The sequence below is a fragment of the Ovis canadensis genome, chromosome 18 (assembly GCF_042477335.2).
Source record: "Ovis canadensis isolate MfBH-ARS-UI-01 breed Bighorn chromosome 18, ARS-UI_OviCan_v2, whole genome shotgun sequence".
NCBI classification, from domain to species: domain Eukaryota; kingdom Metazoa; phylum Chordata; class Mammalia; order Artiodactyla; family Bovidae; genus Ovis; species Ovis canadensis.
Genome location: NC_091262.1, coordinates 48,252,833 through 48,394,190, shown reverse-complemented (window position 1 = coordinate 48,394,190; position 141,358 = coordinate 48,252,833). Strand labels below are relative to the sequence as shown.

Genomic DNA, 141,358 nt, shown 5'->3' with positions numbered 1-141,358 from the left:
TACACACAACCTTTTAAGTTTCTGAGGTAAATATTTGCACCTCTTTTCTTTTTTCCTGTGATGGTTTTCTGTGGTTACTGTAAATACACTGTATCCAGTTCTTTGCTTTTACTTTCAATTTTTTAAACCTGTCGTGTGCATAGAACAAGTGTTTATCCTATATTTTCATAGCTAATCTGATATTCTTTGATTTTTAACTGGGTCAGTATTTTTATAGTTAAAATAATTATTGATATGCTTACTTTTAAGTATACTCTTACTTTATGAGTAGTATTTGTACCAACTATTTTACAGTTTTGTTTTCCCTCTTCTTTATCTTTTCTTGGATAAATTACTCTTTACCTTTCCTTTTGTCCCTTCTGCTCATTTGTAAGTTACTCCCTTTTATATTATTTCAGTGGTTACATTAAAGTACAGCATGTTTCCTCATCGATGATTAAGTTCAATTAATAGATTTACCCTCCTTCCTGAAAATACAAGTAACAGAGGACTTTTCATCTCATTTATCTTCTCCCAACATTTTTGCATTTTAATTCTACCCTGTTTTTAAAGTGCTATTAGAAAGTGTGGTTATCATTATTCAAATAATGTTCATGCTCTTTTAATAGTTTCCAGTTTCAAGACTAGTTCTGTTTTTCCTCTGTTGTACTGTAATAATTTCTTCTGATATTTCCTCTGGTTAACGATGCTGCTGTCTTCAGTCTGTAAGCAAATCATCCGTGTGGTTTTGTGTGTTGCTATTTCATTTCCTGGGAGTGATGCTTAGTCCTTCATCAGGCCTGTAAGGACACTCCATATTTCCCTGCTCCCTCAGCTATTTTGAAGTTTGTGCTACAATATGTGCCAGACGATTCCAATCCCCAAGACCCTTCTCAGAGTCACTTCTCCTGGCTCTCGTTCACAGTGTCACGCTTTCCGAGTTCTTCGGCATCTTGACTATGTCCAGCTTATTACGTTATAAAAGCACGTGCGTGTTTGGTGGGGGTGGTGGGAGGCAGTGTAGGAGATGGCAGGACTCCCAAGGCTTAGACTAAAAGTATCTTCTTCACAGAGGAGCACTAATACATCTGCCTGGCACCTGGAGGCATTTCCCCTGTGAACCACCTGAAAATCAAGACTGCTGCTTGAAACCCAGTGAGACCCTGGGCTATAGATCATCAGGAAAGCGGGCCCTGAGACCCTGGTTATTTTTCCCTCTCTCTCTCTCTCTCTTTCATTTTTTCCTGCTTTGCTCAGGACCAAGGCTTTCAGGCTGCTTCATGTTTATGCTCAGGGGCAACCCACAGGGCCCGAGATGAACAAGAACTCTTCACTCTCCACATGGGTTGGACCCTGGGCCTTGACTTTTATCCCTCTTGCCCCAAGACAGCACCAAAATCAAAGGCCAAATTGCTTAGAAGGCAAATACCTTTAGATATCCCAGATTTCTCTTTTTTAAAAACTGAATTGGAAAACCATAGCTCTAAAATTTCCAAAACTGAATGAAGTTCCTACCTTGATTGGTATTTCAAGGCTTCCCGAAGCCTGAAATTGCCTCCCTGCCAGTTAAGATTTTAAGATTCGCTGAGGAAAGCCACAGGTAAAGAAAGACAACACGGCTTCTGACCTCATCCTCTTCTCCCCTGACTTCTTTGTGTCAGCCTTCCCCTCTGGGACCATCATGCCCCTTCCCTCCTGTACCACCTACGCCTCCCCCATACCCTCATTTCCCCCACTAATTCTCTCACCAAACCTCCCTTTCCCCTGAAATTGTCCCCACTCCCTTTTCCTCTGAACTTATCAAAACCTGCCCCTTAAAAATTAAGCCTTCTGAGGAGCCAGAGCCTAAACACTGAATTTCTTATCTTCCCTGGACTAAAGCTGAACTGTGAGACCAAAAGATTTTCCCAAATCAACCAACGATCTTTACAGATTTGCTGAGAAATTTAATATAGACCTTCAAACTTATCAACTTGGTTTCTCTGACTTCTATCAGCTACTTCATATGTTTGTCAGACAAGGCCAAGCCCAGCATTGGATGAAAGCTGGTACTTGGAAAAATCCTGGAAGGTCTCTGAAATTGTATTAGTAACTATATATAATAGCCCAACAATTTATTATAGGATCAAGCTAAGGAAATTGTTAGGTAGTTTTGTCAGGCAATTCTTGGGACTTTCCCAAAGCCTGTTAACTAGAACACCATTCAGTCTTCCACACAAAAATCTGATGAATCTCTCAATGACTAATTACTATTGGCTTCAGATTATTTTCTTTTTTTAATTCTGATTTTCCTTCAAATATTGATTCCACCTAGGTAACCTTTAAGTCTATATTGAATCGTGGGCTCACTGAGGGCCTTTCCTTTCAAGTAAAAAGGACCGGGATGGAACAGAAAACTATGTCCACTCCCGATTCAGTTAATCTGGCAAAGCAGTTCTCTTGTACCCTAGACGAATCACCTAAAAGGAAGAGAACTGAAATTCTTAATCTTCAACCCCAGCAAACAGAGGCCCCGAAATGAAACCAAACCCTCCTAGTTTCTGCTATTATTGTAAAAAGCCAGGATATTGGAAAAGACATTGTTAGGAATTCACTCTGTAAGTGCTTCAGATGCCTGCAGCCCTCTAAGCAGCCTTTCAAATGTTCTCCCAGTGCTCAACGACAAGGCTCAGAAGGACTCCGGGAGCTCTTCCCAACCTCCCTCTTCCTCACTTTAGAGAAATATTTCCCTAGTTTGGGGACGAGTCTCTTCTAGTCCTAACAGATATCAGAGCCACTCTCTTGGTGCTTGACCCCACTACTAAACAATAGCCTTGCATCAGAGTACAAAACAATTCAGGTAGTAGGACTCCCTAATGAGCCTCAAAATATTCCTGTCTCTGAACCTGTTCTATTTTATTTAGGCCCTTTGAGAGATATACATCCCTTTCTCCTTAATTTATCCACCCGCATCCGTTTATCAGACTAAGATTTCTTTGAGAAGTATCATGCCAGAATTTCTTTCTCCAGAAAAGGGGAAATAATTCTAGAATGTCACGTTAGAATGTGACAGTTTACCACTAGTTGAATTAAATGGCCCTTGACAATGGCCTTTATTTGCTCTATCTCTGATGATACTAGAGCTGATTCTGGAAATGCCTTATCATTTGTCCCTGGTGAATCAGCTACTACCCTTCTCAAGGGGCCAAATTTCTAACTAATGTTGGCAAAATGCATAGCACAGCCCCCATCATGATTCAAATAGACTCCTCAAAACCTCCTCCCAGAATTAATCCATACCCCATGAGTAATGAGACCCTTCAAGGAATAGAGCTCATAATAGAAGATTACAAGGTTCAAGGCCTCATCATCCTTGTACTAGTTCCTATAACTCTCCCATTTTACAGGTGAGAATAAAAAGGGCTGCGTGTGGAGGTCCAGGACCTCCAAGCAATAAACAACATTGTTCTCCCTTGACACCCGGTTACTCCCAATCCTCATAAGCTCCTGACACCCATTCTCACTAGAAGAAGCAAAGCCTTTGCTGTAAGTGATTTATGCAGTGCCTTCTTTAGAATTCCAGTTGATGAAGCTTAGCCAATAATTTTACCTTCATTTGGGAGAAAAATCAGTTCACCTGGACAGTAATACCTCAGGGTTTTACTGAGGGTCCTTCTAATTTCTCACAAACCTCAAAGACAGATCTGGAAAAAATAAAGGTCTCTAAATGTTCTACTTTGTTGCAGAAGGGACACTTTGCTGCTTTAACCTCCTACTCAAGCCTCGCCACACGAAGACAGCAGCCACTTGCTAAAGTTTTTAGTCTTGAAGGGACATAAGGTCATCAAGGAAAAATTATAGTTTGCCTACAACCTTGCTTCTTAGTTCCCTGTAAAAGGGCCTAGCAATAAGATACATATATTTTTAACTTTAAAAGCAATGCCGAGCGGCTTTTTACACACTCAGCAGCAACAGATGAAGAATTCCTGCCACTCTACATCTTTGTCAGTGTTTGACACTGACATATTTGGAAAGATCTGATTACCTGAAAGATGTGAAATGTATCTAACTGTGGCTTAGTTTTCACTTCTCTTATTATTAATGCACGCTACTATCTTTTCATCTTCCTGCACTGGGTTTCCTATTTTCTTGCTGTTTGTTTCTCTTTTCCAGTGGTGTTTCACGGCTTTGAACCTGGTCCATGGCAGTGAAAGAGCCAAGCCTAACCACTGGACTGCCAGGGAGTTCCTTTTGTTGTTGTTGTTGTTTGAAATTTTGACCACCCCAAGCAACTTGCAAGATCTCAGTTACCTACCGGGGACAGAACCCAGGCCTCAGCAGGGACAGTCGTTAGAATTCTAACCACTAGATTACCAGGGAACTCCTTCCTTCCTTTTTTTTTTTTTTTTTTTTTGTCTTTTCTAAAGGAGATCAGTCCTGGGTGTTCTTTGGAAGGACTGATGCTGAAACTCCAATACTTTGGCCACCTCATGTGAAGAGTTGACTCATTAGAAAAGACTCTCATGCTGGGAGGGATTGGGGGCAGGAAGAGAAGGGGACAACAGAGGATGAGATGGCTTGATGGCATCACCAACTTGATGGACATGAGTTTGGGTGAACTCTGGGGGTTGGTGATGGACAGGGAGGCCTGGCGTGCTGTGATTCATGGCATCACAAAGAGTCGGACACTACTGAGCGATTGAACTGAACTGAATCTTGCTATAGTTACATTTACCAATCTTTTATCATCACTGCATTTTGAGTCTCATTGCAGATAGCTACCAATTTATCAAAACTGTGTTTCTTCTTCTTCCTGGGCATACAGCTAGGCTATATTTCACAGCTCGTGTTGTTAAATGGGGCTGGGTGGCTGAGTTCTACAATGAAATGGGAATAAACATGATGACTGCCATTTCCCGGCTTGGCCCCCAAAGCCCTCTCACATTTCCAAGCTCTTTTCTCTCTTCCAGTTGGCTAGGTTGGAAAACCCCCAGGGGCTCTTGGAAGCTACACTGTAAAGATGGCAGGGCTGCCAACAGATTGACTGCTTGGAGGAAAGCCACCCTGCAGGTCATGTATACCATCCTGAAACTGTTACCGGAGTGAAAAATAAACTATAGTGTTTGAGAAACCATACACCTTCGTTGGTCCATTTATTAGAGCTGTTATCATTAGGCTGTCAATACATGTTTAAGATAGTCTTCATTAATCTGAGGTCAGAACAACACCTCCTAAATTCCGTTTCTAAAAGCCTTGAAGAATTTGGATAAGGAACCGGATCAGTTGATGGTCAGATAAATAATTTGACGTTTGGCTCTTTTCCATCTGTTTCTGGCTGCATCGTGCACTGTGTAACCTCCCTTACCTCACCCAACACCAGCATTCCCGTGGTAAAAAGCTTTTATCCCCCGTAGCTCAGAATGAGGCTTTGTATGGAGGCGAAGTCTTTAGAGAGACGACTGAGTTAAAAAGAGATCGTTAGGGTAGGTCCTGATCCATCATTGGTGTCCTTATAGATGAAAAAACTTGGGTACAGCCCTAAGTAGAAAAAAGACTCTGAAGGCACACGGAGAAGACGGCCATCTCCAAGCCAAGGAGAGAGACATTTGAAGGAACAAATCCTCTGGCACAGTCACATTGGTCCTGTAGCCTACAGGACTGAGAAAATAAATTTCTGTTCCAGCTGATTTTGTTTCTGGTGAGATATCTACCTGGCTTATGGACAGCTGCTGTCTTCACATGGCCTTTCCTTGGGGGATGTGTATGGAGAGAAAGAGAGCATGTTTTCTGGTGCCTCTTCTCCTAAGGATACTAATCCAATTGGATCAGGGTCCCATGTTTATGACTTCATTTAACTTTAGTTGCTGAATTTATCACTCATCTGTATCCAACTCTTTGTGACCCCATGGACTTCATTATAGTACATGGAACTCTCTAAGCCGAAATACTATAGTGCGTAGCCTTTCTCTTCTCCAAGGGACCTTTCCAAACCCAGGTCTCCCTCACTGCGGGCAGATTCTTCACCAGCTGAGCCACAAAGGAAGCCCAAGTATACTGGAGTGGGTAGCCTATCCTGTCTCCAGCACATCTTCCTGACCCAGGAATCAAACCGGGATCTCCTGCATTGCAGGTGGATTCTTTACCAACTGAGATATCAGGGAAGCCCCTGATATCAGGGAAGCAGCAATATGGATACATTTCAAAAATGTAAGTGAAATAAACCAGACCCAGAGGAATACATACTGAGTGTTTCCATTTATATAAAGGACAAAAATAGATACAACGGATCTATCTTTCTTGAAGACAAGTTAATGTTTGGGTTGAGTGACAGTGGATTGGAATGTGCTGCCAAAATCTTGGCTCTCTGTGTACCAATGACAAACAGAAATACGGAGACAGAGTTATGGAGGAGAAGGAAAGAGTGGCTTTATTTCTTCACCAGGCGAAGGGGGAACACGGTAGGCTAGCGCCTCAAGAGCTGAGCCCCCTTGCTGGTGGGTAGGGAAAGGTTATGTAGTTGGTTGGGAGTATGTGGTACGGATCAACCCAGCAGCAGCCTTGTACTTTCTTTCTTCTGCAGTTTTAGAAAAGGGGGAATTGCTGACCAGATCAGGGTGTATGCAGGGTCCTAAGAGCAAGTGTTAGCTGCACTGTGACCCCAGGCTCATCTGTCTGTAGGATTTCCCAGGAAAGGATACTGGAGTGGGTTGCCATTCCCTTCTCCAGGGGATCTTCAGACACAGGTATCAATCCTGGGTTTCCTGCATTGCAGGCAGATTCTTATCTTTACCATCTGAGCCACCGGCAGGGTCCTAGCTGGTCCATCTCCTAATGTTGATGAGCCTCTGCCTCAGGTGTTTTCTTGGCAGCTCCTCCCTTGATTAGCAACTGCTCTGCCCCTTGGAATTCAGAGAAGGTCATGGAGGCTTGGAGCCTTGGCTACAAGGAATGGGGGACGAAAAGGCCTCTGTGCCCAGGAGTCCCACAGAGCCCTGCTCTCATCAAATGGAGAGCCAACTGGTGGGACTTTACAGGGCTAGTAATATTTGGTTTATTGATCTGGATTCTGACTACACGAATATGTTCAGCTTATGAAAATTTACTAATTTCTCTATATTGTAAATTGTACTGTATTGATAAATTTTCTAAAATGTACTGAGATCATGCTCAGAAAGGAAAAAGAAGAAAGCAAACAAAAATACAACTATACAAACATGCACACACAAATATACATGTCCATATTTATACACGTGTATATGCAACCTCATAAAAATGTGTATAGGGACCTGGTGGTCTGGTGGATATGACTCCATGCTTCAAATTCAGGGGACCCAATTTGATCCCTGGTCAGAGGCTTCCCTGGTGGGTCAGACTGTAAAGAGTCTGCCTGCTGTTCAGGAGTCCCAGGTTCAATCCCTGGGTCAGTAAGATGCCCTGAAAAAGGAAATGGCAAACCGCTCCACTATTCTTGCCTGGAAAATCACATGGATGGAGGAACCTGGCAGGCTACAGTCCACTGGGTCACAAAGAGTTGGAATGACTAAGCGACATCACTTTCTTTCAGGGAACTAGATCCCATAGGCCACAACCAAAGATCACACAATTCAGCAGAGGAGAGCGTCTGAACAGGGTTCTTTTGGAATGGCTTCTCAGGTTGCATGGGATGAGATGATTGGATGGCATCACTGACACAATGGACACAAGTTTGAGCCTGTTCCAGGAGTTGGAGATGGACAGGGAAGCCTGGCATGCTGCAGTCCATGGGGTCGCAAAGAGTCAGACGTGACTGAGCGACTGAACTAAAACTGAAAGATCCCACATGCCATAACTAAAAGCATACCACAACTAAAAGCATGCCACGACTAAGACCCAGCATAGACAAATCAATAAATACTTTTGAAAGAATAACATAAAATTTTGAAAAGTGATGCATATAAAACAAAATGTATACATGTGGCTATATACATAGGTATAAGTATAGATATAAGTATAGATATAGATATTTGAGTTCAAAGAGCCACCATGATACATATTCAATCCACCCAAGGAATGGTTGCTATGGGTAACAGTGTTTCAGAAGCCTCTACCACAGCTTTATCCACTTTTGTGCGATGACAACATAAGGCCCAGAGACTGGCAGTTGAGCTACATAACCGAACAGGGGACCAAGGCTCCGAACCCCAAGTCAGGTCTCTTCCAACCTAGAGACGTCTTAAAATGTCTTAAAAATTGTTGCATGCACGCGTCCACGTGAGCCTCCCAGTCCTCCTGACTGAGGTCTTTTCCAGCCTCTGCTGCAACAATGCCCTGCAGACAAAGCGCCTGAGAGGCCAGTCCAAGAGGACTCTGTCAGAACACTCTCCCTCACTGAGCTGGAATCTGCCAGCTGTGACTTCCACCGCTTCTAAGACTGATACGGAGGAAAGTTTGCAGCTTGCCAGACACACATCCTCTATGTGTGTGTGTATGTGTGTGTGTACACACACACTTTCTGCAACCATGTAACCCTAGGCACATCATTTAATATCTCTGAGTCAGTGTCATAAAATGTGATTTACAATGATGCCCAGGCAGAAGGTAGAGAATTCAACGGGATAACATGCAAATTACATGTGCTTTGGAACATACTAAGGTGTGGATTGTTATTAATGCTGTTTGCTTTCCCTCTCCCCTGACTTCCCCTACACGGTACTAATCTTAAATAAAACAAAAACACCAGGGCTTCCTGGTGGCTCAGTGGTAAAGAATCCATCTGCCAATGCAGGAGACATGGGTTCAGTCCCTGATCCAGAAGGTTCCACATGCCGTGCAGCAACTAAGCCCATGTGCCCTAACTTCAGAGCCCATGCTCGAGAACTCAGGAGCCGCGACTACTGAAGCCCAGACTCCTAGAGCCCGTGCTCTGCAATAAGAGGAGCCCTCACAGCCGGAAGCCCGTGCACTGCAGCCAGAAAGCGGCCCCCACTCACGGCAAGGAAAGCGAAGCCTGTGCGCAGCAAAGGCCTAGCACAGCCAGACTACATGCAAACATGCATACATTACTTTTAAAGAAACACCAAATAGCCTCAGAATATTTGAAGATCTCTGTGATATGCACCCATATCCCAACCACGTTTTCCGACATGAGTCAGCTGGCAGGTATCTTCTCAGTGAAAACCCTCTCTTCTGGACCCTGAGCAGAACCCAGGGTGGATACCCTTTTAGGATATGATTTTCCTCCTCTTTTCTCTTTTATCCTCTATAGAGTCAAGAGCAGAGCTGACTTCCCTGCGCCTGTAAGACAGTAGCAAAGATGAGGTTTCTGAGAGAAAGGGGTCAAGCTACAGGACACAGGCCAAAACTAAATTCACTGATTCTGGATCCCAATATATTCTCAGAAGTTATCAAGTATCACTTGTGAATACTTATGTGTAGGTATTTAAGGTGCTCTTAGCTGCCCGGACAAAATCTTAGCATGTGATGCCAAATGGGACTGGAACACTTCAAAGGTAGCGTTCAATGCCTTGATGTATTAAGCATGGTCCAGGAACAAACAATCCTCCGTCTTCAGTTTTAGAAGCCTGAAGTATGGGAACATAAAATAGATCTAGAGTTTTGTCATCCTGGAAGTTCTGATGAATGAATGGTAATAGAAAATACAGAGAATCTAATATGGTCATTGGGCTTCCCTGTTAGCTCAGCTAGTAAAGAATCCGCTTGCAGGTCTACCGCAATGTGGGAGACCTGGGTACAGTCCCCTGGAGGAGGGCATGGCAACCTACTCCAGTATTCTTGCCTGGAGAATCCCATCGACAGAGGAGCCTGGCAGGTTACAGTCCATAGAGCTGCAAAGAGTCAGGCACGACTGAGCAACTAAGCACAGCATGCAGCCCAGCAGGGTGGTATCACAGGAAATCATCCTGCCACACTTCTACTGGCAAAATGTGTTCTCAGCAGTGCCGCAGGCTCTGCAGTGCCTAATTTCTCGAGGGCAGACTTTGAAGGGCTGAGTAGACTATTCCGCATCTTGCTCAGTCCCACGGTTGCTCCCTGGTACTTGGTCATAAAGAGAGAAACATAAAAGTAGGGGGTTATCTACAACTAGGAGATGACATACCAGGACTGAAAGACAGAAGATGCGACTCAAAAATTCTTAGGTGTGAATTAGATTTTCCAAATGCAACACTTAGCTGCATGTGCCCTGAACTGTGAGATAGAAAGACTGAACAATTTTGCAGCCATATGCTGGAGGTTCTGGGAAATGATTCAGCAGCACCCCTCTTACCTACCCCCAAACCAAACCATTTGCCACATCCCGTCCAGACAAGTTAAGAAAACGCATAAGCCTAGACCCCGAGTGAGATGGGAGGAGAAAGAGACCATTCACTCCACAGACTTAAGGTGAGACCTTTAGGTCTTGTGAGAACAAAATGCTCTGGGGGAAAGCAAATGGTCTGGTGGACAAAGATACCGGGGAGATAAAGATTCAAGTGGGGAGTAGAGGGTGGGGGCGTCTTAAGTGTGTTTCAAGGTCACATCAAAGGCACCATCACATCACAAAATTCTTCTGTCTCATTCCCATTCAGAAACACAAAAACTGGTTTTTCAGGTTCTGTATTTTCATATTTGCCCCCCAGTTTGCTGGGGGTAGGCACACTGTCCTCACTCAAGACCACTTCTTCTCTCGTTTCCTCTATAATCTTCTCCCTACTCAGCACTCCAGATATCTCACCACTCAAGAATTTTACTGAATTATCTTCAATGCAAAATCCAGACCTTACTCTTTGTTGGCTAAACAATGATTAGAGTAGGCAACAAGGAAAAATTAAAGAGTGTTCTATTGTTTACCCAAACTCTGGAAATCCCATAGAAGTATATCTGCCCTGCACACATTTTCTCTCCACATCCCTGCCCTCTCAATTCATCATTACTACAGAGACAAAACAGAAGTACCCCTTCCCTACTCTATCACATAACTTAGATTCTCCTTCACTGACAGATCTTTCCTTAAAACTGTCTTTAATCTTATACTAGCACCCCAGACATTCTGACTATCTTCCTACACCCCTAATAGAAATGCAGAGATAACTCCTAACTGAGGCATGAATCCCTTCTCAACAACATGAATGAGACTCATGGTCCATCAGCTGAGGCCACGTTCTGAACCCTTATGCCTATAGGTTCCTGTTTTAGATATAACAAGACAATGATCAGGCTCAGGGAAACTGATCTATAGCCACAGACTCAAATGTCATGCATGAATGTAAGAAGGTGATAATGTGGCAATATCATATCATTGTCACTGCCTGCAAAAAATGGCCAGGCCGACTTCCAGTAGGCGCTAATTATGAGAGTTTAAAGTCCAAGGGGATTACCCATCATGAGCCAGGCATGACATTATTTTGCGTGTTGGGGCAAAATATCTGGGTTCAAAGGATAAACTCAAAGAGAATGTATGATCCAAATGAACTCTTCCATCATAATATGGCAGCCATGGAGGGACCTTTAACTTCTAAGAAAACCAGAGTCATACATTACAGATATGGACAGATACTTTTTTTATTCAGCACCCCCTTAACATTTCCCCAGAATACAGAGGCAACAATACAGGAAAAAACAATAGAGGAAGTGGTCAAGTTTGTAGAGCTACAGATAAGTTCACAGACTTTACAATCAGATCGCTCCACTCTTTCAAGCTGAATGAAGTCAGAAAAGCTGCTTTACTTCTCAGAGCCTTAGCTTTCTCATGTGTGACATGGAAGACATAGCTGTGCTAATGCAGAGGGCTGGAGTGAGGACCCATGATCAGTGATCAAAAACCGTAGCCAGCATTATAGCATCAGATATAATTTCTTTCATTGGTTCAGTGGACTGAAGCACGCCTTTTCCAGAGAATATTTTTTTATTATTACTTATTTTACTTAGACACAGAATTTTACAGTTTCAAGCCATAGATGGTTTTTAACATCTCTTATTGGGGCTCCATTTGGTCACATCTAGGAAGAAATGTAGCCTCTCCACTGAGGCTTTTCCCAGGTAGGGGGTCTTAGGAAAGTTCCTGAGTCACGCTCTTTTCCATGTGAAAAATATTCTCAAATGGTTCTGTACTTACAGACATTGAGCAGGCTTCACAGCACAACTAAACAGAGATAAGGTAACAGAGATTTCAGAGACAGCACAAGCTAGGGATATAGTACTTGCAAAAATAGTTTGGAAAAGTCACTAGACAGATGGATGAAGGCACCTCTCAACAAAGAATACAGTGCTTGGGGGATGGAGACAGTGTAATTCCCAGAGTACAGTACTGTATTCAAAATCTCCAGTTTTAGAGGGTTGGGATGAGGGGTGGTGGGAGGGAGGCTCAAGGCGAAGGGAATATATATATATACACTTATAACTGGTTTGCATTGTTGTATGGCAGAAACCAGCACAACATTGTAAAGCAATTATCTTCCAATTTTAAAAAATCCAGTTTTCAATGAAAATATGCAAATACAAAGAAATAAGAAAGTAAGGTCTATTTATAGAGGGAAAAAAGGGAACTTGATAGAAAACAACTTTGAGAATAGTTAGAAAAGGCAGAGGAACCAGAGATCAAATTGCCAACATTTGCTCTGTCATAGAGAAAGCAAGGGAATTCCAGAAAAACATCTACTTCTGTTTCACTGACTATGCTAAAGTCTTTGACTGTGTGGAAAATTCTTCAAGAGATGGGAATACCAGACCATCTTACCTGCCTTCTGAGAAACCTGTGTGAGGGTCAAGTAGCAAGAGTTTGAACCTTACATGGAACAACTGACAGGTTCAAAATTGGAAAAAGAATATGGCAAGGCTATTTATTGTTACCTTGCTTATTTAACTTATATGCAGAGTACATCATGTGAAATGCTAGACTGGATGAATCACAAGCTGGAATCAAGATTTCTGGGAGAAATATCAACAACCTCAGATAAGGAGATGATACCACCCTATGGTAGAAAGTGATTAGGAACTTGAGAGCCTCCTGAAGAGGGTGAAGAAGAGAGTGAAAAAGGCAGCTTAAAACTCAATATCAAAAAAACTAAGATCCATGACATCCGGTCCAATTACTTCATGGAAAATAGAAGGGGAAAAGGTGGAAGTAGTGACAGATTTCCCCTTCTTGGGCTATAAAATCCCTGTGGACTGCGGCCATGAAATTAGAAGATGATTGCTTCTTGGCAGGAAAACTATGACAAACCTAGATAGTATATTAAAAAGCAAAGCCGTCACCCTGCTGACAAAGGCCTGTATAGTTAAAGTGATGGTTTCTCCAGTAGTCAAGTACAGATGTGAAAGTCGGACCATGAAAAAGGCAGAGAGCCAAAGAATTGATGCTTCCAGACTGTGGTGCTAGAGAAGACTATTCTGAGTCCCTTGCACAGCAAGGAAATCAAACCAGTCAATACTGAAGGAAACCAACCCTGAATATTCTTTGGAAGAACTGATGCTAAAGCTGAAGCTCCAATACTTTGGCCACCTGATGCAAACAGCCTGATGAAAAGACCCTGATGCTGGGAAAGATTGAAAGCAGAAAGAGAAGAGGGTGACAGAGGATGAGAGGGTGGAATAGCATTGGACTCAATGGACATGAACTTGGGCAAGCTCCGGGAGATGGTGAGGGAGAGGGAGGCCTGGCGTGCCGTAGCCTGTGGGATCACAAACAGTTGGACACAACTTGGCAACTGAACACACAAACACTGTTTATACCAGACAAAGATCTTAAATTGACTGTATTAAAAATTCTCAAAGAAGAAAAAAAAAATACTCAAAGAGCTGAAGGGACCATCAAAGGTCTAAAGAAAATCAGAATAATATATGAAAATATAGAGAATGTCTATCTGTTCAGTTCAGTTCAGTCGTTCAGTCGTGTCCGACTCTTTGTGACCCCATGAATCACAGTACCCCAGGCCTCCCTGTCCATCACCACCTCCCAGAGTTCACTCAGACTCACATCTATCGACTCAGTGATGCCATCCAGCCATCTCGTCCTCTGTTGTCCCCTTCTCCTCCTGCCCCCAATCCCTCCCATCATCAGAGTCTTTTCCACTGAGTCAACTCTTCGCATGAGGTGGCCAAAGTACTGGAGTTTCAGCTTTAGCATCATTCCTTCCAAAGAAATCCCAGGGCTGATCTCCTTCAGAATGGATTGGTTGGATCTCCTTGCAGTTCAAGGGACTCTCAAGGGTCTTCTCCAGCACCACAGTTCAAAACCTGTCTATAAAGAGATACAAATTAAAAATTTGGAACTGAAAAGAACAATAAGAGAACAAAATTTCAATAGAGAATTTCAACAGTAGATATGACTAGGCAGAGGAAAGAATCAGTGAACATGGAGGGAAAATAAAATTACTCAGTCTGAAGAGTGGAAAGGAAAAAAGAATGAAGAAAAATGAACAGAATTTAAGGGACCTATGAGATATTATCAAATGTACTAACATATGCATTCAGGGAGTCACAAAAGGAGAAGAAAGAAGGGTCAGAAAAAAATACTAGAAGAAATAATGGCTAAAAAGATCCCAAATTTGATGAAATATAGGAATGTAAACAAAAAAGAAGCCCAGCAAACTCCCAAATAGACTCAAAGAGATCCACACTGAGACACACTACAACCAAACTGTCAAGAGCCAAAGACAAAATCTAGAAAGCAGCAAGACAGAAATGATGACTTATGGACAAGTGATTTTTCAATGAGACTAATGCCCAATTTCTCATCAGCAACCACAGAGGCAGTGGCATGATATGTAAATTGCTGAAAGAAAAAGATCTGGGAACCACAAATTATATATCTGGTGAAAGCGCCCTCCAAACATGAAGAAATAAAGATGCTCCCAGATAAACAAAAGCTAGGGGAACTAATCATTGTTACTGCCCTGTAGACCTGCCCTGGGCTTCCCTGGTGGCTCAGCAGTAGAAAATTCACCTGAAATGCGGAAGACATGGACTTGAATGTTTGATCCCTGCGTTGGGAAGACCCCCTGGAGGAGGGCATGGCAACCCACTCCAGTATTTCTTGCCTGGAAATTCCCATGGACAGAGGAGCCTGGGGGCTACAATCCACAGTGTCACGGAGTCAGACACAACTGAAGTGACTGGGCAAAGCCCAGCACACAGCCCTGCCCTACTAGAAACGCGAAGGAGCATCCTTTAAGCTGAAACACAAAGACACCAGATGGCAACTTGAAGACAACTGAAGAAAACAAAATCTCTGGTCAGAATAACCACATAGATAATTATAAAATCTAGTAGTATTTGTATTTTTGGCTTGTAATTTCTTTTTGTTTCTCATATGATTTAAAAGACAAATGCATAAAACAATAATTATAAGCTCTGTCAAAGGACACACATGGATAAAGGTGTAATTTGTGACAATAACAAAGTAGGCAATGGAGCTAGATAGGAGCAGAGTCAATGTATAATACTGAGGCTACATTGATATGTACTCAAAGTATATTGTTATAAATTTAGGGCATTAACCATGGTAAGCATTAAGAAAGTAACTTTAAAATATACAGAACAGGAAATGAAGAGGGATTCAAAATAGCACACTAGGGGGAAAAGTGATCAAATGCAATAGAAGGCAATTTTGAAGAAACAGAAAATACATAAAATGTATAAAAACCAAACAGCAAAATGGCAAAGGTAAGTCCCTCATTATCAGCAATCACTTCAATTGTAAGTGGATTAAACTAACCAAGTAAAAGACAGATTGAGAGAATGAATTTAAAAATATGATCTAACTCCATGTTGCTTGCAAGAGACTCCCTTTAGAGCCAAAGATAAAAATGGTTGAAAATGAAACAATGGAAGAAGATATGCTATGTAAATAGTAATCAAGAGGAAATTGGAATGGTTATACCAATACTAGATAAAATGGATTTTAAGTGAAAAATTGTTAAAAGAGACAAAGGACATTATATATTGATAAGAGATCAATTAAGAACACATAACACACCAAACAGCAGAACTCTAAAATACATGAAGCAACATTGAGAGAATTGAGGAGAGAAATAGTTTTATAAAAATAGTTGGAGACCTTACTTTCAGTAGTAAATAGTACCTCTATAAACCAATTAGATTACACATACTCCTCAAGGGCATATGAAGAATTCCCTAGGATAGACCATAGGTTAGGCCATAAAACATTTCTCAATACATTTTAAAAGACTGAAATAATACTTCAGCAATACATGAGCCGTGAACTTCCAGATATTCAAGCTGATTTTAGAAAAGGCAGAGGAACCAGAGATCCAATTGCCAATATTGGCTGGATCATCGAAAAAGCAAGAGAGTTCCAGAAAAACATCTATTTCTGCTTTATTAACTATGCCAAAGCCTTTGACTGTGTGGATCACAATAAACTGTGGAAAATTCTGAAAGAGATGGGAATACCAGACCACCTGACCTGCCTCTTGAGAAATCTATATGCAGGTCAGGAAGCAACAGTTCGAACTGGACATGGAACAACAGACTGGTTCCAAATAAGAAAAGGAGTATGTCAAGGCTATATATTGTCAGCCTCATTATGTAACTTCTATGCAGAGTACATCATTAGAAATGCTGGGCTGGAAGAAGCACAAGCTGGAATCAAGATTGCCAGGAGAAATATCAATAACCTCAGATATGCAGATGACACCACCCTTAAGGCAGAAAGTGAAGAGGAACTAAAAAGCCTCTTGATGGAAGTGAAAGAGGAGAGTGAAAAAGTTGGCTTAAAGCTCAACATTCAGAAAACGAAGATCATGGCATCCAGTCCCATCACTTCATGGGAAATAGATGGGGAAACAGTGGAAACAGTGTCAGACTTCATTTGGGGGGGCTCCAAAATCAGTGCAGATGGTGACTGCAGCCATGAAATTAAAAGACGCTTACTCCTTGGAAGGAAAGTTATGACCAACCTAGACAGCATATTCAAAAGCAGAGACATTACTTTGCCAACTAAGGTCTGTCTAGTCAAGGCTATGGTTTTTCCAGTGGTCATGTACAGATGTGAGAGTTGGACTGTGAAGAAGGCTGAGTGCTGAAGAATTGATGCTATTGAACTGTGGTGTTGGAGAAGACTCTTGAGAGTCCCTTGGACTGCAAGGAGATTCAACCAGTCCATTTTGAAGGAGATCAGCCCTGGGATTTCTTTGGAGGGAATGATGCTGAAGCTGAAGCTCCAGTACTTTGGCCACCTCATGCGAAGAGTTGACTCATTGGAAAAGACTGTTGCTGGGAGGGATTGGGGGCAGGAGAAGGGGACAACCGAGGATGAGATGGCTGGATGGCATCACTGTCGATGGACGTGAGTTTAGGTGAACTCTGGGAGGTGGTGATGGACAGGGAGGCTGCAATTCATGGGCTCGCAAAGAGTTGGACACGACTGAGCGACTGAACTGAACTGAATACAAATTATCTTTTTTAACCACAGTGGAAGGAAGCTAGATATGAATAACAAAAGGAAAACTGGAAAATTCACAAACAGAGAAATATATGGAAATTAAACAACACACTCTTAAGTAACCAGTGGGCCTAAGAAGAAATTATAAGACAAGTTAGAAAGTACTGTGAGACAAGTGAAAATGAAAGTGCAACTTACCTAACGTATAGGATGCTGTGAAAGTCATGTTCAGAGGAAAACACATAACTATACGTGAGGAACAAGAAGAAACATTCCTAACCAGCAGCACAACTGTAAGCCTAATAAACTAAAAACAGATCAAACCACTCAAGCCAGCAAATATAAGGAAATACTAAAGATTAGAAGCAAACAATCAAAATAAAAAGAATCAACAAACCAAAAGCTGGTTCTTTGAAAAGATCAATAGAACTGATACACTTTTAGCTAGACCAACAATAAAAAAGAGAGAGAAGATTCACATTACTGAAATCAGAAATTAAGAAAAGGGGACACTACTACCAACCTCAGAGAAATGAAAAGAATTGTTAGAGAATACTATCAATGTTTGCACACCAACAAATTAGATAAAATCAAGATGAAATGAACAGTTCCCTGGAAATATAGAAATAACCAAAGCTGATTCAAAAATAAATAGGAAATCTAATCAGACTTATGACAATAAAGAGATTGAATCAAAAATCAGAAACCTTCTAACAAAGAAAACCCTAGGCTACCCTGGTGAATTCTATAAAACATTTAAAGAAGAATTAACACTAGTCTTACCCAGACTTGTTCCAAAAAATTAAAGAAAGGGGAACACTTCCTAATACTTCCTACTATCATCCCAAGTATTTTAAATGCACTGCCTATGATAATAATCTGTCTGTGAGACATAAGCAAATGAGTAATATTTTTCCTTTCTACTTTCCAAATTTTCTTAATGAACATATACTACACACAAATAACAAAGCTAATTTTATTTTAAATATTTCTACTGGTGGGCAAACTAAGTTCAAAAACAGTAAACGTTCGATAAATGTATTTGGTCTGATAAGGAGGATATTCACCCTGGAATTCCATCTTTTGATGCATAATACTCCTCAGAAAGCTGTAAAGTACGTCAAGAATACGTCAAGATAGACACTTAAATCCCCAGACTCTAACCACTCAGACATTGTTGTTCTTGAACAGGGCTGGGTTTGGACTATCTAGAAAGAACTGTCTTTTATTTCCATACAGCAAGGTCTTCAGCAGAGTTTGTTCAGCCAGTGTGAGCCTCTAATGCACCTGGCCTGCTGAGTCTGAAGTGCGGCCCTCTGGACACAGCACAGACAATACTCAAAGGACAATTATTGGTCTTCGCTCACCCAGCATGCTCTCCCACTTCACATGGCATGGGCCACTTAGTCATCTAAACGTCCTTTGGAGAACCAGCCCTTTCCCAGTCTTAGTTCAGGTGGTTTAGGTGGAACCTGCCCCAGCCTACTCAAAGGAAGAATGACCTAGGCTTACCTCAATCTGTAGATTCTGTTTCTAGAGTCATAGTGATTCATTAAATTAGACCAATAAATGTCAAGTGCACTACGTTTGTTTGCAAAACATGGACAAGAGAAATGGACCTTATCACTCTGAGTATTTGTAAGTTTTTTAAATGGTGAGGTTCTTTGTTTTTTTAATTTATTTATTTTAATTGGAGGCTAATTACAACATTGTAGTGGTTTTCAGTACATTGACATGAATCAGCCACGGGTGTACATGTGTTAGAAAGGAAGTTAAGAGGATGAGTGGATGGCTTATGGACTTTGTAGGGGACAGGCGAGCTCTGTGCATCCCTGGACCACAGCCCTTCCCATGCTGCACTCAGGTCATGGATGTCTCTTTCTCCTCCAGCAGATGGTCAGCTCTCTAAGGGACGGAGATGCATCTCCAGTGTGTTTGGTCATAATAACATAGAGAAGAGCTTAAACCCACATCTGCTCAAGAAATTATCCTGTGGACTCAGCATCATGGAAATGAGGCCCTGATGGTTCTACCACTGGGGACTCTGGTTTCTGGGCTCTACTACCTCTATTGGTCGATACCATGTCCTACAGTCCCCACCTTGTCCTCTTGGGTTCCTGCTCTGGGCTGGAACAAGTGCTCTGCTCTGAGTCATCATCTGTGGGTACTGGTGTGGTCACTGGATGATTCTCACACAACCACCCAGAGAACGTCATCAGGCAGATGCAGTGGGGGCGGGGCAAGCTTTCATAGAAAGCCTTTAGGATGAAGCATCGCAAAACCGGAGGGGAACACGAGATCACTGAGTCCACGGACACTGCATTTCTCTCCAGGAGGCTGGGGGATCTGCAAGAGAGCCAGGAGGAAGCACCAGCATCTCCATCCTGGGCAGTCTTTCTCGGAAGATGCAGCCACTCCTGCTCCTGGTGGCCTTTCTCCTGACCCCCAGGGCAAAGGCAGGTGAGTGACCATCCCCATCCCAGGGGCCCAACCCCACCCTCCAGGTGGCACAGAGGTCCCGCCCATTCTGCATGTCCCTGATCCAGCTATCCACCAGGAAGGAACATTCAGAATACCAGCTCCCATCCCACCTCATACCAGGGAGTATGATGCTGGATAAACCGCCAGCAGGAGAGAGCAAAGCCTGCTCTCAAGAGGAGCCAGTGGGTACCAGCCCCTCCTCCAGCCCTCCCTTTGCCCTCTGGAAAGTAGAACTTTCCCAGAAGTGATGGCAGATGGTCGCAACCTGGAGAAAAGAAAATACTAAATTGCCCCTGAAGAGGGCAGAGTGGGTCTGGCCTCTGCTTCTAGTTACCTCAGCATCTGCTTGGCAGACCCTAGAGTTGGTGCCTCTGTGTTTGCTCAACCCCTAGACCCAAGGCCCTTTACCCAACTCGACTTCCCTTCCCAGGCCATCAGGGGCTCCTCTCTTTCAAGGATGAAGCCAGTGTTTGGTAGACCTGAACTGCTCTGCTTCCCAGAAGCACACCAGCACTGGCCATACCAACAGCCCCCATCCAGAGGCCCACTGTGAGCAGGGAGGGTGCAGGAGGGGGCATGGTGACTCCTTCATGCAGCCAACAAACACTCACCAGGCACTTACTACCAGTCAGGCCCTGGGAAAGAGGCTATGGCGACATCTAGGTCCCTACTCTGAATTCCTATGCCCTGGAAAACAGGGCTATCCTGAATAAAATAGGGTAATGGGGCCCTTAGAAATTCACCTGGAATGAAGCACAGGTGGGGGAGGAATTTTCAGAAGCCTCTAGGGCTTTGCTATCCCCAGGACAGGAATGAAAAGTGAAAGTGTTGGTTGCTCAGTCCTGACTCTTTGCGACCCCAAGGACTGTAGCCCACCAGTCTCCTCTGTCCATGGAATTCTCCAGGCAAGAATACTGGAGTGGGTTGCCATTGTCTTCTGCAGGGATCTTCCCAGCCCAGATATCGAACCTGAGTCTCCTGCATTGCAGGCATATTCTATGCTCACCTCTAATTATGTGTGGGAGACTTATCTGCAGACCCAGACAGCTGCTCTGTTCTAGACGAGGAAGTTGAGCCGCTTCCCAGCCTCCTCCCGCCCCACCAACTCCAGGCCTTGCTGGACTCCCCAATGCCCAGCAATTCTGAGCATGAAGAAGATGCCAACAAGGTACACTCAGTGGGGGCACACAAGCAGAACAGCCCTTTTCCTTCAGGGGAGATCATCGGGGGCCGTGAAGCCAAGCCCCACTCCCGCCCCTACATGCTTTGTTTGTAGTGAGGCCCACTTGACTTCACACTCCAGGATATCTGGCTCTGGGTGATTGATCACACCATCATGGTTATCTGGGTCATGAAGATCTTTTTTGTATAGTTCTTCTGTGTTTTCTTACCACCTCTTCTTAATATCTTCTGCTTCTGTTAGGTTGATACCATTTCTGCCCTTTATTGTGTTCATCTTTGCCTGAAATGTTCCCTTGGTATTTCTAATTTTCTTGAAAAGATCTCTAGTCTTTCCCATTCTATTGTTTCCTCTATTTTTTTGCATTGTGCATTATAAAAGGCTTTCTTTTTTTCCCCTCCTTTCTATTCTTTGGAACTCTTCATTTAGATGAGTATATCTTTCATTTTATCCTTTGCCTTTTGCTTCTCTTGTTTTTATTATCAGTTTTCTAGATAACGATTATAATTTTTAATTAATTATTAATGCAAGTAAATCACATTAATAGAAATCAAATAATAATGCAATGTTCTTCAATCTCATCTTAGCAGCAGTGGTATTAAATTTTAGTAGATTAAATACTCCAAATAGCAGAGACTGTCAGTCTAGATAAAAAATGCAAGATCCAATTTTGTGTGATTTACAGGAGAACCATCTTGAATATAAAGACATGGATAGAAGATAAACTTATGGTGAAACAAAAAAGATGTATCCTGTAACCCCAATTTAAAAAAAAAATTATCCATGGTATATGCTGTTTAACTATAGAAATTTTGGCCATCTGTGAGATAACATAGAGTAGAATAATTGTTTTCTTTTTTCCTTATTTCTATTTAGCTTAGCAACAGTGAAGTTGAGACTCTTCATTAGTTTTTATATATGATTTACTGTGAACTTTCAGATTTTTTGCCCATTCTATCAGGTTTTTGGTCAATTTCTTCTGGATTACAGATCTCTGTACATTATAATAGATAGATTAACTTAAGTGTGACATATGTTTTTCACAAGTTTGCTGCCTGTAAATCAAATATGCTTGTACTCATTTTTGATATAGAAACACCAAAAATTATTTTTTCAAATCATAATTTATTCATTAGCCTTTCTTAGAATGTTTCTGGGTTTCCAGTCATTACAAGAAAGGCTTTCCCCACTCTCAATCTATAAAGGAATTTCCTTGGGCTTATTTCCAGTGCATGTTTGGTTTTATGCTGTACATTTGAATATACAAATATCTATTCAAACTTTATTCTGGTGGTTTCTATGAAGTGTTTCTCTAACTTAATCTCTTAACAAATGACTTGTTCAAAAATCTTTGTTAAAAGTCCATTTTTCCCCTCATGATTCGAAATGCTACCTTATTAGAAACTACCTTTCCGTACATACTTGTGCACGTTTCTGCGTTCTTCCGTTCTGTTTCACTAGTCTCTCTGTTCATTGCTCAGCTCCACACTGTCTTCCAGAAAGAACTTTAGTAGTTTTTAAACTCCAATAGGCTGTCTCCCATACTGTTCCTTTTTCTTTGTGGCATAATTTCCCTCGTGATTCCTTCATACTGATTTTTCTCAGAAATTTCACAGATTGTCTAGGACTTGTATAACATCAAGAGAAAAAAAATGGACTGATTTTTTTAAACCCCACATTATGTTATTTTATATCATGCTTATGTATTATCTTTGGGAGAATCAGTACCTTTTTTGGTGTAGATTCATCCAGTCCAAGAACTAAGAACACCTTGATGTTTCTGTTTTTTTCAGAAGTACTTTAACTTTTGTTTTGTTTTTCAGAAGTGCTTTAACATCTTGCACAAACATGTTTTTTACAATTCTGGTTAAATTTTTCCTAAGCGTCGTGTCTTCCTCTGTTGCTACTGTACGGAGTTTCTTTTCAGTGGTCTCCAAGCTGGTTATCATTTGTGTAGGCGAAAGGTACACGTTTCCAGTTTTTCGATTTTTTGATTTTTGGTTGTGATGGGTTCTGTCTCTGCGTATGGGCTCCCGCGACTTGCCGAGAGGGGGCGCTACTCTAGCTGGTGCGTGGCCTTCCCACTGAGGTGGCTTCTCCCTGCAGAGCACAGGGTGCGCAGCTTAGGCGGCTCTGCAGCATGCAGACTCTTCCTGGACCAGGGAGACTGGCAGGTCGATTCTTATGCATTGGACCACCAGGGTAGTCTCTGTACAGATTTCAGCTCTGAACCACTCTCAAGCTTATAGAAAAGCTACAATTGCGATACAAAACCTTTTGTTTTCCAGAACCATTTGCAAGTAAAGTTACAGGCATGGTGCTTCATTGCTTTTCAAATACTTTTAGAGTGTAATTCCTAAAACAAGGACACTCTTACGGAACCACATTCAAACCATCAAACCCAGGAAATTAACATCGATGTCATCATCTAATCCTCAGACACAGAGAAATCTGGCTCATCACCTTTAATATGTTGACTTATCTGATTAGTCTACAAAGAGATTCATATAACATATCTCTCACCCCTCTTCCACAAGTGCAAGACCCTGCTGCCCCCACCTAGGCTCTGGTGATCCACACCAGCCAGCTCCTTGGTACCAACAGCCATTTCACCATATTTGTCCTGCTCTGACATATCCTACCAGACTGCCCCCAAACCCATAAAGGCCTATAAATTCCCCTTGATCAGAAACCAACTTGTAGCCCGTCCCTTGTGTGAACACCCTCTTCACCTCACTGGGGCATTCACTCTGCACCATACATGTATTCTGGTTACCTGATCCAGGCTGCCCACTGCAGAGTAGGGTGAGAGGTGTGTCCACTCAGGAGAGAGGCCTGGCAAGAGCACATTCTCACCCTGCACAGGCTTGGCATGGACACCCTACCCTGGTTTGCTGGGGCTCTCCTGCCAGAATCCCTGTTGGCAGTGGGCTTTGTTTCTTTAACATGTTGTTGCTTTTGAGGGGGGGCAGGGGGTGTGAATCAAGATGTTTAGGACCTACAATATTTTCAACTCCATGACTCTCTTTGCCTTTTCCATTATGAAGACATGACCAGGATGATTTGGTTTGCAAATGGTACAGGAACATCAGAAAGCCATTCTCAGGGTAGCGGTGGGGGAATTCTGCTCTGCCTCCCTGGCATCCTTTCTCCCTTCATGTGGGATTCCCTTCCCACAGGCTCTTCTTCCCTGACTGCAACATTCCTGATGGGGGTAAGGTCTTCAGCTCAGTTCAGTCGCGCAGTCATGTCTGACTCTTTGTGACCCCAAAAATCGCAGCATGCCAGGCCTCTCTGTCCATCACCAACTCCCGGAGTTCACTCAGACTCACGTCCATCGAGTCAGTGATGCCATCCAGCCATCTCATCCTCGGTCGTCCCCTTCTCCTCCTGCCCCCAATCCCTCCCAGCATCAGAGTCTCTCCCAGTGAGTCAACTCTTCATGTGAGGTGGCCAAAGTACTGGAGCTTCAGCTTTAGCATCATTCCTTCCAAAGAAATCCTAGGGCTGATCTCCTTCAGAATGGACTGGTTGGATCTCCTTGCAGTCCAAGGGACTCTCAAGAGTCTTCTCCAATGCCACAGTTCAAAAGCATCAATTCTTCGGTGCTCAGCCTTCTTCACAGTCCAACTCTCACATCCATACATGACCACAGGAAAAACCACAGCCTTGACTAGACGGACCTTAGTTGGCAAAGTAATGTCTCTGCTTTTGAATACACTATCTAGGTTGGTCATAACTTTTCTTCCAAGGAGTAAGCGTCTCTTAATTTCATGGCTGCAGTCACCATCTGCAGTGATTTTGGAGCCCCCCAAAAATAAAGTCTGACACTGTTTCCACTGTTTCCCATCTATTTCCCATGAAGTGATGGGACCAGATGCCATGATCTTCATTTTCTGAATGTTGAGTTTAAGCCAACTTTTTCACTCTCCTCTTTCACTTTCATCAAGAGGCTTTTTAGTTCCTCTTCACTTTCTGCCTTAAGGGTGGTGTCATCTGCATATCTGAGGTTATTGATATTTCTCCTGGCAATCTTGATTCCAGCTTGTGCTTCTTCCAGTCCAGCATTTCTCATGAGGTACTCTGCATAGAAGTTAAATAAGCAGGGTGACAATATACAGCTTTGACGTACTCCTTTTCCTATTTGGAACTAGTCTGTTGTTCCATGTCCAGTTCTAACTGTTGCTTCGTGACCTGCATATAGATTTCTCAAGAGGCAGGTCAGGTGCTCTGGTATTCCCATCTCTTTCAGAATTTTCCACAGTTTCTTGTGATCCTCACAGTCAATAAAGCAGAAATAGATGTTTTTCTGGAACTCTGTTATTTTTTTCATGATCCAGCGGATGTTGGCAATTTGATCTCTGGTTCCTCTGCCTTTTCTAAAACCAGCTTGAACATCAGGAATTTCACGGTTCATGTATTGCTGAAGCCTGGCTTGGAAAATTTTGAGCATTACTTTACTAGCGTGTGAGATGAGTGCAATTGTGCGGTAGTTTGAGCATTCTTTGGCATTGCCTTTCTTTGGGATTGGGTGAGGTTTAGGGCCCTTCTGTTTTTAACTGGTAGGAGCTCTTGATTGCTTCAAGGAGTGGAATATGGTAGAAGAGATGCCTTATGACATCAAAGTATAGGTAATGAAAAGAACCCAGCTTGTGTCTGGCTCATTTCTTAGCAGATGCTCATCTGGGGGCAAAGCAACCCCATATTGTGAGGGAGACTAACAATCCTGCAAATGAAGACTGCTTGAGGGACCTTCATGGCGAGAAGCCAGCATGCCCAGTGAGCAGCCAGCACGATCCACTCAGCATACGTGAGCGAGCCTTCAAGAGATTCAGCCTCCAGGCTTCAAGCCTCCCTGATACCAAGGGAACAGAGGGGTGCTATCCACACTGCACCCTGACCAAATGCAGATTCCTGGGTAAAAGTAACATTGCTGTTCTTTTTAAACTACTCAGTTCTTTAGTAATGGGAATAAGCCCTCTTCAGCATCACTCTCACACCATTCTGTCCATCCCACACCATGAATCTCACCATCCTTGTCTGATTGTGGTGATTTTGTCTCCTTAGCCATAAGCAAGAAATCTTATTTCCAATGCTTCCCACAGTCTCACGCACAAAGGGACCTCAATCTACAATGACCTTGGTGTAAATTCTTCTGCACAATGAAGGAAACTACAGGCAAGGTGAAAAGATAGCCCTCAGAATGGAAGAAAATAATAGCAAATGAAACAACTGACAGAGGATTAATCTTCAATATATACAAGCAGCTCATGCAGCTCAATATCAGAAAAATAAACAATCCAATCAAAAAGAGGGTAGAAGAACTAAACAGACGTTTCCCCAAAGAAGACATACAGATGGCTATTAAACACATGAAAAGATGCTCAGCACTGCTCATTATTAGAGAAATGCAAATCAAAACTGCAATGAGGTACCATCTCATCCCAGTCAGAATGGCCATCATCAAAAAGTCCACAAACAATAAATGCTGGAGAGGCTGTGGAGAAGAGAGAACCCTCCTGAACTGTGGGTAGGAATGCAAATTGATACAGTCACTATGGAGAACAGTATGCAGACTCCTTAAAGAACTAGGAACAAAATTATCATATGAGACAGCACCTCAGTACTGGGCGTATACCCTAAGAAAACCATAATTGAAAAAGGCATATATACCCCAGTGTTCAGTGCAGCACTACTTGCAATTGATGGGACTTGGAAGCAACCTAGATGTCCATCAACAGATAAATGGATAAAGAAATTGTGGTACATATACACAATGGAATGTTATGCAGCTGTAAAAAGGAATGCATTTGAATCCATTCAAATGAGGTGGATGAACCTAGAACCTATTGTACGGAGTGAAGTAAGTCAGAAAGAGACAGACAAATATAGTATATTAATGCATATGTATGGACTCTTTCTATGTAATAGAAAGATGGTGCTGAGGATCCTATTTGCAGGGCAGCAAAGGAGATACAGACATAAAGAGCAGACTTATGGTCACAGTGAGGGAGGGAGAATGCGGGATGACTTGAGGGTGCAGTGTTGAAACATATACGTCACCTTATGTAAAGATGAGATAGATAGCCAGTGGGAATTCGCTGCACGATGCAGGCAACCCAAAGCCAGTGTGCTATGACAACCTATGGAGGTGGGATGGAGAGGGAGGTGGGAAGGCAGTTTAAGGGGGAGGGGACATTTATACCTACAGCTGATTCATTATGATGTATGGCAGAAACCATCACAATATTGTAAAGTAATTTCCCTCCACTTAAAAATGAAACAAAATTGTTAAATAAATAAATAATGACCCCAGTGATCTAAAGAGAACTACAGAAATGAAGACATTCTTGAATCTCTCATCATGAGCCCCAGGATGCTGGGGCTCAAAGATCTGGTATTTGCCCATACAACCTCTCACTACTCCTATCTGTAGCAATTTTCTTGTTTTCTGCTGAGTAATGGCACCAAGCCAAGAGCTTATGGGTGCCTCTGTGGTGACCACTAAGCACGTACTCCACTCAGACCCCAAGACCTGATCAGACAGAGGTGTGAGGCTTTCAGAAAAGTCTCAAGTGGTAAAAACCACACCAGAGCAGACACTTAGGGTTAAAAGACCAGACAGAAGCAGCAGCTATTCAGAATCTGATCAGCCTTCCTGGAGAGATGGTCCTGTTCCTGCTCCTGGCGGCCCTTCCTCTGTTCCCCACTGGGGAGGCAGGTGAGTGATGGTCCCACCCTCAGAGGCCCAGACCCACCCCACATGGACAGACCTGCTCAGATGCTACACTCATGCACAGCCTGGGCCTGGTCCATGTAAGGAAATTTCTGAATTCAGGTCAAATTCCCTCAAAGACCAACATCTCCCCTCTCTAGCCTTGGCTCCATGAGCACAGCGGGCAGGCTGGAATCTTTCTTTCAGAGAAAATCATCGGGGGCCAAGAGGCCAAGCCTCACTCCCGTCCCTACATGGCGTTTCTTCGGTTCAAGACTTCAGGGAAATCTGGCAAATGTGGGGGTTTCCTCGTGCGTGAGGACTTCGTGCTGACAGCAGCTCACTGCTGGGGAAGGTGAGGAGCAGTGCCCAGGCCCCCATCCCTCTGCTGAGCCCTCCCAGGGAACCCTCTTCTCAGGGCCTGCCAATCCTGGCTACCAGCAACACAGGAAGTTCTTCGGAGGACAGGTGAGCCTTGGGGAGAAATGGACAGGTCAATGCCAGTGATGCATGGAGAGAAGGGACTGATCAAACCTGAGACGGAAGGAAGCCAAGGTTGTACCCTGGAGTCCAGAGTGCAAATGTGAGAAATTCACGTTTTCCTTAGAGACAGCCAAGCCTGTGCAGGATTGAACACCCTCCGTGGACTCCAGGAACTACCACCCTGCCCAGGCTGCCAGAGGCAGGCAGCACAGAGAAGCCCAGACCCAGGGCCCATCGTCTAGAATTCGCTTCCCAGTCCTGCCCTGTTCCCGGCAGTGCTCTGTCCTTCAGGCTCCTGGTCCGTATCTCCTGTGACTCCCCCTCCCTTCTGCTATGTGTGCAGACAAATGAAGGTCACACTGGGGGCCCACAACATCAAGGAGAAGGAGAGGACCCAGCAGATCATCCTGTCAAGACGTGCCATCCGCCACCCAGGCTATAATAGTGAGACCTGTGCCAACGACCTCATGTTACTGCAGGTGGGACACGCGGCTGCACTGGTTCTGGGACACTTTCCTCCCAGGGTTCTGCATCCCCCATGACTCATTCCTGACGCTCCTCCTGTACGTCCCCTTCCATGGTCCCAGGGCTGCTGGAAGGCAACTCCACAAATGTCTTGCAGTTTCTGTGGGCCATCAGTAGGTGAGAATGCCTTTCCTCTGCCTTCAGCTGGAGAGAAAGGCCAAAATGACCGCTGCTGTGAGCACCATCGGCCTGCCCAGCAGCTCAGATACGGTGAACCCAGGGATGCTGTGCAGTGTGGCCGGCTGGGGACTCCTTCGTGTGAATGGCTCCACCGCAAACAAACTGCAAGAGGTAGAGCTTGAAGTCCAAAGGGATGAGGAATGCAAATCTCGCTATGAAGATTACAACACCAGCACCCAGATGTGTGTGGGGAACCCAAGGATGAGGAGTAATGCTATGGAGGTGAGTGACACACCTTTATGCATGCAAAGCCCTGGGCACAGCCAAGCTGTGGGGACGGGGAGCAGTGGGAATGAGCCCTGTCCCTGTGTCCCCGGCCTGTCCTCCTATCTGGTCGCTGCCCTGTGTCCCTGGGGGGTGAACACTGCCCCACAGTCACATATGGGTGGACGCTTCCTGCAGGAGGAGGGGGATTGTCAGGGCCAGTCTGAAACCTCAGGACCAACAAGGCCCTGATATCAGCCAGGCCCCTAACAGAGACCACCCACCCCAGGGTGGCAGGGAAACCAGACCTGAAGAAGGTGAGCCCAGCCCTTGCTCTCTCTGCCCACAGGGTGACTCCGGGGGCCCCCTCGTGTGTAATGGTGTGGCCCAGGGCATTGTGTCCTATGGAGAAGATACACCTCCAGATGTCTACACCAGAATCTCAAGGTTTCGGCAATGGATCAAAGAAACAATGAAAATGTACAAACTGCAGGGACCAGACTGAGGTCCCCCAGGATTGCTCTGTCCATCTTCCCCGGGGTAGAGGTGTTGGGCAAAGTGGGTGGAGAAGGGCTGCCTGGAACTTAATAAAGTTTTATCTTTTGAGCAGAAATCACTGATTCCTCCTTTATTCACATACTTGTTAGGCACCTACTCTGCCAGGGGAACATCTGTTCACATTTCTGTCACCAGCTTCCCCCTCCAGCACATACACCACCCCTCTCATCCCCACCTTCCATCTCTGGAATAAAACTTCTACTGTACCAGTAGCCAGCTCCCTCCAGTCACAGGTCCCCATTGCCAGCTCTCCCTGCAGGCTGCCCGTGAGCTCCATCAGAGAAGGGAGACCCCCTTCTCAGGAGTATAGGTCCCAGTTGATTCCCACCCACATGTGTTATCTATATACCCTCCGCCTTATCCACACCTACTCCCCTCCCCCACATCCCAGTGTCCAGGGGGCAACAGAAGAGAATCCAGATTTGGAAACGGGACCACCTGAGAAACTCTGGGGTTGAGGGGGGCACTTTCCCACCCTAACAGATATGGGGGAGGTTTACAAAGGTGTGGCTCACCCCATGACTATTCCTTCCCTGCATCAGTGCAGGCAGAGCTCAGAAGCCTGAGAAAGTGTCAGGAGGACTTCAGTATTCCTAGGCCCAGCTTGAGTGCCTGTCACAGCCTCTTGGAGTCCTGGGCCCAGGGCGCTGTGCAGCCTCTGGTGTCCTGAGAGCACACCCTCCTTCAGCCCCAAGGGACCGTGAGGGAGCTCTTCCACCTTGGGCTGAGCCAACCACTCCCCACCTTCATCATTCCCACGTGTGTTTATGTATGAATATATTTATCTCCAAAGGAAACGCACTCTAAAGAAAATCATTGGTTTCAAGGTATCCTAAAGTTTCAGAGAGTATCTATAGCCTATAGTTATTGGGTACATTTCTTCCTGCATTTTTTTTTCAATTGCTGAAGTTTTGATGCAAGGTTCAGAAGAGCAACCTCAGTTTTAAGACATGCAGCTTAGAGAGGGCTTAAGAGAAGTGGTTTGCTGAACATTTGAATGGAGAGTGAGCTTCAACTATTGCAAAATGTGTTCTGGTAGAAAGTAACACATATTCATCAAAATATACTCCTCATAAATGGAACATACTCAACATGGTGCGTGCAAGGGTGCGAAGTTACTGCAGTCGTGTCAGATTCTTTGTGACCCTATGACTGTCGCCCTCCAGGCTCCTCTGCCCATTCATCACAGAAAGACAACTAAATACAGCACATATGGATAAGAAAAGTAAGCGCAGTGCAGTCCCTCCACCCCCAGATCACCGTCAGTAATGCGGAGGCACATTTCCTTCCACTGTTTTCCTATTTATTCATAAGATGCTCTTGCTTCAACTCCCTTGGGGTTGGGTTGTTTAGCGCTCCTCATGCCGTCCTTTCCATTCCGCTTTCTTCTGTCCTCATCCTGGGGAGAGTGTTGGGTCATCTGCACATGTTTAGGATGGCCAGAGACATCTGAGACGTGGCTCTCTGGACTCTGGACAGAGAATACTTAGTGGGGAGTAAGGGTTAGATGACGGGCATCTGTTTCCCCTTCCCCACTCACCAGTCACCAGCATTGCTGGAGAGGAAGCCCCTCCTGACTCACAAACACCCTGATTCGGGTGGGACAGCCCCCAGGTGAGCTTGAGGGGCGCTGGATACCTCAGCACAACCCAATCCTGTCCCTCATTGCTGAAGGACCCAGTGATGGTTTGTTTTGTTTTAATGAATATCAGGTCCAGGACTTTCGTTCAAAATTTTCAGATAAGAAAGGCTCTCTTTGTTACAGAACCCTTATATTTAAACAAGAGATTCTAAATCCTCCAAAAATGTGAGACTGGAACACTGGCAAGATAGGCAATGGGGCTGCTGTTTGAGCCACTGGGTGAGTCCAGGTCTCGCTGCTCCTCGAGCAAGTGCGGTCTCTGCCTCACCCTTGGCCCCAAGCAGAGCCCCGCGCCGTGGTCCTCACACACGTGTCCTCTGCCCGCAGACTCTAGGTCTCCCCCAGCCCCTGAGCTTCCCAAGTACAGGAGCCATGTCGCTGTATCCCTGACCCTCACCTACTGCATAATTCTTCATGCTTTCCCCAGAATCAAAGGAGACCCAAGAGGGGAGAAATGGAGACCCTCGTGATTGAGTCACTGAGGGCCTCAGGGGACACAGCTCCTCCCCTGGCTGCAACACAGCCTCCACCTCCTTGTTGTTCTTCTTGCTCTGTGACTCTGCAGTGGGAGTGCAAGTGTGGTGACAGTGTCGTTCTCACCTATCTCACAGCAGAGAACATGGGCACACGTGGCATGCTCAGCCCGGCTGGGGGAAGCACAGCTCTGCAGCTCTGGGGGGTCTGTGGGGGCACTGAGCCCCCTCTGCTTCCTTCCCCTGTGCTTTGTGTCTGGAAGGAAGAAACCCCAGCAGCTCTGACCTGGGCAAATCTTCTGGAGGATGCAGCTACCCCTACTCCTTATGGCCTTTCTTCTGCCTCCCGGGCTGGGACACGTGAGTGACCATCCCCATTCCCGACAGGATAGCCCATCTCACTAAACCTCCGCAGTCCTGGCCCTTCTGCTCAGCTCCAATTTCTGAACCAGGTCCCATCCCAACTGAGACTACAAGTTCTATGCTGCATAGACATTCAGCAAGGATGGATGGTAGGAAGCAAGCCTTCACTGAAAGCTTCTGTAGCTCTTAGTCTCTCTCTCACCACTAGTAAAGTGGGTTGTGCATTTGGTGGAGGATGTGAAGCTATAACACACAAATGAGTAAAATTCCTCCCTCCAGCCAGGAAAGGACACCTCAGACAAAGCATTCACAGCGCGGGAGGTGTCAGTGGACCCAGCTTAAGAACCAGAGAAACTTGCCAGTTTCCCCACCCTTCACTCCTGCCCAGGAGAGGAGCCCAGGTTGTGACTGGTCAGAAATGGCTAGATGGCAGCACCCAAAGATCTCTGGGTGTCATTACTCTACCCAGGCCCCAAGCTGTTCCTTTTCTGCCCCACGATCTTTGGCAATGTCCTCCCCTATCCCTGTGGTCTTAAATCCCACCAGTACTATCCCCACCAAATCTCAGCCAAAAGCTAATTGGATGCCATTCACACGTCAACAGATGTTTACTGAGATCCTGGGATGCATTATGCCCTAGGACATGAGGATTTTAGAAAATCCAACTCCATAAACTCATAGGTGGATTATTAGAAAATGGCACCATCAGGACATTAGCAGAGGCTCAGAGGGGTCTAGGAGACTCCATGAGAATGAGGGCTGGGGGTCCCATCCATGATCTTCTGGGCTCCACCCTCTGGAAGACAGTCTTGGGGCCCTCCATATGTGTGTGTGAATCAGGACGTGGGGAGCAATACTGAGGTTTGGGGTTCAGAAAAGTTTATCCCACTGCAGTGAGAACCCGGGGGACTCTCCCCTAGTGTCTGTTGGGCACTTTCGACCCACCTTGACTGCAACCTTCCCGAATCTCCCTTCTAACCATAGCCTCTCCTATCTCACCATCTTTCAGCCTTTTCTTTCAGAGAAAATCACTTGGGGCCATGAGGCCAAGCCCCACTCCCGCCCCTACATGGCTTTGGTTCAGCCTCTGGATGAGAAGGGTTGGAAGAAGTGTGGCGGTATTCTCATACAAAAGGACTTAGTTCTGACAGCTGCTCACTGCAGAGGAAGGTGAGGCGCAGTAACCAGCCTACCCTACCTGAGGCCTGGACAGGGACCCGTCCTCTCCCCAGGAGCTGAGCCCAGGGATACCCTGCCTTCACGCCAGGATCCTGGAAATCAGGACCACAAGAGCTCATCAAATAAGCCATCTTACAAGCAGGACTAGGGTGATGAAAAGCTGAGAAACAGGACAAGTAAAGTTTTGAGGTCAGTGGGTCGGAGGTGAGAACAAGAGGCAGGTGTGAGAAGGGTCGATCCACAGTGGCCAAATAAAGCATCAGAGAAGGATGAGAGTGTGCAGTGAGAGCCAAAACCCAGACTCAGGGTCACTTCACAATATTGCTGAGAAAGCTCCCGGGAGCCCTGCCCTCATGTCCCCGAGAAGCACAGGGCCCAGAGTCACTCAGCCCAGGACCGGCTGTCACCTCAATTCCCCCTCAGCTGCTGCCCTGTCCTGGAGTCAGCTGCCTGTCACAGCTCCTGGGCTGTATCTCCGGTGACCCCATGATCCCCACACCCCTGCTCTGCTCTCCATGCAGCTCAATCAACGTCACCCTGGGGGCCCACAACATCAAACAGCAGGAGAGGACCCAGCAGGTCATCGGGGTGAAGAGGGCCATCCGCCACCCAGACTATAATCCTGAGAACTTCTCCAACGACATCATGTTACTGCAGGCAAGGAAAACTCCCCACTGGCCCTGCCCTCCTGGGATCAGATCATAGATCTCCCAGGATCTCCTGCCTCTTTCTTCCTTCCCATCCTGGCCGCCTGACCAGTCTCAGGGGGAGGTGAGAGATGGGGTCCATGCAGTCTCATCATGGCATCCAAGCCAGAGGACCACCGGCTGAGCCAGACTCTCATCTCTTCCCATCAGCTGGAAAGAAAGGCCAAGCAGATGTCAGCTGTGAAGCCCCTTAGTCTGCCCAAGGCCAAGGCCCGGGTGAAGCCAGGACAGGTGTGCAGTCTGGCCGGCTGGGGGCAGGTGGCCCCGGGCACTCCAGCCACCACGCTGCAGGAGGCAGAGCTGACGATGCAGGAGGATCACGTGTGCGAATCCCTCTACCCCAGTCACTACAGCCGGGCCACCCAGATTTGTGTCGGGGACCCAAGGAAGGTGAAGACCGGCTTCAAGGTCAGTTTTCCTGCATCTAAGGACACAGACCTGGGAGGTATGGGTAGGGCAGAGGCCGTATCTTCATCCTCAGCTGAGAGCTTTGGCAGCCTGCTCCTTGAATCCAACGTTTTGCCTTTTTTTTCCTGAGTTGGTCAGGAAGCATCAGTCATCCACAGCTTTCTTATCACCACAGTTTCCAGGAGAAAATTTCACAGAAAGGTAGACTTGAGTCCAGCTGCTAAGAACAGGCAGAGTCAGGCTGGAGCCCCAGGACCAGGATGTCACCAGGCCTGCCTGGGCCTGGGTCTTCCCCACAGCCCCTGGCTGAGACCACCCAGCCTGGGCGGCAGGGAAGACAGAGCAAGGAGGCCTGCTCAGCCCTTATCTCTCTGCCCACAGGGTGACTCCGGTGGACCCCTCGTGTGTAAAAAAGTGGTCCATGGTATTTTCTCCTATGGAAAGGCGAATGGGAAACCTCCAGGAATCTTCACCCAGGTCTCACACTTCCTGCCCTGGATAAAGAGAACAATGAAGCAGCTCTAACAGCAGCTTGAGACTGACCTTTCTCTGCACTGACCACTGTCCTGGGGCAGCAGCAAGAATCCCATAGGGATTGGCAGTGGGATCACAGGGCCACAATAAATGGGATCTCTAAAGCAATGGTGACTGAATTCCTATTTATTCGTGGAACCACCTCAGTACATAACCACGTGGCTCCAGGGCGCCCTCTGCTGTCAGTTCTGGGTTTTACTTCCCCCTTCCTCCCTAGCCCTCTGCTGCTTGCTAAGTGGCTAAGTCGTGTCGCACTCTTTGCGACCCCATGGACTGTGGCCTGCCAGGCTCCTCTGTCCATGGGATTTACCAGGCACAAACACTGGAGTGGGTTGCCATTTCCTTCTCCGGGGATCTTCCCGACCCAGGGATCGAATCCGCGTCTCTTGCATCTGCTGCTTGGCAGGCAAATTCTTTACCACTAAGCCACCCTAGGCCTCACTCCTCCCTAAATCCCATGCTGTCTGTATAGAATCTCATTGATTCCTCAATGAGAAATCATTGAGAAAATGATCTGGTACTTAGCCAAAGCAAGAAAATCTCTTTGGTGCTTAGCCTTCTGCCAGGGATGAATCTAAAGGGCAATTCCTTACAAAGGACAAATTCTCCCCAAAATGGTCCTCTCTGGGTGTTAGAAATTTCTTACCTCTCTAAGCCAAACACTGTCACCAACCCCTCAACAATTTAGCAAAGAACAGGTCAGAGGACGGAGAATAACTCTAGGGACCGAGCAGGTCAGGGGGCCATGCCACGGGCACTCAGATTCCTGTCTCCAGAGCCTCTCTCTCTCCTATGAGGGCAGGCTGCTCCCATACTGGAACTGTCTGGAGCTTAGGAGGCAGACATGTTCCCATGATGGTCCTCAGCCTCACTCAGGTCCCATCTCCACACCCTGCCCCAGGCCCAACAAGGGACTCAGTCAACCTTGCTCCCTGTGTACCGTCCCACACCAGCCCCTGTTTTCCACCTGGGTGCCCTAGCCACCAGCTCCTTTCCCTTCCAGCTCACCTGGTTTTGAGCCACTGTCCCTGCCATACCTAACCTCCCATCCAGTACCTTCTGCTTATCAGAGGAGCCAGGACCCACCTCCCACCTGGGAAGGGCCACCTCAGGCACTGGGTCCAGCCCAACATCCCCAGGGGCTCAACCACCACCAAGGCCTGTAGAGGTACTGAGAGGCCTCAGTCCTTTCAGCCTGGCCTGGCATTGGGCCTCTGACTCCCCCTGCTGGCAACCGGGTTATGGCAGCCTTGTGAACCACACGGATCCAGATCCACTGGGCGGGAAAGTACGATACTGCCATCCATCAGCAGATCAAATATTCATCTTTCTCTTTGTGCCAGAACATAACAAGCTCTGTCTCTGCCATCAGGAAAAGTTTAGTGGTGAGAAGTGAAGTGAAGTAGCTCAGTCGTGTCCGACCCTTTGCAACCCCATGGACAGTACAGCCTTCCAGGCTCCTCCATCCATGGTGTTTTCCAGGCAAGAATATTGGAGTGGTTTGCCATTTCCTTCTCCAAGAGATCTTCCCGACCCAGGGATCAAACCTGGGTCTCCCACCTTACAAGCAGACAGACGCTTTACCATCTCAGCCGTGCAGGAGACCTGCATGGTCTTAGCGGTGAGAAAGTTCCTTTAAATTTCCGTGGTGCCTCCCTTTCCACAGGGAAGTTCACTTTGGCACAGATAGACCTGTATTTGAAATCTGGAAGAAATCTTGTCTATCTGGAGGAAATCTTGTCTTGAAAATATTACTTTCTCTGTATTTTAGCTGGATTGTACATTAGAGTTTCACATGCATAATCTTGTTTGATTCCAGAAGGGCAATGTGAAATTGGAAGAGGCTTGGAGACCCACAGGTCCTGGGGTTTCTAGCCTGTGCTCCATTTAGTCCATGTCTGGAAGGGAGGGAGGGGAGAGACCCCTGGAACCGCCTCCTTTGTTATCTTACATGTGGAAGCATGAACCTCAGTTTGCAAACCGACGAGATGCCATATTTAATCTGAAAGACAGTTCATTGTGACCCCGATGTCTTGAATTCCTTAAAAAGCACCACCAGTGAATTGAGGATGATCAGTTCAGTTCAGTTCAGTGGCTCAATCATGTCCAACTCTTTGCGACCCCATGAATCGCAGCATGCCAGGCCTCCCTGTCCCTCACCAACTCCCAGAGGTCACTCAGACTCACTTCCATCAAGTCAGTGATGCCATCCTGTCATATCATCCTCTGTTGTCCCCTTCGCCTCCTGCCCCCAATCCCTCCCAGCATCAGAGTCTTTTCCAGTGAGTCAACTCTTCGCATGAGGTGGCCAATACTGGAGTTTCAGCTTCAGCATCATTCCTTCCAAGGAAATCCCAGGGCTGATCTCCTTCAGAATTGACAGGTTGGATTTCCTTGCAGTCCCAGGGACTCTCAAGAGTCTTCTCCAATGCTACAGTTCAAAAGCATCAATTCTTCGGTGCTCAGCTTTCTTCACAGTCCAACTCTCACATCCATACGTGATCACAGGAAAAACCATAGCCTTGACTAGACGGACTTTAGTCGGCAAAGTGATGTCTCTGCTTTTGAATATGTTGTTTAGGTTGGTCATAATATTTCTTCCAAGGAGTAAGCGTCTTTTAATTTCATGGCTGCAGTCACCATCTGCACTGATTTTGGAGCCCAAAAAAATAAAGACTGACACTGTTTCCACTGTTTCCCCATCTATTTCCCATGAAGTGATGGGACCAGATGCCATGATCTTCGTTTTCTGAATGTTGAGCTTTAACCAACTTTTTCACTCTCCTCTTTCACCTTCATCAAGAGGCTTTTTAGTTCCTCTTCACTTTCTGCCATAAGGGTGGTGTCATCTGCATATCTGAGGTTATTGATATTTCTCCTGGCAATCTTGATTCCAGCTTGTGCTTCTTCCAGCCCAGGGTTTCTCATGATGTACTCTGCATAGAAGTTAAAGAAGCAGGGTGACAATATACAGCCTTGATGTACTCCTTTTCCTATTTGGAACCAGTCTGTTGTTCCATGTCCAGTTCTAACTGTTGCTTCCTGAACTGCATATAGGTTTCTCAAGAGGCAGGTCAGGTGGTCTGGTATTCCCATCTCTTGAAGAATTTTTCACAGTTGATTGTGATCCACACAGTCAAAGGCTTGGCATAGTCAATAAAGCAGAAATAGATGTTTTTCTGGAACTCTCTTGCATTTTCCATAATCCAGCGGGTGTTGGCAATTTGATCTCTGGTTCCTCTGCCTTTTCTAAAACCAGCTTGAACATCAGGAAGTTCACGGTTCACACATTGCTGAAGCCTGGCTTGGAGAATTTTGAGCATTACTTTACTAGTGTGTGAGATGAGTACAATTGTGTGGTAGTTTGAGCATTCTTTGCATTGCCTTTCTTTGGGATTGGAATAGAATTGACCTTTTCCAGTCCTTGGCCACGGCCGAATTTTCCAAATTTGCTGGCATATTGAGTGCAGCACTTTCACAGCATCATCTTTCAGGATTTGAAATAACTCCACTGGAATTCCATCACCTCCACTAGCTTTGTTCATAGTGATGATTCCTAAGGCCCACTTGACTTCACATTCCAGGATCTGGCTCTAAGGTGAGTGATCACACTATGGTGATTATCTGGCTCATGAAGATATTTTCTGAACAGTTCTTCTATGTATTCTTGCCACCTCTTCTTAATATCTTCTGCTTCTGTTAGATCCCTACCATTTCTGTCCTTTATTGAGCACATCTTTGCATGAAATGTTCCCTTGGTATCTCTAATTTTCTTGAAGAGATCTCTAGTCTTTCCCATTCTGTTCTTTTCCTCTATTTCTTTGCATTGATCACTGAGGAAAGCTTTCTTATCTCTCCTTGCTATTCTTTGGAAAGATTTTCAACATCACTAATTATGAGGTATTAGGTTGGCGAAAAAATAACTGCAACTTCAAACTGAATTTTAAATCATTATAACTAGGCTCAAACACTTCTTTATTAATCATAATAAGAACCATTACTATCAATACATTTTTGCCACCAAGAAATTAGTTTATTTATTACTGTAAAGTAAAAATCCATGATTTTGGATTTGACCAACTTCAGAAACTATTTTCTACCTCCTGCTGGTTGTGGAAGTGCCTTCCCTGAAAAAAGTTGTCGAGATGCTTGAAGAAATGGTAGTCAGTTAGCAAGAGGTCAGGTGAAAATACTGGATGAGGCCAAACTTTGTAGCCCTATTCATTCAACTTTTGAAGAGTCGGTTGTACGATGTGTGATCAGCCATTGTCATGGAGACAAACTGAGCACATTCTGTTGACCACTGCTGGCTGTAGGCATCAGTTTTTGGTGCAGCTCATCTATTTGCTGAGCATACTTCTCAGACATAACAGTTTCACTTGGATTCAGAAAGCTATAGTGGGTTAGATGGGCAGCAGACTACCAAACAGTGATCACGACCCCTTTTTCGGTACACGTTTGGCTTTGGGACGTGCTCTAGAGCTTCTTCTCAGCTCCACCACTGAGCTGGTGGTCGCCAGTGTCATATAAAACCCACGTTTCATCCCATGTCACAATCCTATCTAGAAATGGTCCGTTGTTGTTGCATAGAGTAAGAGAAGATGACACTTCAAAATGATGATTTTTTTGATTTGCGATCAGCTCATGAGGCACCCACTCATCGAGCTTGTTTACCTTTCCAATTTGCTCCAAATGCCGAACAACCAAAGAATGGTTGACACTGAGTTCTTCGGCAGCTTCTCGTGTAGTTGTAAGAGGATCAGCTTTGATGATGCTCTCACTTGGTACTTGTCAACTTCCAATGGCCATCCACTGCGCCCCTCATCTTCAAGGCTCTCCTCTCCTTTGCAAAGCTTCTTGAGCCACTACTGCACTATACGTTCATTAGCAGTCCTGGGCCAAATGCGTGGTTCATATTGCAAGTTGTCTTTGCTGCTTTACAATCCATTTTGAACTGGAATAAGAAAACCGATCAAGGTGCTTTTTGTGTAACATCATTTTCCTAGTCTGAAATAAAAATAAATAAATATAGCAAGTAACAAGTCATTAGCAAAAAAAACATAAAGCAAGAAATGTGCATTAAAATGACATATGACATGACCATATTTAAGAATGTATTCCAATGTCAAACAGCAAAATGCAAAAACTGCGATTCCTTTTGCACCAACCTAATAAATGCACATCAAAATCACAATATTACCACACACGTCTTAGAATAACTACTGTCAAAAAGACAACAAATGATAAGTGTTAACAGGATGCGTTGAAAAGACAAAGCCAGTATACTGTTGTTAGGAATATAAATTAGTCCAGCCTCTAGAGAAAACAGTACCAAAGTTTCTCAAGTACTTAAAAATAGAATTACCATAGGATTCAGCAATTCCACACCTGGGTATATATCCAAAGTAAAGAAAAGCACTAATTCAATAAGTCATTAATATATGCACCCCAATGTTCAAAGAAGCATTATTTACAAAAGCCAAGCTATGAAATCAAGCTTGGCATCCATTAACAGAGAAGTGGATAGAGAAGGGGTAGCATATATATACACACAACAGTGTATACTCAGCCATGAAACAGTGAAATTTCCCCATTTGCAGCAACATGCATGGACCTGGAAAGTATTAAGTTTAGTGAACTCAGACAGAGAAGGAAAACTACTACACATTTTCACTTATATGTGGAATCTAAACTATAAAACAGTTGAACCAATTTAACAAAACAGAAACAGACTCATAGACACAGAGAACAAATTAGTGGTTACCAGAGGGGAGTGGGTGGTGACAGAGACAAGATAGTCGAAGGGGATTAAGAGGTACAAACCAGTAGGTATCAAATAACTAAGATGCATGGATATAATGGACAGCACTGGGAATATAGTCAGTACTATATAATAACTTTATATGGAGTAAAAACTATAAAAATATGGGATACTACCTTGTACACCAGAAACTAATACTGTGAATGACTATACATTAATTTTTAAAAAGTGACTAAATGGAAAAGAATTTATATCAGTTTCTTACATCAATTATTGACTATTTAAGGCAAAATAGTATTTAAGGCATATAGCGGAGAAATATATGACAAAGATAACTCAAAGGGTGAGAAGGAAGACAAGTGAAATATACCATTATGAGGTTCACATATGAGTGGGAAAAAAAAGTGAAAGTATTAGTTGCTCAGCCCTGTCTGATTCTTTGCAGCCTCATAGACCACCTGACCTGCCTCTTGAGAAATCTGTATGCAGGTCAGGAAGCAACAGTTAGAATTGGACATGGAACAACAGACTGGTTCCAAATAGGAAAAGGAGTATGTCAAGGCTGTATATTGTCACCCTGCTTATTTAACTTCTATGCAGAGTACATCATGAGAAATGCTGGACTGGAAGAAACACAAGCTGGAATCAAGATTGCTGGGAGAAATATCAATAACCTCAGATATGCAGATGACACCACCCTTAAGGCAGAAAGTGAAGAGAAACTAAAAGGCCTCTTAATGAAAGTGAAAGAGGAGAGTGAAAAATTTGGCTTAAAGCTCAACATTCAGAAAATGAAGATCATGGCATCCGGTCCCAATAGATGGGGAAACAGTGTCAGACTTTATTTTTTTGGGCTCCAAAATCACTGCAGATGGTGATTGCAGCCAGGAAATTAAAAGACGCTTACTCCTTGGAAGAAAAGTTATGACCAACGTAGATAGCATATTCAAAAGCAGAGACATTACTTTGCCAACTAAGATCGGTCTAGCCAAGGCTATGGTTTTTCCTGTGGTCATATATGGATGTGAGAGTTGGACTGTGAAGGCTGAGTGCCGAAGAATTGATTCTTTTGAACTGTGGTGTTGGAGAAGACTCTTGAGAGTCTCTTGGACTGCAAGGAGATCCAACCAGTCCATTCTGAAGGAGATCAGCCCTGGGATTTCTTTGGAAGGAATGATGCTGAAGCTCCAGTACTTTGGCCACCTCATGCGAAGAGTTGACTCATTGGAAAAGACTCTGATGCTGGGAGGGATTGGGGGCAGGAGGAGAAGGGGTCGACAGAGGATGAGATGGCTGGATGGCATCACTGACTCCATGGACGTGAGTCTGAGTGAACTCCGGGAGTTGGTGATGGGAGGCCTGGTGTGCTGTGATTCATGGGGTCGCAAAGAGTCGGACACGACTGAGCGACTGAACTGAACTGAACTGAGACTATAGCTGCCAGGCTCCTCCATCCATGGGATTTCCCAGGCAACAATACTGGAGTGGGTAGCCATTCCCTTCTCCAGGGGATCTTCCCAAGCCAGGGGTCAAACCCAGATCTCCGGCATTACAGGCAGATTTTTTACCATCTGACCCACAGGGGAAGCTGAAGGCATATCCTTCAGTGTAACAACTAAAATAATATATAGATGTATAGCGGAGAGCCAATAAAGAAGCCAAAATGAGACATAACAAAATAGAGCAGAAAAGCAGGGCAAAAGAATAGAGAATAAATCACACTGAGTTCCAGAAAGACCTTTCATAGCTTTTAGTCTGATAGGCTAACCTTCTCCCTTATACATTTTTCATTTGGACAAAATTTCCCTAGTGATTCTTTCATGTTTATTTTCCACATAAATGTTAGAGATTGTCTAGAACTTGTGGAACACTAGGAGAAAAAATTCAATAGGTTTCTTTTTAAAATCCCATTATATATATTATTTGTATAACCATATTCATATATTAACTTGGGAGAATCAGTACATTTTTGGTGTAGATCTATTGTGTTCGACTTCCCTGGTGGCTCACACAGTAAAGCGTCTGCCTACGATGCGGGAGACCCGGGTTCGATCCCTGGGTTGGGAAGATCCCCTGGAGAAGGAAATGGCAACCCATTCCAGTATTCTTGCCTGGAAAATCCCATGAATGGTGGAGACTGGTAGGCTACAGTCCACGGAGCCTTAAAGAGTCGTGCCGGGGTCCATCCCCACTGGATCCAGGGTGATTTGAAGGGGAGGCGGAGCGAGGAAAACTTATGTATTTAGAAAATATAAGATTAGATTAGGAAGAAATAGTACAGTAGGAAATTTAGGTGGAGAAAAAGAGGCTGAATAACTAGGTTTACGGGGAAAACCAATAAAACCTCGAGACAAGAGGTTTGCACCATCTACATTAGGCCACCGGCGCCCACTTGAATATCGTGCCCCGCCTTAGGCTCCCTTTCGCGTGGATCTTAGCAGCCAGGGCAAGTAAGTGGACGTGGTGAGCCTCCCCGCTCCAGATGGGAATTCAGCCAAAAAAGAGGAGAAAAGAATGGCATGGGTAAGCCCACCATCGATGCAAGACTCCAAAAACTTTATTTTTTAAAATCAGCTTATATACCCCAGTTGTACATAAAGAAATAATGCAATATGCAGAGTTATGCAGGGGCAGCAGTCCTGACCCTCATTGAGGCCAGGCTTTCTTTTTGCATAGCCTCACGTATTCAAAAGTTCTCAGGTGGTTTACATTATCTTCTGGCCAGGAGGCCTATTAACATTTTTATGGCTCTCTTCCTGGATAATTGTCTATCAACCAGAAAACTCCTTTTCCCTAGAAGTGTTTTTTCTTTACTCTGCATCACCCTCAAAGTACTAAATAAAGTTACATTCCTGTAGAACAAAAGTGCAGTGGGTTATAACAAAGAAAGTACTTAACTCAAAGATCTAATGTTACTAATACCAGGTCTACTACCTGTTTTTCTATATACCAACTAAAAGATATGAAAATTTGGCAGCAAGTATTGGCTCAACAAATGAAACCTTTAATCAGTCCTATTCTAATGATTTTGACTCCTCGGAAGCCCCTACATTCCTAGGATGTTTTAAGCTTCCTGTGCCTCCGGCAGTCGGGAGGCCGCAAACAATCACATGCGCAGCTGTACGAGTCCTGCCGGCAGGCTAGAAAGCCATCAGAGGGGTTTTGGGATTGAAACACCCTTTCAAATGCAGAAGACTAAAGCTCTGAGTTGACTTTTTCCAGAGAGTGTCAGAAGAGTGGAAAAGCAGAGTACAAAGGCCGGCAGACCTTGGTTTTTTGGGCACATGCTCAGGAAACACCAGGGGGAAAACCTGAGATCTGACTCGCTTTGCCCTTCAGATCTCTGCGGCATGACCTTGTCACGGGTGGGATTCCTTACGCTGGCTCCCGGCAGAGTCGGACATGACAGAGCGACTTCACTTGCACTTTCACTCTTTGTATTCAAGAAGTAAGACTATCTTGCTGTGTCTAAAGACTTCTCTTGTGTTTTTCAGAAGCAGGTTAACATTTTGCATGAATAGGTTTTTCACAATTCTGCTGAAGTTTTTCCTCAGCCTCATACCTATATTTGGTACTACTGTAACAGATTTTCCTATAAATTATATCTGAAAACAGGTTATTATTCTATATGTGAAAGGTACAGATTTCCTTTTAAATTGGAAACAATCTCAAGCTCATAGGCATGTTGCAATCACGATGCAAAAAGTTTTCCTCTCCAGAACCGTTTGCTAGTATAAGTTACTGAAATGGCACTCTATTGCTTCTCAAATACTATAGAATGTAATTCGTACAAATAAGGACATACATAGCCACCATCCAACTTTCAGGCCCAGGAAGTTAACACTGATGCCACAATCATCACCTAAAATTCAATGAAAAAACTAGCTCAGTAGCCTTAATAAGTTGACTTATCTGATCAGCATCTGCACAGATATATATAACCCATCTCTCACCCATCATCCCCAAGAGCATCCCCTGATTCCCACGCCCCAGGATCTGGTGACGCACATTAGGGAGCCCCCCCAACAATGCCCAGCTCACCCTATTTGTCCTGCTCTGATAAATCCCACCTGATTGCCCCCACCCCCGAGAAGGCCCCTAAACACCCTTGCTCAGAAACCAGGCAAACCTTGTGTGAACACCCTCCTTATCCCACGTGGGCATTGAATCTCCACTTCACGTGTATTGTTACCTGATCCGGGATGCCCAATGCAGGGTGTAGGGTGAGAAGTGTGTCCACACAGGAGAGAGGCCAGGCGTGGACACACGCTCACCCCACGTGGGCTTGGCTTGGACACCACGCCCTGGTTAACTGTGGCTCCCCTGCCAGAATCCGTATTGACAGTGGGCTTTGTTTCTTAATCCAAGGTTTCATTGCTTTAGAAGAGACTTGAGATCAAGGTGTTTAGGCCCCATGATGTTTTCAGTTCCATGACTCTCTCCACCTTTTCCTTTATTGGGACATGATCAGGACAATTTGGTTAGCAAATTGTACTGGGACATCAGAGTGCCATTCTCTGGGTAGTGGTGGGGGAATTCTGCTTAGCCTCCCTGGCACCCATTCTCACTTCACGGGGAACTCCCACCCCACAGGCTCTTCTTCCTTGACTGCAACACTCCTGTTTAATCTGCTGGGAGCTCTTGATTGCCTCAAACAGAGGGACATTGTAGAATAGATGCCATAGGACATCAAAAGTGAGGTAATTAGAAGAGCCCAGCTTGTGCCTGGCTTGCTTCTTAGCAGATGCTTATTCGGCAGAAAGCCAACAACATGTCATGTGTGAGGGAGACTGACAATCCCAGAAACAGAGGTGACTGGAGGTGCCTGATGGAGAGAAACCAACATGCCCAGTGAACAGCCAGCACCATCCACTGGGCATGAGTGAGCAAGACATCAGTAATTCAGCATCAAGGCTTCAAACCTCCCTGATACCAAGAGGAGCAGAGGAGTGCTATCCACACTGTATCCTGACCAAAATGCAGATTCATAGGTAAAACAATGTTGCTGTTTAAAAAAAAAAAAAAACAGAAATCTTAAAAATTAGGGCAGAAATAAATGCAAAAGAAACAAAAGAGACCATAGCAAAAATCAACAAAGCCGAAAGCTGGTTCTTCGAAAGGATAAATAAAATTGACAAACCATTATCCAGACTCATCAAGAAGCAATGAGAGAAAAATCAAATCAATAAAATTAGAAATGAAAATGGAGAGATCACAACAGACAACACAGAAATACAAAGGATCATAAGAGACTACTATCAGCAGTTGTATGCCAATAAAATGGACAACGTGGAAGAACTGGACAAATTCTTAGAAAAGTACAATTTTCCAAAACTGAACCAGGAAGAAATAGAAAATCTTAACAGACCCATCACAAGCATGGAAATTGAAACTGTAATCAGAAATCTTCCAGCAAACAAAAGCCCAGGTCCAGACGGCTTCACAGCTGAATTCTACCAAAAATTTCGAGAAGAGCTAACACCTATCCTACTCAAACTCTTCCGGAAAATTGCAGAGGAAGGTAAACTCCCAAACTCATTCTATGAACCCACCATCACCCTAATACCAAAACCTGACAAAGATGTCACAAAAAAAGAAAACTACAGGCCAATATCTCTGATGAACATAGATGCAAAAATCCTTAACAAAATTCTAGCAATCAGAATCCAACAACACATTAAAAAGATCATACACCATGACCAAGTGGGCTTTATCTCAGGGATGCAAGGATTCTTCAATATCCGCAAATCAATCAATGTAATTCACCACATTAACAAATTGAAAAATAAAAGCCATATGATGATCTCAATAGATGCAGAGAAAGCCTTTGACAAAATTCAACATCCATTTATGATAAAAACTCTCCAGAAAGCAGGAATAGAAGGAACATACCTCAACATAATAAAAGCTATCTATGACAAACCCACAGCAAACATTATCCTCAATGGTGAAAAATTGAAAGCATTTCCCCTAAAGTCAGGAACAAGACAAGGGTGCCCTCTTTCACCGCTACTATTCAACATAGTTCTGGAAGTTTTGGCCACAGCAATCAGAGCAGAAAAAGAAAGAAAAGGAATCCAAATTGGAAAAGAAGAAGTAAAACTTTCACTGTTTGCAGATGACATGATCCTCTACATAGAAAACCCTAAAGACTCCACCAGAAAATTACTACAGCTAATCAATGAATATAGTAAAGCTGAAGGATATAAAATCAACACACAGAAATCCCTTGCATTCCTATACATGAATAATGAGAAAGTAGAAAAAGAAATTAAGGAAACAATTCCATTCACCATTGCAACGAAAAGAATAAAATACTTAGGAATATATCTACCTAAAGAAACCAAAGACCTATATATAGAAAACTATAAAACACTGATGAAAGAAATCAAAGAGGACACTAATAGATAGAGAAATATACCATGTTCATGGATCAGAAGAATCAATATAGTGAAAATGAATATACTACCGAAAGCAATTTACAAATTCAATGCAATCCCTATCAAGCTACCAGCCATATTTTTCACAGAACTAGAACAAATAATTTCAAGATTTGTATGGAAATACAAAAAACCTCGAATAGCCAAAGCAATCTTGAGAAAGAAGAATGGAACTGGAGGAATCAACTTGCCTGACTTCAGGCTCTACTACAAAGCCACAGTCATCAAAACAGTATGGTACTGGCACAAAGACAGACATATAGATCAATGGAACAAAATAGAAAGCCCAGAGATAAATCCACACACATATGGACACCTTATCTTTGACAAAGGAGGCAAGAATATACAATGGAGTAAAGACAATCTCTTTAACAAGTGGTGCTGAGAAAACTGGTTAACCACTTGTAAAAGAATGAAACTAGATCACTTTCTAATACCGCACACAAAAATAAACTCAAAATGGATTAAAGATCTAAATGTAAGACCAGAAACTATAAAACTCCTAGAGGAGAACATAGGCAAAACACTCTCAGACATAAATCACAGCAGGATCCTCTATGATCCACCTCCCAGAATTCTGGAAAAAAAAGCAAAAATAAACAAATGGGATCTAATTAGAATTAAAAGCTTCTGCACAACAAAGGAAAATATAAGCAAGGTGAAAAGACAGCCTTCTGAATGGGAGAAAATAATAGCAAATGAAGCAACTGACAAACAACTAATCTCAAAAATATACAAGCAACTTATGCAGCTCAATTCCAGAAAAATAAACGACCCAATCAAAAAATGGGCCAAAGAACTAAATAGACATTTCTCCAAAGAAGACATACGGATGGCTAACAAACACATGAAAAGATGCACAACATCACTCATTATTAGAGAAATGCAAATCAAAACCACAATGAGGTACCACTTCACACCAGTCAGAATGGCTGCGATCCAAAAATCTGCAAGCAATAAATGCTGGAGAGGGTGTGGAGAAAAGGGAACCCTCCTACACTGTTGGTGGGAATGCAAACTAGTACAGCCACTATGGAGTACAGTGTGGAGATTCCTTAAAAAATTGCAAATAGAACTACCTTATGACCCAGCAATCCCACTTCTGGGCATACACACCGAGGAAACCAGAATTGAAAGAGACACATGTACCCCAATATTCATCGCAGCACTGTTTATAATAGCCAGGACATGGAAACAACCTAGATGTCCATCAGTAGATGAATGGATAAGAAAGCTGTGGTACATATACACAATGGAGTATTACTCAGCCGTTAAAAAGAATTCATTTGAATCAGTTCTGATGAGATGGATGAAACTGGAGCTGATTATACAGAGTGAAGTAAGCCAGAAAGAAAAACACCAATAAAGTATACTAACACATATATATGGAATTTAGAAAGATGGCAAAGACAACCCTGTATGCAAGACAGCAAAAAACACACAGATGTGTATAGCAGACTTTTGGACTCAGAGCGAGAGGGAGAGGGTGGGATGATTTGGGAGAATGGCATTCTAACATGTATACTATCATGTAAGAATCGAATCGCCAGTCTATGTCTGACGCAGGATACAGCATGCTTGGGGCTGGTGCATGGGGATGACCCAGAAAGATGTTATGGGAGGGAGATGGGAGGGGGGTTCATGTTGGGAATGCATGTAAGAATTAAAGATTTTAAAATTAAAAAAATAAAATAAAAAAATAAATAAACAACACTCACTTCTTTAATAACTGGAATAATCTCTCTTCAGCATCACTCTCACACACCATCCTATATATATCACACCATGGTTCTCACCAGCCTATTTGACCCTGAGGGTTTTGTCTCCTCCACCAGAAGTGAGAGATCTTATCTCCAAATTTCTCATACAAAGAGGCCTCAATACACAATCACCCTTGTGATCAAAAAGAACCACAGAAATGAAGACATTCTATGTCATGAATCATTCATCATGGAACCCAGAATGATGGGGCTCAAAGATCTGGTATTTGTTGATACAATGTCTCACTACTTCTACTTGTAGTGATTTCTTGTTTTCTGCTGAGTGATGGCACTAAGCCAAGAGCTTATGGGTGCTTCTGCAGTGATCACTAAGTACACTCTCCACTCAGACCCCAGGACCTGATCAGACAGAAGTGTGAGGCTTCAGAGAAATCTCCAGTGTTAAAAGCCACAACAAGGGAGGAGACACTGGTTAGAAGACCAGACGGAAGTAGCAGCTGCTCAGATCTGGGCAGCTTTCCTGCAGAGATGGTCCTGTTCCTGGTCCTGCTCCTGCTGGCCCTTCTTCTGTCCCCCACTGGGGAGGCAGGTGAGTAACGGTCCCACCCTCAGAGGCCCAGTCTCTCCCGACATACACAGACCTGCTCAGATGCTACACTCATACACAGCCTCGTTCTGGCCCATCTTCAGGAAATTTTCTAACTCAGGTCAAAGACAAGCAAATATGGACCCATCTCCCCTCTCTACCCTTGGCTGCATGAGCACAGTGGGTAGGCTGGTGTCTTTCTTTCAGCGAAGATTATCGGGGGTCATGAGGCCAAGCCTCACTCCAGTCCCTACATGGCGTATCTTCAAATACAGACTGAAGATAAAATTTTCATCTGTGGGGGTTTCCTCGTGCATGAGGACTTCGTCCTAACGGCAGCTCACTGCCAAGGAAGGTGAGGAGCAGTGCCCAGGTCCCCATCCCTCTGTTGACCCCTCTCAGGGAACAATCTTCTCAGGGGCTGCAGACCTAGGCCACCAGGTAAGATAAGAAGTTCTTTGGAGGACAGGTGAGCTTTGGCAAGAGAGAGACAGGTCAATGCCACTGATGCATGGAGAGAGGGTCTGATCTAACATAATATGGAAGGAAGCCAGTGTTGCACCCTGGAGCCCAGAGTGCACGTGTGAAAAATTCACTTTTTCCTAGACACAGTCAAACTTGTGCAGGATTGAACACCTTCCGTGGACTCCAGGAACTACTACCCTGCCCAGGCTGCATGGAAGCAGACAGCACAGAGATGCTCAGCTCCAAGGCCCATCCCCTAGAATTCTCCCCTCCCTAAGTCCCGCCCTGTCCCAAGCATTCCTTCAGGATCCTGGCCTGTGTCTCCTGTGACTCATTTTCCTTCTCTGCAGTCTGTGCAGCTCAATCAACATCACCCTAGGAGCACATAACATCATGGACCGAGAGAAGACCCAGCAGGTCATCCCAGTGAGAAGAGCCATCCCGCACCCACGCTATAATGATAAGACTTTGGCCAACGACATCATGTTACTACAGGTGGGACACGTGGCTGCACTGACTCCAGGACACTTCCTTCCTGGGGTTCTGCATCCCCCATGACCTCATTCCAGACCCTGCAGGTCTGGAGACTGCAGGACAGTCGTGGGGTTGCCATCTAACCCAGGGCTGTGAAGAAGGCAACCTCATGACTGTCCTGCAGTCTCTGTGGGCCATCAGTAGGTAAGAATGCCTTTCCTCTACTTTCAGCTGATGAGGAAGGCGAATGTGACCACCGCTGTGAGCCCCATCAGTCTGCCCAGGGACTGGGATACTGTGAATCCAGGGATGCTATGCAGCATGGCTGGCTGGGGTCATCTTGGCGTGAATATGCCCCGCCCAGATAAACTACAGGAGGTAGAGCTTGAGGTCCAAAGGGCCGAGGAATGCAGTTATCGTTACACATATTACAGCACCACCACCCAGATATGTGCAGGGGACCCAAGAGAGAGCAAGAGTTTCTTTAAGGTGAGCTCCCCAGTGTCATCCATGCAAAGCCTTGGTCTCTGGATCTGGAGCAGTGGGAGTGAGTTCTGTCCTGTGTCCCCAGCCTGTCCTCCGATCTGGTGTCTGTCTGAGGTCCCTGGGGGATGGATATTGCCTCAAAGTCACATATGGGCAGAGGTTTCCTGTGGGAGGAGGCGGATTGTCAGGGCCAGATTGAAACCTCAGGACCAAAGAGACCTTTTATCAGCCAGGGCCCCTAACAGGGACCACCCACCCCCGGGTGGCAGGGAGACTAGACCTGAAGAAGGTGAGCCCAGCCCTTGCTCTCTCTGCCCACAGGGTGACTCCGGGGGCCCGCTCGTATGTAATGGTGTGGCCCAGGGCATTGTGTCCTTTGGAAAAAAGGATGGTACGACTCCACATGTCTACACCAGAATCTCCAGCTTTCTGTCCTGGATCCAGACAACAATGACAGAGGAAAAATGGCAGGGATCAGACTGAGGTGCCCCTGGTATAGTCCCCTCCATCTTCCCTGGGATTGGAAGCCTTGGACAAAGCGGGTGGAGGAGGGCTGTCTGGAACTTAATAAACTTTCATCTCTTGAGCAGAAATCACTGATTCCTCCTTTATTCACATATTCGTTAGGTACCTGCTATGTCAGGGAAACATCTGTTCACTGCTGCACTGACAGCCAGCTCCCTCCAGTCACACGTCCCCAGTGCCAGCTCCCCCTCCAGGCTGCCCATGAGCTCCATCAGAGAAGGGAGACCCCTCTCAGGATTACACAACCCCCTTCTTGACAACCCTTGTGTCTTATCCATAGGCCTTCTTCCTTGTCCACACCTACTCCCCTCCCCACCATCCCAGTGCCCTGGGGGAAAATAAGGGAATCCAGATTTGGAAGGAGGGCCACATGAAGTTGAGGGTTGAGGCAGAGGGGCACTTGTCCACCCTAACAGAATTGGGGGAGGTTTACAAAGGTGTAGCTCACCCCATGCAGTGTTCCCTCCCTGCATCAGAGCAGGCAGAGCTCAGAAGCCTGAGAAAGTTTCAGGAGGCCTTCAGTATTCCTAGGCCCAGCTTGAGTGCCTGTCACAGCCCTGTCTTGGATTCCTGGGCCCAGGGCGCTGTGCAGCCTCTGGTGTCCTGAGGGCACATCCTCCTTCAGTGCCAAGGGACCAAGAGAGAGTTCTAAATTCTAAATCCTCCAAAAATGTGAGGCTGAAACCCTGTCAAGATAGGCAATGGGACTGCTGTTTTGGCGACGTGGGTGAGTCCAGGTCTCGCTGCTCCTTGAGCAAGTGCAGTCTCTGCCTCACCCTTGGCCCCGAGCAGAGCCCCGTGCCATGGTCCTCACGCACGTGTCCTCTGCCTGCAGATTCTAGGTCTCCTCCAGCCCCTGAGCTTCCCAAGTACAGGAGCCATGTCGCTGTATCCCTGACCCTCACCTACTGCATAATTCTTCATGCTTTCCCCAGAATCAAAGAAGACCCAAGAGGGGAGAAATGCAGACCCTCGTGACTGAGTCACTGAGGGCCTCTGGGGACACAGCTCCTCCTCTGGCTGCAACACAGCCTCCACTTCCTTGTTCTTCTTCTTGCTCTGTGACTCTGCAGTGGGAGTGCAAGTGTGGTGACAGTGTCGTTCTCACCTATCTCACAGCAGAGAACATGGGCACACATGGCATGCTCACACCCAGCTGGGGGAAGCACAGTTCTGGGGGGCACTGAGCCTCCCCTGCTTCCTTCCCCTGTGCTTTGTGTCTGAAGGAAGAAACCCCAGCAGCTCTGACCTGGGCAAATCTTCCGGAGGATGCAGCTACCCCTGCTCCTGATGGCCTTTCTTCTGCCTCCTGGGCTGGGACATGTGAGTGACCATCCCCATTCCCGACAGGGTACCCCATCTCACTAAACCTCCGCAGTCCTGACCCTTCTGTTCAGCTCCAAATTCTGAACCAGCTCCATTCCAACTGAGACTACAAGTTCAATGCTGCATAGACATTCAGCAAGGATGGATGGTAGGAAGCAAGCCTCCACTAAAAGCTTAGGTAGCTCTTAGCCTCTCTCTCAAAACCGGGAAAGTGGGCTGTGCATTTGGTGGAGGATGTGAAGCTATAACACACAAGTAAGAAACTTCCTCCCTCCAGCCAGGAAAGGAAACCTCAGACAAAGCATTCACAGCGCGGGAGGTGTCAGTGGACCCAGATTAAGAACCAGAGAAACTTGTCAGTTTCCCCGCCCTTCACTCCTGCCCAGGAGAGGAGCCCAGGGTGTGACTGGTCAGAAATGGCTAGATGGCAGCACCCAAAGCTCTCTGGGTGTCGTTACTCTTCCCCAGGCCCCAAGCCGTTCCTTTTCTGCCCCACTGTTTTGGGCAGTGTCCTCCCCTATCCCTGTGGTCTAAATCCCACCAGTACTATCCCCACCAAACCTCCGCCAAAAGCTAATTGGAGGCCATTCACGTATCAACAGATGTTTACTGAGATCCTGGGATGCATTATGCTCTAGTACATGAGGATTTTAGAAAATCCAACTCCATAAACTCATAGGTGGATTATTAGCAAATGGCACCATCAGGACATTAGCAGAGGCTCAGAGGGGTCCAGGAGATTCCATGAGAATGAGGGCTCATCAGGCGTCCCATCCATGATTTTCTGGGCTCCACCCTCTGGAAGGCAGTCTCTGGCCCCTCCATATGTGTGTGAATCAGGATGTGGAGAATAATACTGAGGTTTGGGGTTCAGAAAAGCTTATCCCACTGCAGTGAGAACCCGGAGGACTCTCCCCTAGTGTCTGTTGGGCACTGTCGACCCACCTTGACTGCAACCTTCCCAAATCTCCCTTCTAACCATAGCCTCCCCCATCTCCCTATCTTTCAGCCTTTTCTTTCAGAGGAGATCACTGGGGGCCATGAGGCCAAGCCCCACTCCCGCCCCTACATGGTTTTGGTTCAGTTTCTGGGTGAGATGAGTAGGAAGAGGTGTGGCTGTGTTCTCATACAAAAGGACTTTGTTCTGACGGCTGGTCACTGCAGAGGAAGGTGAGGGGCAGTAGCCAGCCTACCTTACCTGAGGTCTGGACAGGGACCCGTCCTCTCCCCAGGAGCTGAGCCCAGGGGTACCCCTCCTTCACCCCAGGATCCTAGAAATCAGGACCACAAGAGCTCATCAAACAAGCCATCTTACGAGCCGGACTAGGGTGATGAAAAGCTGAGAAACAGGACAAGTAAAGTTTTGAGGTCAGTGGGTCGGAGGTGAGAACGAGAGACAGGGTTGAGAAGGGTCGGTCCACAATGGCCAAATATAGCATCAGAGAAGGATGAGAGTGTGCAGTGAGAGCCAAAACCCAAACTCAGAGTCGCTTCACAATATTGCTGAGAAAGCTCTCGGGAGCCCTGCCCTCACGTCCCTGAGAAGCACAGGGCCATCACTCAGCCCAGGACCGGCTGTCACCTCAATTCCCCCTCAGCTGCTGACCTGGTCCTAGTGTCAGCTGCCTGTCACAGCTCCTGGGGTGCATCTCCAGTGACCCCATGATCCCCACACACATGCTCTGCTCTCCATGCAGCTCAATCATCATCACCCTGGGGGCCACAACATCAAACAGCAGCAGAGGACCCAGCAGGCCTTCGGGGTGAGGAGGGCCATCCGCCACCCAGACTATAATCCTGAGAACTTCTCCAACGACATCATGTTACTGCAGGCAAGGAAAACTCCCCACTGGCCCTGACCTCCTGGGATCAGATCATTGCCCTCCCAGGATCTCCTGCCCTTTCCTCCCTCCCATCCTGGCTGCCTGACCAGTCCCTGTGGCTCAGGAGAGAGGGGAGACACATCAACGTCACTTCCCTGTCCAGGCTTGGGGACCACTGGCTGAGCCAGACTCTTGCCTTTTCCCATAGCTGGAGAGAAAGGCCAAACAGACTGCAGCTATGAGGCAGCTCCGCCTGCCCAGGGCCATGGCCTGCACGAAGCCAGGACAGACGTGCAGTGGGGCCGGCTGGGGGAAGGACTCCATAGGCACCTGCCCTCACTCACTGCAGGAGGTAAAGCTGACCACGCAGGAGGATCAAATGTGTGAGTTCAACTTACACTACTATTACACCATCGCCACCCAGCTATGTACAGGGGACCCAAAGACAAAGAAAGCTTCCTTTAAGGTGAGAAGGACAGTCCACTTTGCTTGGATCTGGGGAGAAGTGTGTTTGCTGAAGATCTGGGTTCTGGGGACCGCCTCACCCTCTAGACACCAAGACACATCCTGGGGCTAGTGTGTGAGTATGCTAGTGTGTGAGATGAGTGCAATTGTGTGGTAGTTGCAACATTCTTTGGCCTTGCCTTTCTTTGGGATTGGAATGAAAACTGATCTTTTCCAGTCCTGTGGCCACTGGTGAGTTTTCCAAATTTGCTGACATATGAGTGCAGCACTTTCACAGCATCATCTTTTAGGATTTGAAAGAGCTCAACTGGAATTCTATCACCTCCACTAGCTTTGTTCATTGTGATGCGTCCCACTTAAGAATGGGAAAACTTAGCAATGGAAACAGTGACAGACTTTTTTGGGGGGAGGTTCCAAAATCACTGCAGATGGTGATTGTAGCCATGAAATTAAAAGACGCTTGCTCCTTGGAAGAAAAGTTATGACCAACTTAGACAGCTTATTAAAAAAACAGAGACATTACTTTGCCAACAAAGGTCTCACTAGTCAAAGCTATGGTTTTTCCAGTAGTCATGTATGGATGTGAGAGTTGGACTATAAAGAAAGCTGAGTGCCAAAGAACTGATGCTTTTGAACTGTGGTGTTGGAGAAGACTCAGGAGAGTTCCTTGGACTGAAAGGAGATACAAGCAGTCCATCCGAAAGGAAATCAGTCCTGAATATTCATTGGAAGGACTGATGTTGAAGCTGAAACTCCGATACTTTGGCCACCTGATGTGAAGAATTGACTCATTGGAAAAGCCCTTGATGCTGGGAAAGATTGAAGGCAGGAGGGGAAGGGGTCAACAGAGGATGAGATGGTTGGATGGTATCACCAACTCAATATACATAAGTTTGAGTAAACTCCAGGAGTTGGTGATGGACAGGAACTGACGTGCTGCAGTCCATGGGGTTGCAAAGAGTTGGACACGACTGAGCAACTGAACTGAATTGAACTGAAGGCCCACTTGTCTTTGTACTCCAAGATGTCTGTCTCTAGATGAGTGATCAAACCATCATGGTTTTCTGGGTCATTAAGGTCTTTGTTGTTATGTTCTTCTGTGTATTCCTGCCACTTCTTAATATCTTCTGCTTCTGTTAGGCCCTTTCTGTTCTTTATTGTTCCCATCTTTGCATGAAATGTTCCCTTGGTATCTCTAATTTTCTTGAAGAGATCTGTAGTCTTCCCATTCTATTGTTTTCCTCTATTTCTTTGCATTGATCACTTTGGAAGGCTTTCTCTCTCCTTGCTATTCTTTGGAACTCTGCATTCACATGGATGTATCTTTCCTTTTCTCCTTTGCCTTTTGCTTCTCTTCTTACCTCAGCTGTTTGTAAGGCCTCTTCAGACAACCATTTTGCCTTTTTGTCTTTCTTCTTCTTGGAATTGGTTTTGATCACCACTTCCTATACAATGTTATGAACCTCCATCCATAATTCTTTAGGCATTCTATCTATCAAGTCTAATCCCTTGAGTCTACTTGCCATTTCCACTGTAAAATCTTAAGAGATTTGATGTAGGTCATACCTGAATGACCTACATGTTTTCCCTACTTTCTTCAACTTAAGCCTGAATTTTGCAATACGGAGTTCATGATTTGAGCCACAGTCAGCTCCTGGTCTTGTTTTTGCTGACTGTACAGAGCTTCTCCATTTTCAGCTATAAAGAATATAATCAATCTGATTTCAGCATTGACCATAGAGTGATATCCAGGGCGTGTAGAGTCATCTCTTATGTTGTTGGAAGAGGATGCTTGCTAGGACCACTGCGTTCTCTTGACAAAATTCTGTTAGCTTTTGCCTTGTTTCATTTTGTACTCCAAGGTCAAACTTACTTGTTACTCCAAGTATCTCTTGACTTTCTGCTTTTGCGTTCCTGTCCCCATGATAAAAAGACATCTTTATTAGTGTATAGGAATGCAAGGTTGAGATTGAGGGTTGAGGCAGGGGGGCACTTGTCCACCCTAACAGAAATGAGGGAGGTTTACAAAGGTGTAGCTCACCCCATGCAGTGTTCCCTCCCTGCATCAGAGTATGCAGAGCTCAGAAGCCTGAGAAAGTTTCAGGAGGCCTTCAGTATTCCTAAGCCTAGCTTGAGTGCCTGTCACACTGGGCCCAGGGCCCTGTGCAGCCTCTGGTTTCCTGAGGGCATATCCTCCTTCAGCCCCAAGAGACCTAGAGGGAGCTCTTCCAGCTTGGGCTGAGATAGCTGCTCCCACCTCCATTGCTTGCACATCTGTGTGTGTGTGTGTGTGTGTGTGTGTGTGTGAGAGAGTGTGTAAATATATTTTTCTCCAAAGGAAAGTCGCTGTAAAGTAATTATTGGTTTCACTGAATCCTAAAGTTTCGAAGGTATCTATAGCCATAGGTTATTGGGTATATTTTTCCTTATTTTTCATTGATCTTGAGGTTTTCCTATAGGTACATATTGAGAAAACCAACTTCACTTTTAAAACAAGTGCCTTAGAGAGCACTGAGAGGAAGTGGTTTGCTGAACATTAGAATGGAGAGTGAGCGCCAATCGTCACAAAATGTCTTTTGGGTAGAAAGTAACACATATTCATCAAAACATATTCCTCATAAATGGAACATATTCATCACAGAAAGACAACTAAAACAGAACATATATATCTTAGAAAATAAAAAATACCGAAAATTTCATAATCGTGAATCACCATCATTAATGCTTAAGCATATTTCCTTCCACTACTTTTCTATTTATTCATAAGATGCTCTTGCTTCAACTCCCTGGGATTGGGCTGTTTAGAGCTCCTCATGCCATCCTTTCCATTCCTCTTTCTTCTGTCCTCATAGTGGTGAGAGTGTTGGGGTCATCTGCACATGTTCAGGATGGCCTGGCCCAGAGACATCAGATATATGGCTCTCTGGACTCTAGACAGAGAATACTTAGTGGGGAGTAAGTATTAGATGACCGGTATCTGTTTCCCCTTCACCACTCACCAGTCACCAGCATTTCAGGAAAGGAAGCCCCTCTGACTCACAAACACCCTGATTCGAGTAGGACAGCCCCCTAGGTGAGCTTGAGGGGTGCTGGATACCTCAGCACAACCCAATCATGTCGTCATTGCTGAAGGACCCAGTGATGGTTTGTTCTGTTTCAATGAATATCAAGTCCAGGACTTTCACTCTAAACTGTAGGATAAGAAAAAATCCCTTTGTTGCAGAATAGTTACATTTAAAGAGGTAATTCTAAACTTGCCAAAAATGTGAGGCTGGAACCTTGGCAAGACAGGAAATGGGGTTGCTGTTTGGGCCACGTGGGTGAGTCCAGGTCTCGCTGCTCCTCAAGCAAGTGCAGTCTCTCCCTCACCCTTGGCCCCAAGGTGAGCCCCACGCAGTGGTCCTCATGCACATGTCCTCTGCCCGCAGATTCTAGGTCTCCTCCAGCCCCTGGCCCTCTCAAGCACAGGGGCCATGTCACTGTATCCCTGACCCTCACCTACCATATAATTCTTCATGCTTTCCCCAGAATCAAAGAAGACCCAAGAGGGGAGAAATGCAGACCCTCATGATTCAGTCACTGAGGGCCTCTGGGGACACAGCTCCTCCCCTGGCTGCAACACAGCCTCCACTTCCTTGTTCTTCTTCTTGCTTTGTGACTCTGCAGTGGGAGTGCAAGTGTGGTGACAGTGTCGTTCTCACCTATCCCACAGCAGAGAACATGGGCACACGTGGCATGCTCACACCTGCCTGCGGGGAGCACAGCTCTGGGAGGTCGGTGGGGGGCACTGAGCCTCCCCTGCTTCCTTCCCCTGTGCTTTGTGTCTGGAAGGAAGAAACCCCAGCAGCCCTGACTGGGCAGACCTTCTGGAAGATGCAGCCACTCCTGCCACTGATGGCTTTTCTTCTGCCTCCCAGGTGGGGTATGTGAGTGACGGTCCCCATTCCTGAGGGTGGAACTCATCTCACTAAACCTCCCACAGTCCTGACCCTTCTTCTCATCTCCAATTTCTGAACCAGCTCCCTCCCCAAGCAAGATTACAAGTCTGATGCTGCATAGACACTCAGCAAGGAGGGGTGGCAGGCAGGCAGGCAGGTTTTCACTAAGAGCTTTCATGGATCGCAGTCATTCTCACCACCAGGAAAGTGGGTTGTGCATTTGTTGGAGGATGTGAGGCTACAAAGCACAAGTAAGTAAAATTCCTCTCTTCAGCCAGGAAAGGACAACTCAGATAAACCACCCACAGTATGGGAGTTGTCATTGGACCCAGATTAAGAACACATGAAATTTCTCATCATCTGCCACCCCTCACTCCTGCTCAGGAGAGGAGCCCAGGGTGTGTGCTTCCTCCAGCCCAGTACATCATTTCTCATCATGTTCTCAGCATATAAGTGAAATAAGCAGGGTGACAATATGCAGCCTTAACGTGCTCCTTTTCCTATTTGGAACCAGTCTGTTGTTCTATGACCAGTTCTAACTGTTGCTTCCTGACCTGCATATAAGGTTTCTCAAGAGGCAGGTCAGGTGGTCTGGTATTCCCATCTCTTGAAGAATTTTCAGTTTGTTGTGATCCACACAGTCAAAGACTTTGGCATAGTCAATAAAGCAGAAATAGATGTTTTTTCTGGAACTCTCTTGCTTTTTCCATGATCCGGTGGATGATGGCAATTTGATCTCTGGTTCCTCTGCCTTTTCTAAAACCAGCTTGAACATCTGGAATTTCATGGGTCACATATTGCTGAAGCCTGGCTTGGAGAATTTTGAGCATTACTTTACTAGCATGTGAGATGAGTGCAATTGTGCGGTAGTTTGAGCATTCTTTGGCATTGCCTTTCTTTGGGATTGGAATGAAAACTGACCTTTTCCAGTGCTGTGGGCACTGCTGAGTTTTCCAAATTTGCTGGCATATTGAGTGCAGCTGTCGGGAGCCACGTTAGGCATTACTGACAAAATGGGGGCACGGCCCCCAACCCCCTCTCCTTTTCCCGCAGGCACGGACCCGGGATGAAGGAGTTAGGCCTTGTGATTCTGACTTGTTCTTTCTTCAGTTGAGTTGGCTGGAAAAAATGTTAAGGTGCTTATTGTTCTTGAGAGAAGCAAGAGGAAGCACAGAGCCTTCTGCAGCTGTGCCCAGAAAATAATCTATACAGTAACCATTGACATTTGTTCAAGGATCTTTACAGGATGTTACAAGATGAGCATGTAGGCCGCCGCTTGAGGCCATGGGAAGGATTGTTATCTGAGACCTGTTTGTGAGGCAATGTTTGTGGCAAAGGAAGTTTGCTGAGTTTAAGGTTTAGGAATAGATAAGAATAGCTAGAAGCCTTTTTAGGAGATAGTGAGCTTAGAATATTAGGGCAAAGCAGGATTTAGAAGATATGAAATAAACTGAGGAACGTGACATAAGCATGAATTACAATGTAATCACAAGTAAACAGGACTCCAAGAGAATCGCTGGAGCAGGAACTCTGTTTGAAGGGCAAAAATAAGATAATAAATCTGGGTCGGGGGAACTGAAAAGGTCAAACCTCTGACCTAATGCTTTTGTCAAAGTATAAAAGAAGACCTGATGCTTAAAATAAACATGTAGTCCTGTACCTCCAGTCAGAGGCTACATCATTCCCCGCCGACACCGTTCACCCTTCAGGCTGATTCCCTGGCTGCTGGAGCTGGACTCCGGCATGCAGCACTTTCACAGCGTCATCTTTCAGGATTTGAAATAGCTCAACCGGAATTCCATCACCTCCACTAGCCTTGTTCGTAGTGATGCTTCCTAAGGCCCACTTGACTTCACATTCCAGGATGTCTGGCTCTAGGTGAGGCATCACACCATGGGGATTATCTGGCTCGTGAAGATATTTTTTCGTACAGTTCTTCTGTGTATTCTTGCTACCTGTTCTTAATTTCTTCTGCTTCTGTTAGGTCCCTACCATTTCTGTCCTTTATTGAGCACATCATTGCATGAAATGTTCCCTTGGTAGCTCTAATTTTCTTGAAGAGATCTCTAGTCTTTCCCATTCTATTGTTTTCCTCTATTTCTTTGCATTGATCACTGAAGAAGGATTTCTTATCTCTCCTTGCTATTCTTTGGAAAGATTTTCAACATCACTAATTATGAGGTATTAGGTTGGTGAAAAAATAATTGCAACTTCAAACTGAATTTTAAATCATTATAACTAGGCTCAAACACATCTTAATTAATCAAAATAGGAACCATTACTATCAACACATTTTTGCACACAAGACATAAGTTTATTTATTTCTGTAAAGTAAAAATCCATGATTCTGGATTTGACCAACTCTCAGAAAGTATTTTCTACCTCCTGCTGGTTGTGGAAGTGCTTTCCCTGAAAAAAGTTGTCGAGATGCTTGAAGAAATGGTAGTCAGTTAGCAAGAGGTCAGGTGAAAATACTGGATGAGGCCAAATTTTGTAGCCCTAGTCATACAACTTTTGAAGAGTTGGTTGTACGATGTGTGATCAGGCATTGTCGTAGAGACGAACTGAGCACATTCTGTTGACCACTGCTGGCTGTAGGCATCAGTTTTTGGTGCAGCTCATCTCTTTGCTGAGCATACTTCTCAGATATAACGGTTTCACTTGGATTCAGAAAGCTATAGTGGGTTAGATGGGCAGCAGGCTACCAAGCAGTGACTTTGACCCCTCTTTTGGTGCACGTTTGGCTTTGGGACGTGCTCTAGAGCTTCTTCTCAGCTCCACCACTGAGCTGGTGGTCGCCAGTGTCATATAAAACCCACGTTTCATCCCATGTCACAATCCTATCTAGAAATGGTTCATTGTTGTTGTGTAAGATAAGAGCAGATGACACTTCAAAATGATGATTTTTTTGATTTGCGATCAGCTCATGAGGCACCCACTCATCGAGCTTCTTTACCTTTCTGATTTGCTACAAATGCTGAACAACCAAAGAATGGTTGACATTGAGTTCTTCAGCAGCTTCTCGTGCAGTTGTAAGAGGATCAGCTTTGATGATGCTCTCACTTGGTACTTGTCAACTTCCAATGGCCATCCACTGCGTCCCTCATCTTCAAGGCTCTCATCTCCTTTGCAAAGCTTCTTGAGCCACTACTGCACTGTACGTTCATTAGCAGTCCTGGGCCAAATGCGTGGTTCATATTGCAAGTTGTCTTTGCTGCTTTACAATCCATTTTGAACTGGAATAAGAAAACCGATCAAGGTGCTTTTTGTGTAACATCATTTTTCTAGTCTGAAATAAAAATAAATAAATAGCAAGTAACAAGTCATTAGCAAAAAAACATAAAGCAAGAAATGTGCATTAAAATGACATATGACATGACCATATTTAAGAATGTATTCCAATATCAAACAGCAAAATGCAAAAACTGCGATTCCTTTTGCACCAACCTAATACATGCACATCAAAATCACAATATTACCACACACATCTTAGAATAACTACTGTCAAAAAGACAACAAATGATAAATGTTAACAGGATGCGTTGAAAAGACAAAACCAGTATACTGTCGTTAGGAATATAAATTAGTCCAGCCTCCAAAGAAAACAGTACCAAAGTTTCTCAAGTACTTAAAAATAGAATTACCATAGGATTCAGCAATTCCACACCTGGGTATATATCCAAAGTAAAGAAAAGCACTAATTCAATAAGTCATTAATAAATGCACCCCAATGTTCAAAGAAGCATTATTTACAAAAGCCAAGCTATGAAATCAAGCTCAGCATCCATTAACAGAGGAATGGGTGGAGAAGGGGTGGCGTATATATACACACAACAGTGTATACTCAGCCATGAAACAGTGAAATTTCTCCATTTGCAGCAACATGCATGGACCTGGAAAGTATTAAGTTTAGTGAACTCAGACAGAGAAGGAAAACTACTACACATTTTCACTCATATGTGGAATCTAAACTATAAAACAGTTGAACCAATTTAACAAAACAGAAACAGACTCATAGACACAGAGAACAAATTAGTGGTTACCAGAGGGGAGTGGGTGGTGACAGAGACAAGATAGTCGAAGGGGATTAAGAGGTACAAACCAGTAGGTATCAAATAACTAAGATGCATGGATATAATGGACAGCACTGGGAATGTAGTCAATACTATATAATAACTTTATGTGGACTATAAACTATAAAAATATGGGATACTACCTTGTACACCAGAAACTAATACTGTGAGTTACTTTAATTTTTAAAAAGTGACTAAATGGAAAAGAAATCAGTTTCTTACATCGATTATTGACTATTTAAGGCAAAATAGTATTTAAGGCATATAGTGGAGAAATGTATGACAAAGATAACTCAAAGGGTGAGAAGGAAGACAAGTGAAATATACCATTACGAGGTTCTCATATGAGTGAAAATGAAAGTGAAAGTATTAGTTGCTCAGCCCTGTCTGATTCTTTGCAGCTTCATAGACTGTAGCTGCCAGGCTCCTCCATCCATGGGATTTCCCAGGCAAGAATACTGGAGTGGGTAGCCGTTCCCTTCTCCAGGGGATCTTCCCAAGCCAGGGGTCAAACCCAGATCTCCGGCATTACAGGCAGATTTTTTACCATCTGACCCACAGGGGAAGCTGAAGGCATATCCTTCAGTGTAACAACTAAAATAATATATAGATGTTTAGCAGAGAGCCAATAAAGAAGCCAAAATGAGACATAACAAAATAGAGCAGAAAAGCAGGGCAAAAGAATAGAGAATAAATCACACTGAGTTCCAGAAAGACCTTTCATAGCTTTTAGTCTGATAGGCTAACCTTCTCCCTTATTATACATTTTTCATTTGGACAAAATTTCCCTAGTGATTCTTTCATGTTTATTTTCCACATAAATGTTAGAGATTGTCTAGAACTTGTGGAACACTAGGAGAAAAAATTCAATAGGTTTCTTTTTAAAATCCCATTATATACATTATTTGTATAACCATGTTCATATATTAACTTGGGAGAATCAGTACATTTTGGTGTAGATCTATTGTATTCGACTTCCCTGGTGGCTCACATGGTAAAGCGTCTGCCTACAATGCGGGAGACCCGGGTTCGATCCCTGGGTTGGGAAGACCCTCTGGAGGAGGAAATGGCAACCCACTCCAGTATTCTTGCCTGGAGAATCCCATGAACGGAGGAGCCCGGTAGGCTACAGTCCACGGGGCGGCAAAGAGTCGGACACGACTGAGCGACTTCACTTGCACTTTCACTCTTTGTATTCGAAAAGTAAGAATATCTTGCTGTTTCTAAAGACTTTGCTTGCGTTTTTCAGAAGCAGGTTAACATTTTGCATGAATAGGTTTTTCACAATTCTGCTTAAGTTTTTCCTCAGCCTCATACCTATATTTGGTACTACTGTAACAGATTTTCTTACAAATTATGTCTGAAAACAGGTTATTATTCTATATGTGAAAGGTACAGATTTCCTTTTAAATTGGAAACAATCTCAAGCTCATAGGCATGTTGCAATCACGATGCAAAAAGTTTTCCTCTCCAGAACCGTTTGCTAGTATCAGTTACTGAAACGGCATTCTATTGCTTCTCAAATACTATAGAATGTAATTCCTATAAACAAGGACATACGTAGCCACCATCCAACCTTCAGACCCAGGAAGTTAACACTGATGCCACAATCATCATCTAATCCTCAATGAAAAACCTAGCTCAGTAGCCTTAATAAGTTGACTTATCTGATCAGCATCTGCAGAGATGTATATAACCCATCTCTCACCCATCATCCCCAAGGGCATCCCCTGATTCCCATGCCCCAGAATCTGGTGATGCACATTAGGGAGCCCCCTACCACCAATGCCCACCTCACCCTATTTGTCCTGCTCTGATAAATCCCACCTGGTTGCCCCCACCCCCGAGAAGGCCCCTAAACACCCTTGCTCAGAAACCACCCATCCCTTGTGTGAACACCCTCCTTATCCCACATGGGCATTGAATCTCCACTTCACGTGTATTGTTACCTGATCCAGGATGCCCAATGCAGGGTGCAGGGTGAGAAGTGTGTCCACACAGGAGAGAGGCCAGGCGTGAATACATGCTCACCCCACGTGGGCTTGGCTTGGACACCACGCCCTGGTTAACTGTGGCTCCCCTGCCAGAATCCGTATTGACAGTGGGCTTTGTTTCTTAATCAAAGCTTTCATTGCTTTAGAAGAGACTTAAGATCAAGGTGTTTAGGCCCCATGATGTTTTCAGTTCCATGACTCTCTCCACCTTTTCCATTATTGGGACATGACCAGGATAATTTGGTTAGCAAATTGTACTGGGACATCAGAGTGCCATTCTCTGGGTAGTGGTAGGGGAATTCTGCTTAGCCTCCCTGGCACCATTCTCACTTCACGGGGAACTCCCATCCCACAGGCTCTTCTTCCTTGACTGCAGCACTCCTGCTGGGAGATGAAATCTCAGGCCCTTCCTGTTTAATCTGCTGGGAGCTCTTGATTGCCTCAAACAGAGGGACACGGTAGAATCGATGCCATAGGACATCAAAAGTGAGGTAACCAGAAGAGCCCAGCTTGTGCCTGGCTTGTTTCTTAGCAGATGCTTATTCGGGAGAAAGCCAACAACATGTCATGTGCGAGGGAGACTGACAATCCCAGAGACAGAGGTGACTGGAGGTGCCTGATGGAGAGAAACCAACATGCCCAGTGAACAGCCAGCACCATCCACTGGGCATGAGTGAGCGAGACATCAGTAATTCAGCATCCAGGCTTCAAACCTCCCTGATACCAGGAGGAGCAGAGGAGTGCTATCCGCACTGTATCCTGACCAAAATGCAGATTCATGGGTAAAACAATGCTGCTGTTTTGGAAAAAAAAAAAAAACAAAAACCACTCACTTATTTTTCACACCATGGTTCTCACCATGCTGTTTGACCCTGTGGGTTTTGTCTCCTCCACCAGAAGTGAGAGATCTTACCTCCTAATTTCTCATACAAAGAGGCCTCAATACACAATCACCCTGGTGATCAAAGAGAACCACGGAAATGAAGACATTCTAAGTCATGAATCTCTCATCATGGGACCCAGAATGATGGGGCTCAAAGATCTGGTATTTGTTGATGCAACGTCTCACTACTTCTACTTGTAGTGATTTTCTTGCTTTCTGCTGAGTGATGGCACTAAGCCAAGAGCTTATGGGTGCTTCTGCAGTGATCACTAAGTACACTCTCCACTCAGACCCCAGGACCTGATCAGACAGAAGTGTGAGGCTTTAGAGAAATCTCCAGTGTTAAAAGCCACAAAAAGGGAGGAGACACTGGTTAAAAGACGGAAGTAGCAGCTGCTCAGATCTGGGCAGCTTTCCTGCAGAGATGGTCCTGTTCCTGGTCCTGCTCCTGCTGGCCCTTCTTCTGTCCCCCACTGGGGAGGCAGGTGAGTAACGGTCCCACCCTCAGAGGCCCAGTCCCTCCCCCCACATACACAGACCTGCTCAGATGCTACACTCATACACAGCCTCGTTCTGGCCCATCTTCAGGAACCTTTCTAACTCAGGTCAAAGACAAGCAAGCAAATATGGACCCATCTCCCCTCTCTACCCTTGGCTGCATGAGCACAGTGGGTAGGCTGGTGTCTTTCTTTCAGCGAAGATTATCGGGGGTCATGAGGCCAAGCCTCACTCCAGATACTATATGGCGTATCTTCAAATACAGACTGCAGATAAAACTTTGATCTCTGGGGATTTCCTCATGTGTGAGGACTTTGTACTAACCGCAGCTTGCTGCCAGGGAAGGTGAGGAAGCAGTGCCCAGGTCCCCATCCCTCTGTTGACCCCTCCCAGGGAACAATCTTCTCAGGGGCTGCAGACCTAGGCCACCAGGTAAGGTAAGAAGTTCTTCGGAGGACAGGTGAGCTTTGGCCAGAGAGGGACAGGTCAATGCCACTGATGCATGGGGAGAGGGTCTGATCTAACATAATACGGAAGGAAGCCAGTGTTGCACCCTGGAGCCCAGAGTGCATGTGTGAAAAATTCACATTTTCCTAGACACAGTCAAACTTGTGCAGGATTGAACACCTTCCGTGGACTCCAGGAACTACTACCCTGCCCAGGCTGCATGGAAGCAGACAGCACAGCGATGCTCAGCTCCAAGGCCCATCTCCTAGAATTCTCCCCTCCCTAAGTCCCGCCCTGTCCCAAGCATTCCTTCAGGATCCTGGCCTGTGTCTCCTGTGACTCCCTTTCCCTCTCTGCAGTCTTTGCAGGTCAATAAACGTCACCCTAGGGGCACATAACATCATGGACCGAGAGAGAACCAGCAGGTCATCCAAGTGAGAAGAGCCATCCCCCACCCTGAGTATAATGATGAGACTGGGGCCAATGACATCATGTTACTGCAGGTGGGACACGTGGCTGCACCGATTCCGGGACACTTCCTTCCGGGGTTTCTGCATCCCCCATGACCTCATTCCAGACCCTGCAGGTCTGGAGACTTCAGGACAGTCGTGGGGTTGCCTTCTGTCCCAGGGTTGTGAAGAAGGCAATCCCTCGACTGTCCTGCAGTCTCTGTGGGCCATCAGTAGGTAACAATGCCTTTCTTCTGCTTTCAGCTGATGAGGAAGGCGAATATGACCACTGCTGTGAGCCCCATCACTCTGCCCAGGGACTACGATACATTCAATCCAGGGATGCTATGCAGTGTGGCTGGCTGGGGATGTCTTGGTGTGGATATGCCCCGCCCAAATAAACTACAAGAGGTAGAGCTTGAAGTCCAAAGGGCAGAGAAATGAACCTCTCGCCACCCATATTACAGCACCACCACCCAGATATGTGCAGGGGACCTGAGAGAGAGCAAGATTTCCTTTAAGGTGAGCTCCCCAGTGTCATCCATGCAAAGCCTTGGTCTCTGGATTGTGGCAACGGGAGCAAGCTCTTTCCTGTGTCCCCAGCCTGTCCTCCGATCTGGTGTCTGTCTGAGGTCCCTGGGGGATGGATATTGCCTCAAAGTCACATATGGGCAGAGGTTTCCTGTGGGAGGAGGCGGATTGTCAGGGCCAGATTGAAACCTCAGGACCAAAGAGACCCTTTTATCAGCCAGGGCATCTAACAGGGACCACCCACCCCCGGGTGGCAGGGAGACTAGACCTGAAGAAGGTGAGCTCAGCCCTTGCTCTCTCTGCCCACAGGGTGACTCCGGGGGCCCGCTCGTGTGTAATGGTGTGGCCCAGGGCGTTGTGTCCTTTGGAAAAAAGGATGGTACGACTCCACATGTCTACACCAGAATCTCCAGCTTTCTGTCCTGGATCCAGACAACAATGACAGAGGACAAATGGCAGGAATCAGACTGAGGTGCCCCAGGATGGACCCCTCCATCTTCCCTGGGATTGGAAGCCGTGGTCAAAGTGGGTGGAGGAGGGCTGTCTGGAACTTAATAAACTTTCATCTCTTGAGCAGAAATCACTGATTCCTCCTTTATTCACATATTCGTTAGGTACCTGCTATGTCAGGGAAACATCTGTTCACTGCTGCACTGACAGCCAGCTCCCTCCAGTCACACGTCCCCAGTGCCAGCTCCCCCTCCAGGCTGCCCATGAGCTCCATCAGAGAAGGGAGACCCCTCTCAGGATTACACAACCCCCTTCTTGACAACCCTTGTGTCTTATCCATAGGCCTTCTTCCTCATCCACACCTACTCCCCTCCCCACCATCCCAGTGCCCTGGGGGAAAACAAGAGAATCCAGACTTGGAAGGAGGGCCACATGAGGCTGAGGGTTGAGGTGGGGGGCACTTGTCCAACCTAATAGAAATGGGGTGGTTTACAAAGGTAAACCCATGCTCACCCCATGCAGTGTTCCCTCCCTGCATCAGAGCAGGCAGAGCTCAGAAGCCTGAGAAAGTTTCAGGAGGCCTTCAGTATTCCTAGGCCCAGCTTGAGTGCCTATCACAGCCCTGTCTTGAAGTCCTGGGCCCAGGGCCCTGTGCAGCCTCTGGTGTCCTGAGGGCACATCCTCCTTCAGCCCCAAGGGACCTAGAGGGAGCTCTTCCACTTTGGGCTGAGCCAGCCGCTCCCCACCTTCATCATTCCCATGTGTGTTTATGAATGAATATATTTATCTCCAAAGGAAACTCACTCTAAAGAAAATCATTGGTTTCAAGGTATCCTAAAGTTTCAAAGAGTATCTATAGCCTATAGTTATTAGGTATATTTCTTCCTGCATTTTTTTTTTCATCAATTGCTGCAGTTTTGATGCAAGGTTCAGAAAAGCAACCTTAGTTTTAAGACATGCAGCTTAGAGAGGGCTTAAGAGAAGTGGTTTGCTGAACATTTGAATGGAGAGTGAGCTTCAACTATTGCAAAATGTGTTCTGGCAGAAAGTAACACATATATTCATCAAAATATATTCCTCATAAATGGAACATACTCAACATGGTGCGTGCAAGGGTGCGAAGTTACTGCAGTCGTGTCAGATTCTTTGTGACCCTATGACTGTCGCCCTCCAGGCTCCTCTGCCCATTCATCACAGAAAGACAACTAAATACAGAACATATGGATAAGAAAAGTAAACGCAGTGCAGTCCCTCCACCCCCAGATCACCGTCAGTAATGCTGAAGCATATTGCCTTCCACTGTTTTTCTATTTATTCATAAGAGGCTCTTGCTTCAACTCCCTTGGGGTTGGGTTGTTTAGCGCTCCTCATGCCGTCCTTTCCATTCCGCTTTCTTCTGTCCTCATACTGGGGAGAGTGTTGGGTCATCTGCACATGTTTAGGATGGCCAGGCCCAGAGACATCTGAGACGTGGCTCTCTGGACTCTGGACAGAGAATACTTAGTGGGGAGTAAGGGTTAGATGACGGGCATCTGTTTCCCCTTCCCCACTCACCAGTCACCAGCATTGCTGGAGAGGATGCCCCTCCTGACTCACAAACACCCTGATTCAGGTGGGACAGCCGCCAGATGAGATTGAGGGGTGCTGGATACCTCAGCACAACCCAATCCTGTCCCTCATTGCCGAAGGACCCAGTGATGGTTTGTTGTTTCAATGAATATCAAGTCCAGGACTTTTGTTCAAAATTTTCGGATAAGAAAGGCTCTTTTTGTTACAGAATACTTATATTTAAACAAGAAATTCTAAATTCTCCAAAAATGTGAGGCTGGAACCCTGCAAGACAGGAAGCGGGGCTGCTGTTTGGGCCACTGGGTGAGTCCAGGTCTCGCTGCTCCTCGAGCAAGTGCAGTCTCTGCCTCACCCTGGGCCCCAAGAAGAGCCCTGCGCCATAGTCCTCACGCACATGTCCTCTGCCCGCAGACTCTAGGTCTCCTCCAGCCCCTGAGCTTCCCAAGTACAGGAGCCATGTCGCTGTATCCCACCCTCACCTATTGGGTAGTTTTTCCCAGATGCTTTCCCCAGAATCAAAGAAGACCCGAGAGGGGAGAAATGCAGCCCCTCGTGATTGAGTCACTGAGGGCCTCTGGGGACACAGCTCCTCCCCTGGCTGCAACACAGCCTCCACTTCCTTGCTGTTCCTCCCGCTCTGTGACTCTGCAGTGGGAGGGCAAGTGTGGTGACAGCCATTCTCACCTATCCCACAACAGAGAACATGGTCACACGTGGCATGCTCACACCCAGGTGGGGGAAGCACAGCTCTGGGGGGTCTGTGGGGGCACTAAGCCTCCCTGCTTCCTACCCCTGTGCTTTGTGTCTGGAAGGAAGAAACCCCAGCAGCTCTGACCTGGGCAAATCTTCTGGAAGATGCAGCTATCCCTGCTCCTGATGGCCTTTCTTCTGCCTCCCGGGCTGGGACACGTGAGTGACCGTCCCCATTCCCGACAGGGTAGCCCATCTCACTAAACCTCTGCAGTCCTGGCCCTTCTGCTCAGCTCCAATTTCTGAACCAGGTCCCATCCCAACTGAGACTACAAGTTCTATGCTGCATAGACATTCAGCAAGGATGGATGGTAGGAAGCAAGCCTTCACTGAAAGCTTCTGTAGCTCTTAGCCTCTCTCAGCACCGGGAAAGTGGGCTGTGCATTTGGTGGAGGATGTGAAGCTACAACACATAATTAAGAACTTCTTCCCTCCAGCCAGGAAAGGACACCTCAGACAAACCATTCACAGCGCGGGAGGTGTCAGTGGACCCAGATTAAGAACCAGAGAGTTTTTTCAGTTTCCCCACCCTTCACTCCTGCCCAGGAGAGGAGCCCAGGGTGTGACTGGTCAGAAATGGCTAGATGGCAGCACCCGAAGATCTCTGGGTGTCGTTACTCTTCCCCAGGCCCCAAGCCGTTCCTTTTCTGCCCCACTGTCTTGGGCAGTGTCCTCCCCATCCCTGTGCTCTTAAATCCCACCAGTACTATCCCCACCAAACCTCAGCCAAAAGCTAATTGGAGGCCGTTCACGTGTCCAGTCAACAGATATCTACTGAGATCCTGGGATGCATTATGCCCTAGGACATGACGATTTTAGAAAATCCAACTCCATAAACTCATAGGTGTATTTTTAGAAAACGGCACCAATCAGGATGTTAGCAGAGGCTCAGAGGGGTCTAGGAGACTCCATGAGAATGAGGGCTCATCAGGGGTCCCATCCATGATCTTCTGGGCTCCACCCTCTGGAAGGCAGTCTTGGGCCCCTCCATATGTGTGTGAATCAGGATGTGGAGATTAATATTGAGGTTTGGGGTTCAGAAAAGGTTATCCCACTGCAGTGAGAACCCAGGGGACTCTCCCCTACTGTCTGTTGGGCACTGTCGACCCTCCTTGACTGTCATCTTCCCAAATCTTCCTTCTAATCATAGCCTCCCCCATCTCCCCATCTTTCAGCCTTTTCTTTCAGAGGAGATCATTGGGGGCCATGAGGCCAAGCCCCACTCCCGCCCCTACATGGCTTTGGTTCAGTTTCTGAAGGAGAAGGTTTGGGTGAAGTGTGGCGGTGTTCTCATACAAAAGGACTTTGTTCTGACAGCTGGTCACTGCAGAGGAAGGTGAGGAGCAGTAGCCAGCCTACCCTACCTGAGGCCTGGACAGGGACCCGTCCTCTCCCCAGGAGCTGAGCCCAGGGGTACCCCTCCCTCACCCCAGGATCCTGGAAATCAGGACCACAGGAGCTCATCAAATAAGCCATCTTACGAGCAGGACTAGGGTGAGGAAAAGCTGAGAAACAGGACAAATAAAGTTTTGAGGTCAGTGGGTCGAGGTGAGAACAAGAGACAGGGTTGAGAAGGGTCGATCCACAGTGGCCAAATAAAGCATCAGAGAAGGATGAGAGTGTGCAGTGAGAGCCAAAACCCAGACTCAGAGTCACTTCACAATATCGCTGAGAAAGCTCCCGGGAGCCCTGCCCTCATGTCCCCGAGAAGCACAGGGCCCAGAGTCACTCAGCCCAGGACCGCCTGTCACCTCAATTCCCCCTCAGCTGCTGCCCTACCCTGGTGTCAGCTGCCTGTCACAGCTCCTGGGCTGTATCTCCGGTGACCCCATGATCCCCACATCTCTGCTCTGCTCTCCGTGCAGCTCAATCAACGTCACCCTGGGGGCCCACAACATCAAACAGCAGGAGAGGACCCAGCAGGTCATTGGGGTGAAGAGGGCCATCCGCCACCCAGACTATAATCCTAAGAACTTCTCCAACGACATCATGTTACTGCAGGCAAGGAAAACTCCCCACTGGCCCTGCCCTCCTGGGATCAGATCATAGATCTCCCAGGATCTCCTGCCTCTTTCTTCCTTCCCATCCTGGCCACCTGACCAGTCTCATGGGGAGAGGTAAGAAATGGGGTCCATGCAGCCTCATCATGGCATCCAGGCCAGAGGACCACCGGCTGAGCCAGACTCTTGTCTCTTCCCATCAGCTGGAAAGAAAGGCCAAGCAGACGTCAGCTGTGAAGCCCCTTAGTCTGCCCAAGGCCAAGGCCCGGGTGAAGCCAGGTCAGGTGTGCAGTCTGGCCGGCTGGGGGCAGGTGGCCCCGGGCACTCCAGCCACCACCCTGCAGGAGGCAGAGCTGACGGTGCAGGAGGATTGCGTGTGCGAATCCCTTGACCACAGTCCCTACAGCCGGGCCACCCAGATTTGTGTCGGGGACCCAAGAAAGGTGAAGACCGGCTTCAAGGTCAGTTTTCCTGCATCTAAGCACACAGACCCGGGAGGTATGGGTAGGGCAGAGGCCGTATCTTCATCCTCAGCTAAGAGCTTTGGCAGCCTGCTCCTTGAATCCAGCGTGTTGCCTTTTTTTTCGTGAGTTGGTCAGGAAGCATCAGTCATCCCACAGCTTTCTTATCACCACAGTTTCCAGGAGAAAATTTCACAGAAAGGTAGACTTGAGTCCAGCTGCTAAGAACAGGCAGAGTCAGGCTGAAGCCCCAGGACCAGGACGTGACCAGGCCTCCCTGGGCCTGGGTCTTCCCCACAGCCCCTGGCTGAGACCACCCAGCCTGGGCGGCAGGGAAGACAGAGCAAGGAGGCCTGCTCAGCCCTTATCTCTCTGCCCACAGGGTGACTCCGGTGGACCCCTCGTGTGTAAAAAAGTGGTCCATGGTATTTTCTCCTATGGAAAGGCGAATGGGAAACCTCCAGGAATCTTCACCCAGGTCTCACACTTCCTGCCCTGGATAAAGAGAACAATGAAGCAGCTCTAACAGCAGCTTGAGACTGACCTTTCTCTGCACTGACCACTGTCCTGGGGCAGCAGCAAGAATCCCATAGGGATTGGCAGTGGGATCACAGGGCCACAATAAATGGGATCTCTAAAGCAATGGTGACTGAATTCCTATTTATTCGTGGAACCACCTCAGTACATAACCACGTGGCTCCAGGGCGCCCTCTGCTGTCAGTTCTGGGTTTTACTTCCCCCTTCCTCCCTAGCCCTCTGCTGCTTGCTAAGTGGCTAAGTCGTGTCGCACTCTTTGCGACCCCATGGACTGTGGCCTGCCAGGCTCCTCTGTCCATGGGATTTACCAGGCACAAACACTGGAGTGGGTTGCCATTTCCTTCTCCAGGGGATCTTCCCGACCCAGGGATCGAATCCGCGTCTCTTGCATCTGCTGCTTGGCAGGCAAATTCTTTACCACTAAGCCACCCTAGGCCTCACTCCTCCCTAAATCCCATGCTGTCTGTATAGAATCTCATTGATTCCTCAATGAGAAATCATTGAGAAAATGATCTGGTACTTAGCCAAAGCAAGAAAATCTCTTTGGTGCTTAGCCTTCTGCCAGGGATGAATCTAAAGGGCAATTCCTTACAAAGGACAAATTCTCCCCAAAATGGTCCTCTCTGGGTGTTAGAAATTTCTTACCTCTCTAAGCCAAACACTGTCACCAACCCCTCAACAATTTAGCAAAGAACAGGTCAGAGGACGGAGAATAACTCTAGGGACCGAGCAGGTCAGGGGGCCATGCCACGGGCACTCAGATTCCTGTCTCCAGAGCCTCTCTCTCTCCTATGAGGGCAGGCTGCTCCCATACTGGAACTGTCTGGAGCTTAGGAGGCAGACATGTTCCCATGATGGTCCTCAGCCTCACTCAGGTCCCATCTCCACACCCTGCCCCAGGCCCAACAAGGGACTCAGTCAACCTTGCTCCCTGTGTACCGTCCCACACCAGCCCCTGTTTTCCACCTGGGTGCCCTAGCCACCAGCTCCTTTCCCTTCCAGCTCACCTGGTTTTGAGCCACTGTCCCTGCCATACCTAACCTCCCATCCAGTACCTTCTGCTTATCAGAGGAGCCAGGACCCACCTCCCACCTGGGAAGGGCCACCTCAGGCACTGGGTCCAGCCCAACATCCCCAGGGGCTCAACCACCACCAAGGCCTGTAGAGGTACTGAGAGGCCTCAGTCCTTTCAGCCTGGCCTGGCATTGGGCCTCTGACTCCCCCTGCTGGCAACCGGGTTATGGCAGCCTTGTGAACCACACGGATCCAGATCCACTGGGCGGGAAAGTACGATACTGCCATCCATCAGCAGATCAAATATTCATCTTTCTCTTTGTGCCAGAACATAACAAGCTCTGTCTCTGCCATCAGGAAACTTTTAGTGGTGAGAAATTTCCTTTAAATTTCCGTGGTTCCTCTCCTTCCACAAGGAAGTTCAGTTTGGCACAGATAGACCTGTATTTGGAATCTGGAAGAAATCTTGTCTTGAAAATAATTACTTTCTCTGTATTTTAGCTGGATTGTACATCAGAGTTTCACATGCATAATCTTGTTTGATTCCAGAAGGGCAATGTGAAATTTGAAGAGGCTTGGAGACCCACAGGTCCTGGGGTTTCCAGTCTGTGCTCCATGGAGTCCATGTCTGGAGCGGAGGGAGGGAAGAGACTCCTGGAATAGTGTCTTTTGTTATCTTACATGTGGAAGCATGAACCTCAGTTTGCAAATCTACGAGATGCCACATTTAATTGGTAAGACAGTTCATTGTGACCCAGATGTCTTGAATCCTTTAAACAGCACTGCCAGTGAATTGAGGATGATAGAACACATCACATTCATGGTAACTGGGCAAACAGTGAATCGAGTGAGATCAACATTGAGAAGAGAAGAAACTTCACAACAACAAAAAGAAACAAACAGAAAGAACTTCACTAAAAAGAATAATAAATCACATGAATATGAAAAGTAAAATCCAGCATATTGAAAACTAAGGTGAAAAACAAATGAACACTTAGTTTTCACACAAGACCATCCCTACATCCATCTGCCACGTCTAATCCTGGAGCTCACAGTACCAGCAAGGGCACAGGTGAGCAAAGAGCTGAACGTATGTGTGAAGGTGAACAAGAAAGGGGTAAGGTGTGCATAAGCCAGGGGACAACTTTGGGTCCCCGCAGTAGATGATGACACTCTTAGGAGATGTCTTCACACAAAAGGAATGTAGAGAGCCCAGAAAGCCAGTCCTGAAGAGCTCCACAGAAGCCCAGGGAGTAAGGCAGAGTGGTCAAGGACATCCACCACCCCAGGCAAGGATGTGTGCCCTCGACAGACAGTGTCTGATGAGTTAGTCTTCCCCCTTACACCTGACGGAACCATTTAACATAGTATGAGATATATTAGGAAGAAAAACTATTACCTTACGATGCTATAGCATCATGATCACGGAACTGCTTGAGGCTATATATTTCCTAAAAATGATTTCCAAATATTTTTACATTCTTTCTTTCTTCGATCTAGTGATTTTTATTTCTAGAACTTTAACCTACATAAGATCTAAAATGTGTGTGTGTATAGGGGGGTTACTCACCTAAATGTTCATCACACCATTATTTAATAATAGACCTCAAATTAGAATCAGTATTAATGTCCAAAATAGGAAGATGGTAAAATACGGCACGCTTGCATTATATATTATGCTGTCATTATTATCTGCTTTATCCACTACTCTAGAAAACCAGGCTAAGAAAACAAAAGAAAAAAAACTAGGTAGAGAAAACAAAGCAAAGTAAACTAGGCTAGGAATATTAATAGGAAATTCATTTGTAAAAACTGAATAGACATTTGGGGGACGTGAAAGCTCACTAATTAATGCAAATTAAAATATTAATAATCTTTACTTCTATGATTGGAAAAGATTGACACAAACGATACTAGTGAGATTAGAATAGACACTGAGAAAATGCAGGTTAACACCTTGTACACAAATATCCTTTAAGAAAAAGAACAGAAAAGAAGAATCTGATGTAGTCATCAACTATACCAGGAAAAGTACAGAAGGTAATGCCCCCAAAAGTTACACAAGTCAAATCTTAAGAAATACTAAACCCAGAATTAAATGGGGATTTGCTTTTTAAATTTTTTCATCACTTTGAACACAGTGGAAATTTTAAAGTCATGATACAGAATTACAATTGCCACATGAAAGAATGGTTACTAGATTTAAGTCAAAAGCAGATTAAAAGCTGTACATACTACAGTCAATTTTTGCTTATACAGACGTTTTCCTTTTAGGCTTTTTTCTTTCCTACACAACCATTTATCTAATTTTTCCACAACATTTAAGTCGCTCAGTCATGTCTAACTCTTTGCAACCCCATGGACTGTAGCCTACCAGGCTCCTCGGTCCATGGGATGTTCCAGGCAATAGTACTGGAGTGGATTGCCATTTCCTTCTCCAGGGGATCTTCCCAACCCAGGGATCGAACCCAGGTCTCCCACATTGTAGACAGACGCTTTAAACTCTGGGCCACCAGGGAAGTCCTTAGATAACTTAAGTGTCTTTTAAAAAATATGAATGAGATTCTAAAATGATCTTCACTAACAATTTCTTTAATAAAATGAGGGAAATGTTTGTTGAATGAACTATAGGATTCAAAACTGAATGTATTGTAACCACACCTATAAAAAATAAACATGTAAAAAACCTGGATGGGAATAGATGTGTTAACAGTAGTCAGTTAAATGGTGCAATTAAGGCTGACAGTTTTCTTCTTTCTGCTTTTAACTTATTCACTATTTTTAAATGTATCATTCATAAAATAACTATTTTTTAAAATTCCATGTTAGAAAAAGGCAGGGCTAAGTAAGCTGGCAGATGTGTTAGTTAAGATAACTGACTATTCCAACAGATCAATGTTAGCATTTCATGGCTGGCACAATGAATTCTCTCTCTTGCTCAGGGACAGTCCCAAGTGAATATTCCTGGTGAGCAGTACCCACTTTCACTCTCAAGTGTGCTGGTCTGGGCAATAAATTACATGGTCAGCCCAAAGCTAAGGGATCCAGACTCAGTCCCCTAAAGATGCTTTCAAGTTCCCCGTGTTCATCTGTGCCAGACCCTGGGAAGGGAAGAAGCTGGATGGTCAAGCGTGGGAGTTGCTTCAGCTCGGCATGGGGCCCACGGCATTTCATTCACCTCCCGTTTACTGTGGCCGTGCCAGAGGCATGCCTGTGCTCAAGGGGGACGGACAGCACAGTTCACTATGTTCCCCAGATCACAGGGACATACGATCTGGTTCTGCTAAACTGCCAGATCCTCTCTACCACAGCACTTAATACTGTGTGCTGTTTAGAAGGATCATGGCCCTCAATTTTTTTCTGCTTATTTTTATAGAAAAATCAGATTTAAGTAGATGAATTTTCATTTATTTGTTTTTGCTTTTAGATTTTTATGTCTTTTTATTGAAGTGCAGTTGATTTACATTATTTGTTTTGGGTGTATAGCATAATGACTCAGTATTTTGCAAATTATACTCCATTTAAAGTTATTAGAAGATAGTGGCTATAATTTCCTGTGCTGTACAATATATCCTCGTTGCATATCTATTTTGTACATAGTGGTTTGTGGCTCTTTGTCATACACCCCTAAATGCCTCTCCCCTTCCCTCTCTCCTTTAGTAACCACTAGTTTGGTTTTCATATCTGTGAGTCTGTTTCAACATTGCATATACATGCACTTGTAATATCTTTTAGATTCCTCATATAAGTGATATATAGAATTTTTCTTCTAAATTATTTCACTAATCTTAATATTCTCTAGATTCATCCACCTTGCTGCAAATGGTGGAATTTCATTCTTTTTATGGCCAAGTAATATTCCATTGTATAGGTATACCACATTTTCTTTATCCATTCATTTGTTAATCAGCACTTGGGGTTCTTCCAAATATTGGCTATTGTAAGTTATGCAGGGGTACATGTCCCTTTTCAATTAGTGTTTTGTTTTTTCTGGATATATACCCAAGATTAGAATTGTTGGATCATATGGAAGTTCTCTTTTTATCTTTTTGAGGAACTCTCATATTGCTTTCCATAGTGGCTGTACCAGCTTACACCCCACTTACAGTGTAAGAGGGTTCCCTTTTCTCCATGTCCTCTCCAACATTTGTTATTTGTGTACTTTTCTATGATAGCCGTTTTTGCAGGTTTAAGGTGATGTTATTGCTCTTTTAATTTTCATTTCTGTAATAATTCATTGCTTTTGAACTGTGGTGTTGGAGAAGACTCTTGAGAGTCCCTTGGACTGCAAGGAGATCCAACCAGTCCATTCTGAAGATCAGTCCTGGATGTTCTTTGGAAGGAATGATGCTGAAGCTGAAACTCCAATACTCTGGCCACCTGATGTGAAGAGTTGACTCATTGGAAAAGACTCTGATGCTGGGAGGGATTGGGGACAGGAGGAGAAGGGGATAACAGAGGATGAGATGGTTGGATGGCATCACTGACTCAATGGAGGTGAGTTTGAGTGAACTCCGGGAGTTGGTGATGGACAGGGAGGCTTGGCGTGCTGTGATTCATGGGGTCGCAAAGAGTCGGACACAATTGAGCGACTGAACTGAACTGATTGCTGTTTTGATTTGCGTGTTGAATATCTTTTCATGTGATAACTATTCATTTGTATGTCGTCTTTAGGGGAAAAAAAATGTCTATTCAGGTTTTCTGCCCATTTCTTGATTTGGTTAGTTGTTTTTTCTATATGAGTTGTTGGTATATTTTGGATATTAATCTCATGTCAATTATATCATTGGCAAATATTTTTTCCCATTTCATAGGTTGCCTTTTCTTTTGTTTAGTTTGTTTTGTTTGCTATGCAGAAGTTTTCGTGTTTAATTAGGTCCCATTTGTTTATTTTTGCTTATATTTCTTTTGCTTTACAAGATAAATCCAAAAAAATATTGTTACAATAGGCAGTGTTCTGCCTATGTTCTCTTCTACGAATTTTATGGTTTCAGTTCTTACATTTGGATCTGCAAACCATTTGGGGTTTATTTCTACATATGATGTGAGGAAGTATCTCATCTCACCTTTTTACATGGAGCTGTCTAGTTTTCCCAGAAATACTTGTTGAAAAGGTTGGTCTTTCTCCATTATAGAGTCTTGCCTCTCTTGTCATAGATTAACGGACCATAGTTGTGTGGGCTCTATGTCCTGTTTCATTGATATATATGTCTGTTTTTATGCCAGTAGCATGCTTCCCCAGAGAAGGCAATGGCACCCCACTCCAGCACTCTTGCCTGGAAAATCCCATGGACAGAGGAGCCTGGTGGGCCGCAGTCCATGGGGTCGTGAAGAGTCGGACACGACTGAACGACTTCACTTTCACGCATTGGAGAAGGAAATGGCAACCCACTCCAGTGTTCTTGCCTGGAGAATCCCAGGGACAGGGGAGCCTCATTGGCTACCGTCTATGGGGTCACACAGAGTCGGACACGACTGAAGCGACTTAGCAGCAGCAGCAGCATGCTTCCCAGATGGTGCAGTGGTAAAGAATCCACCTGTCAATTCAAGAGATGCAGGAGACCTGTGTTCGATCCCTGGGTCGGAAAGATTCCCTGGAGGAGGAAATGGCAACCCACTCCAGTATTCTTGCCTGGGAAATCCCATGGACAGAGGAGTCTGGTGGGCCACCATCCATAGAGTCACAAAGAATCAGACACGACTGAGTGACTAAGCATGTAACACCGGGCTATTTGGATTACTGTAGTTTTGTAAAGCATTCTGAAGTCAGGGAGGATGGTAACTCCAAACTCTGCTATTTTTTCCTCAAGATTGCCTTGGCAATTTGGGGTCTTTTGTGGTTCCATGTAAATTTTAAGGTTATTTTTTCTGGTGCTGTGGAAAATCTCATGAGTGTTTTGATAAGGATTGCATTAAGTCTGTAGATTGCTTTGGGTAGTAAGGTTATTTTAACAATATTAATTCTTCTGCTCTAAGGACACCAGATATTTTTCCATTTCTTTTTATCATCTCCAATTTCCTTCATCAATGTTTTATAGTTTTCTTTACTTCCTTGGATAAGTTTATTCCTTAATTTTATTCTTTTTGATGCAATAGAATTGCATCTATTCTAAATAGATTTAAATTGCTTCCTATTTTAAATAGGATTGTTTTATTTTCTCTTTATGGTGGTTAATTGCTGGTGTGTAGAAAAGCAACAGATTTCTGTGTATTAATCTTGTATCATGCAACTATGCCAAATTCATTTATTAATTCTAATAGTTTAGGGATGGAGACTTTAGGGTTTCCATATGAAGTATCTTGTCATCTGCAGTTTTACTTCTTCACTTCCAATTTACATGCTTTTTTTTCCCCTTGTCTTATGCTGTGGCTGATACTTCTAATACTATGTGAAATAGAAATGGACATTCTCAACTGAGTTTGTCATAAATGACCTTTATTGTGTTGAGATATTTCCCTGTATGCCCACTTTGCTAAGAGTTTTTAATCAGTGGATGTTGAATTTTGTCAAGTGATTCTTCCTCATCTATTGAGATGATCATGTGATTTTTATGTACTTTGATAACACGGTGTATCACATCCATTGGTTTGTGAATGATGAATTGTCCTTCTGTCCCTGGAATAAAACAACTTGATCACATTATATGATCCTTCTTATATGTTGTTGGATATGGCTTGTTAATATTTTGTTAAGGATTTTCAAATCTATATTCATCAAAGCTGCTGCTAAGTCGCTTCAGTCGTGTCCAACTCTGTGTGACCCCATAGACGGCAGCCCACCAGGCTCCTTCATCCCTGGGATTCTCCAGGCAAGAACACTGGAGTGGGTTGCCATGTCCTTCTCCAAAGCATGAAAGTGAAGAGTGAAAGTGAAGTCGCTCAGTCATGTCCGACTCTTAGCAACCCCATGGACTGCAGCTTACTAGGCTCCTCTGTCCATGGGATTTTCCAGGCAAGAGTACTGGGGTCGCCATTGCGTTCTTCATCAAAGCTACTGGCCTATAATTTTTTTTTTTTTTTTGGTAGCACCTTTGTCTGGTTTTGGTAATACAGTAATGGTGCTCTCAGGTTTCCCTTGTGGCTCATACAGTAAAGAATCTGCCTGCAATGCAGCAGACCCAGGTTCGATCCCTGGGTATGGAAGATCCTCTGGAAAAGGGAATGGCAACCCACTCCAGTATTCTTACCTGGAGAATTCCATGGACAAAGGAGCCTGGCGAGCTACAGTCTATGGGGTCACAAAGAGTTGGACATGACTGAGCAACTAACACTTTCACCTCACTTTCAATGATGCCCTCATGCAGTGAATTTGAGAGTGTATCTTCCTCTTTAAACTTTTGGAATAGTTTGAGGATAGATATTAACTCTTATATGTTTGGTATAATACTCTTGTGACATTGTCTGGTGTTGGACTTTTGATTGCTACGAGTGCTTTTATTTAGAAATTTGATGTTACTACTAGTAATCAGTCAGTTCCAATTATCCATCTCTTCTTGATTCAGTCTTGGCGAGTTGTATCTTTCTAGAAATTTGTCTGTTTCTTCTAGGTTGACCAATTTGCTGGCATATAGCTGTCTGTAGTATTTGCTTATGATTTTTTGTATCTCCATGATGTCAGTTGTTATTTCTCCTCTTTCATTTCTTATTTTACTTGCATCCTCTCTCTTTTCTTCTTCGTGAGTCTGGCTGGAAGTTTATTAATTGTCCCTTCAAAAAAAGTCAGCTTTTGGTTATATTGATTTTATTTCCATTATTTGCTTTATTTCCTCTCTGGTCTTTATTACTTCCTTCCTTCTCCTGACTTTGGACTTTGCTCTTTTACAAATGCCTTTTGACGATAAGTAGCTTTACTTATTCGAGATGTCTCTTGTCTCTGGAGGAAAGCCTGTGCTGCACTAAACTCCCCTCTTAGAGTTGCTTTTGCCGCATCTCATGGCTTTTGGAGTGTTGTGTTTCTATTTCATTTGTCTTTCATTTCACATGTGGTGGGAAGACAGTCATGGGGGCAACACAAGCTGATCAGTAAAAGTATCCCCAAGGAGCTTCCAAAACATCTTTCCAAGATTGATTTTAAGGCAGCCCTGAGGATTTCCAGAATGTTTCAGGAATACACTGGTCTCCTACAAAGTCAAGACTAACTATGTTGGTTTCTGACCAAAGCAGCAGCAAAAAGAGGGAAGGGGAAGTGACCCAGCACCACCTGACAACTGCCTGCCCAGAAGACTTGGACTGTTGGTGGCGTTTGGAGCCAGGAAGGAGATGGGAAACACCCTGCTAGTGTCCCAACATCCCAGAGAAGAAAAATACATTGTAACTGACGGAAATGTAATAAAACAGCCCTAAGTAGATGTAACTAACTATGGATATTGTGAAACATATCACCATCCTATTTGTTCAAATATCACTTTCAGGCCAGTTCAGTCACATTTCATTAAAATACAAAATAAAAGCACACATACCTCTCTCTACCATCATATATCCCCTCTTTACCCAAATGGTCTCTCTAATCCCTAAACTCTGGCTTTTGTTTCTACTTTGATGTCTAAGTCATCATTCCATTTATTAATGATTAATACTTCTGCATACAGCATTGAAAATATTCACCTATCATAAAGTTATTATTACATTTCCAAATACATATTCACAATTGGATCCATAATCCACATAGGACAGATTATTGGACATGGTGTGAAATATGTGTTCTTATAGGACATCATGGAGGCATTTATTGTCCTAGAACCACTTAGTGAGCAGTAAAAAGAAAAAAAATCTTTTCCCCACTCTCTGCCATAAATCCGCCATTATAAACCAAGCATTCAATGTGTGTGTGCTGCTGCTAAGTCACTTCAGTCATGTCCAACTCTGTGCAATCCCATAGACAGCAGCCCAACAGGCTCCCCCCCGCCCCCGTCCCTGGGATTCTCCAGGCAAGAACACTGGAGTGGGTTGCCATTTCCTTCTCCAATGCATGGAAGTCAAAAGTGAAAGTGAAGTCACCCAGTTGTGTCCAACTCTTAGCAACCCTATGGACTGCAGCCTACAAGGCTCCTCCGCCCATGGGATTTTCCAGGCAAGAGTACTGGAGTGGGGTGCCATTTCCTTCTCCCAATATGTGTGTATCAGTGTCTAAATGTGTGTGGAATCTCTATTTCTTGTCCATTAGTCTATGTGTCTATGCCCCTATCAGTACCACACTACCTTCATTACTGTGGCTTCATTTGCTAGAATAAGACCTCCCATCTTATTCTCATTCTTCAAGACTGTCTTGGCTAATGTTGGCCATTGGTTTCTCCATATCTGTTTAGAATCAATTAAGTTCTATGAAATACCTCTCAGGTGCAACGAATTGTATAGAACACTTTCTGGAGAATTGACTTAAAAAAAACTTTTTTTCTCTTTCAAACAACACTGTGGAATATCCCTATGCTTAGGTCCTATTAAGTGTCTCTTCTTATAATTTTATGCATATATTCACCAAAGAGGTCTCACACAACTTCTTTTAGATTTATATTTAGTTATTTGATAATTTTCATGATTTAAATGTTAACTTCCTCAAAATTTCCAACAGTATTATAGTATATATCAAAATATAATTAATGTTTAAGTTGGTTTTATGGCCCAGCAAATTTGTCAAACTGCCTTATTAACTGTAATAGTTAAGCTGCAAGTTCTTGGGCATTTTCTACATACATAATAGCATTTCAAATATTCAGTTTTATTTCTGCTTTTCATGACCTTATGCCTTTCACTTCTATTTCCTGCTTACGTGCACTGTGTAAAATCTCTAGCATAATACTAAAGAGAAATGGTGATTATGGCTATCCACATGTCCTTATATTGTTTTGCTCTCAAGCAAAAACACTGTGTGTTTCAACATTAGTATAATGATTGCTGGAGGTTTTTATGGAGACATTTTATCAGGTTAAAAACATTATTTTTTATTTATACTTTGCTAGAATTTTAATTAATGAACTTCAGCAAATGCTTATTTATTTCAACTGAATAATCAAATGGCATTTCTTCTTTTATCAATCAATGTGTTGTTTTACAGCAATTGGGTTTGAATAAAAAGTCACCCACTCCTAGGATAAACCCAAATTCATCCTGATATATTACTTTTCCTTGTTGAATTATTCGACATACCTTAATATTCAAGTGATATTAGCTTGTAATATTCCTTTCCCATATTGTCTTTATTGGGTTTGGCTTTGAGGCTTTGCTAGTCTCATAAAGGAGATAGGTAGCATCTCCTCCCCAGAAGATACTGTGTAGTGTTCTTTGAATATTTTGTTGAGATGTTCAGTGAAGCTTTATGAGCATGGGGATGTCCTTGATAAAATGTTTTTGAAAACAGAATCAATTTATTTAATGTTTAGAGGAAAATGATTTGTCAATTTCATGTAGATTTTCAAAATCATTGGCTTCCCAATGACATTTAAGATAACATAGACATGACATACATACATACACACACACACACACACACACACACACACACACCTCCCACATACAAACCCTTTCTCAGTTAATGCAAGTATCTTCTCCCACCCTGTGGCTTTACTTTTCACTGTCTTAATCATATTTTGGATAATCAGAATTTCACTTTTATTCATGCTGTGCTTAGTCACTCACTCGTGCCCAACTCTTTGTGACCCCATAGACTGTAGCCTGCCAGACTCCTCTGTCCATAGGGATTCCCCAGGCAAGAATACTGGAGTGGGTTGCCATGCCCTTCTCCAGGGAATCTTCCTAACCCAGAGATTGAACCGAGGTCTCCCACATTGCAGGAGGATTCTTTACCATATGAGCCACCAGGGAAGCCCAAGAATACTGGAGTGGGTAGCCTATCCCTTCTCCAGGGGATCTTCCTGACCCAGAAATGCAGGTAGATTGTTTACCAGCTGAGCTATCAGGAGAGCCCCACCTCTATTCATATATACCCAATACATTTTTATGTAGCTCATTTATCCATTTTTACTTTGTAATTATTATTGGTTAGGACTTTTTATATCTTAAAAATTTTCCCTTTGTTAAGTTTATAAAGAAGTTCTTTTAAAAGTGTTTCCTTTATTTTAAATAATCAAATTTTATATTTATTCATACTCAATAAATTTTACTATAAATTATGTTTGCCATTATTAATCATTTTAAACTCAGTTTTTGTCTCCATTCTTCTAAAATTTTGACTGTTTATTCACAGTGGATCTTTGAACAGTGCAGGGGTTAAGGGCATTGACCCTCCACCCAATGGAATATCTAAGTAAAACTTATAGTTGGCCCTCCCGTTATGCGGTTTCACATTCACTTATATAATCAACCATGGTTAATGTAGTATGGTAGCATTTACAACTGAAAAAAAAACTTGTATAGAATGAAAAATGAGATGGTGGAGTAGAAGGACTTGAACATACCTCCGCTAATGAAAACACCAAAATCACAACTAACTTCTGAACAACCATTTATGAAAAAAGACTTTGACATACCAGAAAAGATATTTTACACACAAAGACAAAGAAGCTACAATGAGATGTCAAGAGAGGCTCTTTCACAATAAAATCAAACCCCATACCACCAAGTGAGCAACCAACAGCCTGGAAAATAATTATTTCTCAGAAATTCTCTCACAAGAGTGAGACTCCCTAGCCCCACATCAGGCTTCCCAGCCTGGAGATCTGGCACTGGGGGAAAGAGCCCTGAGAGCATTTTCTTTTGAAGGCCATCAGGACTTGAATGCAGGAGCTCCACAGGACTGGGGAAAATGGAGACTCCACTCCCAGGGTGCATATTCAAAGCTTCATGTGCACTGGGACACAGAGCAAAGCAATGACTCCATAAGAGCCTGGGCCAGACCTACCTGGGGGGCCTGGAGGGTCTACTAGGAAGGTGGGATAGCCTATCCTAGGAAGGTGTGGCTCACTGTGAGGGCAAGCACACTGGTGGCAGACACCCCAGGGAATACTCATCAGTGTGAGATCTTCTGGAGGTTGCCATTTGGGCACCAAGACCTGGCATTACTCAACAGCCTGCAGGCTCCAGTGCTAGAATGTCTGTTTCACAATAAAATCAAATAACCCCATACCCACAAGGTAGGCAACAAACAAACTGGAAAATGACTGGAAAAAGTCCCACTCATCAGCAAACATGTTGCCTAAAGTCATCCTGAGCCAACAACTGCCTATAAACACATCCCTTGACATGGCCCTGCCAACCAGCAGGGCAAAACACAGCCCCACCCACCAGTAGCAAGTACTAGTCCTTCCCACCAGGAAGCCTGCACAAGCCCCTGAACCAAGTTCACCCACCAGGGGGCAGACACCAGAAACAAGAAAAATTACAATTCTGCAACCTGAGGAACAGAGACCATGGACATAGAAAGTTAGACAAAATGAGATGGCAGGAAAATATGCTCCAGATGAAGGAACAAGATAAGGCCCCAGAAGAACAACTAAGCAAAGTAAATATAGGCAATCAACCTTGAAGAGAATTCAAGATAATGATGGTAAAGATGATCCACAATCTCAGAAAATGAATGGAGGCACAGACTGAGAGGATACAAGAAACATTTAATAAAGATCTAGAAGATTTAAAGAACAGAGACGAACAATACAGTGCAATATAATTATTGAACAATACAATACAGTGACTGAAATGAAAAACACACTGGAAGAAATCAATAGAATAAATGAGGCAGGAGAGTGAATACATGAACTGAAAGACAGATTGGTGGAAATCACTGTTGCAGAACAGAAGAAAGAAAGAAGGATGAAAAGAAATGAGGACAGCCTAAGAGACCAAACTTCACATTATGAGGAGGAGAGAGAGAGAGAAGGACCTAAGAAAATATTTGAAGAGGTAAGAGCTGAAAAATTCCCTAATATGGGAAGGGAAACACTCACTCAACTACAGGAAGCACAGAGTTCCATGCAAGATAAGCCAAAGGAGGAACAGAGAGACACGTATTGATCAAATTGACAACAATTAAAGAGAAAATATGAAAAGCAACAAATAACACACAAAGAAACCCCATACCATGATCAGCTGATTTTTCAGTAGAAACTCTGCAGGCCAGAAGGGAGTGGCGCAGTATATTTAAAGTGATGAAACGGGGAAACCTGTAACCAAGAATACTCTACTCAGCAAGGCTCTCGTTCAGATTTGATGGAGAAATCAAACGCTTTACAGACAAGGAAAAGCTGCGAGAATCCAACGCCACCAAACCCTCTTTACAACAAATGCTAAAGGAACTTCTCTCGGTGGAATAAAAGGCCACAACTAGAAACAAGAATTATGAATGGGAAAGCTCACCGGTTAAGACAAACATACAGCAAAGACAGGAAATCATCCACACACAAATATGATCTCCAAACCAGCAATAATGAAAAGAGGAGACTACACAAATGCAGGATATTGCAAATGCATTTGAAATTAAGAGATCAGCAACTTAAAACAATATTGTACATCAAAACCTCATGGGAACCAAACCTACAGTAGATACCCACACACACACAAATCCACACACAAATCCAAACATGATACTAAACACAACCATCAAATCACAGGAAGAGAGAGCCAAAGAGGGAGGGAAGGAAAAAGATCTACCAAAACAAATCCAAAACAATTAACAAGATGGCAATAACATACATATCAATAATTGCCTTAACTATAAAAGCTTTAAATGCTCCAACAAAGACACAGACTTGCTGAATGGATACGAAAATAAGGCCCATATATACGCTGGCTGCAGAAGACCCACATCAGATATAGGCACACATAAAGACTGAAAGTGAGGGGATAGAAAAAGGTGTTTCATGCAAATGGAGATCAAAAGAAAGGGGGAGTAGCAATACTCATATCAAACAAAATAACTTTAAAATAAAGACTGTTACAAGAGACAAAGGACGACACTGCATAATGATCAAGAGATCAATCTAAGAAGAAAATATAACAATTGTAAATATATATCCACCCAACATAGGAGGACCTCAATATATGAGGGAAATGCTAATAGCTGTAAAAGGATACATCTATATTTTATTATACTGATAGTATTATCTTAAAAACTAAAGGGTTTTTCCCTCTTTTGTTATTTACTATTTCTTAGTCATGATGAATTGTATCCTTATGTGTTTGCTGAGCTGTTTGTATTTGGCTATATGCTTGTCACTATACTTGAAAAATAACTTTTTAGGTGTAATTCAAATTTTGAAGATAAGTGAATTTCTTCTAGATCTGCCATAGATTCTGCCAGGTACTTTGGAACACAATCCATAAGTACAATAACAGAAATTCAAGGCTTGAAAGTCCATTAAAAAGTCCAGGTAATTATAAACTTTCAAGAAATTATTTGCAGTTACTAACTCAATACCTCTGTTTTGTTAATTTGAGCATGTAGACTTTTAAGTTCACAGCTTATTGTGGGGAGGGTTTGACTAGACTTGTCTGTCTAGACTAGACCTCATGATCTTTGATTTCTACACCATCATTTTAGGTGCTCTTCAAACAGAAGCTCAAATTCTGTGGATTTAGCAAATTCTCTCAGAGAAATAGAGCTACCTGTCTTGATTCCCATTATTCCTTCTGTTTTAACCTAATAATAACTCTTGCATTGGGAGTTCTTCAAGGCTTTTAAGGTTTCCATACATTTTAAACAAGTGTGTCTGGGGTTGGTTTTGGTGGGAAGATTGGCATGAAATCCTAGTCACTGCTAATGAAATCCCCTAAACATCTCTCTACCCAGATCATTAGGAGCATATATTTTACTTCCCTTTTTGCACATGAACCCTCTGTTCTTTATGCTTTCCCCTTAGTTTAAATTAGAGTAACATTTTAAAGACAAAATAAAATTAAAAAGCTTACATAACAATAAATTAAAATTACCCAAAGGCACTAAGTAAAGTGGTTATACTATTTTGCTTTTTTTCCTGTTTTCTGCCTATATCTTTTTGAGATGCATAAGGAAATTTCATGAGGTTGCAATCACTTACATTGTAATAGGGAAGGAATTAAGTTCTTTGCAGCTTTGAGAAAAAGCGCCAAGCTGTGTATATTTGTATATGGGGAGAGGATCCTTAAGTTTCATAAGATTTTTCAAGTGGGCTTATCACAATCCATAACAGGTTGAGAACTGTATTGGTTTTCAATTCTGACATTTTTGCAAACGTTTACTGTATTGTAGGGCTTTCTGTGCCAACACAGAGTCTCCCAAGTATTTTTAAGAGTGTCTAGCAGCCTCCTGTGGAGAAGGAAATGGCAACCCACTCCAGTGTTCTTGCCTGGAGAATCCCAAGGACGGCAGAGCCTGGTGGGCTGCTGTCTATGGGATCGCACAGAGTTGGACACGACTGAAGCAACTTAGCAGCAGCAGCCCCCTGTGTTACTCTACAGAACTCTCCCATCCTTTGTTCTCAGTGATGAATGCCTACTTCTTCATGTGTCACAGGTAGCACAGCAGTGAGCTGCCTCCTTCTTAGGAGCTAGCAGACACAGAGCAGAGATGGGTTTATGTTGATGGGTCTATCACGGATAAATAGGATCTGATGGCTGTCAACAAAATCAAGTCACTGGGCTTTTTCTGCAGGCAGAGAAGCTTCTGGGACACAAAAGCATTCACCTCAGTAGGAAGCAGAAAAACAGAAGCCGTCCCCAGTGTCGTGATGCACCGAGAGTTTGTTGGGGACTCAAGTGACCTGAGAGAGAAGTGGTCAGTGCAGACCTCATTCTTCCCTTTCCCTGGAAGTGCCCTCCACTCACCCAAGAACAGAGCTACTCAGTATACTTGACAACTTCTAGAAAGATGTGGGAGCAGCCAGGGTCTGGGTGGGGCTCAGGACCAGGGAGTGAAGACATGCAGGTTCCATTCTCTGAGGGAGAAGGAGGAAGTAGACAGGTCCCAGCCTTGATGCTTGTGAGGACATTATTGAATTTGGTGGGTTTGGGGTTCTGGGACACAATGCCCAGCCCCAACCTGGTGCCCTAGGTTCCCATTTCTGTGGCCGGCACTGACTCAGCAGCTGTGTGGGCTATTGCACTGAAGGCTTCAGTTACTACCTTCCCCCAGGTCCCTGGCAGTTGGTGGGCAAGCCTCTTGGGAAGCTCTGGGTGATGAAACTTATCACGGCAGCAGGAGAATGGGACTGTGAATTCTCGAGCCCCCACCTCCCACCTTTACCTTTCCTTCCTCTCCCAGGGGCTCAAAGTCTGGCAGGAGGAAGTAGGGGCAGCAACTGACTGGGCAGCCTTGCTGGAAAGATGCGGCCACTCCTGCTCCTCGTGGCCTTTCTCCTGTCCCCCAGGGCTCGGGCAGGTAAGTGACCATTTCCACCCTCAGGGGCCCAACTCCACCCGATAGACTCTGAAGGAAGACCGCCCAGATACTTGCTAGCCCTGTATCATTGGGCAGCTTGCATGAGTCCAGCTTCAGATTCTGAGGGCAGGAATTATATCAGGCCTACCTGGAGAGTCGCCATGAGAGTTAAGTGATGTAGTGTACATAAAGCTCTCAGAACCACCCTGGTTATATCACCTGCTATATAAATGTGCTCTCTGAACTCAGTTGCAGCCCCTGTGTCAGAGCCTAGGGGATCAAGATACAGCGATAACGGGCCCATCAGTTCATCTCTAGATCCTTAAATTCATGAGCCGGACTTCTTAGGGATCTGGAAAGTTCCCCGAGGAAGAAAGTGCCACTGAACTTCAGGGAGAGGCGGCACCAAAGGGCTCTGGGTGCGCCATCCCCACAGTAGAGAAACCCTCCTGTGAGGGAGGCCACAGCTGGCCCCACCTTCCGGGCAGGCGGGAGGGGGCTGAGGCTGGATGGAGAGCCAGCGGCACTTTCTGCAGGATCCTGGCACCTCGCCCAGCTCTGTGCCCTGCAGACCCCATTCTCGCCAACCGCCAGCTCACCCTGCCCCTGCTCATCTCTCCTGCTCCCCAACTTCCAGTCTTTCTGGAGCCATCAAGCTAATGTCCACACACCTGCCAGTGCAGAGATAATCCTAGTGCCTCCTTCCAGGGCAGATCATCGGGGGCCGAGAGGCCAGGCCCCATTCCCGCCCCTACATGGCATTTCTTCAGATCCAAACTCCAGCAGGTCTGACCATATGTGGGGGGTTCCTGGTGCGAGAAGACTTCGTGATGACAGCAGCTCGCTGCTTGGGAAGGTGAGAAATTAAAGAGCCTCTAGGCACCTGCAAAGCAGGTCCAGAAGAGTTCATGAGAGGAGCCATCGAAGGCAAGTTTCTAGCAAAGAATAGGGGACCAAGAGACCAGGAGAAGGCCTGTGTGAATGGATAGAAAGGAGGGTCTGGTCAGAAAGAATAAGAGGGGGAGACGGAAGGCACACCATGGGGCTCAAATTGTGAATTCAAGCTCTTTTTCAACTTCTTGTAGGGGAGGCAAAATTTAAGGTCATTGAATTTCCCCCCACCCCCCATCTCAAGGCTGAGTGGTCTCCCCCATCTCAAGGGGAGGCCTAAGGCACAGAGTTCAGCCCCAGAGCCCTCCTGTCTCTTGGATCCCTTGGCTGAGGTCTTGCTAACCCTGGGCAGTCACTTGACCTGTATCGGGGACCGCAGTTCCTGCAGCTCAAACCTACCTCTAGGCTCCCTTTCCTTTGCAGCCAAATAAATGTCATCTTAGGGATCCACAGTGTCACCGCTTCTGAATGGACGCAGCAGCGCATCCCTGTTCTCAGACCCATCCCCCACCCCAGATACAATCAGCGGAACAACCGGAATGACATCATGTTACTACAGGTACTGACCCTCTGGTTCTTCAACTGGGTGGCTCTCTCCCAGCTTGGGGGGCTTCATGTGTCCTGGGACCATGGAGGGGGAATCAGGGCTGACTCCCAGGGTGGTGGTGGGCATGGGGTGAGCATACAGTCCCTGAGGGCCTGCACACTTCCTGCCAGCTGGCATACAGAGTCAGACAGAATGAAGCTGTGAGGCTGGTAGCTCTGCCTCAGACAGAGGAAATGCTGAGCCCTGGGACCCAGTGCACTGTGGCCGGCTGGGGCCTCACCGGACAGAACAGGAGAGCAATCACACTCCAGGAGGTGCAGCTGACAATTCAGAGGGATGGAGAGTGTCACAGTCGCTTCGATTTCTATACTGGCCAAAAGCAGATCTGTGTAGGGGACCCAAGAGAGAGGAAATCCACTTTCCTGGTAAGACAATGTAGGGTCTGCTGACAGTGCCCAAGACAGGAGGCCCTGGGCACAATGGGCAGAGGGGACAGATTCCACCTCTGTGGCTGCAGCCTGGGGTCCACACCAAAGTGACATGGGGGGGGGGGGGGCTTTTCCCCATCCATCTGGTGTCTGGGGGAATAGGAGAAGTACCAGACACACAGGATGTTCATGTGCAGTATTTTCCTGGGGCCGGTGAGATATCTTGACCTGGGTTGGGCTGGAGAAGTAACCACAGTCAGGGCTGAAGCCCAGCGATGGGAAAATTCAGAAGCTTTTCTTCTGCACCCCACCACCCTCCCATCTCACACACAGCCAGCCCTGGAAGGAGCTCCCCTCAAGCCCCGTCTTCTCTGAGGGTTGGGAGAGGGCAACAGGGGTGGGGAGTCCTGGAAAACAGTGTCCCTTCCCTCCTCTGCCTGTAGGGGGACTCCGGTGGCCCCCTCGTGTGTAGCAACGTGGCCCAGGGCATTGTCTCCTACGGAGACAGGGTGGGGACCCCTCCAGCAGTCTTCACCAGAATTTCCAGCTTCCTGCCCTGGATAAGGAGAACAATGAGACGCTTCCAAGAGCGGACACCAGAGTGACATCCCACGAGACTGACTCTCCTGCTCTGGGGCAGAGCCCAGCTCCAGGGCAGTTCCCAGAGCCTTAATAAACATCCTCGCCTAGAGTGGCAATAACTGATTTCTAATGTGTTCATTAAACATTATTTGTGCACAACAAAGTGTGCCAGGAGTGAGGGTGAGCTTTGTCGAGGAAGATGGGGTCTCTTTCCCAGGAAAAGTGAATCCCTATTCCTACCATCCTGGGGTCAGCAGGAGCTTCTTCCCTCCTCCAAGCTGCCCATTCTTCCGTGTCCCCTCTACCCACAGCCTGGGGAGGCATGGAGGGGCCTACCTCTCCCCAGAGTACGGCTTTCTATTCTCTACCCACTAGAGTATTAAAAAGGACTCCACACTAGGTATTAAAGTGTACCCGAAAACCACGTACCATTGGTGTGAGAAGGATGAGTTGGACAGGCAAACCAAAGGGACAACTGAAATTCTAAACGAGGCCCAATTTAATATATGGTGAACAATTCTCAAACCACTGGGAAACAAACTTTTAATAGGTGTCATTGAAACAAAACAGAATCACTGGATAAAAAAAAGATACAGTTGGGTCCATACTTCCTATCATAATCCAAAATAAGACTCAAATGGGATCAAAGATCTAAATGTTTAGAAATCAAGCCATGCAAGTACTAGAAGAAAGGAAAAAGAAGATTTACTCTCTTTAAAATATCTAACAAACACCCATATCAAAGTTGCGCTTTACACGATGGCCAAGAGACGGGAGCAACCCCAGTGTCTATGGACAGCCAGAGTTTTTCTCCTAAACCCTTTCCCACACCAATCCTCACTGTGCTCTAGACTGGTGTTCTCATTTTCACTGTGATGAGAATCTCCTTCTGGGTTTGTTACTCTAAAATTAAACAAACCTCCACACAATATGTTGACTAAAATAAAATGCCTTTCACCCTGAAGATTAACCCATGACTAATACATCAATATTATATTGAAATAAAGGATTTCTGAAGTGACATAATTTAAACCCAAGCTGTTAGCACCTTAAGGTAACTGTAGAGAATCAGCTCGGAGGCTCTGCATCCATCAAAATGTTAATTACTCCTTGCAGTGTTACATTTCCCACCCGAATTCTTGCAGCTTCCATAATCTGAAATGGAATGATCCATATGCACATATCAAATCCAGCTGGCTCTACACAGATATGCCCTGGCAAACTTGTCCATTTTGTTTATGGGTTCAGGTCAGTTCAGTCACCCAGTGGTGTCCGACTCTTTGCAACCACATCAATCACAGCACGCCAGGCCTCCATGTCTATCACCAACTCCCGGAGTTTACTCAGACTCCTGTCCATCGAGTCGGTGATGCCATCCAGCCATCTCATCCTCTGTCATCCCCTTCTCCTCCTGCCCTCAATCCCTCCCAGCATCAGATTCCTTTCCAATGAGTCAACTCTTCACATGAGGTGGCCTAAGTATTGGAGTTTCAGCTTTAGCATCAGCCCTTCCAATGAACACTCAGGACTGATCTCCTTTAGGATGGACTGGTTGGATCTCCTTGCAGTCCAAGGGACTCTCAAGAGTCTTCTCCAACACCACAGTTCAAAAGCATCATTTCTTTGGCTCTCAGCTTTCTTCACAGTCCAACTCTCACATCCATACATGACTACTGGAAAAACCATAGCCTTGACTAGGCCGACCTTTGTTGGCACAGTAATGTCTCTGCTTTTGAACATGCTATCTAGGTTGGTCATAACTTTTCTTCCAAGGAGTAAGCGTCTTTTAATTTCATGGCTGCAATCATCATCTGCAGTGATTTTGGAGCCCCCAAAATAAAGTCTGACACTATTTCCACTGTTTCCCCATCTATTTGCCATGAAGTGATGGGACCAGATGCCATGATCTTAGTTTTCTGAATGTTGAGCTTTAAGCCAACTTTTTCACTCTCCTCTATCACTTTCATCAAGAGGCTTTTTAGTTCCTCTTCACTTTCTGCCATAAGGGTGTGTCATCTGCATATCTGAGGTTATTGATATTTCCCCCCACAATCTTAATACCCATGTTTATGGGTACTTCTTGTCAAAAATTCATTTGCCTAAAGTTCAGTGTATGCCATTTTCCACAAAATGTTAACAATACATCTTTGACAACATTCAGTCATTTCCTCTAAATTTGATATCACCTACCCATAGGAATTATCTCTTACTTATATGTTCTCAGGGATAACAGTCTCATTATTAAATGTCTGCATTGCCAGATGGAAAGAATACTTGATGGTGAGGGGCAGGAGGAGAGGAGAGAGCAGTGGAAGAGCCCTCGTGAAGCCCTTCCTCTCTGTGACATTTACTTTGAGCCCCAGAGCTGAAGCTCTAATACTTTGGCCATCTGATGCAAGAGTTGACTCATTGGAAAACACCCTGATGCTGGGAAAGATAGACGGCTTGGGGAGAAGGGAACAAAAGAGGATGAGAAGGTTGGATGGCATCACCGACTCAATGGACATGAGCTTGAGCAAGCTCCAGGAGGTGGTGAAGGACAGGGAAGCATGGCGTGCTACAGTCCATGGGGTGACCAAGAGTTGGACACAACTGAGCAAGTAAACAACAACAACCAGAGCGCCACCCAGGTCAGGAATGCCCAGGAAACTCCCAGGACAGACCCGTCTCTCCTCCAAGCCTCTCCCTGCCAGGCAGCTCTCCAAGGCAGCTGTCTGCCTCCAGCCGCCCTGCTGGAACGATTTCTACAGCCCTCACCATGCCCATGTCCATAGGACAGTTCCCTTCATGACCATTTCAGAAGCCAGTTCCACCACTCCTCACAGCTCAGCACACTTCCTTATTAAGCAAACCTCAGCAGCAGAGCTTCGGCAAGAAAACATTTGGCACACCAAAAACTAGTGCAAAAGAACACTGTTCCTCCCGCTCTTTCTCTGCTTTCAACCTCTGTGCTTTGGAAGACCTACTGACTTGTCTGGAAAGTCACAAAACCATGACAAGCTCTAGGATGGAAACCCCCCCAGGAACTTCACTCCTGACCTGATAGCTCAGGCAGACTTCCGGTCCATAGAAACCTGGTGCCTGTGCCCTGGGGCAGGGCATCAGAGTCCGGAGAAGCCAGACACTGGTGATACATCAGAGCTAGCAGCATCACAGAAGTGAGGGCTGGTGACCTTGATCATGGTTGTCTGAGTTTGTCTAGGAAAAGTGGGGACCCCAGGAGCAAGCCACCTTTCTCCAACTCATCCACCAACCTCGAGTTGGAGATAAGACGGCAGCCCAGGGCCAGTCCCAATAGCTCATTTCTTGTGGAAATGTTTACAAGAAAAAGAAAAAAGAAACTCTCAGTATACAAAATCTGCCTAATACATCATGAATCATTTCAAGATTTTAGGCGGCATGACCCCCAGAACAACTACAAACTTCACTAGACTGGTACCTATTGAGACTGCTTTATCACCAGCAATCCACTCCTGGACACATATACAGACAAAACTCTAATCCAGAAAAATATATGCAAACTATGTTCATAGCAGCGTTATTCACAATAGCTAAGACATGGAAGCAACCTAAATGTCCATTAACAGATGAATACATAGAGAAGATGTGGTGCACATATACAGTGGAGTACCATTCAGCCATAAAAAATAATGAAATAGCACCATTGCAACAACATACATGCAACTGGAGATGATCATACTAAGTGAAGTCAGAAAGTAAAAGACAAATACCACATGAAATCACTTAGTGTGAAATCGAAAATGCGGCACAAGTGAACCTATATTCAAAATAGAAACAGACTCATGGACATAGAGAAGAGACTTATGGTTGCCCCTGGGGAGGGGGTGGGGGGAAGCTTGGAGTTTGCAGATGTAAGCTATTACATATAGAATAGATCAACAATAAGGTCCTGCTGTGTAGTGCAGATAACTATATTCATAGTTAATCATAATGGAAAAGAATATTTTAAAAAAGAATTATATATGTATGTGTCACTGAATCATTTTGCTGTATGAAAGGAATTAACACAACATTGTAAATCAACTATACTTCAATTTTAAAAAAAAGGTTGCTTTTTCAAGTTTCCACTGAATTTCCAGAAGTATAATTTTCACAGGCTACATTATGATTCACTGTTTTGTTGTGCAAAAAATTACGAAACCATTTTCACATCCAGAAATTTAACAGGCCTCTCTCCAAACACTTCCCCCCAGTACCCCACACTTGGTTTGCCCTGGCCCAAGAGAATCAGGTGGTTCCATTGATTAGCATCAGCTCTGCATGCTCTGGGGCTTTCCTGAGTTACGAGACCTAGGATGGTACTAGGGGTTCCCAGAAAGACAAGACTCTTTTGTACTCCTTACCTTCTGTCCCAGCGAGCCACAGTTAACGTGAAGTTTTCTCATGCCAGGAACCCCCAACATCTGCTCCAGCCTTGTTTGTTGTCATAAAAATCTACAGGTACCATGTACGGTGGGGAGCACCATCTGACCTTTCTGCCCCATTTGATCTCCCCTGAAAGAGAAAATTTTCCTGGTGTTCCGTCTTCATAGGAAACAGGACAGGAACTGCCAGGTGGCCTAAAACCATGAGACGTTCAGAGGATGATAGTCCTCAATGGTCTTTAGGGACCCAGGTCAATGAGATGGGGGGCCCAGGCTCCCCTGCGCAGCACAGCAGGCTTGCAATGTGACCTGTTTCCCTGGTTAGTTCTTATCTCCCCATAGAGAGGAGAGGTTCAGCCCTTGTTCTGGAGCACTTCAAATACATGTGAGGGGGTGGGGATCTGTCTTCAAGATAAACTACCTGGAAGCTACTCTCTCTGACCTACTCTGGCTCTTTCTTTGTCCCTGAGCTTCTCAGACTCCCTGTGTCCTGCTTACTTCCAGATGAGGCTGGTTTCAAAAACTCAAAACTTTTGAGCTCGTGGAGTAGAATACCCTGGCTTCTTTCTCCCCCATCATGAGCCAGACACATTGTAAATGTCCCACAAATGCTGTTGGATATGTGAATGAACAGTCTCCAAAACTGCTTTGGGTCCTAATGTGATCGGAATTTCAGCACATATTTATCTTTTTAAGCAATTTAACTTTCAAGCCAAAGAGGAACATGTGCAAAGATTAGAAACCAGAGTGAGGCGGGGAAATGGGAGGAGGGGGCCTGGGTGGAAGCCAGCCCCCATGAGGGCCATGGAGTCGGTGGTGAGTTGACACCGTGAGGCTCGCCTGGGTTCTAGATACCTGCTCTGGTGGAGCAGAGTGGCTCAGGAGAGCGGGGTCAACGAGAGGGTGACATCTAGGAAACTGTGAGATGGCTCCTTCATTCTTATTCTAGACGATAGCTCCTGGGACAAAGCAACTCACCCTTAGCTTTGGAGAATGGGAAGTTACAACACACATTCTCAGCTTTCCCTCCCCACCAGGATCCTGTGCCACCCTAATTATAAATAACTTTCCACATGCCAGGGTGTGACCTATGAAAGGGAGAAGACCGACCAGGTCTCCATGGGAGTAGTTTTCTGTAATCTGCATGTCCAGTGGCAGATCTGGAATCTAGCAAATTTCTGGGAATGGACTAAGGTGAGGAACATCATAGTGATAGTGTTGCCGGCACTGGGGAAGTGGTGCTGCTGGAATAAGCCAGGCCTCTGAGGACAGAGGGCCTTCCCTTGTGGCTAGGCTGGTAAAGAATCTGCCTACAATTCAGGAGACCTGGGTTCGATCCCTGGGTTGGGAATGTCCCCTTTAGAAAGGAAAAGCTACCTACTCCAGTATTCTGGCTTGGAGAATTCCATGGGCTGTATAATCCATGGGGTTGCAAAGAGTTGGACATGACTGCATGACTTTCACTGAAGACAGGCACAGTCACTTACCTCCTTTAGCCCCAGGGATTCAGCCAGTAAGAACAAGAGCAACGGCATCTTCTCTGAAAAGCTAAGCAGGTCTGAAGCAGCGTGCAAGTTCTCCTTCCAGGTGTTTTCAATCCTGAGTTTGAAAGGGCAGGCTCAGGCACCACCAATTTACTCCTGGTTCTATTGATTCTCAAGACATGAGCTTTCATCAGAAAAGTCTGTGTGGTAAGGGTGTTGCAGGAGCTGCATTCTTAGGCCCTTGATAGCACAACCAAATTCATCTAGAGAAAGTCCTGGATGGACTTTCTGAACAGAGAAAGGGGGGGGAGGGGGGCTGGTGGCATTAATCAGAAATGGTGTCCCCTTCCTCTAATTTTGATCCTCCAAGACCATAAATCTGACCCCACCATGCCTTGAATTTGTCATTAGGTATCAAAAAGCATACAACTATCCAATTATACTCTGTAGAACTTCACTTTTTTTGGATAGCTGAAGATGTTTATTGTTGTTATCTTTATAAATGCAAAATTACCAAGCAAAAGTCTTTCCTAGAACACATTAGGAAAGAGCCTAGCCATCCATCAGCTTCTTGGTAGTTTTAGGTAACTGCAAACTGCTGGGGATGGGGGTGAGGACCAGTGACTGCAGATGAAGTGGAGGTGGGGTGTCAATGAGAGTGCCAGGAAGATAAGGTAGTGAGAGGATAGAAAAGTCTGAGAAGATGGTTTGACAGACAAATGCACCTGAATTTATTTTATGGTCCAGTCCCAGGTAGCCCTTCTAAAGCCAGTATTGTTCTCAACTTGTTGATATTTCAAAGATTTCAAAGATCCCAATATTAAAGTAGTGGGAAGCATGCAGGTAGTAACAGCAAGAGGATAAACAAAGTTTTGTCATTCATTCTAAGTTTTCTGGGTCACTCCTGGCCCAGGTAATGTGGGTTCCAGGAAAGACCATGATGTGGGCAAAGATTCTGCCCACCGAGGCTCCTTGCTCCTGGTGAGGAACCAGGCATATTTGCTCATGCTATTCTCTGCACATGGGTATTTAAGCATTGTCAGCCTTAAGGGCAAGTTCCAAGCTATGATTCTACTTAGACTACATGCAGTCAAACAGTTTAAATTACTTTTATTTGTTCTTTTATAATTTAATATAGATATGAGAAGACTTCTGGACTCTTATCTCAAACTGGACATAATGTTTAAGATACTTTGCATGTATTGGCTCAGGCCTTACCCGCAAGGAGGAACATATATCTTCTCATTTTCACTCTCTGCCCCAGACATGGCTGTTAAAGAGGATACATGACTTCTTAGCTTTGATGGTTTACCGCTCCTCCCCACCACCAATTTGCAAACCACAAGTATGCTCAGCAATGTTGTAGTAATTTATTAAACACATTGGGCTTTAATGTACCTATAAAATATTATTTATGATGTTTGGGGAAGTATAGAAAATCAAAGAGGATAAACTATAATTTTAGGCCAAAGCAGGTGTTTATCATTTTAATGCATCTTGTCACATAGAACCATGAGCGTTTTCACAATTTCTGTAGCTGGTTTCCTGTGCATTTGGCAGCGCTATCGCGTTTTCCTGACAGCTTTCCTCTAAGCTATTTGGACTCCACCTTGGACTACACTTGTACCCTACATGTGGCTCAAGCCTCCCTTCTCCAGGGCTCCGCGTGGATCCACATAATGTTGATCAGCAATTGTCTCTGTTTGTCTTCTCCCCGCCTCCTCCTGTCTCACCTGACCCACATCTAGCTCTGCTGCTTCGACCAAGGGCAGAAGGCACCTGTGTCGAGCTTGGCTATTATTCCAGGAGAGTAGCTGGCTGCCCCTGTGAAGTCTCTCACTAACAAATCTGGAATTGCTTTAGGACTTTTCAGTGAACAGAAGTAAAAACAAAAAAAAAGAATAAAAATGAATAGGATATCAGATGTGTGGAACACCTCATGCATCTTACAAGTAGGGAGTCCCAGAAGGAGAAGAGACAGAGAAAGGAGCAGAAAAAAAAAATTAAAGAGGGAGTTTGAGAGAGAATGGAAACATGTATAGGTATGGCTGAGTCACTCTGCTGTGCACCTGAAAAAATCACATTATTAATTGGCTATACCTCAATATAGGGTTTCCCTGGTGGCTCAGTGGTAAAGAGTCCTTGCCTGCCAATGAAGGAGATGCAGGTTCGATCCCTGGGTTAGGAATATCCCCTGGAGGAGGAAATGCAACCCATTCCAGTATTCTTGCCTTAAAAATGGACAGAGGAGCCTGGCAAGCTGGGTCCATGGGGTTGCAAGAGACACAACTAAGCGTGCCCATGCACGCATACTCCAATAGAAAAGAAAAAGTTGAAAATTTTTGAATAAATAATGGTTGGAAATTTCACAATATTGATGAAAAACTGTGAAGTATCAACGTTCAAAACCGAGAAACTCAGTGAACAAGTAGGAGAGAGTATCAATATCATAGAAGAATGGGCGAGATTTCCCCCTCTCCTCCTTTCTTTCTATCCTAGATCTCATCATTCTATTTCCAGCCCAGCCCTCTCTTCAGATAGCACCTCTGGCTCATTCTCTCCTACAGTTTCTCCTTCTGTGTTATGCTCACACATGAAAAATGCTGGGGTGGAGCTACTTCTGGGGTCTATGACATTATTCAGACACGCGGCCTCTTCTCCTTGATCTAGAAACCAGAGTTCTCTTAAGGGAAAAGTAACTCCAACAATGCTATCTGTGTGCAGAAGTGGTAGCTGCCCACTTTCTCCAAATAACATCTTCTACTATTAGAACTTTTTAAGAAGAGTTGCAAGAAATTATTTCTTTAAATTACTTTTTAAATTGTAGTAAAATATACATAATAGAAAGTTCACCTATTAACCAGTTTTAAGTGTGCAGTTCAGTGGCATTAAGTACATGAACATCATCGTGCAACCTCCACTATTATCCATCTTAAAAGAATTCTCACCTTCCCAAATTGAAACTCTTAACCCATTAAGTAGTAATCCGCCATTACCCCTTCCCCCCAGCCCCTGGGGATCACCATTCTACTTTATATCTCATGAATTTGCAAGAGATTCTTAGACAAATACAAGAGCCTTGAGCATGATCACATTGTCAGGCTTGTACCTCGTTTATCACTTACACCTTAATAGGTAGCAGGCAAAACCTGGGCCAACAGACTGTAAGAGAAAAGGGAGGAAAAGCGAGCTGGGGAGGGAACAAGTCATCACAAACAAGCCTGCCTGATGCCATCCTGCCCCTGACAGCCAGGTTGAAGCCAAGGTTCCTCCTGCCTTTCCCTGCATGTGTACAGGTAGGCTAGAGAGGCCTCGCTCTCCAAACTCTGGGCCATTTTGTAAGCTAAAGAAAGAGGTGAGAAGCAAATATCCTCGCTCATCTGAGACAACTGAAAGATATCCGAAGCCTGATGAGGGCATCTGTTCTTGTTTTCAAGCAAATAGCCCCAGTTCAAAGTGACTGCTCTCACCTGGGCATTCCTTCTCTAGTCTTTCTACAAACCTCACGTAGTGAGATGGAGAAGGTAATGGCACCTCACTCCAGTACTCCTGCCTGGCAAATCCCATGGACAGAGGAGCCTGGTAGGCTGCAGTCCATGGGGTCACTAGGAGTTGGACACTACTGAGCGACTTCACTTTCACTTTTCACTTTCATGCATTGGGGAAGGAAATGGCAACCCACTCCAGTATTCTTGCCTGGAGAATCCCAGGGACGGGGGAGCCTGGTGGGCTGCCATCTATGGGATTGCACAGAGTCAGACACGACTGAAGTGACTTAGCAGCAGCAGCGCGTATTGAGAAGAATGGGGGACGCAGTGGAAATATTTGTGGAATTGCTTCCAGAAACCACAGCCCTAGTCCTGATCCTGAAATTTGAGAAAACTCAATTTTTGACTTGGTCTAGGAGGTACCAGTCTTGGAGTTGGAGAAGAACTTCCACAAGAGAGGATCCTCAGAGGTTAATGGACTCCAGAATATCTTTAGGAGAATAGATGACGAGCTGGAGGTGTTATTTTTTTCAGGAAAAGAGAGTTACACTGACAGGACGCTAGACAGGACAGCTCCCCTAGATTAAGGACTGCCAGGCTGCCTGAGGTGAAGTTCTTCCTGTGGCTCCAGAGCTGGGACATAAGAAATTAAAAAAAAAAAAAAAGAGAGAGAGAAGTGATGCTTAATATTTATTGAAATCTTTTTACACACCAGGTACTTTGGAAGGAATTTGTAACATGCTGTGTCATTTTATCCTCAGAATTCTTTGGGGATCCCTTAATCCAGAGATGAAAAAGGAACTCTCACAGGGTTTAAATAACTTGATAAGTCACAGTAACACAGAGATTCCAACTAAACTCAAGTTAGTCAAACACTGACTTATATCAAACACTGACATATATCACTGAGATGTATGGATGACTAGAAAGCCCCAGGGAGACAGACTTCATTTCAGAGAAAAAGATGGGATGACCTAGACCAAGCCACGGGATCCAGATAGATCTGAGAGCAGCAGGCTGAATGATCCTGTGGCCAGCAGGACCAGGAGAAAATAGAACAATACCTTCTGATTGAGAGAGGGCTGGCTAGTACTTGGGAGATCAGAGTCCAGTGCCTGTGGAGAACACAACAAGGAATATTTTCCTTAAGTAAACTTTGGACCCCTGCCAAACCTCTGCTGCTGAGATTTACTTAATGGAGGAGGGTGCTAAGCTGTGAGAGGTAGTGGACTTGACTTTTGGGATGGTCAAGAAGAGAACTGTCCTCTGGAGGTGAGCATGGTGAGGTCTGTAGAAACCTTTCCAGCAGGGCTGCTAAAGGCAGGCAGCTGCCTTGAATGGGGCTCAATAGCTGGAAGATCCTTAGGTGGGGAGATGAGTCTGCACTAGAAGTTTCCTGGGAACTGAGTCTTGACTTGGGTGGTGCTCTGGGGCTCAAAATAAATGTCACAGAGCTTAGGAAGGGCATATAGGGGTTCTTCCACCGCTCTCTCCTCCCACTTCTGCCATCAAGTATTCTTTCCACCTGGCAATGCAAATATTTAATAATGAGATTGTTTTCCTCTAGAACATACAAGCAAGACATAATTCCTATAGGTGGGTGGTAGCAAATAAAGGGGAAAAATGACTGATTACTTTCAAAGATGTATCACTGATTAAAACTTTGTTGATGAATGACTCACACTGAATATTAGGCAAATGACCTTCTGGCAAGATATATCTATAAAAAGATGATCGAATTTACTGAAGCATTTTTGTATATATCAGCTGGATTTGATGTGTGTTCAGTGATTACTCAAGATTATGGAAAGTGCAAAAATAAGGTGGGAAATGTCACATGGTAAGGAGTAATTAACATTTTTTAAAGATTTATTTGTTTATTTTTGGCTGCACTGGCTCTCTGTTGTCATGTGCGGGCTTTCTCTAGTTGTGGCGAGTGGGGGCTACTCTTTGTTGCAGTGCACGGGCATCTCATTGTGGTGGCCTCTCTTGTAGAGCATGGATTCTAAGTATGTCGGCTTCAGCAGCTGAGGTGCACAGACTTAGTTGCTCCACGCCATGTGGGATCTTCCCAGACCAGGGATCGAACCATTGTTCCCTGAATTGGCAGGCAGATTCTTAACCACTAGAGCATCAGGGAAACCCAGTTAACATTTTGATGAATATAGAAGAACCTCCAGCTGATTCTTTATAGTTACCCTAAAGTGTTAAAACATGATTTTAAACTATGTGACTTCACAGATGTATATAACGGACCTTTGGACTCAGAGGGAGAGGGAGAGGGTGGGATGATTTGGGAGAATGGCATTCTAACATGTATACTACCATGTAAGAATTGAATCGCCAGTCTATGTCTGACGCAGGGTGCAGCATGCTTGGGGCTGGTGCATGGGGATGACCCAGAGAGATGTTGTGGGGAGGGAGGTGGGAGGGGGGTTCATGTTTGGGAATGCATGTAAGAATTAAAGATTTTAAAATTAAAAAAAATAAAAATAAAAAAAACTATGTGACTTCAGAAATCTATTATTTGAATATAATATTGATGTATTCAGTTCAGCCACTCAGTCGTGTCCGACTCTTTGCAACCCCATTAATCACAGCACGCCAGGCCTCCCTGTCCATCACCAACTCCCGGAGTTCACTCAGACTCACATCCATCAAGTCAGTGATGCCATACAGCCATCTCATCCTCTGTCATCCCCTTCTCCTCCTGCCCCCAATCCCTCCCAGCATCAGAGTCTTTTACAATGAGTCAACTCTTCGCATGAGGTGGCCAAAGTACTGGAGCTTCAGCTTTAGCATCATTCCTTCCAAAGAAATCCCAGGGCTGATCTCCTTCAGAATGGACTGGTTGGATCTCCTTGCAGTCCAAGGGACTCTCAAGAGTCTTCTCCAACACCACAGTTCAAAAGCATCAATTCTTTGGTGCTCAGCCTTCTTCACAGTCCAACTCTCACATCCATACCCGACTACTGGAAAAACCATAGCCTTGACTAGACGGACCTTAGCCGGCAAAGTAATGTCTCTGCTTTTGAATATGCTATCTAGGTTGGTCATAACTTTTCTTCCAAGGAGTAAGCATCTTTTAATTTCATGGCTGCAGTCACCATCCGCAGAGATTTTGGAGCCCCAAAAAATAAAGTCTGACACTGTTTCCACTGTTTCCCCATCTATTTTCCATGAAGTGATGGGACCGGATGCCATGATTGATGTATTAATCACAGGCTAATCTTTACAGTAAAAGTCATGTTATTTTAGCCAACATATTATGTAGAGTTTTGTATAATTGTGGAGTAAAAACCCAGAAGGAGACCCTCATCACATGGAAAATGAGAACATTGGTCCATAGCACAGTGGGTTGGTGTGGAAAAGGGTTTCAGAGAAAGACTGTCCATAGACACTTGGGTTGCTCCCATCTCTTGGTCATTGTGAATAGCACAGCTTTGATATGGGTGCTTGTTAGATATTTTTAAGAAAGCAATTTTTTTTTCTTCTATTTTTCCTATGGTTGATATTTTCATTTAGATCTTTGATCCCATTTGAGTGTTATTTAGGTTTATGATGAGATGCGGACCTGATTTTACCTTTTTTCCCCAAATGATTATCTATTTGTTTCATTGCAATCTATTAAAAATTCATTATTTTCCAGTGATTTACACTGCCACATTTATTCTTAAATTGAGCCTCGTATGGAATTTCAACTGTTCCTTTGTTTTTTATGTCCTACCCAGGCCAATGGCATGTGGTTCTCAGGTACCTAAGGGGGCATCTCTGGTAGGGTGGAGAGCAAGGAACCTTACGCTGGGAAGAGGTAGGTCCCTCCATCCCTCTCCCAGCTGTGGGTAGAGGGAACACAGAGAAATGGATGGCTTGGAGGAGGGAAGAGGCTCCTGCTGACCCCAGGACAGTGGGAATAGGGATTCACTTTTCCTGGGAAAGAGACCCCATCTTCCTCGACAAAGCTCACCCTCACTCCTGGCACACTTTGTTGTGCACAAATAATGTTTAATGAACACATTAGAAATCAGTTATTGCCACTCTAGGCGAGGATGTTTATTAAGGCTCTGGGAACTGCCCTGGAGCTGGGCTCTGCCCCAGAGCAGGAGAGTCAGTCTCGTGGGATGTCACTCTGGTGTCCGCTCTTGGAAGCGTCTCATTGTTCTCCTTATCCAGGGCAGGAAGCTGGAAATTCTGGTGAAGACTGCTGGAGGGGTCCCCACCCTGTCTCCGTAGGAGACAATGCCCTGGGCCACGTTGCTACACACGAGGGGGCCACCGGAGTCCCCCTACAGGCAGAGGAGGGAAGGGACACTGTTTTCCAGGACTCCCCACCCCTGTTGCCCTCTCCCAACCCTCAGAGAAGACGGGGGTTGAGGGGAGCTCCTTCCAGGGCTGGCTGTGTGTGAGATGGGAGGGTGGTGGGGTGCAGAAGAAAAGCTTCTGAATTTTCCCATCGCTGGGCTTCAGCCCTGACTGTGGTTACTTCTCCAGCCCAACCCAGGTCACGGTACCTCACCGGCCCCAGGAAAACACTGCACGTAAACATTCTGTGTGTCTGGTACTTCTCCTAGTGCCCCAGAGACTGGATGGATGGGGAAAAGCACCCCCTCACATCCCTCTGATCTAGGCCCCCGACTGTAGCCATGGGAATGTGGTCCGTCCCACTGCCCAGTCTGCCCAGGGTCCCCCGTCAGTGTTGGCAGATGCCGTGATCTTACCTGAAAGGCAGACTTCCTCTGTCTCGGGTCCCCCACACAAATCTGTGTCCGGCCATTGTATAACATGAAGCGTCTGCTGCACACCCTATCCCTCTGCACCCTCAGCTGTACATACTGGAGTGTGTCTGTTCTCGTGTTCAGGCCAGTCAGGCCCCAGCCGGCCGCGGTGCACTGGGTCCCAGGTCTCAGCCTGTTTTGAGTCTGAGGCAGAGGCACCAGCCTCACAAATCGATTACGCTGGACTCTGTTTGCCAGCTAACAAGAAGTGTGCAGGCACTCAGGGACTGTCTATTCTATGCTCACCCCGTGCCCCCCACTGCCCTGGGAGTATGCCCAGCTTCCCCGCCTCCCTGATTCCAGGACACAGGAAGCCCCCCAGGCTGGGAACAAGCTGCCCAGCTGAAGAACCAGAGGGTGGGTACCTGCAGTAACATGATGTCATTCCTCTCGTTCTGCTGAGTGTGTCCGGGGTGGGGGATGGATCTGAGCACAGGGATGTGCTGCTGGGTGCTTTCCAAAGTCCTGATGTTATGAGCCCCCAGGATGACATTTATTTGGCTGCAAAGGAAAGAGAGCCTAGAGGTAAGGTTTGAACCGTAGGAACTGTGGTCCACAATACAAGTCAAGTGACTACCCAGGGTTGCCAGACCTCAACCAAGGGAACTGAGAGACAGGAGGGCTCTGGGACCGAACTTTGTGCCCTAGGTCACTCCAGCCTTGAGCTGGAGGTGGTGGAGGACATAGTGATTTTGAATTTTGCCTCCCCAACAAGAGGTTGCAAAGATACCTTGAAGTCATAATTTGAGCCCCAGTGCATACGTTTCATCACCCCGTCTTATTCTTTTTGATCAGGTCCTCCCCCATTCACACTGGCCTGCTTCTTGTCCCCCAGGCTCTACATGGTCTTTTTTTTTTCACCCATTCAATCTAGAACCCTGCTTTCAGTGACTTCTCTCATGAACTCTTCTGGACCTGCTTTGCTGGTGCCCAGAAGTCCCTTAAGTCCTCACCTTCCCAAGCAGTGAGCTGCCGTCATCACGAAGTCTTCACGCACCAGGAACCCCCCACAAGCTTTCCGACCTGCTGGAGTTTGGATCTGAAGAAATGCCATGTAGGGGCGGGAATGGGGCCTGGCCTCTCGGCCCCCGATGATCTGCCCTGGAAGGAAGCACTAGGATTATCTCTGCACTGGCAGGTGTGTGGACATCAGCTTGGTGGCTCCAGAAAGACTGGAAGTTGGGGAGCAGGAGAGATGAGCAGGGGCAGGGTGAGCTGGTGGTTGGTGAGAATGGGGTCTGCAGGCCACAGAGCTGGGCGAGGTGCCAGGATCCTGCAGAAAGTGCCGCTGGCTCTCCATCCAGCCTCAGCACCCTCCCACCTGCCCGGAAGGTGGGGCCAGCTGTGGCCTCCCTCACAGGAGGGTTTCTCTACTGTGGGGATGGCGCACCCAGAGCCCTTTGGTGCCGCCTCTCCCTGAAGTTCAGTGGCACTTTCTTCCTCCGGGAACTTTCCAGATCCCTATGAAGTCCGGCTTGTGAATTTAAGGATCTAGAGATGAACTGATGGGCCCATTATCACTGTATCTTGATCCCCTAGGCTCTGACACAGGGGCTGCAACTGAGTTCAGAGAGCACATTTATATAGCAGGTGATATAACCAGGGTGGTTCTGAGAGCTTTATGTACACTACATCGCTTAACTCTCATGGCGACTCTCCAGGTAGGCCTGATATAATTCCTGCCCTCAGAATCTGAAGCTGGACTCATGCAAGCTGCCCAGTGATACAGGGCTAGCAAGTATCTGGGCGGTCTTCCTTCAGAGTCTATCAGGTGGAGTTGGGCCTCTGAGGGTGGGAATGGTCACTTACCTGCCCGAGCCCTGGGGGACAGGAGAAAGGCCATGAGGAGCAGGAGCGGCCGCATCTTCCAGGCGAGGATGCCCAGTCAGTTGCTGCCCCTACTTCCTCCTGCCAGATTTTGAGCCCCTGGGAGAGGAAGGAAAGGTGAAGGTGGGAGGTGGGGGCTCGAGAATTCACAGTCCCATTCTCCTGCTGCCGTGATAAGTTTCATCACCCAGAGCTTCCCAAGAGGCTTGCCCACCAACTGCCAGGGACCTGGGGGAAGGCAGTAACCGAAGCCTTCAGTGCAATAGCCCACACAGCTGCTGAGTCAGTGCCGGCCACAGAAATGGGAACCCAGGGCGCCAGGGGTGGGGGCTGGGTGTGCCAGAACCCCAAACCCACCAAATTCAATAATGTCCTCACAAGCATCAAGGCTGGGACCTGTCTGCTTCCTCCTTCTCCCTCAGAGAATGGAACCTGCATGTCTTCACCCCCTGGTCCTGAGCCCCACCCAGACCCTGGCTGCTCCCACATCTTTCTAGAAGTTGTCAGGCACACTGAGTAGCTCTGTTTCTGGGTGGGTGGAGGGCACTGCCAGGGAAAGGAAAGGGAAGAATGAGGCTCTGCCACTGACCATTTGCCTCTCAGGTCACTTGAGCCCCCAACAAACTCTCAGTGCATCAAGACACTGGGGATGGCTTCTGTTTTTCTGCTTCCTACTGAGGTGAATGCTTTTGTGTCCCAGAAGCTTCTCTGCCTGCAGAAAAAGCCCAGTGACTTGATTTTGTTGACCGGCATCGGACCCTGTGGAGAAACACCTCAGATCCTATTCATCCATGATAGACCCACCAACCTAAACCCATCTCTGCTCCACGGGTGCTGGCGCCTAAGAAGGAGGCAGCTCACTGCTATGCTCCCTGCGACATACGAAGAAGCGGACATTCATCACTGAGAGAAAAGGATGGGAGAGTTCTGTAGAGTAACAGGGGCTGCCAGACACCCTTAAAATACTTGGGAGACTGTGTTGCCTCAGAAAGCACTACAGAATGGTTAAGTTTTGCAAAAATGTCAGAATCGAATTCTAATACAATTCTCAACCTTTTGTGGGTTGTTTTAAGACCACTTGAAAATCTTATGAAAGTTAAAGTTCTTCTCTGCATATATAAATACCTGTAGGTTATCGCTTATTCTCAAAGCTGCAAAGAACTTAATCCTTTCTCTAATGCTTGGTTTATGCTTGCAACCTCTTGAAATTTCTTTATGCATCTAAAAAGTAATATGCAGAAAACAGGAGGGAAAAAGTAAAAATTAGAATAACAGCTTTATTAGTGCCTTAGCATTTGGGTAATTGAAAATCATTGTTACTTACATTTTTTCAGCACTTCATTTTATTTTAGAAACTTTAACGTAATTGTTTTTTTTTAAAAAAAAGAAAGGAAAGATAAAGAATAGCATGAAAAGAAATGGGAGTCAAATATATATAAGCATCTGAATGAAGATGTACATAGGGGATTTCATTCACAATGACTAGCGTTTTATGCCAATCTTTCCTTCAAAAACTACCAAAACAAACCTGTTTAAAATGTCTAAAAACCTGAAAAGCCTTGAAGAACTGCCAATGCAGATGTGACTCAGGCCACAACTGAAGGAATAACAAGCGTCCAGTTAGATAATTATTATCATTCTGTGTAAATTTTCTGAACCCACAAAATTTGAACTTCTGTTTTTATTTTTCGAACTTCTGTGTTAATGAGCATATAATGTGAGGTGTGTAGAATTAAAGACCAAGACCCTCACAAGCAGTCTAATCAGGACCCCCACCATGATAAGCTGGGAATTAAAAGTCTACACACTCAAAGTAACAAAAAAAGAGTTAATGGGCTATTCCTTGCATGTAATAGCATGAAAGATGGTATTATCTAGATTTTCACAGCCTCTACTACCTTGAGCTTCCTTCCATTAATGTGGTTACAGACTGTTTCCCAAAGTACCTGGCAAAATCAAATACAAATATAGAGGAAATTCACTTAATTTCAGTGTTTGAATTACACCTAAATATTGTTTTTCAAATGTAATAAGTATATAGTCAAATATGAAAAGATGAACAAGCAAACAAATACAGGATACCATGACTAAGAAACAATAGAGAATAATAGAGAAAAAAACTTTAATTATTGGGATAATGTTATTAGCAAAATAAAATACAGATTGCAAAACAATTGGCTGAAATAAAAGCTAGCTTTAAACACACTCCAATGAACATCAATCTTAAAAAATTACACAATATTTGAAAAAGAGCTAAATACAACTGCTAAAAGCAAAAAATATGAAAAAGACAAAGTCAAAGTCACAGTGAATAAAGTTAATGACATATTAGACAAAGATGGGAAGAGAATAACTAACCTGAAAGAGCTCAGAAAGAATTGTCCAGAATGGAGCACAGACAGGCATAAAGATAAAAATATAGAAAATAGAATTACGAGGTTGAACATATGTTGAATTAGGAGAAAATCAAGAAAGCAAAGGGAAAAAAGTAATATATAATGACATATTAGCTGAGATTATTTTTTAAGCTGATGACAAAAATGCAGTTAGAGGTTAGAAAAAGATAAATAAATCTTAACCAGAATACAAAAAAAGAAATTGATACTTAGAAATCAATATTATAAAGAATTGGCAGAAATTTTAAGGGCACGTAGATTAAGATACGGAGAAGAAAATGGCACCCTACTCCTGCCTGGAAAATGCCATGGACGGAGGAGCCTGGTAGGCTGCAGTCCATGGGGTCGTGAAGAGTCCGACAGGACTGAACGACTTCACTTTCACTTTTCACTTTCATGCATTGGAGAAGGAAATGGCAACCCATTCCAGTGTTCTTGCTGGAGAATTCCAGGGACGGGGGCGCCTGGTGGGCTGCTGTCTAGGGGGTCGCACAGAGTTGGGCATGACGGAAGTGACACAGCAGCAGCAGCAGATTAAGATAGGGAGAAGGCAATGGCACCCCTCTCCAGTACTCTTGCCTGGAAAATCCCATGGACAAAGGAGCCTGGTAGGCTGCAGTCCATGGGGTCGCAAAGAGTCGGACATGACTGAGCAACTTCACTTTCACTTTTCACTTTCATGCATTGGAGAAGGCAATGGCAACCCACTCCAGTATTCTTGCCTAGAGAATCCCAGGGATAGGGGAGCCTGGTGGGCTGCCGTCTATGGGGTCGCACAGAGTTGGACACGGCTGAAGTGACTTAGCAGCAGCAGATTAAGATAAACAGATTAAACACTTTCAAATGAATGGCAGGTCAAAGGCTGAATTTTCAACAGCAGCAGTGAGTGGATGCTCCCCAGGAAGAAACATCTTCATATCATTTGCGAAGATTTTAAAACTTATCCTATAATTTGATTAGTAATGATATAGATTAGTAATGGGCTTCCCTTGCGGTTCAGCTGGAAAAGATCTGCTTGCAATGAGGGAGAGCTGGGTTGAATCTCTGGGTTGGGAGCCCCTTGAGGAGGGAAAGGCTATCCACTTCAGTATTTTGGCCTGGAGAATTCCATGGACTGTATAGTCCATGGTGTCACAAAGAGTCAGACACGACTGAGCAACTGTCACTTTCATTTCACTTCAATGATATAGAAGTTATGAATAGCTAATGAAAAAATAAATACATAGTGAACATCTTACCCAACAAAAGCAGATTACACACTTGAAAAGTACATACAGATGTTGACCATAGATTAAGCCATAGATTAGGTCTCAAAAGTGTTTAAAGGATTTAAATGATATATCATATTTAATATGCCACAATGAGTTTAAACTAGAATTTCATAACAGGAATATGAGCAGGAAATCCTTATATCTTAAAAAGTAAGGGAATAGACTGCTAAATACAGTGGTTCCTTGAACAACAGGGGTTTGAACTGAACAGGTCTACTTATACACTGATTTTTTTCAATAGTACATAATAGACTACTGAGCTATCCATGATTGGTTGCAAAACCACAGAACATGAGGGCCAACTATAGGTTAGTTATACCTGGATTTTCTACCAGGTGAAGCATCAGTGCCCCTTATCTCCTATGCTGTTCGAGGGTCAACTGGAAACCATGAGTAAAATCATAATGAAAACAAAAAATATCAAAATGATTAATAATGATGAAATTAATTTATAGTAAAATTTGTTAGTATACAGAATAAAGATGAAACTTGACCATTCAAGACTATGCCTCAAATTAATTAATTGCAAGGTAAAAAATTAAACCTTTGAATATAGGAGAATTTCTTTATACTCTCATCACTGTAAAAACAATTTTATACAGATATAAGAAGCACTAACTCACAAAGAGTCGGACACGACTGAGCGACTGAACTGAACTGAACTGAACCATCAAAAATAATGGATGAGTTGATCTACATTAAAAATTTTGGGGGTGTACATGAATAAAGATGAAATTCTGATTACCAAAGACACTATTGAGATAGTGAAAAGTACAGCCACATGGTGGGAGAACTAAGAAAGAATTTTTGTCTGGGAGATATATATATATATATATATTAACTTCTAGGTCACTGGGAAGCCAGTAATTTTGTAAATAAATGGTAAAGTATCTGCCTTCCAATGCAGGAGACACTAGAGACATAGGTTCAAATAAAAAAGAGAGAGACATGGGTTCAATCCCTGGGTAAAGAAGATCCCCTGGAGAAAGAAATGGCAAACCACTCCAGTATTCGTGTATGGAAAATTCCATAGACAGAGGAGCCTGGTGGGTGGCAGTCCATAGGATTACGAGTCAGACACTGCTGATCGACTGAACAGCAACTCATGAAACTGACAAATCCTTAGTAACTTAATGAAACATACTCAAGAAGTTTGAATTTTCCTATAAATGTTAAATAATTTGTTTCAGTTTTCAAAAATAGTCCATCAAGGACAGCCCCAGGCTCACAGGGATTCACTGGAAATCTGTGAAAAAAAGTTCCAAGGATGATAAGCAATTTCTGCTGGCAAGGAGATGCTAAACATCTCCTTTATGAGACTAGCAAAACCTAGATGCCAAACCCAGTGATGACAATATAGGAGAGGAACATTATGGGCTAATGTTATTCCAGTATTGATGTAAGTCAAATTGATCAATAAGCAAAAACATTAGATCATTTCTAATTTGGGTTTTTCTGAGGATGAGTGATTGCAGCCATGAAATTAAAAGACGCTTACTCCTTGGAAGAAAAATTATGACCAACCTAGATACTATATTCAAAAGCAGAGACATTACTTTGCCAACAAAGTGTGGCCTAGTTTTTCCAGCGGTCATGTATGGATGTGAGAGTTGGACTGTAAAGAAAGCTGAGTGCCAAAGAACTGATGCTTTTGAACTGTGGTGTTGGAGAAGACTCTTGAGAGTCCCTTGGACTGCAAGGAGATCCAACCAGTCCATCCTAAAGGAGAGCAGTCCTGGGTGTTCATTGGAAGGACTGATGCTAAAGCTGAAACTCCAATACTTTGGCCACCTCATGCGAAGAGCTGACTCATTGGAAAAGACTGATGCTGGGAGGGATTGGGGGCAGGAGGAAAAGGGGACGACAGAGGATGAGATGGCTGGATGGCATCACCAACTCGATGGACATGAGTTTAAGTGAACTCCGGGAACTGGTGATGAACAGGGAGGCCTGGGGTGCTGGGATTCAGGGGTTGCAAAGAGTCGGACACGACTGAGCGACTGAACTGACTGACTGAACTGAGGATGAGTTGCTTTTCATTCAATACACAATTACTGTATATGTTTCCTCCCTTCCCACACCTGTTGCTGTTTCTTGATTATCATTTTGGTGTGTGTCTGATTAATAAAGTTGTAGATGAAGTCTTTAAAGACACACACACACAATTGCTATAACAACATGTTGATTGATGAAAGAAGAAACACCATATGATAATTCAACTGAAGGGGGAAAAGGCATGTGCTAAAATTCATCATTAATTATTTTAAAAGATTCTTAGCAAAATAAGAACAATAAAGAGACTCTTTATTCTGATAAAAGGTCTCTGCAAAAATCCCATACCAATCATTATACTTAATGATGAAGTGTTGAATGTTTTTCCATTTGAGAGCAAAACAAGTTCACACAGATAGCCATAAACATAATTTCTCTTCAACATTATAGTAGAGATTTTAGCCAGTACAGTTAAGCGGGAAATAGAAGGAAAGCTTCTATTTATAGAAATATGGACAGGAAAAGAGGAAATAAAACTGAATATTTGAGATATAGTATACATTGATAATACCCAAGAATCTGCCTTTCAATTATTATGATTAATAAGAGAGTTTGACAAATTTTCTAGGCACAGAATTAATTTAAATATTAGTCATATTCTATATACACATTAGTACTGTCAGAAAATGAAATTTGAAAAAAGGTTTTAAAGCATGAAAATTGTCAGATAAGTAAATATAAACCTAAAGAAAAGATAAAGTGAAAATTAAAAAACTTTATTAAGAGACGCTTAGAAGATTTAAACAGAAAGATATTCCATGTTCATGTTTGGAAGACAAAATATTTTTAAATGTCATTTCTCCAAAAAGTGGTCTATAGATTCACTGCATCCAAGAGGTATTTCATAGAACTTACTTGGTTCTAAATAGACATGGAAAATAGATGTGGAAAAACCCATGACCAAAAATAGCCAAGTCGTCCTTAAGAATGAGAACAAGATGGCAGGCCTTGCTTTAGCAAATGAAGTCATAGTACTGAGGATGGTGTGGCGCTGATGGAGCACAGGGATAAGGACTAATGGACAAGAAAAAGAGACCCCACACATGTTGGGACAATGATACACACACATCAAGGGCTACGCAGGTGCCTCAACAGTAAGGAGTCCACCAAATAATGCAGAAGACCCAGGTTCAATCCCTGGGTTGGGAAGATCCCATGGAGAAGGAAATGGCAACCCACTCCAGTATTCTTGCCTGGGAAATCCCATGAAGAGAGGAGCCCAGTGGGCTACAGCCCATGGGGTCTCAAACGTCAGACATGACTTAGTGATTAAGGAACGATACATATATCAAACATGGTTTATGATGGAGGTTTCATGGCAGAGAATGAGGAAAAGACTACTTTTTTCCCCTCCTCAATAAGTGGTGCTAGGACAATAAATGTCACTATGCTGTCTTATAAGGCACGTCGTTCTACATGGGAAGAAAAAGCACTTGACCCTGCTGCACCCTCTCCTGCTTCTTGATGCTCTGGGCCCCCAGGGTGACGCTGATTGAGCTGCACAGAGAACAGAGTAGAGGTATGAGGAGCGTGGAGTTACAGGAGATACAGCCCAGGAGCTGTGATGGGCCAGCGACTTCAGGGCAGGGCTGCAGCTGAGGGGAAATTGAGGTGACAGACAGCCCTGGGGGAGTGACACTGTGTCTTGTGCTTTTCAATGACACGAGTGCAGGGCTTCTGGGAGCTTTCTCAGGAATATTGTGAAATTAATGTGAGCTTGCACTAGGAGTTTATAGAGGTGGATTTTGTAAAATCCTCATGTCCTTGAGCATAATGCATCCCAGGATCTCAGTAAATTTTTTTTTTCTTTTTTTTTGACTGTACGAGTGAATGGCTAGCTTTTGGCCAAGATTGATAGGGACAGTACTGGTGGGATTCAAGACTACAGGAATGGGGCTGGGCACTGCTAAAGACACTGGGGCAGCTGACCGCCTGAGAGGCAGGGAGGTGGGGCAGAAAATGGACTTCTTGGGGTCTGGGGAAGAGTCAAGGCACCTAGAGAGCTTTGGGTAATGTCACCTAGCCACTTCTGATCAATCACACCCGGGACTTCTCTCCTAGCAAGTGAAGGGTGAGAAGCACTGAGAAGTTTTCTCTGGTTCTTAAGCTGGGTCACCAAAACTCCCGTATTGTGGATGGTTTGTCTGAGTTGTCCTATCCTGGCTGGACTGAGGGATTTTGCTTATTTGTGTTTTGTAGCTTCACATCCTCCACCAAATGCACAACCCACTTTCCTGGTGGTGAGAGAGAGTCTGAGACCCATGAAAGATCTTAGTGAAAATCTTTCTTCCAGCCCACCATCCCTCCTTGCTGAGTGTCTATGTGGCATCAAACTTGTAGTCTTGCTAGGGGTAGGAGCTGGTTCAGAAATTGGAGCTGAGCAGAGGGTCAGGACTGCAGGAGGTTTAGTGAGATGTGTTCTGCCCTCAGGAATGGGGACAGTCTCTCACCTGTTCCAGCCCAGGAAGCAAAAGAAAGGCCATCAGGAGAAGGAGTGGCTGCATCTTCCAGAAGGTCTGCCCACGTCACAGCCGCTGGGGTTTCTTCCTTCCAGACACAAAGCATAGAGGAAGGAAGGAGGGGAGGCTCAGTGCCCCCCAGACCTCCCAGAGCTGTGCATCCCCCTGCCAGGTGTCAGCATGCCACATGTGTCCATGTTCTCTGCTGTGGGATAAGTGAGAACGACAGTCACCACACTTGCACTCCCACTGAAGAGTCACAGATCAAAGAGAACAACAAAGTGAAGGCTGTGGCACAGTCAGTGTTACCAAGTCCAAGCTCATTTCTGTATAGTAAGTCAATAAACACAGAGATGAGTTGTTTGGGCAAGGAATAGTGACTTTATTTGGAAATCCAGCAGACCGAGAAGATGGTGGACTTGTGTCCCAAGGAACCGTCTTCCTTGAGTTCGAATTCAGGCTTCTGTTATACTATGATAAAAGAGGAGGGAGTGGCATCAAACATTCCTTGGTTCCAGTCAGCCTCCTGAGAGGCTGTGTCGGTTTCTTCTGTCCTGCAGTCTTTCATTGGTGAGCCTGACCAGGATGTCTCCTGTATCGTAAACAAAGGCATTTTAGCTTAATGCACATTACTTGAGAGGCAGGATTCCACTGATGGGCCATCATGTTAATTTAAATTTGTACTCAACACCCCATTAGTAACTAATCTAATCGACTGCAAAGATTCTTCCATAATATAGCAGCAGAGGGGCTGGACCCCAGGAGCACCTCAGTGACTGAATCAAGAACATCTCCATTTCCCCACTGTTGGTTCTTCTATGATTCTGATGAGATCATGAATAATTACTCAATAGCAAGGTCCAGAGATATGAGAGACAGAGAGGCTGACGGTAGGCAGAGGTAGACTTAGAATCTGCAGGTAGAGAGAAAGAGGACCAAGACAAGGGGGTCTGCTTGGTGCCACATGAGAAGGCAGAGACTGGACTTGCCTTATGAGCAGGTACCCTGGACACACCCAAGTGCCCCAAACAGCAATCCCATTGCCTATCTTGTTACCATTCTAGACTCACATTTTTGGAGTGTTTAGAATCGCCTCTTTAAATGTAAATATTTCACAACATAGGGAGCTTTTCTTATCCCACAGTTCTGAACAAAAGTCCTGGACTTGATACTCACTGGGCCAAAACAAACCGTCCCTGGGACCATTGGCACTGAGCGTCCCTCAAGCTGAGATGGGGGCTCTTCCACCCAAATCAGAGTGCTCATGAGTGGGAAGGGGGGCTTCCTCTCCAAACATGCTGGTGACTGGTGAGCAGCGAAAGAGATACGGATGCTACTCATCCTAATAATTACTCCCCACAAAGTATTCTCTGTCCAGTGTCCAGAGAACCATGCCTCAGATAAGCCTGGGCCAGGCCATCCTAAACATGTGCAGATGACCCCAACCCTCTCACCAGCATGAGGACAGAAGAAAGAGGAATGGAAAGGACGGCATGAGGAGTTCTATGCAACCCAATCCCAAGTGAACTGAAGGAACATCTTATGAACCAACAGAAAAAGAGCAAAAGGAAATATGCTTAAGCATTAAGAATGATCTGAGGATGATGGAATTCTGCACTTCTTTTAACCCTCTTATTTGTATGTTCTGTATTTAACTATGATGTCTGTTGCTTTTCCATCCAAAATGCATTGGGCCACAGTCAAAACTCACTCACCACGCAAATGTTCAGCAAACCACTCCCCTTCAGCTTAGCCTTCCCTAAGCTGCATGTTTTAAAAATTAGCAACTTTCCCCAATAGATTCCCCATTCATAGATTTAAAAAATCCAGAGATTACTAATAGAAGGAAAAATTGAGTCAATAACCTAGAGGTTATAAGAAACCTTTGAATCATTAGGATAACCCTGAATCCAAAACTTTTTATTGCAATGACTTTCCTTTAGAAATAAATATATTTATATACACACCTACATGGGAATAATGGAGGTGGGGAGAGGCTGGCTCAGCCCAAGATGGAAGAGCTCCCTCAAGGTCACTTGGGGCTGAAGGAGGATGTGCTGTCAAGACACCAGAGGCTTCACGGGCCCTAGTGCTCAGGACTCCAAGACAGGACTGTGGCAGGAACTTGAGCTGGGCCTGGGAGGACTGAAGCCCTCCTGAAACTTTCTCAGACTTCTCACCTCTGTCTGTTCTGATGCGGAGAGAGACTGCATTCAGTGAGCCACACCTTTGTAAACCTCCTCCATTTCTGTTAGGATGGACAAGGGCCCACCTCAACCCCAGAGATTCTCGGGTGGCCCTCCTTCCAAATTTGGATTCTCTTCTGTTGCCCCCTGGGCACTGGGATGGGGGATAGGAGAGTAGGTGTGGATGAGGAGGGGTCATGAGGATGAGACACGAGGATCGTTGACAAGAGGGTCCTGTGTTCCTGAGGAGGGGTCTCCCATCTCTGATGGAGCTCAAGGGTAGCCTGCAGGTGGAGCTGGCACTGGCAACATGTGACTGGAGGGAGCTGGCTGTCAGTGCAGCAGGAGTTTTTATTTCAGAGTTGGAAGGTGGGGGTGGGGTGCAGTGTATGTGCTGAAGGAGGAAGATCAGATGTGAATAGATGGTTCCCTGGCAGCCTAGGTGCCTAACAAATGTGTTTATGTAAACAAAAGAGGAATCCGTGATTTCTGCTCAAGAGATGAGAGTTTATTAAATTCCAGGCAGCTTTCCCTCACCCACTTTGCCCAGTGCACCCATTCCAGGGAAGATGGAGGGGTCCATCCCAGGGGCACCTCAGGCTGATCCCCGCCATTTGTACTGGCTCATTGTTGTTTGGATCCAGGACAGAAACCTGGAGATTCTCGTGTAGACATATGGAGTCCTCCCATGCTCTTCTCCATAGAACACAACACCCTGGGCCACACCGTTACACATGAGTGGGCCCCTGGAATCACCCCGTGGGCAGAGAGAGCAAGGGCTGGGCTCACCTTTTTCAGTTATTCTCGCCGCTGATGCCCAGGATGGTCTCTGTGAGGGGCCTGGGCTGACATCAGGGCCTTTGTTAGTCCTAAGGTTTCATCCAGGCATTGACAAACCTGCTGCTCCTCCCACACGAAGCCTCTGCCCATATTTGACTTTGGGGAAGTGTTCACCCCCAGGGACACAGGAAAGAGATCAGAGAGGAGGACATGCTGGGGACACAGGCACAAAGTTCCTTCCCACTGCCCCCCATCCTCCCAGCTCACCTGACCCAATGCTGGAGTCCAGCTCCAGCAGCCAGGGAATCAGCCTGAAGGGATGAGCAGTTTGGCAGGGAATGATGTAGCCTCTGACTCGAGGTACGGAACTACATGTTTATTTCAAGCATCACGTCTTCTTTCATACTTTTTCAAAAGGATTAGGTCAGAGGTTTTACATTTTCAGCTCCCCCTCACCCAGATTTATTATCTCCTGCTGGCGATGGAATGAAACCCCAACACTGCAGAGTGGTTTGAATCTTTTTATTTTAACCCCTTGCTTTTTACAGCTGCTTTATTTTATATCCCTTGCACAACAATCTAAAGAGTAAGTTGCCAAGCACTATGATTTAGTGACTATACAGTGCGCAGGCGCAGGGCGAGATAACTTTTACCTTAACTTATTTACTGCAGCTAAGACTTTGTTTTGGGGAACTTCCTTATCAGCTTAGAATCCATTCTGTCCCTGGGTCTGTTCCTTTTGAGGAATCAGAGAAACATCCTTGTGTGCAAGAAATGTTCTTTTCCCACGGGAACAAACAGAGGATTCTTAGCTGAACATCTCATTTGCAAGACTGTTCAGCCCTGGTTGAGAGTCTTGTTTGCAAGCACTTCTCAACCTTCCTTATACCTTGTTCCCTACAATCTCCTTGTTGCCCTTCAAACAGAGTTCCTGTTTCAGCGATTCTATCAGAATCCTGTTTACTTGTGATTACATTGTAATTTATGCTTATGTCTGGGCTGCCTACCACATTCCTCAGTTTATCTCTTATCTTTCTAAATCCTGCTTGCCCCTAGTATCCTAAGCTCACTATATCCTAAAAGGGCTTCTAGCTATTCTTAATTATTCCTAAACCCTAAACTCAGCAAACTTCCTTTGTCATAAACATCTTCCTCACAAACAGGTCTCAGATAACAATCCTTCCCATGGCCTCAAGCTGCAGCCTATGTACTCATCCTGGGACATTCTTTGTCAAAATCCTTGAACAAATGTCGATGGTTACTTTATAGATTATTTTCTGGGCACAAACTGCAGAAGGCTTTGTGCTTTCTCATGCTTCTCTCAAGAACAATAAGCACCTTAACATTCTTTCCAGCCAACTCAACCGAAGAGAGGAAGGAACAAGTCAGAATCACAAGAGCTAACTCCTTCATCCCGGGTCTGTGCCTGCGGGACGAGGAGAGGGGGTTGGGAGCGGTGCCTCCATTTTGTCAGTAATGCCTAACGCAGCTCCTGATAACCCAAGGTTTTGCATGGACAACACTGAGGATCTCACCAAGTAAGAATTCTTCCTCTTGTTTGGATCTCCAGCATAGCAAGTGATATGTTTCTCCTCCCTTTGGACTTTAAGATCTACCTCCTATAGTGTGTCTGCACAGGGCATATCTACCCCGAGTTGCCCCCAGCCAGCCACATTGCATATTATACCTGCTTCACCTTCTGCCAGCTTCTGGGCAGATTGATGGGGCTCACTGCATCTGTCAAATCAGCCTTAATCAGCTGAAGAAGAGGAAAGGCATTCTCACCTACTGATGGCCCACAGAGACTGCAGGACAGTCATGGGGTTGCCTTCTTCTCAGTGCTCGAACCACGGAAGGGGTCATACAGGAGGAAGGGCAGGAATGAGGTCATGGGGGATGCAGAACCCTGGAAGGAAAGTGTCCCAGAACCAGTGCAGCCATGCATCCCCTCTGCAGTAACATGATATCATTGACCCAAGTCTTACCATTACAGTCTGGGTGGTAGATGGCTCTTCTCATGGGGCTGATCTGCTGGATCCTCTCTGTTCTGTGATGTTGTGGGCCCCCAGGTGACATTGATTAAGCTGCACAGAGAGCAGAGAGGGAGCAGATGTCTCAGGAGATACAGTCCAGAGGCTGGTAGGAAAGAACACAGCTTGGGACAGGGTGGGACTGGAGGGGAGAGAATTCTAGGCAATGGGCCCTGGAGCTGAGCATCTCTGAGCTGTCTGTTTCTAGCAGCACAGTCAGGGAGGACCTCCTGGAATCCACGAGGGTGTTCAGTCATGCAGCATCTTGACAGTCACAGAAGGAAACGTGAATTTCTCACATGTATACTCCAGGGTCCAGGGCATAACCTTGGCTTCCTCCCATTTCAGGTATGATCAGTTGCTTCTTTTAATGTACCACTGGCATTCACTTGTCCCTCTCTCCACAAAGCTCACCTGGACTTTGAAGAGCTTCCTGTGTCCCCAGCAAGCGGTCAACAGAGGGTGGGGGCCCGGGCACTGCTCCTCACCTTCCCAAGTAGTGAACTGCTGTCAGCAGAAAGTCCTCACACATGAGGAAACCCACAGAGCTCAAAATGTCCTCTGAAACCTGGTATTCAACAAATGCCATATAGGGAATGGCCCTGTGCCCACAACCCCCTCTCCTTGTCCCACAGGCACAGACCCGGGATGAATGAGTTAGCTCTTGTGATTCTGACTTGTTTCTTCCCTTCTTCAGTTGAGTTGGGTGGAAAGAATGTTAAAGTGCTTATTGTTTTTGTGAATGGCATGAGAAAGCACAAAGCCTTCTGCAGTTGTGCCCAGAAAATAATCTATAAAGTAACCATTGACATTTGTTCAAGGATTTTTACAAAGGATGTCCCAGGATAAGCATGTAGGCAGCAGCTTGAGGCCATTGGAAGGATTGTTATCTGAGACCTCTTTGTGAGGGGGATGTTTATGACAAAGGAAGTTTGCTGAGTTTAGGGTTTAGGAATAATTAAGAATAGCTAGAAACCTTTTTAGGAGATAGTGAGCTTAGGATACTAGGGGCAAGCAGGATTTAGAAAGATAAGAGATAAACTGAGGAATGTGGTATGCAGGCAGACATAAGCATGAGTTACAATGTAATCACAAGTAAACACATTTCTGAGAGAATCGCTGAAACAGGAACTCTCCTTGAAGGGCAACAAGGAGATAATAAATCTGGGTGAGGGAGAGCTGAAAATGTAAAACCTCTGACCTGACCTAAACCTTTTGAAAAAGTATGAAAGAAGACGTGATGCTTGAAATAAACATGCAGTTCCATACCTCGAGTCAGAGGCTACATCTTTCCCCGCCAACACCACTCATCCCTTCAGGCTGATTCCCTGGCTGCTGGAGCTGGACTCCAGCACTTGGGTATGTAAGAATCAAGATAATTCTGATTACTAAAGATGCTATTGAGATAATGAAAATTATAGCCACAGGGTGGGTGAACTAAGAAAGAGTTTATCTGGGAGATATATGTATGTATATATACATACATAAATCTTATCTATGCTAACCTCTAGGTCACAGGGAAGTGAACAGTTTTCAAAATCTTCATGGAATTACAAATACCTAGAAAATATAAATTAAAGAAACATACTCAGGAAGTTTGAATTTTCCTATAAACATTACACGAATTGATTCCATTTTCAAAAATAGTCCATCAAGGACCGCCGCAAGCTCACAAGAATTCCCTGGAAGTCTTTGAAAACAATTTAAATATTGATATACATTTTCTGCTGGCAAGTAAATGCTACACATCTCCCTTATGAGACCAGCAAAACCTAGATAACAAATGGGATGACAATATGGGAGGAGAAATTTACGGGATAATGTTATTCCAGTATTGATGTAATCCAATCAGTCCATAAGCAAAAGTATTAGATCATTTCTAATTTGGGTTTTTCTGAGGATGAGTGGCTTTCATTCAAAACACAATTGCTGTAACACAACACATTGACAGATGAAAGAAGAAACACCATATGATAATTCAACTGAATGGGGAAAAAGCATCTACTAAAACCCACTATCCTTCATTAAAGAAAAAATTCTTTACAAAATAGGAGCAGAAATGAGGGTCTTCATTCTGATAAACAATCCCTGCAAAAATCCCACACCAATCAATATACTTACTGATGTAATGTTCTATGTTTTTCATTCAAGAGCAAAACAATACAAGGTCATGCAGATAGCCATAATCATCATTTCTCTTCAATAATATACTAGAGATTTTAGTCACTACAGTTAAGCAGGCAGTAGAAGGAAAAGGTATAAGACAGAGAAAGAGGAAATAAAACTGGGAATATTGAAGATATACAACAAAAATAGCCAGGAACCTGCAGATCAATTATTATAGTTGGTAATTGTCAAATTTTCTGGGCACAAAATCAACTCAAACATTAATCATCTCTCTATCTATACAATAATAGTTAGAAAATGAAATTTGAAAAAAAAAACATTAAAATCACAGATATGGTCAAATAACTAAGTATAAATCATAAAGATATTCCACATTCACGTTTGGAAGAGAAAATACCTTTAAGGTATTCATTCTCCTAAAAGTGATCTACAGATTCATTGCACTCAGGAAGTATTTCACAGGACTTTCTTTGTTCTAAATAGATGTGGAAAACCAGTAGCCAACATTGGAAAAGACAGGCTTAAAGAATGAGAATAAGATAGGAGCTCTTGGCTTAGCAAATGAAGTCATAGCAATGAAGATAGTGTGGTACTGATGGCGCCATAGAGACATAGATGACAAGATAGAGACACCACACACATTGAAACATTCTACACAAATATAGAACCCTTGGTGTATGATGGAGTTTTATGGCAGAGAGTGGTGAGAAACTGTTTTTTCCCCTCCTAAATAAGTGGTGCTCAGGAAAATAAATGTCTCTATGGTGTCTTTAAGGACACATCTTTCTACGTGGAAAGAAAAAGCACTTGACCCTGCTGCACCCTCTCCTGCTTCTTGATGCTCTGGGCCCCCAGGGTGATGCTGATTGAGCTGCACAGAGAACAGAGTAGAGGTATGAGGAGCATGGAGTCCCAGGAGATACAGCCCAGGAGCTGTGACGGACCAGCGACTTCAGGGCAGGGCTGCAGCTGAGGGGAAACTGAGGTGACAGACAGCCCTGGGGGAGTGACACTGTGTCTTGTGCTTTTCAATGACACGAGTGCAGGGCTTCTGGGAGCTTTCTCAGGAATATTGTGAAATTAATGTGAGTTTGCACGAGGAACTTATAGAGTTACAAAATCCTCATGCCCTAGGGCATAACACATGCAGGATCTCAGAAAATGTTCTTTGGCTGCACAAGTGGCCTCCAATTAGCTTCTGGCTGAGGTCGTTGGGGTTTCAGGTCACAGGGGTGGGTGGAGGGCACTGCCACAGACAGTGGAGTAGCTAAGGGCCTGAGAGGCAGGGGAGGTGGGGCAGAAAATGAGCTGCTTGGGGCCTGGGAAAGAGCCAAGACACCTGGAGAGCTTTGGGTGCTGTCATCTAGCCACTTCTGATCAATCGCACACCTGGCTCCTATCCTGGACAGGAGTGAGGGGTGGAAGGCACTGCTTCATAAGCTGGGTCCCCTGACAACTCCCGTACTGTGCTTGGTTTGTCTGGGTTGTCTTTTCGTGGCTGGCTGAGGGATTTTACTTGTGTTTTGTAGCTTCACATCCTCTACCAAATGCACAACCCATTTCTCTGGTAGTGAGAGACAGGTTGAGACCCTTGAAAGATCTTAGTGAAAATCTCCTTGCTTGCCTGCCACCTCTCCTTGCTGAGTGTCTATGTGGCATCAAACATGTTCTCGGTTGGGATGGGACCTGGTTCAGAAACTAGAGGGGTGCAGAAGGATCAGGACTGTAGGAGGCTTGGTGAGATGGGCTACACCCTCAGGAATGGGCAGTCACTCACTGGTCCCAGCCCGGGAGGCAGAAAAAAGGCCATCAGGAGCAAGAGTGGCTGCTGCTGCTGCTGCTAAGTCGTTTCAGTTGTGTCCAACTCTGTGCGACCCCATAGACGGCAGCCCATCGGGCTCCCCCGTTCCTGGATTCTCCAGGCAAGAACACTGGAGTGGGTTGCCATTTCTTTCTCCCTTGCATGAAAGTGAAAAGTCAAAGTGAAGTCGCTCAGTCGTGTCCGACTCTTAGCGACCCCATAGACTGCAGCCTACCAGGCCCCTCTGTCCATGGGATTTTCCAGGCAAGAGTACTGGAGTGAGGTGCCATTGCCTTCTGTGGCAGGAGTGGCTGCATCTTCCCAAAGGTCTGTCCAGCTCACAGCTGCTGGGGTTTCTTCCTTCCAGACACAAAGCACAGGGGAAGAAAGGAGGGGAGCCTCAGTGTCCCCACAGACCTACCAGAGATGTGCTCCCCTCTAGCCGGGTATTAGCATTCTACAGATGACCACCTTCTCTGCCCTGGGTTGGGAGAGAATGACACCATCACCACACTCACACATAAAGACTCACCAGAAGGAATAAGTAGTGAAGCCTGTGGTGCAGCCACTGTTACCTAGTTCAAGCTTGTACTAGATGCTAAGCAACGGGCCAATAAATCACGAGATGAGTTGTTAAAAGAAGGAATAGCAACTTTATTCAGAAAGCTAGGAGACCAAGAAGATGGTGGACTCATGTTTCAAAGAACCATCTAACCTGAGTTAGGATTCAGGCTACTTTTATACTAGAAGGGAACATAGTAAAGTCAAATCATGTTCCAATTAGCCTCAGGATGATTGTGTTCATTTCTTCTGACCTGCAGTCTTTCATCAGTGGGCTTGTTTCCTGTGAGAGAAACAAAGATATCTTAGCTTAACGCTCTGGAGAAGGAAATGGCAACCCACTCTAGTGTTCTTGCCTGGAGAATCCCAGGGATGGGGGAGCCTGGTGGGCTTCCATCTATAGGGTCACACAGAGTCAGACACGACTGAAGTGACTTAGCAGCAGCAGCAGCAGCTTAACGCTCACTACCTGGGAGCCAGTGTTCCCAGAGGTGTGCCATCATGTATAATTAATTTTATAGACACTATACCACTAGTGACTAACGAACAGAATACCAAAGTTCTTCCCTATCACACCAAGAGGAGCTGGATCCCCAGGAGCTCTCAGTAATTGAATCTCCATTTCTCCACTCTTGGTACTTTTACAATTCTGATAATATCATGAATAATTACTCAATAGGGGAGGTTCAGGGATATGAGAGATTCAGCTCCTGCCCCTGTGAAGCTGACAGGACACAGAGGTAGACCTAGAATAGGTGGGTAGAGGACATTTGGTGAGTACTATGATGAGGGGTCTGCTCATTGCCAAGTGTGAGGAAGTGGCTGAACTTGGTTTGGGAACAGATAGACCTGAACTCACCGAAGTGAACCAAACAGCAACGCCATTTCCTAACTTGCCAGGGTTCCAGCCTCACATTTTTGTTGTGCTCACAATCAGCTCTTCAAATATAAATATTCTGTGACAGAAATTTTCTTATCCCACAGTGTTGAACGAAAGTCTTGGACTTGATACTCATTGGACCAACACCAACCATCACTGGGTCCTTCAGCATTCAGTGACCTGACTGGCTTGGCTTGTGCTGAGGTATCCAGCATCCCTTGAGCTGAGTTGGGGGCTGTCCCATCCAAATCAGGGTTCCTGTGAGGGGAAGGGCCTTCCTCTCCAAAAATGCGGGTTACTGGTGGGAGGTGATGAGATAAGTGATGCTGATCATCCTAATAATTACTCCCGACTAATATTCTCTGTCCAAAGTAGAGAACCACATCTCTGATGTCTCTGGGCCAGGCCATCCTGAACATGTGCAGATGATTCCAACACTGTCACCAGTATGAGACAGAAGAAAGAGGAATGGAAAAGATCGTATGAGTTCTAAACAAGCCAAGTCCCAGTGAGTTGTAGCAAGAGCCTCTTATGAATAAACAGAGCGGAAGGACACAAGCTGAACCATTGATGATGATGATCTGCGGGTGATGAAATTGTAGGCAATTTTAAATTTCTTACTTATATGTTCTGTATTTAGGTATCTTTATATGATTATATGTGTTGCTTTTACACACAAAATACATTTCGCCATGGTGGAAGTTCACTCACCATGCAAACGTCCAGCGAATCATTTCTGTTTAGCCCAGCCTTCTCTAAGCTGCATGTTTTAAAAATGAAATTACTTTCCTGAATAGATTCTTACAAGAAATTCAGAGGTTATTGAAAAATAGAAGAGAAAAAAAAATTCAATAAGCTATTAGGTATGGGACATGTTTGAAATATTAGGACACCTTGAATCAAAGAATTTTTAACAATGACTTTCCTTTAGAGATAAATATACACACATGTAGGAATGCTGGAGGTGGGAGCGGCTGGCACAGCCCACGGTGGAAGAGCTCCCTCAAGGTCACTTGGTGCTGAAGGAGGATGTGCCCTCAGGACACAAGAGGCTGCACAGGGCCCTGGGCCCAGGACTCCAAGACAGGGCTGTGACAGGCACTCAACCTCCTTAGCCCTAGACAGTTCCAGTATGGGAGCAGCCTGCCCTAACAGGAGAGAGAGAGGCTCTAGAAACAGGAATCTGAGTGCCCATGGCATGGCCTCCTGACCTGCTAGGTCCCTGGAGTTATTCTCCTTCCTCTGACCTGTTATTTGCTAAATTGTTGAGGGGTTGGTGACAGTGTTTGGTTTAGAGAAGGTAAGAAATTTCTAACATCCAGAGAGGACCATTTTGGGGAGAATTTGTCCTTTTAATGAATTGCCCTTTAGATTCATCCCTGGCAGAAGGCTAGGCGCCAAAGAGACGTGGTTGAGGAATCAATGAGATTCTAATCAGACGGCATAAGATTTAGGAAGGAGCGAGGCCTAGGGTGGCTTAGTGGTAAAGAATTCGCCTGCCAAGCAGGAGACGCAAGAAATGCGGGTTTGATCGCTCGGTCGGGAAGATCCCCTGGAGAAGGAAATGGCAACACCTCCAGTGTCTGTGCCTGGTAAATCCCATGGACAGAGGAGCCTGGCAGGCCACAGTCCATGGGGTCGCAAAGAGTGGGACACGACTTAGCGACTTAGCAGCAGCAGAGGGCTAGGGAGGAAGGAGGAAGTAAAACCCAGAACTGACAGCAGAGGGTGTCCTGGAGCCGCGTGGTTATGTATTGAGGTGGTTCCATGAATAAATAGGAATTCAGTCACCATTGCTTTAGAGATCCCATTTATTGTGGCCCTGTGATCCCACTGCCAATCCCTATGGGATTCTTGCTGCTGCCCCAGGACAGTGGTCAGTGCAGAGAAAGGTCAGTCTCAAGCTGCTGTTAGAGCTGCTTCATTGTTCTCTTTATCCAGGGCAGGAAGTGTGAGACCTGGGTGAAGATTCCTGGAGGTATCCCATTCACCTTTCCATAGGAGAAAGTACCATGGACCACTTTTTTACACATGAGGGGTCCACCGGAGTCACCCTGCGGGCAGAGAGATAAGGGCTGAGCAGGCCTCCTTGCTCCGTCTTCCCTGCCGCCCAGGCTGGGTGGTCTCAGCCAGGGGCTGTGGGGAAGACCCAGGCCCAGGGAGGCCTGGTCATGTCCTGGTCCTGGGGCTCCAGCCTGACTCTGACTGTTCTTAGAAGCTGGACTCAAGTCTACCTTTCTGTCAATTTTCTCCTGGAAACTGTGGTGATAAGAAAGCTGTGGGATGACTGATGCTTCCTGACCAACTCACGAAAAAAAAGTCAAAACGTTGGATTCAAGGAGTAGGCTGCCGAAATTCTCAGCTGAGGATATGGCCTCTACCCTACCCGTATCTCCCTAAGTTGCTATCCCCGGGTCTGTGTGCTCAGATGCGAGAAAACTGACCGTGAAGCCGGTCTTCACCTTCCTTGGGTCCCCGACACATTTCTGGGTGGCCCGGCTGTAGTGCCTGGGGTAGAGGGATTCGCACACCTGATCCTCCTGCACCGTCACCTCTGCCTCCTGCAGGGTGGTGGCTGGAGTGCCCGGGGCCACCTGCCCCCAGCCAGCCAGACTGCACACCTGTCCTGGCTTCACCCGGGCCTTGGCCTTGGGCAGACTAAAGGGCTTCACAGCTGACGTCTGCTTGGCATTTCTCTCCAGCTGATGGGAAGAGACAAGAGTCTGGCTCAGCCGGTGGTCCTCTGGCCTGGATGCCATGATGAGGCTGCATGGACCCCATCTCTCACCTCTCCCTCTGAGACTGGTTAGGCGGCCAAGATAGGAAGGAAGAAAGAGGCAGGAGATCCTGGGAGATCTATGATCTGATCCCAGGAGGGCAGGGCCAGTGGGGAGTTTTCCTTGCCTGCAGTAACATGATGTCGTTGGAGAAGTTCTCAGGATTATAGTCTGGGTGGCGGATGGCCCTCTTCACCCCAATGACCTGCTGGGTCCTCTCCTGCTGTTTGATGTTGTGGCCCCCAGGGTGACGTTGATTGAGCTGCATGGAGAGCAGAGCAGGGGTGTAGGGATCATGGGGTCACCGGAGATACAGCCCAGGAGCTGTGACAGGCAGCTGATACCAGGACAGGGCAGCAGCTGAGGGGAATTGAGGTGACAGCCGGTCCTGGGCTGAGTGACTCTGGGCCCTGTGCTTCTCAGGGACATGAGGGCAGGGCTCCCGGGAGCTTTCTCAGCGATATTGTGAAGTGACTCTGAGTCTGGGTTTTGGCTCTCACTGCACACTCTCATCCTTCTCTGATGCTATATTTGGCCATTGTGGATCGACCCTTCTCACACCTGCCTCTTGTTCTCACCTCTGACCCACTGACCTCAAAACTTTACTTGTCCTGTTTCTCAGCTTTTCATCACCCTAGTCCTGCTCATAAGATGGCTTATTTGATGAGCTCCTGTGGTCCTGATTTCCAGGATCCTGGGGTGAGGGAGGGGTACCCCTGGGCTCAGCTCCTGGGGAGAGGACAGGTCCTTATCCAGGCCTCAGGTAGGGTAGGCTGGCTACTGCCCCTCACCTTCCTCTGCAGTGACCAGCCATCAGAACAAAGTCCTTTTGTATGAGAACACCACCACACCTCTTCCAACCATTCTCACCCAGATACTGAACCAAAGCCATGTAGGGGTGGGAGTGGGGCTTGGCCTCATGGCCCCCAATGATCTCCTCTGAAAGAAAAGGCTGAAAGATGGGGAGATGGGGGAGGCTATGGTTAGAAGGGAGATTCGGGAAGGTGGCAGTCAAGGTGGGTCAACAGTGCCCAACAGACACTAGGGGAGAGTCCCCCAGGTTCTCACTGCAGTGGGATAAACTTTTCTGAACCCCAAACCTCAGTATTGTTCTCCACGTCCTGATTCACACACACATATGGAGGGGCCCGAGACTGCCTTCCAGAGGGTGGAGCCCAGAAGGTCATGGATGGGAACCCTGATGAGCCCTCATTCTCATGGAGTCTCCTAGACCCCTCTGAGCCTCTGCTAACATCCTGATTGGTGCCATTTTCTAATAATCCACCTATGGGTTTATGGAGTTGGATTTTCTAAAATCCTCATGTCCTAGGGTATAATGCATCCCAGGATTTCAGTAAACATCCGTTGATTACACGCATGAATGGCCTCTAATTAGCTTTTGGCTGAGGTTTGGTGGGGATAGTACTGGTGGGATTTAAGAGCACAGGGATGGGGGAGGACTCTGCCCAAGACAGTGGGGCAGAAAATGAACAGCTTGGGGCCTGGGGAAGAGTAACGACACCCAGAGAGCTTTGGGTGCTGCCATCTAGCCATTTCTGACCAGTCACACCCTGGGTTCCTCTCCTGGGCAGGAGTAAAGGGCGGGGAAACTGACAAGTTTCTCTGGTTCTTAGCTGGGTCCACTGACACCTCCCGCGCTGTGAATGCGTTGTCTGAGGTGTCCTTTCCTGGCTGGAGGGAGGAAGTTTACTCATTTGTGTGTTATAGTTTCACATCCTCCACCAAATGCACAACCCACTTTACCAGTGGTGAGAGAGAGGCTAAGAGCTACAAAAGCTTTTAGTGAGGCTTGCTTCCTACCATCCATCCTTGCTGAATGTCTATGCAGCATTGAACTTGTAGTCTCAGTTGGGATGGATGCTGGCTCAGAATTTGGAGCTGAGCAGAAGGGCCAGGACTGCGGAGGTTTAGCGAGATGGGCTACCCTGTCGGAAATGGGGACGGTCACTCACGTGTCCCAGCCCAGGAGGCAGAAGAAAGGCCATCAGGAGCAGGGGTAGCTGCATACTCCGGAAGATTTGCCCAGGTCAGAGCTGCTGGGGTTTCTTCCTTCCAGACACAAAGCACAGGGGAAGGAAGCAGGGAGGCTCAGGGCCCCACAGACCCCCCAGAGCTGTGCTTCCCCCAGCCGGGTGTGAGCATGCCACGTGGGCCCATGTTCTCTGCTGTGGGATAGGTGAGAACGACACTGTCACCACACTTGCCCTCCCACTGCAGAGTCACAGGGCGGGAGGAACAGCAAGGAGGTGGAGGCTGTGTTGCAGCCAGGGGAGGAGCTGTGTCCCCAGAGGCCCTCAGTGACTCAATCACGAGGGGCTGCATCTCTCCCCTCTCGGGTCTTCTTTGATTCTGGGGAAAGCATCTGGGAAAAACTACCCAATAGGTGAGGGTGGGATACAGCGACATGGCTCCTGTACTTGGGAAGCTCAGGGGCTGGAGGAGACCTAGAGTCTGCGGGCAGAGGACACGTGCATGAGGACTACAGCGTGGGGCTCTGCTCGGGGCCAAGGGTGAGGCAGAGACCGCACTTGCTCGAGGAGCAGCGAGACCTGGACTCACCCAGTGGCCCAAACAGCAGCCCCATTTCCTGTCTTGCAGGGTTCCAGCCTCACATTTTTGGAGGATTTAGAATCTCTTGTTTAAATATAAGGGTTCTGTAACAAAAAGAGCCTTTCTTATCCGAAAATTTTGAACGAAAGTCCTGGACTTGATATTCATTGAAACAACAAACCATCACTGGGTCCTTCGGCAATGAGGGACAGGATTGGGTTGTGCTGAGGTATCCAGTGCCCCTCGAGCTCACCTGGGGGCTGTCCCACCCGAATCAGGGTGTTTGTGAGTCAGGAGGGGCATCCTCTCCAGCAATGCTGGTGACTGGTGAGTGGGGAAGGGGAAACAGATGCCCGTCATCTAATCCTTACTCCCCACTAAGTATTCTCTGTCCAGAGTCCAGAGAGCCACGTCTCAGATGTCTCTGGGCCTGGCCATCCTAAACATGTGCAGATGACCCAACACTCTCACCAGTATGAGGACAGGAAAAAGAGGAATGGAAAGGACGGCATGAGGAGCTCTAAACAACCCAGTCCCAAGGGAGTTGAAGCAAGAGCCTCTTATGAATAAATAGAAAAACAGTGGAAGGCAATATGCTTCAGCATTACTGACGGTGATCTGGGGGTGGAGGGACTGCACTGCGTTTACTTTTCTTATCCATATGTTCTGTATTTAGTTGTCTTTCTGTGATGAATGGGCAGAGGAGCCTGGAGGGCAACAGTCCATAGGGTCACAAAGAATCTGACACGACTGCAGTAACTTCGCACCCTTGCACACACCATGTTGAGTATGTTCCATTTATGAGGAATATATTTTGATGAATATGTGTTACTTTCTGCCAGAACACATTTTGCAATAGTTGAAGCTCACTCTCCATTCAAATGTTCAGCAAACCACTTCTCTTAAGCCCTCTCTAAGCTGCATGTCTTAAAACTAAGGTTGCTTTTCTGAACCTTGCATCAAAACTTCAGCAATTTATATATATATATATATATATATATATATATATATGAAGAAATGTACCCAATAACTATAGGCTATAGATAATCTTTGAAACTGTAGGATACTTAGAAACCAATGATTTTCTTTAGAGTGAGATTCCTTTGGAGATAAATATATTTATACACAAACACACGTGGGAATGATGAAGGTGGGGAGCGGCTGGCTCAGCCCAAGGTGGAAGAGCTCCCTCAAGGTCCCTTGGGGCTGAAGAAAAATGTGCTCTCAGGACACCAGAGGCTGCACAGGGCCCTGGGCCCAGGACTCCAAGACAGGGCTGTGACAGGCACTCAAGCTGGGACTAGGAATACTGAAGGCCTCCTGAAACTTTCTCAGGCTTCTGAGCTCTGCCTGCTCTGATGCAGGGAGGGAAAACTGCATGGGGTGAGCTACACCTTTGTAAACCTCCCCCATTTCTGTGAGGGTGGACAAGTTCCCCCCTGCCTCAACCTTCAACTTCATGTGGCCCTCCTTCCAAATCTGGATTCCCTTATTTTCCCCCAGGGCACTGGGATGGTGGGGAGGGGAGTAGGTGTGGACGAGGAAGAAGGCGTATGGGTGAGACACGAGGGTTGTCAAGAAGAGGGTCGTGTATTCCTGAGAGGGGTCTCCCTTCTCTGATGGAGCTCATGGGCAGCCTGGAGAGGGAGCTGGCACTGGGGACGTGTGACTGGAGGGAGCTGGCTGTCAGTGCAGCCGGAGTTTTTATTTCAGAGTTGGAACAGGGTGGTGTATTGGAGGTGGAAGCCAGTAACAGATCAGAACTATAAACAGGTCAGACCAGGCAGGTGCTGAATGAATATGTTTAGGTAAGTAAAGGAGGAATCCATGATTTCTGCTCAAGTTTCAGGCAGCCTATCTTCTAACCACTTGCCCAATGCCTCCACCCCAGGGAAGATGGACAGATCAGTCCTTGGAGAAACCTCAGTCTGGTCCCTGAAGTTTGTACTGTTTCATTGCTTTTTTGGATCCAAGGCATAAAGCTTGAGATTCTGGTGAAGATCCCTGGAGGTGTCCCATCCTTTTTTGCATAGGACACAATGCCCTGGGCCACACCATTACACACGAGCAGGCCGCCAGAGTCACCCTATGGGCAGAGAGAGCAAGGGCTGAGCTCACCTTCTGCTGATCTGTTCTCCCTGCCACCCTGGGGTGAGTGGTCTCTGTTAGGGGCCCTGGCTGATAAAAGGATTTTGTTGGTCCTGAGGTTTCAATCTGGCCCTGACAATCCGCCTCCTCCCACAAGAAGCCTCTGCCCATATGTGACTTTGAGGCGATGTCCATACCCCAGGGACAGAGGACAGAGACTGGACAGGAGGACAGGCTGGGGACACAGGACAGAGCTCCTTCTCACGGCCCCGGATCCAGAGACCAAGGCTTTGCATGGATAACACTGGGGAGCTCACCTTAAAGGAACTCTTGCTCTCTCTCGAGTCCCCTGCACATATCTGGGTGGTGGTGTTGTAATATCGGTAGCAAGAGGTGCATTTCTCGGCCCTTTGGACTTCAAGCTCTACCTCCTGTAGCTTCTTTGGGTGGGACATATTCATGCCAAGATGCCCGCAGCCAGCCACACTGCATAGCATCCCTGATTTCACCTTATCCCAGTCCCTGGGCAGACTGATGGGGCTCACAGCGGTGGTCACATTCGCCTTCCTCATCAGCTGAAAGCAGAGGAAAAGCATTCTTACCTACTGATGGCCTGCAGAGACTGCAGGACAGTCGTGGGGTTGCCTTCTTCACAGCCCTGGGATAGAAGGCAACCCCATGACTGTCCTACAGTCTCCAGACCTGCAGGGTCTAGAATGAGGTCATGGGGGATGCAGAACCCCAGGAAGGAAGTGTCCGGAGTCAGTGCAGCCACATGTCCCACATGCAGTATCATGATGTCGTTGGCCCTAGTCTTATAATTATAGTCAGGGTGTGGGACTTCTCACTTGGATGACCTGCTGGGTCCTCTCTCGGTCCACGATGTTGTGGGCCCCCAGATTGACACTGACTGAGCTGCACAGAGAGCAGAAAGGGAGGGGGTGTCACAGGAAAAACGGTCCAGGAGCTGGGACAAAAGAGCACAGCTTGGGACAGGGCAAAACTTGGGGCGGGGCAGGGGAAGGGTGTGGCGAAATTCTAGGCGGTAGGCCCTAGGGCTAAGCATCTCTAAACTGTCTGCTCCCTGGCAGCCTGGGCAGATGGCAATTCCTGTAGTCCACGGAGGGTGTTCAGTCCTGCTCGAGCTTGACTATCTCTAAGGAAAACATGAATTTCTCACATTTGCACTGTGGGCTCCAGGCCACAACCTTGGCTTCCTTATGTTCCAGGTTTGATCAGTCCCTTCTCTCCATGCACGACTGGCATTGACCTGTCCCTCTCTCCCCAGCATCTGACTAGCTTCCTGTGTTACCTGATGGCACAGGGCTGCAGCTCCTAAGAGGGTTCCCTGGGAGGGCTCAACAGAGGGATGGGGGCCCAGCACTGCTCCTCACCTTCTCAGGCAGTGAGCTGCTGTCAGCACGAAGTCCTCACGCACAAGGAAACCCCCACATCTGTAAGATTTCCCTGAAATCTTGATCTGAAAAAATGCCATGTAGGGATGGGAGTGAGGCTTGGCCTCATGGCCCCCGATGATTTTCCCTGAAAGAAAGATTCCAGCCTGCCCGCTGTGCTCATGGAGCCAAAGTTTGAACAGGGGAGATGGGATCAAGGTTTCCCTGAGTTCAGAAATTTTCTTAGATGGACCAGGCCCAGGCTGTGCATGAGTGTACGGTCTGGGCAAGTCAGTCCATGTAGGGTGGGACTGGGCCTCTGAGGGTGGGACCGTCACTCACCTGCCTCCCCAGTAGGGCACAGAAGGGCCACCAGGAGCAAGAACAGGACCATCTCTCCAGGAAGACTGCCCAGATCTGAGCGGCTGCTGCTTCCTTCTGGTCTTTTAAGCCTGAGTCGTCCCCTTCCATGTTCTGGCCTTTGTCACGTGAGCCTTATCTGAAAGCCTCAAACCACTTTTTTGAAGTCAGAGTGGACTGTTTATTTGAATTTAATTAAAGCCTCTGGTAAGTTTTCATCCATTGGGTGGGGTGGGGGTCAAGGCGGGGGTGGTTGTATCAGCTAGTCCTTAAGCCCTCAAGTGCCTGAGCCCCAGAAACCTGGGCCTCATGATGATAGATCAAAGAAAGTCTTTGCATGGTTCATTTTAGATCACCAGGGTGATTGTGTATTGAGACCCTTCTTCAGCAAGAATGTGAGAAACATTGGACACGAGATTCCTTGCTTCACGTAGAGGAGATGAACCATCATGATCAGACTATAAGGCAAGATCCACAGTGTGGAATAGACATAATGGTGTGGAAGTGATGCTGAAGAGGGCTTATTCCGTTACTAAAGGACTCAGTGGTTAAAAACACAGCAACATTGCTTTACCCATCTGCATTTTGGTCCAGGTACAGTGTGGATGGCATTCCTCTACTCACCTTGGTATCAGGGCTGCTTGAAGTCTGGAGGCTGAATCACTTGAAGGATGCTCACACATGCCCAGTGGTTGATGCTGGCTATCCACTTGACACATTGGTTTTTCTCCACAGAGCCCCTCAGGTTGTCTCACTTCATGGGATTCTTTGGCTCCCTCATGACACAGTGGTTGGTTTCCCCAGAGTGACCATCTCCTAAAAAGTGAGCCATCTAGAAGCTGTGCTTTGTCATTACCTAGATTTTGATGTCATATGGCACCTATTCTACCATATTCCACTGCTTAAAGCAATCAAGAGCTCCCCTCACCCAGATTATAAAAGGAGGGCCCTGGACCTCCTTTGTTGCAGTCACGTAAGAAGAGCCTGTGGGATGGAGATATGCAGCGGCAGTCATGTCCCCATCATGAAAACGGGGGAAGTCATGGAATCAAAACAACTGTTGTTTCTAAACATCTTGATCCCAGCCTCTTAAAAAGCAACAACACCTTACCTAAGGAAACAAAGCCCACGGTCAACAGTGATTCTGGCAAGAGAGTCACAGTGAAGCAAGTGGTGTCCTCATCCTGCATGGGCTGGACACCCTGCACTGGATGACCTGGATGAGATATCAGAATGCAAGTGAAATGAGGAATGTTGCCTTCCGTAGGGAATGCAGGAGGGCATGGCAACCCACTCCCGTATTCTTGCCTGGAGAATCCCATGGACAGGGGAGCCTGGCGGGCTACAGTCCACGGGGTCACAGAGTCAGACACGACTGAGCGACGTTTAGTACTACTACTATGAAGGGAGTGAACATCCAAGGGCTGTGAGGAGGGTGCTTACACAAGGGTTGACCAGTAGGTGGTAAAGGAGCTCAAGGAGGATTCAGGGACTCCAACAGAAAGGGCAGTCTGGTGGGATGTGTCAGAGCAGGACAATTAGGGTGAGGCGGGCGTTGCTTTGAAACAGCTGCCTGACGTGGATCACCAGAGCCTGGGTGGGGAGAGCAGAGGATGCACTTGGAGAAGATGAGGAAGAGATCTGTTTTATAAGTCTCTGTGGGGACTAATCAAATAATTAAACATATTAAGGCAAGTGACCTAGTTTCTTACTGTCTGAAGATTAGATGGTATTGGTGGCATCAATGTTACTTTCCTGGATTTGATGGTTGAATTGTGGTCACATAAGCGTTTCCTTGTTTGTAGAAATTGCCCTCTACAGTTTTTGAGAACTGATGGAACACCGTGTCAGTAACTTTACTCTCAAATGGTTCAGGAAAATTAAAGTTTTTTGTGTTATAATTGATACTTTTCCATAAGCCTGACATTATTTCAAAGGTAAAAGGAGATCCATAGCCTTCACATATATGAACAACAACAGGTTTGAAGATACATTTGAAAAGATAATCTGTCACAGCAGCAACAAAAAACATAAAGAGCTTGGGAAAAACATAACCAGAATTGTGAAACACTATTTGAGCAAAATGTTAAAGGATTCCTGAAAAATATAAAAACAGACTTTAGAAATAGAAAGATAGTCTTAGTTCTCTGATAGGGTAGAACCACACCAAAAAGGCACTGATTCTACCAAAGTTAATATATAAAAATGTGATATCAATTTTAAAAAAAATTTTTTTCTCCTATTATTAGGAAGTTCTAGCTAATGTCTAAAATTTATTTGGAAAATAGCATGAAGGAATAACTAATCAGATATTTTAAACATCCCATAAGATGTATTTCTGAAAACAGTGTGTTGCCCACTCATGATCAGACAGATCAAAGAAAAAGAATAGAAAATCCAGAAACATTCTCAAGCACATATGAAAATGCAGTTTACACTAAGGTGACATTAAAAAAAAAAACACTGGGGAAAGTAGTACCTTTTAATAAATGATATCAGAGCAGTAAGATAGTTATATATCACATAAACCACCTAAGCGCAAAATCCGAGACACAAATGTATGAAATAAAACCATAGTAATAAATAAGTGTGGATAAATCCCTTCATAAAATTAGAGGTCTTCTAGCAATGACTCTAAATACATTAAAAGAAGAGATTGATATATAAATTGTGATAGGTAAAATACAGTTTTTTAAAGTTTATATCTCAAAAATCAAGTGTAAGCAAAACCAAAATGCAGACAATAATTTAGAAAAAATTATTGCAACATATATCACAAAGAGTTGATCTATATAAAAACAAAGAGTTAGAAAATCTAAAGAAGAACCAAGCAGAACTGAAGAATACAATAACTGAAATTTAAAATACACTGCTGTTGCTGCTAAGTTGCTTCAGTTGTGTCCGACCCTGTGCGACCCCATAGACGGCAGCCCACCAGGCTCCCCTGTCCCTGGGATGCTCCAGGCAAGAACACTGGAGTGGGTTGCCATTTCCTTCTCCAATGCATAAAAGTGAAAAGTGAAAGTGAAGTCGCTCAGTCATGTCCGACTCTTAGCGATCCCATGGACTGCAGCCCACCAGGCTCCTCTGTCCATGGGATTTTCCAGGCAGGAGTACTGGAGTGGGGTGCCATTGCCTTCTCCTTCCACCAAAAGGAATCAATAGTAGATTAGATGATACAGTGGAGTGGATCAGCAAAATAGAAGAGAGAGCAGCAGAAATCACTCAACCTGAACAGAAAAAAAAGAGAGAGAGTGAGAGAAAGAAAGAATGTTTTTAATGAGGACAGTTTAAGAGAACTCTGAGATAATATCAAGGATACTGATAGTCACAGTATAGGGGTCCCAGAAGGAGAAGAGAGAAGAAAAGGGTTAGATGCCATATTTGAAGACATAATAGCTGATAACGTTCCTAACATAGGAAAAGAAAGAAATATCCAGGTCAAGGAAACACAGACAGTTCCAAACAGGATAAACACAAAGATGACCACATTGAGACACTGTAATTGAAATGGCAAAAATTAAATATTAATTTTAAATTAATATGAACATTAAAATCAGTAAAGGAAAAGCAAAAAGTTATGTATAGGGGAACTATCAGCTACCAGCAGACTTTTCAACAAAAATTTGCAAGCCAGAAGGGAGTGGTATGATATATTTCCAGTGATGAAAAGAAAAAATGTCTTATGACCAAGAGTACTCCACTGGGCAGGCTGTATTTGAAGGAGAAAGCTAAAGTTTTCCAACAAGCAAAAGCTAGGAGATCAGCAACACAAACACAGCCTTATAAGAAATGTTATATGGTCTTCCCTAAACGAAACAGAAAAGATCAAACTAGAAGTATGAAAATTATCAAAGAAAAAGTCTCATTGGTAAGGGAAAATAAAGGTATTTGTCTGGGAGAGAATGAAGGACAGGGAAGCCTGGCATGCTGCAGTCCATGAGGCGGCAGAGTTGGACATGACTGAGCAACTGAACAGCAACAACCTTCAGGGTAGCTATCAACCACTTATAGAGCTAGTAAGAAAGCTAGAAGATGAAAGTAGTAAAATCATCTATATCCACAATAGGTACTTAACGAACCCTTGAAATAAAATGCCATGAAGTACAATGTCAAAAAAATGAACAAGAGGGATAAAAACGCAGAGTCGTAAGTATGTGCTAAACGTAAGAGCCCAACAATTGAAAATAATTACAGTTATAGAATGCTGATGTATATATATTGATACATATATATAAGCCTGATGGTAATCACACACCAAAAATCTATACTAGATACA

At 45.3% G+C, this 141,358-nt stretch overlaps 7 protein-coding genes and 4 pseudogenes across 12 annotated transcripts; 7 read left to right on the top strand and 4 right to left on the bottom strand.

Annotated features, from left to right (window-relative positions):
* Window positions 1-19,530: 19,530 nt before the first annotated feature.
* Window positions 19,531-29,719, top strand: LOC138423117 (mast cell protease 3-like). 3 transcript variants are annotated; one of them, XM_069558682.1, is made up of 5 exons: window positions 19,531-19,798; window positions 27,922-28,069; window positions 28,541-28,676; window positions 28,867-29,124; window positions 29,456-29,719. In XM_069558682.1, the coding sequence occupies exons 1-5, from the start codon at window positions 19,744-19,746 to the stop codon at window positions 29,609-29,611; spliced, it is 753 nt and encodes a 250-aa protein (XP_069414783.1). In that variant the 5' UTR covers window positions 19,531-19,743; the 3' UTR covers window positions 29,612-29,719. The 3 variants fall into 3 exon arrangements, with proteins under 3 accessions (XP_069414783.1, XP_069414784.1, XP_069414785.1); XM_069558683.1 differs by lacking the exon at window positions 19,531-19,798 and adding an exon at window positions 25,896-27,720; XM_069558684.1 differs by lacking the exon at window positions 19,531-19,798 and adding an exon at window positions 26,105-27,720 and having other exon boundaries at window positions 27,876-28,069.
* A 2,153-nt stretch (window positions 29,720-31,872) lies between these two features.
* LOC138423839 (granzyme H-like) lies at window positions 31,873-35,078 on the top strand. 2 transcript variants are annotated; one of them, XM_069560220.1, is made up of 5 exons: window positions 31,873-32,139; window positions 33,152-33,312; window positions 33,843-33,978; window positions 34,179-34,436; window positions 34,818-35,078. In XM_069560220.1, exons 1-5 carry the CDS (start codon window positions 32,086-32,088, stop codon window positions 34,959-34,961), a joined length of 753 nt encoding a protein of 250 aa, XP_069416321.1. In that variant the 5' UTR covers window positions 31,873-32,085; the 3' UTR covers window positions 34,962-35,078. The 2 variants fall into 2 exon arrangements, with proteins under 2 accessions (XP_069416321.1, XP_069416322.1); XM_069560221.1 differs by lacking the exon at window positions 34,179-34,436 and having other exon boundaries at window positions 32,053-32,139.
* Window positions 35,079-49,001: 13,923 nt separating this feature from the next.
* LOC138423838 (mast cell protease 1A-like) lies at window positions 49,002-51,496 on the top strand. The gene is made up of 6 exons (XM_069560219.1): window positions 49,002-49,154; window positions 49,282-49,481; window positions 49,686-49,833; window positions 50,294-50,438; window positions 50,649-50,906; window positions 51,225-51,496. Exons 2-6 carry the CDS (start codon window positions 49,421-49,423, stop codon window positions 51,384-51,386), a joined length of 774 nt encoding a protein of 257 aa, XP_069416320.1. The 5' UTR covers window positions 49,002-49,154; window positions 49,282-49,420; the 3' UTR covers window positions 51,387-51,496.
* Window positions 51,497-52,522: 1,026 nt separating this feature from the next.
* LOC138423835 (granzyme B-like) lies at window positions 52,523-65,872 on the top strand. Its single transcript, XM_069560218.1, has 4 exons — window positions 52,523-52,751; window positions 54,452-54,586; window positions 54,786-55,043; window positions 65,403-65,872. Exons 1-4 carry the CDS (start codon window positions 52,698-52,700, stop codon window positions 65,415-65,417), a joined length of 462 nt encoding a protein of 153 aa, XP_069416319.1. The 5' UTR covers window positions 52,523-52,697; the 3' UTR covers window positions 65,418-65,872.
* Window positions 65,873-66,284: 412 nt separating this feature from the next.
* On the top strand, window positions 66,285-68,406 carry LOC138423837 (mast cell protease 1A-like; annotated as a pseudogene).
* Window positions 68,407-70,508: 2,102 nt separating this feature from the next.
* LOC138423834 (granzyme H-like) lies at window positions 70,509-73,728 on the top strand. 2 transcript variants are annotated; one of them, XM_069560216.1, is made up of 5 exons: window positions 70,509-70,783; window positions 71,800-71,960; window positions 72,490-72,625; window positions 72,828-73,085; window positions 73,468-73,728. In XM_069560216.1, exons 1-5 carry the CDS (start codon window positions 70,730-70,732, stop codon window positions 73,609-73,611), a joined length of 753 nt encoding a protein of 250 aa, XP_069416317.1. In that variant the 5' UTR covers window positions 70,509-70,729; the 3' UTR covers window positions 73,612-73,728. The 2 variants fall into 2 exon arrangements, with proteins under 2 accessions (XP_069416317.1, XP_069416318.1); XM_069560217.1 differs by lacking the exon at window positions 72,828-73,085 and having other exon boundaries at window positions 70,516-70,783.
* A 16,896-nt stretch (window positions 73,729-90,624) lies between these two features.
* LOC138423833 (cathepsin G-like) lies at window positions 90,625-93,506 on the top strand. Its single transcript, XM_069560215.1, has 5 exons — window positions 90,625-90,939; window positions 91,648-91,795; window positions 92,254-92,389; window positions 92,548-92,802; window positions 93,249-93,506. Exons 1-5 carry the CDS (start codon window positions 90,885-90,887, stop codon window positions 93,408-93,410), a joined length of 756 nt encoding a protein of 251 aa, XP_069416316.1. The 5' UTR covers window positions 90,625-90,884; the 3' UTR covers window positions 93,411-93,506.
* A 13,266-nt stretch (window positions 93,507-106,772) lies between these two features.
* LOC138423118 (cathepsin G-like) lies at window positions 106,773-109,634 on the bottom strand. Of its 2 annotated transcripts, none has more exons than XM_069558685.1 (5): window positions 109,329-109,634; window positions 108,473-108,620; window positions 107,885-108,020; window positions 107,463-107,717; window positions 106,773-107,030 (listed from the first exon to the last, which is right to left on the bottom strand). In XM_069558685.1, the coding sequence occupies exons 1-5, from the start codon at window positions 109,381-109,383 to the stop codon at window positions 106,869-106,871; spliced, it is 756 nt and encodes a 251-aa protein (XP_069414786.1). In that variant the 5' UTR covers window positions 109,384-109,634; the 3' UTR covers window positions 106,773-106,868. The 2 variants fall into 2 exon arrangements, with proteins under 2 accessions (XP_069414786.1, XP_069414787.1); XM_069558686.1 differs by having other exon boundaries at window positions 107,463-107,663; window positions 109,329-109,623.
* Window positions 109,635-120,238: 10,604 nt separating this feature from the next.
* Window positions 120,239-123,109, bottom strand: LOC138423397 (mast cell protease 3-like; annotated as a pseudogene).
* A 6,573-nt stretch (window positions 123,110-129,682) lies between these two features.
* Window positions 129,683-132,775, bottom strand: LOC138423119 (granzyme H-like; annotated as a pseudogene).
* Window positions 132,776-135,098: 2,323 nt separating this feature from the next.
* Window positions 135,099-137,113, bottom strand: LOC138423395 (mast cell protease 1A-like; annotated as a pseudogene).
* Window positions 137,114-141,358: the final 4,245 nt, after the last annotated feature.

Excerpts from the sequence above, each read along its gene's own strand:
- LOC138423833 (XM_069560215.1), top strand. The coding sequence starts at position 90,885 with ATGCGGCCACTCCTGCTCCTCGTGGCCTTTCTCCTGTCCCCCAGGGCT. Across the intron at positions 91,796-92,253 it reads GCAGCTCGCTGCTTGGGAAG|CCAAATAAATGTCATCTTAG; the intron begins GTGAGAAATTAA and ends TTTCCTTTGCAG. Across the intron at positions 92,390-92,547 it reads ATGACATCATGTTACTACAG|CTGGCATACAGAGTCAGACA; the intron begins GTACTGACCCTC and ends ACTTCCTGCCAG.
- LOC138423835 (XM_069560218.1), top strand. The coding sequence starts at position 52,698 with ATGCAGCTACCCCTGCTCCTGATGGCCTTTCTTCTGCCTCCTGGGCTG. Across the intron at positions 52,752-54,451 it reads TGCCTCCTGGGCTGGGACAT|CTCAATCATCATCACCCTGG; the intron begins GTGAGTGACCAT and ends CTCTCCATGCAG. Across the intron at positions 54,587-54,785 it reads ACGACATCATGTTACTGCAG|CTGGAGAGAAAGGCCAAACA; the intron begins GCAAGGAAAACT and ends CTTTTCCCATAG.
- LOC138423834 (XM_069560216.1), top strand. The coding sequence starts at position 70,730 with ATGCAGCTATCCCTGCTCCTGATGGCCTTTCTTCTGCCTCCCGGGCTG. Across the intron at positions 70,784-71,799 it reads TGCCTCCCGGGCTGGGACAC|CCTTTTCTTTCAGAGGAGAT; the intron begins GTGAGTGACCGT and ends CCCATCTTTCAG. Across the intron at positions 72,626-72,827 it reads ACGACATCATGTTACTGCAG|CTGGAAAGAAAGGCCAAGCA; the intron begins GCAAGGAAAACT and ends TCTTCCCATCAG.
- LOC138423838 (XM_069560219.1), top strand. The coding sequence starts at position 49,421 with ATGGTCCTGTTCCTGGTCCTGCTCCTGCTGGCCCTTCTTCTGTCCCCC. Across the intron at positions 49,482-49,685 it reads GTCCCCCACTGGGGAGGCAG|CGAAGATTATCGGGGGTCAT; the intron begins GTGAGTAACGGT and ends TCTTTCTTTCAG. Across the intron at positions 49,834-50,293 it reads GCAGCTCACTGCCAAGGAAG|TCTGTGCAGCTCAATCAACA; the intron begins GTGAGGAGCAGT and ends CCTTCTCTGCAG.
- LOC138423839 (XM_069560220.1), top strand. The coding sequence starts at position 32,086 with ATGCAGCTACCCCTACTCCTTATGGCCTTTCTTCTGCCTCCCGGGCTG. Across the intron at positions 32,140-33,151 it reads TGCCTCCCGGGCTGGGACAC|CCTTTTCTTTCAGAGAAAAT; the intron begins GTGAGTGACCAT and ends ACCATCTTTCAG. Across the intron at positions 33,979-34,178 it reads ACGACATCATGTTACTGCAG|CTGGAAAGAAAGGCCAAGCA; the intron begins GCAAGGAAAACT and ends TCTTCCCATCAG.
- LOC138423118 (XM_069558685.1), bottom strand. The coding sequence starts at position 109,383 with ATGCGGCCGCTCCTGCTCCTCATGGCCTTTCTCCTGTCCCCCAGGGCT. Across the intron at positions 108,621-109,328 it reads GTCCCCCAGGGCTCGGGCAG|GGCAGATCATCGGGGGCCGA; the intron begins GTAAGTGACCAT and ends GCTTCCTTCCAG. Across the intron at positions 107,031-107,462 it reads AGAGGAAGTCTGCCTTTCAG|GGGGACTCCGGTGGCCCCCT; the intron begins GTAAGATCACGG and ends CTCTGCCTGTAG.
- LOC138423117 (XM_069558682.1), top strand. The coding sequence starts at position 19,744 with ATGCAGCCACTCCTGCTCCTGGTGGCCTTTCTCCTGACCCCCAGGGCA. Across the intron at positions 19,799-27,921 it reads GACCCCCAGGGCAAAGGCAG|AGAAAATCATCGGGGGCCAA; the intron begins GTGAGTGACCAT and ends TCTTTCTTTCAG. Across the intron at positions 28,677-28,866 it reads ACGACCTCATGTTACTGCAG|CTGGAGAGAAAGGCCAAAAT; the intron begins GTGGGACACGCG and ends CTCTGCCTTCAG.